Source organism: Lemur catta, chromosome 6 (assembly GCF_020740605.2).
Source record: "Lemur catta isolate mLemCat1 chromosome 6, mLemCat1.pri, whole genome shotgun sequence".
NCBI classification, from domain to species: Eukaryota; Metazoa; Chordata; class Mammalia; order Primates; family Lemuridae; genus Lemur; species Lemur catta.
In genome coordinates, this window is record NC_059133.1 from 95093590 (window position 1) to 95237768 (window position 144179).

At 38.5% G+C, this 144179-nt stretch overlaps 3 protein-coding genes and 1 pseudogene across 8 annotated transcripts; 3 read left to right on the plus strand and 1 right to left on the minus strand.

Annotated features, from left to right (window-relative positions):
- Positions 1–25680: 25680 nt before the first annotated feature.
- On the minus strand, positions 25681–47105 carry RAD51AP1 (RAD51 associated protein 1). 6 transcript variants are annotated; one of them, XM_045554557.1, is made up of 10 exons: positions 46935–47017; positions 45940–46003; positions 43956–44005; positions 42478–42620; positions 39998–40107; positions 39135–39221; positions 38466–38615; positions 32764–32916; positions 29269–29418; positions 25681–26886 (listed from the first exon to the last, which is right to left on the minus strand). In XM_045554557.1, exons 4-10 carry the CDS (start codon positions 42522–42524, stop codon positions 26750–26752), a joined length of 834 nt encoding a protein of 277 aa, XP_045410513.1. In that variant the 5' UTR covers positions 42525–42620; positions 43956–44005; positions 45940–46003; positions 46935–47017; the 3' UTR covers positions 25681–26749. The 6 variants fall into 6 exon arrangements, with proteins under 6 accessions (XP_045410513.1, XP_045410509.1, XP_045410510.1 ...); XM_045554553.1 differs by lacking the exon at positions 45940–46003 and having other exon boundaries at positions 42485–42620; positions 46935–47105; XM_045554554.1 differs by lacking the exon at positions 45940–46003 and having other exon boundaries at positions 25681–26883; positions 42485–42620; positions 46935–47033.
- Positions 47106–47366: 261 nt separating this feature from the next.
- C6H12orf4 (chromosome 6 C12orf4 homolog) lies at positions 47367–84193 on the plus strand. Its single transcript, XM_045554559.1, has 14 exons — positions 47367–47454; positions 49525–49727; positions 51137–51282; positions 54865–55046; positions 59550–59649; positions 59758–59879; positions 64834–64940; positions 65299–65496; positions 66334–66462; positions 69629–69703; positions 73810–74012; positions 82297–82354; positions 82952–83019; positions 83626–84193. The coding sequence occupies exons 2-14, from the start codon at positions 49550–49552 to the stop codon at positions 83716–83718; spliced, it is 1659 nt and encodes a 552-aa protein (XP_045410515.1). The 5' UTR covers positions 47367–47454; positions 49525–49549; the 3' UTR covers positions 83719–84193.
- A 41584-nt stretch (positions 84194–125777) lies between these two features.
- On the plus strand, positions 125778–126173 carry LOC123640718 (annotated as a pseudogene).
- A 6628-nt stretch (positions 126174–132801) lies between these two features.
- On the plus strand, positions 132802–143429 carry FGF6 (fibroblast growth factor 6). The gene is made up of 3 exons (XM_045555286.1): positions 132802–133392; positions 134267–134370; positions 143180–143429. The coding sequence occupies exons 1-3, from the start codon at positions 133047–133049 to the stop codon at positions 143354–143356; spliced, it is 627 nt and encodes a 208-aa protein (XP_045411242.1). The 5' UTR covers positions 132802–133046; the 3' UTR covers positions 143357–143429.
- Positions 143430–144179: the final 750 nt, after the last annotated feature.

Consider the following 144179-nt stretch of genomic DNA (forward strand, 5'->3'; position numbering starts at 1 on the left):
AACCAAACCACTAGAACAGTGTGGAGGAATGCGACATAATTGCATGCAGTATACTGATGAACAGTTATCGAATGGTTATGCATTTATTTTAATATCTATTTGAAAAACTGTAACTGTACAAGGTTCTACGAACCTGTAATTTTGTGACTGTTATTATTTAGGAAGAGATTAAAATTTAAGTAAAAACAAAATAGAATGTGAGTACTATGTTGATATGGCAAAAATCATGTAGGTTACACTGAAATGACTAAAGTTTAGCAAACAACAGGCTACAGCTTGAATCAAAGTTCTGCTCTTTGAAGCAGAACCCAGGGATTCTCCTTCTTTCAGATCTTCCCTACAGAACCAAAGGACATTTTCCAAAGCAGGGACACAGCTGGGGCCAGACCCACCTGCGTAAAGTTTTGCCCCACTGAAATAACATCTGGGTCTAAAACTCCAACTTAATCTCATCCAGCACAGCTAAGTCCTTCCCTGAACTGTAATGATGGGAACTATTTAGAAGAGTCATCCTGATCTCCTGGAATAGGGAGGTGGTCAGAGGGAGAGGGGACTGCACAGAGCATGGGCTATGGTCTCAGACCACGCTAGTTAATTTGCTACTGTGTGCTAGCTGCAGGATTTGGCTGTCTTAAACGGACAATGATGATATCTGAGCAACTACTGCAATCACAAATCTCACTGAGTCTCAACTTCCTGTGAAGTAGGTTTATGGGGACTAAGAGTCGTAAGCATCACCAATAACACGAACTGGCACTGAGGATGTGGCAGGGAGATTATGCAGATAAATGACAAGCACCTTAACAAATATAACCCAGGCTAAATACCAGACCAAGCACATAGACAGTGAGTGTCAACAAAGAGGAGATCACTATGAATGTAATCCACCCAGGAGGTGGGGGTGGGCTGTGCTGTTCAGACCGGGTGGGTCTTCTCGGCCTGGGCTTTGAGAGACAGAGAACATGCTGATTAGGTGAAACCACAGTATCCAAGCATGCTCCTGGGGTCCGCGCTGCTCATGCTGGTGAAACTGAAACTAAAGGTTGACTGGATTGCGGAGAGCACTGAAATCTAGGCTAAGATACTAGGTCTTTATCCTGTGGGCAACAGTGAACCACCGTTGGCTTATAAGGCTGGTAGTTACATGTGCAAAGCAGTATTTCAGAAAGATCTCTTTAGGCAGCAATGCGACATAAAACAATGTTCCTGGCTATATGGACTCTGAAGTCATACTCTTTCATTTTGAATCCAAGCTCCACGATTCATTGTTTGAATTTGAGCAAGTTATTAGCCTTTCCTCATGTAATGTGGGGACAATATCAGTACCAATCTTATAGGGCTGTTGTGAAGATTAAATGAGTTGTATGTGTAAAGTACTCAAACCAGTGCCTTGCATATACTCAGGGTAAATGTTAGCTAGAGTTCATTTTCCTCATTTGCAAAAAAGGAGACAGTGATCTTTGCTCATTGCCCATGAAACAGAAAATCCAGACTCAGAACTGATGAAGGATGAGCAAGATGGTGTGGGGCCTGAAATGGCTAAAGGAGCTGAGAATGATTAATCCAAGAAAAGAATAAAACAAAACAAAACTTCTGAGGGGTTAACAATTCTGATCCTGCCATACATGTGTACCGGAACTGAACAATTGAATAAATGGACGGTAGATGGTAGGAATCTCTGTTGACGTGTAAAAGTTATAGATCAGCAAGGTCAAATCAACATTTCTATCATGGGGTAATGGATTAGAGTTGGAGACATAAGAACTCATGTTTAACTTAATATCTGTATCTACAGATGGCTACATACATAAATATTTATAGCTATGTGTATGTACGTGAGTTAGCATGCACACACACATGCGTGCACACACACATTTCTTGGCTCTGTCAACTAAAAGAGAGAAATCCAAAAAGAAATAACACCCCAGTAGAAACAAGTACACCTAGCACCCAAATCTTGGTTTCTAATGCCATTTTCCAGTAAGAGGAACCAGGGCTCCTTGAAGAAATGGCTGATTCTAGGTCTAGGGCAGGAAATATACAAGACAAGCCTAGAGCATCCCGTAGACACAGAAAGTAAGGAAGTGCTAAAAAGCAAAACAAAACAAAAAACCTACATTGATGTGAGCATGTCAAACCGGCACAGGAGCCTTCAATAGCCAAAGTTGGAACAATTTGAGGAACAAAATAAATAACAGTAGTGTTGGATGATAACTCAAAGTAAAAAATAAATATCCATGAGTCCAAACTGATCTAAGTAAATGATTTAATAAAGTAACAAATGGGGGAGAAGAGACAAATCTCCCATATAGAAAAATTCCTAATAAGTTACAGAAACCCTCCACCCTAGAGGAGGGGGAACATAAAACCCCACTCCTTGACTGTGGGCTGTGCGTAGTGACTGGTTTCCAAAAATCACAGTGTGGGAAGGGGGAGAGAGGGGCTCTACAGACGGGAAAGCAGACGAACACCACCTCAGCCAGGTGATCCTGGTCAACACCAACAGTGATAAATCATGTTGCTAGTAGGGCCCCTGGACACAATGTGATAAGAACAGCCCTTCACCTCAGTGGTCTTCCTCCCTAAACCTATAAACCCAATCTAATCATGAGGAAAAGGTAAATTCCAACAGAGAAGTGTCCTACAATATACCTGACCAGGATTCCTCAAAACTGTCAAAGTCATTAAAAACAAGGAAAGTCTCAGAAACTGTCACAGCTAAGAGGAGCCTAAGGAGACAGGATGACTAAATGCAATGTGGCCCCCTGGGACAGAAAAAGGACATTGGGTAAAAATTAAGGAATCTGCATGAAGTGTGCGGTTTAGCCCTTGAGGTGTACTGGCCCCTGTTGCACACCTGCCAAGGCCAGCTGGACAAAATTGTTTCCCACTTGTCTTTTTCTGCTGGACTGTAAGACTCTTTGATGAAAGACCTGGGTCTTATCCTGAGATCCCAAAGCCTAACGGAATCTCACATTAGTAGGCACTTAAATATTTGCTAAAGGGAGGAAGGAAAGAAGAGAAGAAAAGGAAGAAGGAAGGAAGGGAGGGAGCAGGAAGTCCTAGCTCTTGTCCTGACATATTTGAGACAACTCTAAGCTGCCCTGGGAGATAGCTGAGCGTTAACTTCAGCCCCCTGTGCAGGTCCCCCCGGTTCCCCCTGTTGCAAGTCCACCCTTTCCCCAGTGTGGCCTCATTCCCACTCCTAGTGGCTTCTGTTCCCACTGGGGACCAGTGCTCTCCTGCTCCTGGCACTTTTTGGAAGGAAAACCCTCTAACCAGCTAATTCACACAAGAGGATCTGCCCTGCCTATACCCCCCTCTCAAAGGCAACTGCATTTTCAAAGAAAATGCTTAGAAAAGGAAGTGTGTTGTTTCAAATAAATGAATTGCTACTCAAGGAAGACCTTCAGGTGCCGGGGAGCTAGATGAAGGGTGGTTCGTTTTAGGCAGGAAGGGACTCCCAAACCCTATTTGGCAGAAGCCCATTCCCATTATGAATCCCAGTGACCCGACCGTGTGCCTTCTGCACCGGGTGGAGGAGTGAGGCCCACAGAAGGGTGGAATCCCCAGTCCCCATCCACATCAGTGTCCCCTCCCTGGCACTCTGCCTTCCCCTTCCCTATCAAGCCAGGCCCTGACCCCCAACCTACACAGGCTCCCTCCCCCGGCAAAAGCACTGAAGGGTGTACCCAAGGGCCACAAGGCGTATATGTCCTGCCCCGCCCCCAACACACACACTAAGAGCTAGAGGACAACAGGACGGTGTAGGGCTAGTCAGAGCAGAACCGGAGAGGCAGTGCCTCTTCTTATTACCTCGGACAGAACGCTGGATGTCCTCATCTGGAAAGTTCTCAGCAGGCAGCAGGCCACCCCAGGCCTCGGCCCCCAGGCCACCCAGCCTTTTCAGAAAGGCAGACCTCCATCAAACCATCCTGCCTGGTACCTCCCAAGCTATTTTTCTATTTTCTCAACTGGCTCCTCCTCCTCTCTTCCTCCTTGCATAAAAAAAAAAAAAAAGTCCCCAAGTGCCTGGTGTTTGGGAGGACAGATGAAGCTCAAGTTCTGTGATACCAGCTCACAGCTTCCTCCTTAGGGCTCTGTAATCCCTTCCCAGAGCCCGGAAGAGCCCAGAGTTCAAAACAAATGCATCAATGCGGGGAGGGGGTGTGACGAGGAGAGAAGAGAAGAAAACTCTCCGGGGATTTTCTAGAGAACTGAACAAGTTAGACGATTAGGCCCAGCAGAGCCTCGCAAGCAGCTGGGAGCAAGAGGGAGGTGCCGGCCCCTCCGGGTGCCCAGCTAAGGGATTAAGCTACTATGGCCGCCACAGGCCTTGAGCAAACCGCGGCATCTCTCCCACGGCCACCCCTAGCTAGGAGTCCGCCCTGAAAGCCCCTTGGCGGGGCTGCGGAGCCCAGACGCGGGCGGGCCGGGGGCTGCCTCCCCATTACGGCCACGGCCAAGGCCGCGCTGCCCTCTGGAGACTCACCAGCGGTGCGAACGGGACTAGCCCTGTGGGAGGACCCGGTGTGCACCTCACTGACGCATTATCCTCCCTGGGGTCCTGCCCAGCAGGCTCTGCTTCTGGTGGAAGTGGAGGAAGAAGACCCTGGCCAACCTCGAAGGAAGGGCAAGAGCACAAGCCTGGAGTCCAGATACCTGTTGTAATTTTCTAATGCACTCAGTGCATGGGCTCCGGGGCGACGCTTCCCTTTCTGGACCTCTCTTAAACGGACCTTGGAAAGTCTTGATGCTGGAAGCACCTTAGGGAATCTATAGTATGATGCCTTCATTTCATAGATGGAGAAAGAGAGGCCGAGGTTACCCAAGTGACTTGTCCAAGATAACACGAGAGTAGCAAACCTGAGTCTTGAACTAAGCCCTCTAGTGTCTTTTTACTCTGTCATTCTGCCACCCAGCGATCTCCTCTGGCCTCATTTGTGTTCTGCCCTGAAACTGGGTGACAAGGGATTATGAAGTACTTCCCCTCCAAAGGTCTCTAATTAAAAATAACATCATGCTGTTATTCTGATAATACCTGAATACAGCTGACAATAGAAACACTCAGCAAGCATTTATTCTATAAATTAGACACAAAATTTTCTGTAATATAAAGTGAATTTGTGCATCCTATGGCTGGGTTCACGTAGATGATTTCTAAGGCTCTATTTTTATTGACTTAGATTTATTCCATACCTTTGCATGTTATTTCTTCTGCCTGAAATGCTTTCCCTCCAGTCCACACACAGCCTCCTTGCACAACTCCAGGGGGCATAATTCACTTAGAAGAAAATGTGCGTAATGAGCCCAGTAATTCATGCCCTGTAATGGTACTATAGCTGACTGGCACATCAATGAAGCATGACGTAGTACCCTGGGCATTAGCTAATGGCTTAAGAAAACTTTGTCTAGGCTCCCAGAGGACTCTCTTTCTACCTTGGTGAGAACACTACCATGCCTTATTGTCACTTGTTCATTTACATGTCTATGCTGCCACCAGATTGCATACCACACAAGAAGGAGAAGCGTATTGTTTATTTTTGCCTCCCAGCACCAAGCACAATGCTTGGCTCAGAGTTAGCTCTCAAGAATCATTTGTGGGATGATGTTTTTATAAAATAGTTCAGCAGTCAAGGGTCTTTAAGGCTTCACAGGATAGAGAAAAGCACAAGGACTTTGGAGTCAGACAGACTTTGACTAGCATTCTTGCTCTTTAACTTGCTAGCTCTGTGACCTTGGTAAACCATTTATATTTTCTCAGGCTTGGTTTTCTTTTCTACAAAACTAGTAACCTCACAGTTTTCTTAAACAAAAGCAAAGAAAAAGTTATAAAATACACAAGGAAATAAGGTGCCGTGGGTGAGAAGCAGCAGAAACTACAGACACCAGAATCAGTTCCTCCCTTGAACAAAATCCAAATATTGGAATTATCCAGTAAAAATTATAAAATAGTTTGCAGTCCCACCAGCAGTGTATGACTGTTCCTGTCTCTCCACATCCACGCCAACACTTATTGTTTTGGGACTTTTTGATAAAGGCCATTTTCACTGGGGTTAAGTGATATCTCATTGTGGTTTTGATTTGCATTTCCCTGATGATTAGAGAACTAGTGCAACCTCTGTGAAAAGCAATATGGAGATACCTTAAACAGATACAAGTAGACCTACCATTTGATCTGACTATCCCGTTATTGGGCTTCTACCCAAAAGAACAAAAGTCATTCTATAAAAAAGACATCTGCATCTGAATGTTTATAGCATCACAATTCACAATTGCAAAGATGTGGAAACAACCCAAATGCCCATCAACACCTGAGTGGATTAATAAAATGTGGTATATGTATACCATGGAGTACTACTCAGCTATAAGAAATAATGGTGATATAGTACCTCTTGTATTTTCCTGGATGGAGCTGGAACCCATTCTACTAAGTGAAGTATCCCAAGAATGGAAAAATAAGCACCACATGTACTCACCATCAAATTGGTTTCACTGATCATCACCTAAGAGCACATTTAGGAATAACATTGATCAGGTGTAGGGAAGATGTGGGTGGGGGAGGCGATGGATGTATACATACATAATGAGTGCGATGCACACTGTCTAGGGGATGGACATGCTTGAAGCTCTGATTTTGGGGGGGGGCAAGGGCAATAAACGTAACCTAAACTTTTATACCACCATAATATGCTGAAATAAAAAAATAAAATAAAATAAAAATTATAAAATAACCATGCATATTATGCTTAAAGAAATTAAAGAGACTAAAAAAAGGAGTAATGTATAAGATTCCACCCAAATAGCCAAAGAGACTTAAAAATGAGCAAATTAGAGCTTTCAAAACTAAAATATATGAGTTGAAATTTAAAACTCAATGTATGGGCTTAATGACATATTATACATAGTCACAGAGAAAATCAGTGAACTGGAAGAGGCAGGTTTGAAGACATTAACCAGCAAACACCACAGAAAGGCAAACAGATGAAAAATCTAGTCAGAGATTGTAGACATGGAGGATAGAGTGAGGTCTATTGTACGTTTAATTAGTGTTTCAGAAGGCAAGAAAGACTATAACAGACATAAAGACAAAATGGCTAGAAAAAATTTCCAGAACTGATAAAAAGCAAAATGATAAAACTTTTAGAGAGCAATGTTTGTATCTTAATGATTTCAGTATAGGCAATAATTTCTTAAACAAGACAAAAAGTGCATACCATAAATTTACCTACTTTTAATTAAGTACTTCTCTTCATCTAAAGACAAGATAAAGAGAGTAAAATGATAATCCAAGATTATATTAAGGCTGCAAGATACAAGATTAACATACAAAAGTCAACTGCTTTCTTAAATACCAGAAATGAACAATTGGAATTTGAAATTAAAAGCACAACACTATTTACATTAACACCTCCAAGAAATTAAAGCACTTAGCTATAAATCTAGCAAAATATGTACAAGATCTATCCCAGGAAAACCACAAAACTCTGCAGAGAGAAATAAAAGATCTAAATAAATGGATAAATTTTCCATATTCATGGATAGGAAAACTCTAAGACTCCATATCACTAAGATGTTAGTTTTTCCCCACTTGATCTGTAGATTCAACACAATCCCAATCAAAATCCCATAAAGTCATTTTGTGGATATCAACAAATTGATTCTAAAGTTCATAAAAAAAGGCAAAGACCTAGAAAAGGCAATACAAAACTGAAGAATAGCAAAGTTAAAGGAGTAATTATTCAACTTCAAGACTTACTATAAAGCTACAGTGATCCAGACAGTGTGGTGCTGAAGAAAAAACAGACAAATAGTTCAATGAATGGAACAGATGGACTCACACAAATATAGTCAACTGATTATTGACAAGGAGCAAGGGAAATTCAATGAGAAAGGAGTCTCTTCAACAAATAATACTGGAATAATTGGACATCCACATGGAAAATGAATCTAGACACAAACCATGTCTTTCATAAAAATTAACTCAAAATGACTCATAGACCTAAATATAAATACAAATTACAAAACTGGACTTCTAGAAGATAGCATAGGAGAAAATCTAGGTGACCTTGGGTTCATCAATGACTTTTATCTACGATACAAAAAGCACAATTATGAAAGAAAAAAATTGATGCTGGACTTCATTAACATTAAAAATTCTGCTCTGCAAAATACACTGTTAAGAGAATGAAAAGACAAGCCATAGACTGGTAGAAAATATGTGCAAAACATGTATCTGATAAAGGATTTGTATCTAAAATATACAAATAACTCTTAAAATTCAACAATAAGAAAGCAATCCAATTAAAAAATGGATCTGAACAGACATCACCTCTCCACAGAAGATACACAGATGTCAAGTAAGCATATGAAAAGATGCTCAACATCGTAAGTTATTAGGCAATCACAAATTAACAACACTGAAATACCACTACAGTCTATTAGAATGTTTAAAATCCAAAACAATGACAATATCAAATGCTGGCAAGGAGGTGGCACAACAGGAATTCTCATTCATTGCTAGTGGGAAAGAAAATGGTACAGCCAGTTTGGGAGGCAGTCTGGCAGTTTCTTACTGAACTAAATATGGCCTTAATATACAATCCTGCTATCATGCCCATTGGCATTTACCCAAATGAATTGAAAACTTACATCTGCACAATAACCTGCACACAGATGTTTATAGCAAGTTTATTCTTAATGGACAAAAAATTAGAAGCAGCCAAAATGTCTGTCAATAAGTAGATAGATAAACAAACTGGTACATCCATAAAATGCAGTATTATTCATTGATAAAAAGAAATTGACCTATCAAGCCATGAAAAGACATGGAAGAACCTTATTGCTAAACAAAAGAAACCAGTCTGAAAAGGTTACGTACTGTATGATTCCAACTATATGATACTCTAGAAAAGGCAAAATTACAGAGACAATAAAAAGAGTAGTTGTTAGGGGTTCAGTGGGAGGGGAGAGAGGGATGAATAGGTGGACAACAGGTCAGTTTTAGGTCAGGGAAACTAATCCTGCATCATACTGTAATGGTGGATACATGATATTATGCATTTGTCAAAATCCATAGAATGTACAACACAAGGAATACCCTAATGTAAACTATGAATTTCATTTAATAATAATATATCAATATTGATTCATCAACGGTAACAACTATGTACTAATGCAAGATGTTAATAACAGGGGAAATTGTGGAGAGTGATGGGGTCTATGGGAACTCTGTACTTTTCTGCTCAATTTTTCAGTAAACCTAAAAAATTGCTCTAAAAACATTAAGTACATAAAAAACAGGCAAGCTAACAACTAGCAGAAGGAATCTGCAGCACATACAACTGGAAAAGGATTAGTAGACAGAATATATAAAATATTCTACAAGTCAATAAGAAAAAGACAAATACCACAATAGAAAAATATTTAAACAATAAATACATGACCAGGTATTTCAAAGAAGAGGAAACACAAATGGCCAATAAATAAATTAAAAATTTTTCAATCTCACTAGTAATAATCATCAAAATGCAAATTATTAATAGAATATAATAAAATATTGTTATCCACCTACTAAATTGGCAAGATAAAAAGTCACACAATAACAAGTCATAAAAAGGATATGGAATGACTGAAACTTGGGCAAACTGCTGGTGTCAAAGTACCAATGTTTTGGAAAACATGTTTTGGAAAACAGTTTGGCATTATCTGATAAAATTAAGCATTTATATACCCTGTTACCCAGCAATTCCCCTCCTGGGTACGTATCCTAGAGAAATGCCTACAAATATGCACTAGAATGTTGATAACAGCACCATTTTTAACAGCAAACACACAAGAAAAAACTGAATGTCCACCAGCTATGAAACTGATGAAAAGTGTGGTATGCACATATAATGGAACATAGCAGTTTAATTAATTAATAAGTAGGTTTCCAAGCATAGAGGTCATATTCACAATTCTAAATACTCAGAGCACAGGCAACGATCAATGAGAACAGAGATCAATCCAAGTGAAAGGCAGCCAAATGGTGTATCAGTGTATGCTGGCTTAGCGCTAGATAGAAGAACACTTAACGGTATGATTCCATGTATATAAAACACAAAACATTCAAAATTAACCATCAATACATGGTTTAGAATATTTAGAAACATATAAAGAAGAATGTAATAATAGTTGTAAAAGTCAAAAAAGTGGTTATGTCAGACAGGACGATGAACGGGATAAGATATGACGAGGAGTACACACATGAACTTCTTTCTTGGACCTTGTGTTGGTACACACAATGGCATTCACTGTATTACAGTGTTGTTCTTTACACTTTACATCTGTTTCTTAAATATTCTTTTATGTATACTCAACATTTAATAATAAAAACAAATTTTAAAAAGCATTCAGGAATTACAGAATAAAATCTGAATCCTGATTTCAGCTTTTATTAGCAGAATGACTTTAGGTACCTTGCTTAATCTTTCTGGGTCTCAGTTTTCTTCTTCATAAAATAAGGGTGTTGACTACCTCAGCATTGTTGAAAGGAGCAAATATAAAAAGCTAAACACATATGGGGAGGACAAGGGTTGCATTTCTAGCATCTTCTTATCCCTACCTCCATTGTTGAACAGATGCTCTATTTTTCATGGCCTGAAAAAGCTTTCAGCAGGAGTATCTATTGTTCTGCTTAATTCTAGCACTCGGAGACACTCTCCCATGCCTGCTTACTCCACATCCTTTCCCTAGCAATTGAAGGTAATCGCAAATCTTTGTTCTCTTCTCTTATTGGAGGTCAGAGCACTAATGGGAACGCAGAACAAAGGAATACTTACCCTGTAGATCTCAGGAGGAAAAGTGGGGTCCTAGGAGAGAATGGGAAAAAGCATCTAAAACTCTCTTTCAGGACTCCAAATCCACCCCAAACATAGATATTCTGTAGCAGTATGTGCCTATTTTTCGTTGACCCACCAATTTTGGATTGGCTGCTTGTATTTATATTTCAAATGTTTTAGTTCTTTTTTCTTTTTCCTAAATGAGTTTGTATACCCTTTTTGATGATGACCCTCACTTTATAGTTATGCTATCAAATACCATTCATTCTATCTAACTATATTTTAGTACCCATTAACCATCCCCACTTTATTGCCCTTGTTCTTGCTACCTTTCCCAGCCTCTGGTAACCATCATTCTACTCGCTGTCTTCATGAGATCAATTTTTTTAATATTTAGCTCCCTTCCACAAGTAAGTGAGAACATGCAATATTTGTCTTTCCATGCTTGGCTTATTTCACTTAACATAGTGTTCTCCAGTTCCATCCATATTGTTGGAAATAGCAGGATTTCATTCTTTTTATGACTATATAATATTCCATTGTGTATATGTACCAAAATTTGTTTACCCATTCATCTACTGATGGATACTTAATTGATTCCAAATCTTGGCTATTGTGAATAGTGCTGCAGTAAACATGGGAGTGTAAATATCTTTTTGATATACTGAATTCCCTTTCTTTGCATATATACCCAGCAGTGGGATTGCTGGGTCATACGGTAGTTCTCTTGTCAGTTTTTTTGAGGAACCTCCATACTGTTCTTCATAGTGGTTGCACTAATTTACATTCCCACCAAAAGTGTACAAGGGCTCCCCTTTCTCCACATCCTTGCCAGAATTCATTATTGCCTCTCTTCTTGATAAAAGCCATTTAACTGGGGTGAGATGGCATCTCATTATAGTTTTGATTTGCATTTCTCTGATGACTAATGATGTTGAGCATGTTTTCATGTACCTGTTGGTCATTTGTATGTCTTCTTTTGAGAAACATCTGTTCAGATCCTTTGCCCATTTTTAAATTGGATTATTTGACTTTTCCTTATTGAGTTGTTGGAGCTCCTTATATATTCTAGTTATTAGTCCCTTGTCAGATGGACAGTTTATTTGTAAATATTTGTATTTTCTCCCATTCTGTGGGTTGTCTCTTCCCTTTTTTGATTGTTTCCTTTGCTATACAGGAAATTTTTAGCTTGATGTGATCCCATTTGTCCAATTTTGCTTTGGTTGCCTGTGCTTTGGGGGTATTACTCAAGAACTCATTGCCCAGACCAATGTCCTGAAGTGTTTCCCCAGTGTTTCCTTTCTGTAGTTTAATGTTTTAGTTCTGTGATCATTACAAGTTCTTCTATTCTGAGCCTTCTATTTGCATTTAAAAGGTAAATTCATTAACATAAATAATAGAGTAGCACCCTAAAAACCTGGAGAGAACTGGCAATTCAAATCTCTGCTCTTTTGCTCTCTCCTTAGTTTTGACTGTGATTTCCATTCCTTTGCAATACCAAATGGTCAGATCAGGGTTTTGTTTTGTTTTTGTGTTTTGTATATCAAGTGCTGATGAGACAGACACAGGAATAAGACAGAATGAATGACACCCAGATACACTCTTCTACTGTGTGAGACTCATTTATAAGCCTGTCTATTACAGGAAACCCCTTTCTGTTAAGTGGAGAGAGAACATGGGAAGGCAAAAGCAACCAATATCTATGGGGCTTCCACCATCTGCCAGCCAGAGAGCTCATGCTCACTTACCTCACTTAATACCACCACATCAGGGGATGTAGGAATAATTATTGCAGTTTCACAACCAGCAAACCAAACCTAATGACCTACCCAAGGTCTCATAGTTGATATTTAAATGGACACCTATCCCCACATGATAGAATAAAAAAAGAAACTTTAAAAAAAAAGTCCAGGGTCCCTAGAGAATCTGATTACAGTAGTCTTTAAAACTTCCCTGAGTGACTGTAAATATATAACCTAGGTTGAGGACCACTGGTCTATTCACACCCAACTCTTTACCACCAAGGAAAATGAAGGCTGGTCATTACCATTCTCAGCACCTAACCCAAACAGCTGGTCTTGCTACAAAGAATCCCAATTTTAAGCTTCATGAGAGTTTTTTGGTCTGTTTTGTTCTTCATTGTATTCCCAGCACCTAGAACAATGTCTGAAATGAGTAGGCACACTCAATAAATATTTAGGTTATTAAGTATGAAATGTCCAATTTCCTTCAGTACTAAGTTTGACATTTGATATATCTGACATTTCGCTTTGACACTTCTTGTTTTAGGTTTATTGTGAAGGTACATCCTTGGTCTTTCAAATGCATGTGTTGGCTTTCGATTATCTTTCATATTTTTCTTTCTGGAGCAATTTTTGTGAAACCATGGATAAGTCAAAAATTCATGTTATTTTCTAATATGAGTTCCTTCTTGGAACCAATGCAGCACAGACAGCTTGAAATATCAACGAAATGTTTGGGAAAGATGTGGCTAATGAACACACAGTACGTCGATGGTTTGAGAAGTTCTGTTACAGTGATTTTAATTTTGAAAATAAGCCACATGAGCGATCTAAGACCAAGGTGGATAATGATGACCTGAAAGCAAACCCATCTCAACCTACACATTAATTAGCAGCAAGGCTTGACGTTACTATTCCAATAATATTGGGCCATTTAAAACAAATAGGCAAGGTAAAGAAGCTCGATAAATGGTTTCCGCATGAATTAAACGAGTGTCAGAAGAAAAATCATCTCACAGCTTGCCTTTCTTTGCTGTCACTACATAAAGACGAACGATGTCTACATTGTATTGTTATATGTGATGAAAAATGGATTCTTTTTGACAACTCCAAGCATTCGGCACAATGGTTGGATAAAGATGAAGTGCTGAAACACAGTCCAAAACTGCATATTCATCAAAAAAAAGCTAATGGTGTCTGTTTGGTGGCCCAGCGCTAGTATCATCCACTACACTTCATGAAACCTGGTTAGTGGATTACAGCAGATGTCGACTGCAACCAGCTGGACAAAATGATGAGGATACTTGTGATTAAGCAGCCAAGATTGGTTAATAGAGACAGGCCAGTCCTCTTGCAAGACCACACTCAACCACATGTCACACAAGCAACGATGCCCAAACTACAGAAGCTGGACTTGGAAACTCTCTGTCATCCACTGTATTCACCAGACCTTGCCCCCAATGACTACCCCTTCTTCCAGGCTTTGAACCACTTCTTGCAAGGAAAAACATTCAATTCTCAACAAGCTGTGGAAAATGCCTTTTGCAATTTCATCGTCACTCACTATCCAGGCCTCTTCATTGCTGGCATAAGCAAGCTACCGTTAAGATGGCAAAACTGTGCCAACAGTTTAGGCACACACTTTGATTAACTGTACTGCTTCTTGTTTGAGATATAATAAACTACACTTTTGATGTGAAATGGGACATTTCATATTTAATGACCTATATGTGTAGAGGGAAAAAATGAATGAACTCTGATTTGTATTCCACAAGCACACATCAAATGCAGGTCTGTGCCAGGCACTGTTCTAGGTTCTGGGGATTCACATTCCGAACCAGTCCAAGAACCCTTTGCCATTAGGGAACGTCCATTTGAGAGCGCCTCTGTTCAACAAAAATATAATATGAGCCACGTGTGTAATTTTAAATTTTCTAGTAGCTACATGAAAAAGGTAAAAAGAAACAGGTGAAATTAATTTTATTTATAGATTTTTTAACACATTATATTCAGAATACTCTTTTAACATGCAATGAATATAAAATTATTTTTACAGCTTTATTGAGATATTAATTGGCATATGATAAAATTCTCCCAATTAAAAAAAATCATGAATAAGTTAATTTACATTAGTTTTCCACACCAAGTCTGTGAACTGTGGTGTGTATCTGACACAACACACTGCCAGGTGGACACATGCCAAGGGCTCCACAGCCTCGTGTGGCTGGTGCCCCCCTGCCCCCACGCTGGACAGCGCAGCTCTGGAGGGTGAGACAGGAAAACAAGGGAGCAAATAGATCCACAGTAGGAGACGGTGGGGAGGGAAGCCTATCTAAGGGAGTGGAATTCAGTAATTGAATGATTTATAGGACTTAAGAAATTGACAGAGAAAAACTACCTGTGTTTCTAGTGCTAGAAATACAAAACGTGTTTTTAGCACAGTTCTGGTTGTACTTTGTAGCACCTAACGCGTTAACTGCCAGGGAGATTGTAAAGTAATATCCTACATTAACGGACCTTCCTTCCCCGGGGCTGTCTCTGGGTTCTGCTCCTGGCGTGGCCCAACCTACGGCCCTGGAGCTCTACCACTAACTCCTTGAGACCCAGAAAAGCCAAAGGTCTTGCAGCTTACTAGTCAAGACGACTGAGGTCCAGGGGGTTATGTTTCTCCTGCCGGCAGTTAGGATAAACCCAGCATGTTCCTGAAGTACATCGAGGGCACGGAGGACCTTTTGATCCTTGCCAGCTAAGCCGGAAGGATGGGGAACCTCCCCCCGCGTCAGTCAAAGGCCTCTCTCAGTAGCGGATGGTTCTTCAATATTTTACATTAGCCAAATGAACAGGGGCATTGCGAGAAAAAGCTCATCTTAATAGAGAGAAGACCACACTGTTGTGGTAAGTGAAATCAATTTAAAAATTAATTTTAAATAATCCAATTTTAGGCCAGGCGTGGTGGCTCACACCTATAATCCTAGCACTCTGGGAGTCCGAGGCAGGCGGAACATTTGAACTCAGGAGTTCGAGACCAGCCTGAGCAAGAGCAAAACCCCATCTCTACTAAAAAAATAGAAAGAAATTAGCTGGACAACTAAAAAATATATATATAAAAAATTAGCCAGGCATGGTGGTGCATGCCTGTAGTCCCAGCTACTTGGGAGGCTGAGGCAGGAGGATGGCTTGAGCCCAGGAGTTGGAGGTTGCTGTGAGCTAGGCTGACGCCAACAGCACTCTAGCCCGCCCCGGACAACAGAGTGAGACTCTGTCTCAAAAAAAAAAGGAAAAAAAATCGCATTTTAAAACTCTCTTGGCTGAACTATTACCAAGCCTGTATTTAAAATATGAAAATATTTATAATTTATAATATGAAATACTATAAAAGTAAAAATTGTTATTACTTTATTTAAATATTTTAAATGTTTTTTCCACATCTGCGTGGGGCAGTTGATATGCTAAGATCCACAGCTGTCTCACCTTCAGCATTTTTTAGGTGAAGGGATTATAATTCATATAATTCATTTTCATCCTCCAATGAATATCATAACTGTCCACTGAAACCCAAGATTTCATGTCCAGAGAACAGTTGACTTGTTTGCATTTTCTTACTTAAACCTGTTAAATTCATTGGATGAAAAGTGTATAAAGGAAACCAACAGATGGTGAGAAGACATTTATTTAAGGCCCATTAGAATAAGGAGCAATATAAAGATAATTGTTATAAGTCTAAATGCCAGCTTAAAATGATACTGTAAACTTGCCTGTAGTTATTTATGTTGTAAAATACAACATAAAGGAAATAATCTTGAATATTTTTTAATTTTATTTTTGACAAGTTCTGTCATTGTAACTGCAGCAGAGTTTGCTTTCCTTACAATTAACTTAAATGTATAAGGAATTTATGGGACAACATTTAACAGAGCAGGCATTGCTCAGCAGAGAGGCATGGAACAGAGCAGTTGAGAATATGGGTTTAAATTCCATCCTCCGCTCACCAGCTTTAAGACCATGGAATAGCTAACCTTGCTTGTATATTGGTTTCCTCACCCATCAAATGGGGACAAAGAGAGCACTTGCCTCTGAGGTTCATGTGAGAGTCATTTCAGCACTCAATAAATGTGAGCACAGGCAGCTACAAAAAGAAAATGCAAGTTGCAAAACTCATGATGATTTTGGTAAAGTAAAATCATGACCTAGACCATTCTGTTTGCATAATATTTTAAATTTGAACTAACAGAATGCTATCTTTATTATATTATCATGTTTTGCTGTAGATTTACCATTTCAAATATTTTATAGTAATTTTTATTTTATCGAGAGAAATAGGTTTTACCTCTTTTGGGTCTTTGTAGTCAGAAAAAAGAAAAAAGATACATTTTTTAGGCATTAATAAAATTTGCAGCTGTGAATGGCAAAATGAATTTTTTCTTGCTGTTGTTTGTGGTAATGGAGGGGGCAGGGTAGGACAACAAACTGTGCATTAGGATCCATTTTCATGAGTTATATCCCGACGGGGAGAATGCTAGTGTTAAATCAGGAACTCTGCTTGGAGGAGGTGACCTAGAGTCATAATTTTAAATGTTGGTGTGGGGTCTGTGGAAGGAGATTTTTATTAGGCCTCTGGTAGGCTGTGGAACTTTGGCTCTCCCAATCAGTGATGCAGTCAGGATTCAGAAAGTCAAACCTGAATGCTTCAGGCTAAAGTTTGCTGCAAAACTTTTAGGACAAAGATCCCAAACAATATGATTTTTTGAACAAGCTGAGAAATTCAAACTGAGTAGTGTTAGGCTGAAAAATACACCTGGTTTAGAAGTCAATCCCATAGCTGGTAATCACAAAGACATTACATCACATGCTTACCTTCAGAGCTCTGGTGTTTCACTAGTTTTTGAGGCAGAATAAAAAGAAAGACACCATGTCTGTGTTAGGAAAAAAAAAAAACCACAGATCTTTTCTGGAAATGTTCTTGACTACTTATTCAGAACTATTCTGGGATACTTCTGGTGTGGTCCCAGACACCCAGAGCAGAATAAAAAATACTGTGGATATGCTCATGGGGAGGCCCCCCAAATACAAGTCGCCTGTTGGATTAAGGCCTCGCACTCCAGCTGCTTTTCCCTTCAACCCTACCAAGATTTGGCTCTGCCGACCAGTGTGGTCCTCCACACCTCTCCCCTCCTGCTGTCCTCAAAGGTGCCCAGGGCAAAGGCATCGCCACTGGGTCCTGGCTCCCCAAGTCTTCCCGATGACACCTCTCTTCCCCAGCAGAAATTCAAGGATCTTTTACCTTTACAGAGGTGAAATTCTGTTTCTTTCTTGCTTTCAAAATTGGGAAGGAAGTCAAAATGCGTTTCCTTGGCTTTTTGGCATCCATTTGAGTCCTGCATGAGGGAGAGGGAAAAAGACATTGGCAGTAGGAGTCCCATGTAAGTAATGGCCCCCATACCCAGGGACAGAAGAAAGCAGGGCAGGCTCGAAGAAAAGAAGGCAGCGGAGCAAGGTCCCTGCTTTTCCCTTGCTTCCCTTCTGGTGGTCAGATGAGGCCAGGAGGCCAGAGGGAGAGACAGGAGCCAGGGAAGGAGGAGGAGAGAACCAGGTTATTAGCTGTTTAAGACGCCAGGCGAAACGACCCATTTCCCTTAGCTAACTGCAAAGTAAACCTTATTCTCTCGCCACAGTCACAATGTCGCCTTACAATACGGGCATATTCGTGGGCTACTTGGACAGTTTAATGCCATAGAGAAAAGAAAAGGGGGACAGTGGGCAGAAACACTTTCCCTCATTCAGCCATGTTTGCACTTTCATTCAGAGCACAGCTCTGTGAATAATTAACTCACTGCAAGAGGAAAAAATGCATAAATTTATGGAATCTAGTTAAAGCAGCGATTTATATAAGAGAAAGGTGAGTCTTAGGGGGCTCTCAGGACACTTACACTCTTTGTCACATTAGCAGAGCACAGATGAAACTTTGCCCGCTCTGTGTCCCTTGGAAGTCCCTTTTCAGCCTCTAACCCTAGCAAGTGCTAAAGGGATCAAGAATGACAGGAAATAGCAGCAGAACAGGGACCAAGCAAAAGTGTTTGCAAATTACTCCACTGGCAGCCTCTTCCAGACACTATAATAAATGATGGTGGCCCCATAATTCTGAAATTATTCAGAAGATTAAAGAAAAGTCATGCTAACAGTTATTGCAGCATAAATATTGAAAAATCAGAACTTATCCATCTAGAACAGGAAGTTTAAAAATATGGCACACATGTTCTATGGAATGATGCAGTCACTTAAAAAAATGGCTATTCAGGATAGCCAAAATATGGAATCAACCTAAGTTGATACCCATCAGCAGATGAATGGATAAGAAAATGTGGTAATACACACAATAGAATGTTATTCAGCCATAAAAAGAATGAAATTCTGTCATTTGCAGCAACATGGATGGAATAGGAGGCCATTATGTTAAGTAAAATAAACCAAGCACAGAAAGACAAATATTGCATGTTCTCACTTATATATGTGGGAGCTAAAAAACAAAAGTGGATCTCATGAAAATAGAGACTAGATTGACGGTTACCAGACTCTGGGAACAGGTAGGGGAGGAGGAAAAGAAGGGAAGAAAAAAAGAATATAAATGTATTTATTATCACTAATCTGTACACTTAAAAATAATAAAAATTGTAAACTATATATGTATGTTTTACGCTAATAAAAAATTAAAGTGAGAAATGAAAATAAGTAATTATCTCTGAGGAGTAGGGCTGAAGGAGTGAGTGGGAACATTCATTTTAACACACACACATAAACACACCACACACACACAATATGAAAAAATCCTATGTAAAAGCAAACAACAAGTATTAACAATAGTTGCTTCTCTGCTAATGATCATAGTTTCACTTCTTGACATGGTCTCTGCCCTAACGGAGACCGTGTTATCCAGGAGAGGAGACGCATGGAAACGCACCAGGGCAATGCGTTGCTCAGCGCATTAACAGAGGCACGTGCAAAGAGCTCAGGGAGCACACGTCAAGGTGATGACAACCCTGCTGGCAGAGATGAGGAAGCCTGCGCACTTGAGTAGCGTGGAACTGGCCTTGAAGAATGAGCAGGGGAGGCACAGAGTCAAAAGCAGACGGACAAGGCTGCAGAAAGAAGTATGAAAGAACATTGCTTTTTCCAGAAATTTCTAGCATAGTCCATGGACATTGCTGGCGGAGGGCCAGAGAGGTGAGTTAGATTGTAAAGGGTCACATAGTCCAGCCTGGCGTCTTGGAGCCAACCCGGCCGTGCTAAGCCGGGGCTGACAAGATCAGATTTGTATTTTAGAACCATTTCTCTCACAGTCCCATGGGGCGCAGTTTGGAGGAACTCAGGAAGCCATTCTGGGTGTCTAGGCAAGAGATGATGAGGACCTCAACCAAGGCAATGGCAGCGAGGAGAGAGGGGAAGTATGAACTTGGCACTGATTCCAGAGACTGCACAGGTGGAGTTCTGGCTGTTAACTGGATGCAGGCTTTGTAAGACCTCAACACTGGGGAAAAATGAACACAGCGATTTTTCCTTCCAAGACTCTGAATCAAGTGCTCCCTTTATCCACTTCACAGTGATGTGGAAGAGTATAAAAATAAACGTGCATCACTCCAGACAGCTGGAATGCTTTTCTCTGTTCAGTTCTGGCAGCTCTGCAGGTAAAGAGAAGGTGTAAGCCCTGAAGAAAATGCTAAGAAGGCTGGTGTCGAGTCTTGGTGCTGCACAACAAATAGTGCCATGACTGTGAGTGTCCTCTCTGAGCTCAGTTACCTCTCTATAAAATGACAAGACTGGACCAGGTGACTGCTAAAGTCTCTTCTGCTTTTAAATTTCTTCAATTCCAATTCTGTGAAAATACTATCAGACTGAAAAAAAAATTCTGTTGTGACTTATTCCATAATTGCCACCCCTGGGATAATTCTGTGGTTATCAAAGACTTTGTGTCATTCTTTCTTTATGCTTTCAATCTGGCTTCTAACAATAACACTTAACCCCTACTCAAAGCTTTGCAAATGCCACTTTTTATCTTCAAAATATGTAGTAGACTATATGGAGAAGAATTAAAATGCTTTTTTTTTTTTTTTTTTGGAGACAGGGTCTCATTCTGTTGCCTGGGCTCGAGTGCAGTGGTGTCATCATAGCTCACTGCAACCTCAAGTTCCTAGGCTTAAGAGATCCCCTTGCCTCCCGGCTAATTTTTTTAACTTTTTGTGGAGACAGGGTCTTGCTCTTGCTCAGGCTGGTCTCAAACCCCTAGCCTCAAGTGATCCTCCCACCTTGGCCTCCCAGAGTGCTAGGTTACATGCATGAGCCACCACACCTGGCCTAAAATGTTTTTTATATTGTGTTTGTATCTTATTGCATGAAGGATTGGAAATAAATAAATTTAACTCAGAGCTAGAGTGAATGTTCCTTTGAGAACTGATTCTAAAATTTAAAAAATCCTCATTACTAACTTCCAGTAGATCAGAGTTTCCCTACCTCTCCAAATCAATCTCTTTCCTCTGGAATTCAAAAGTGCTTTTGTCTAAGGAGTTCATTTTGTCACTTGGTCACCAGCTTTAGTGTTACTTAATTATCTTAGGTGTATATTTTTGTCTCACTTGATTGTCTCTTGGGGACACAGATAGGGAGCGTGTTTTGTTTTTGTTTTTCTCATAGAGGTGAGGACAATGCCTTGTCTATTGAAGACTCTTGGTGCAAATTTGCTGAAGGAAGAAAATTCTAAGCAAGTTTAGACCTAATTCATCAAAAAAATTTAGAGCATCAACTGTGTGATAGCTACTGTGCTAAGCATGGGGGATTTGAAGATAAATAAAACAGAATCCTTGTTTTCAAGGAGTTCGAAGACTGCAGGGCAAGACAGACCCACAAAAGTGATCCCAGCCTTGCTGCATTTCACAGTGTTTTATACATAACGCATTATCTATGTATAGAGTACTTCAGCGTCTGGACAGGAAGTAGGTCTTCTGAGATTTACCTGTTATGATCTCAGTATTTCAAATGCAATTGTCAGTAGCTTGATATTTATGTCCTTGGGGCTGCCTTTGGGGTTGAAAGTGTGGCAGTGTAGGATTTGCAGGGATTCCCTTTGCATTTCTGTGAACAGGAGTCCTGTATTTAATGTACTTAAAAGTTCCACTCATGTCTTTTTTTTTACTGAGCCATAATAGATGTACATACTTTTGGAGTACATGTGATATTTTCATACATTTATACAATGTGTAATAATCAAATCAGGGTAATGGGGATAACATTCAAATTATTCTCTATTTTGAAATATACAATAGATTATTATTTACTACAGATTACTAATTTATCGAACTCTAGGTCTTGTTTCTTCTAACTGTATTTTAAGTTACACTCATTTCTGCCACAGACAACTCCTCAGCCCTTCTGCATGTATCCTTGGAATTCTTGAGTGTTCACTGACTCACGACTCTTAAGAGCTGGAAGAGGTTTCAGAGACCATCTTGTCCATTTTCCTACCTAGGGCAGGAATCCTCTCTGTAGTACCCCTGACAACTACAGTTGTCCTATCTGTGCTAGAATATTTGTGTGACAGAGAGCATTGTTTTCCCAAGCAACTCATTTCACACTCAGCTGTTAATCTACATATGGTTGGTACTTGATACATATTTGTTGGAAGAATAAATTATATTGAGCAAAATATCCTCCACTGATCCTTGCTGTCGTATGCAAAGCATCAAAGAACAAATCTACCCTCTTGTTTTACTCAAGAGTTCTTGAATGTTCAAAACTTGAGTAGAAAAAGGTTGTTTCTCTCTCCTGAACCTACACATCTCCAGGAATTCTGTGGGTTTTTTTCCAAACCTATGCTAGAACATCAAAGGTATGGCAGAGAGAGCCTCTGTTGTGGTTTTTACTATTTTCTAGTTTTTTATGATCTTTCTTAAAGTGTGCACAGTTTTCTAGAATCTAGAGTTTGTTCTAATCATTGCTAAGTGAGGCAGTGAGAACTTTACATTCCTTGATGTTCTCATCGTATTTCTATTAATGCATTGTAGACCAGCATTTGGTCTTTTCAGCCATCACAACACACTCATGTTGGGTTTGGAGTCAGCTGAGACCACTAACTGCCAGAACTGGGTCCTCCACATGGTTGAGAAGCTGCAGACAGCAACATGCAGTTGGAGAAGGCAAAATCAGCGGCTGGCATACGGAGGTTCCCCTCAGGTTCACCTCTACCCTCTTGATAGGGACTAGAACAAACAAGATAAATAATAGGCTTAAATTACAGAACCAGTTAGGCATAGTCCACGTTTGAACAATTCCTTGGAACTCCTAGGTGTTACACACCTAACCACATGCAGGTGACCAAATCCCTCAAACACGAGGAAGGACATTTCCATTTGTTCTTTCCACAGTTTGAACTTCTCTATTTAAACAGCCCCTACTTTTGCCAAATCGCTTAAGCCTGAACTGTGAACTTGAATTAAGATTGGTGACGCTGTTAGTTATTTCAAAACTTGTCAGAAGGGGTCACACGTCTCTTAAGCTCCGATGGGCTGGTGGACATGTCAACATAGCAAATGCCACAAATTAACGAGACTTTAAAAATCCTCAAATTTTGCATTCTTCGTTTCCTTTTAAAGAAAAACTTTGCTGATCTTGGGAACTTCCCTGGAGTGGGAGCAGGTACCGCCCTGAGAGGAAAGTGTTGCTCCGGTGCGTGTCAGAGGCGCCCGGGGGGCGGGGAGGGGTCCGCCTACGGTCAGCCAGACCCTCACAGCGCGAGGACGCGGTCGGGGACCGACTGTGGCCCCCAGGCTAACACGCAGCGAAGAGGATAAAGGGAGGAAGGAAGAAAGTCTCGTGTCCCCGGGTGTTGGGGTCAGGGCTGGAAGCAGTTTCGGGGTAGGTCTTACGAGTCCCCTGGAAGCTCTCTGTCCCCACCCCGCACTCAGCGGACCCGAGATGCAACAGTGTAGTAATAGGGAAGGACCCCGCCGCTGGGTGCCCAGGGTGCAGCTGTTCAGAGTAAGGTTTGAAACTGTACTTTCCCTCTCTGCGCGGCCGCGCCTCGCCCGGTTCTCCTCCGACCCACTCCCGCGCCTACCCTTTCGCATCCCGTGTGCTTGCATCCCCTCCCGCGTGGCCCCAGAAGCTTCTGGCCCCAGCGGGGCCGGGCTGCCCACTGGCTCGGGCGCGCTCCCGCCCGCGGGCCCGCGCCTCCCGCACCCTTTCCGCGCTCCCGTGCGGGCGGGTGGCGCGAGCTGCATCGGGCTGGCGCGACTGCCAGGGCCGCGGCGGGCTCGGGGTCGCTGCCTCGGGCAGCGAGGACCACACCCTCCTTCCGTCGCTATGGAAACGACTTCAGCCCTTTTTGTGACTCTGGAGCTGGCAGGGCTTCGCTTTGCTTCAGCTCAAACCACCTTTCCCATCAGCCTGAATGACACCTCTCTCCTCCTCCTGCTCCCGTTCTCTTGCCCCGGTTCGTTAAAGTACGTACGGACGGGGCAGGAACGGAACGGAATCCCGGGGTAGATGGAAGCTGGCTACCCAGACCAGAGACGTGCAGTTATCCCTGCTCTCCCCCTCTTCAAACTAAACACGTCGTTATCAGAAGTACATAGGAGCGTTCTGGATATAATTTATTCCTCCCTGAACACTTTCTGAGCGCTTACTCTGCGCCAGGTTTTAGGAAGCATGAAAAGGAAAGTTCCTAATTGAATGACAGTAGTGTGGCCTGAAGAGCACACAGTCTGGTTCAGGGAGAAAGCAAATATTAAATTGAAGCTTTTTTTTTTTTAAATTCAGGATATTATGAAGGTACAAACATTTTGGTTACATGAAATGCGTTTGCCTCGCTCAAGCCAGGGCTACAAGCCTGACCTTCCTTTTCTGAAAGAGCTGAGTTGCGTTTGAGTCTTCATGGATAACTAGCAGTCAGCCGTGTAAAGAAGGCAAATAAGCACTGGTCTGAAGGCCCAGAGCCACAGGAGAGCTTGGCACCGCTGGTGCCAGGCCTCACTGTGGTGGGGCAGGGGTCAAAAGTGCACATGGGCAGAGGAGGCAAGGTTGAAGAGGCAGGGAGGGGCCCGCCAGGTGCCAAGCAGCCTGTGAACTAGACAGGCTAAGGTGTGAAGTGTGGGGATTGTAAGCAGAGAGGTAGGTGTTCATCCTCAGTCTTCATTTTAGAAAACTCCCTGTGGCAATAATGGAATGGAAAGTAGGCCAGAGCAGGTTAAGAATCAAGGCAAAGATGCCTGTTAGAAGTATTGATGTTTCAGAGTAAGGGAGAGCAGTTTTGAGAAATCTAGGAAACGGAATAGGGCTTGGAGACTGATGTGAAGGGCGAGAGAATAGACTTAATCCCAGGTTACCCCGTAGGGATTTATGCAGTAAGTAAAAATAAATAAAATACCTGTGTTGATGGTGGTGCTATTTACTAACAGAGAACACAGGAGAGAATATGTCGGGGGTACAGGGAGAGGTTGAATTTAGTGACTCAATACATCAAATTGCCAATGGACCAGCAGTAGGTCTTGTGTCAAGAGCACGGTATGGGCTAAAGATCCTAATTTGGCAGTCACTGTCACATAAGCAACCACTGGAGCTTGCACGGAATATGATACTGTGGTAGAAGGACGTGGAGGTCAAACAAAAGATTACAAAGCTGCAAAATAATGAAGACTAGGCAGAGAGGCGGGGAGAAAATTACAAAAGAAAGGTGTCACATGAGCCAAGGAAATGTTTTAATCAGGGTACGATAAATAGGGTGTAGAGGAGGTGAGAAAAATACACTGGGTTTGGCAACATGAAGGTATTAGTGCTTTCAGCCAGGCCAGTTTTTAACAAACTTTAAGGTAATTTTCAAACAGAAGGAAACTGTTAACATGGATAACATGGCAAAAACAGGTTCATCAAGCTGGTGCTAGGTGATTAATCAATGAGATCAGTGCCTAATACAGACAAGGAGCTTGCTGTTCACTGTTGAACTGCACCATACAGAATACTTCAGTACTATGGAACTGAAAAATTATGTTTTAGAAAGTGGGGTGGGTGGGGTAGGTGAGGTGGTATATGACAGTATAAAAATATATGCTAGATAAGAAAAATGTGCAATAGTAATAGGCAAATGCTCACTTTAATCATAATTCTAAATCATATTCACATTAACATGGATATTTCCATAAAACAAGAAGAACTGAGTTAAATATTATACATTTTTTAATGGTTAACATGATTTGAAAAAATTTTATTAAAAAATGATCAGGAGTTGGTTGAAATTCTCACCATAAATATAGAATATATTCATTACTATTTTTATTCACAATAAATTCAGAGCCAAGCTTCCTGAGGTTATTTTATCTAACAGCATAATAGGGATGACTAAATACTTGACAGCTCCTGTCCAAAGTACAAGCTTAACAAAAAGTGATTACCTTAAGAAACTGCTTCCCCGTTTATATTTACAACAAAAAGGCTACCATTCTTTGCAGAGCTCTCATTGTATCATGAAATGTAGAAAATCAGAGACAAATGTAGATGCAGTGGTATCAAGAAAAAGAGCATGTCAAAACTTTTCCACTTTTATTAAAGGTTTTGATGATGAAGAAAGATTTCATAAAATGATATTAAATTCTATTTGCTATAGAATAACCTACTTTTAAGTAGAAGACATATGCCATAACACAGAACCATTTGAATGTATAAAATAATTCTGAATTCTTACTATAAAAAGATTTGGCTAAAATACAAAACATCTCTGCAATAAAACTACAATATAGTTTAAGTAGCTTATAAGATTTCAGAAATGTCTCCTGAAAGAAATAGGGACGTTTCCTTTTGCCAGATAAACTCTGAACAGTTGAAGTTAAGGTGCCATAAACTGGACAGAACTAGAAAGGAATATAACATTACCAGAAAAGAACAGCATGTGATGTGGACTTCCTCCAAGCCAAACTGACAGGAAAATAGAATAGCTCTTCAGAAGGAAATGGCACAAGAAAATAATTCTCATGAACAAATCTCTTACTGAAGTCTTGAATAGCTTTCCAGAAAGCACAATCACAAAATGGGTACAGATCATTTATATAACATGTTAAAGGATTCCTTTATATTACAATACCCTCCTCAAATACAAACACACTTGTAAAACTGTGATTCTCTCAATCAAACATTTCTCTGCTACCACACTCAGCTGCTAGTGGCGCTTGGATGCAAAGGTTTAACTCGTGCTAATCTGGACAAGCCAAGACGGAGACTCTGATTTGGAGACTTAACGGACACTCCTGCCAGTGGGCTGCTGCTGTTGCTGCTACTTGCAGATGCTGCTGAAAGAAAACATATGACATGATGTTGACGATGCCAGAAATCTCTTAACAAAGATTAATTTATAAAACACAAGAAGCAAAAGAAGTAGTTAAGCATTATTCTGCTTTCCAGGGTCTATCAAGCAAGAAACTATAATAGATCAAAAGAATGTAAGGTACTAAAGGGCTTTCCATACTAAAGAATACAGTATTGCCTATTTTCAAACATCCCAGAAGCCAAGGTAATGACACCAAAACTTTACCATGAAAGCTGAAATAGGAAAGTTGGGAGCAAATAACACTGGTTATAAAGGGATAAAGAAATACATACAATTATAATTTCTAAAGTAATAAAAAAAACTAATACATTTTTTACAGTCCTGTAATTTTTATAATTACTCCTTTAAAAAGTCTATTTTTTAATTATTAAATAACTTTATGAATGGCAAATACTGATTTTATTTATTTATACTGGTTTCATTTATACCATCACTGTAATGTAGCAATTATTTCCATATAATATTAAATTTCAATATTTATCCACATTAATGTTCACAGTTGATGACTATACTTGCTGGACTATAAAGGGATTATACATTTAAAAGAAATAATTATACCTGCTACCCCATAAACCAGAGGGTACTGGATTATATTGCTTTATTGTTTTCTAGTGTGAGAGGTATACAATAGTATTTTATTATTCTAATTTACATCTTCATAATTTCAGTAAGACTGAAACTTTTTTCATATTTTCTAGCATTGGTATGTTTATGTCCCTGGCTCATTTTCCCTTTGGGGTCTTGGTAGTCTTCTCATATTTGTACAAGGCAGTTAATAAACTGGCAACTTGAGGGCCAAATTAGCTCTCAGATATATTGCTTGGTCCACATGGTTTTAAGAAATTAGGAGATTTCACATTAAAACCTGGATTTCTGGCTTCTCTTGAAAAAAAATCAGATCTGGAAATACCAAGCCCATAATCCGACATGGAAATAATCAGATGGAGCTGAGTGGCAGCTGCTTCCTTCAAAAGGGGCATGAGCTCCCAAGTCTAACACAACCCTGATTCACACAAGTCTATTACATGGGCCCAGTGAACTCATTTACACCACTTGCCTGACCCTGTAATGCACTGAATCTATAAGCATGTTGTGCTTCATGACATTAATTCTTTATCCATCATTCCATTATTTCCTTTGTATCTTTTTGATTATGCTTTTTAATTTCTATAATCATATCATTTCTTTTAAATTTCTTTCATTGGGGATTCACTAATATTGTTGGAAGAAATATACAAAGGGATACTCTTTGAATGATAGAACATCATTATTTTAGGAACTAATCTTCTCTCCTTTCCTTCTCCAAAAAACTTTTAAGTCCTTATTAAAAATCTTAGAATTTTTAAACCAGAAAGGACTTTAAAGCTTATATTAGTTCCTGATAGTTCATGTGAGGAAATGAAAACTCAGATAAAATAAGTCATCGTGCAGCCTCACAGATCAGGCCTAAACCTATCTGTGAATACCCAGTCATCTTTAGCTGTGGGCCACTGTGGGCCACTCTGAAAAGTCACTCAAAGTAGTCAAGTAAAACTAGAGTAGATCTGAAGAACATGAAGAGGGGACACACGAAGAAAGATATACCAGACAGACGAAACTGGATAAAGAGAGGCCCTGACAGAAGAACACATACAATGTGTTTAAGGGGCAAAAAGTGTCTCAATTTCACTGAAGTAGAGGGTTCAAGCAACTGGAAGAAGGAAAGTAGGTACAGGACTAGTTAGGAAGGCAGCAATAGTTCAGACTCAGATTAGGGTTTTAGTGACATCAAGAAGGGTGAAGTTGAAAGAATTCTTGAAGGATCAGTGAAACTTGGCTGTGGAGTGAAAGAAAATAAAAAGAAGCCAAGTTTGTAAGAGCCAGAGGTTGAGTTCGCTAGGGCATTTGTTAAATGCTGGAATTCCCACATACAGGCCCCGAGGCTTCAGTCAGACTGTGGAGGTCAGCAGGCCCTAAGCAAAACATCTGTTGTCAGAAATATATATTTATATATAAATACATGTCAGGAATCTCAAATGTTTATACCCTTTGACATTACAATTTTTCTACTAGAAATTTTACCCTAAGAAAATAATCAGAAATTTGCCCACAGATTTCTAAAATAGGGATGTTTGTGTTTATTACAAGCTTATTTATAGCACAAAAAAATCATAAATGACCTGGATATTTAATAATAATGGAATGGTTAAATAAAAGATGACTAGATGCAGCAACCAGAAACTTTGGTTTTGAGGAATATGTAATAATATGGGAAAATGTTCATATATAGCATATATAGCACTAGGGAAAAATCTACCAGTGGTCATTTTGTAAGCTCTTGCCCTTGATCATAAATATACCATACCTGGCGGCACCCACTTAGGTCTCTTGCTTTCAGCTGAAGGACTGTGTATTTGTAATGGCTTTCTAGAGGCCTCTGAAGAAAGAGAAACCTTTTTTGATGAGGACTGAGATTCTGATTTGACAGCAGCTGGAGCAGAGTCTACTGAAGTCACTTATTTGAAAAATATACATAAAAAAGTTTGTTATATAGAAGACACAGTTTAAATCTAGCATGTACATGTAAAAATTATAAAGCTACATTACCTTATAAAAATTAAAAAGGCAATATCACAAATTTGAAAACTGATTAATAAATCAAGAAACATTTATCGAGAGCCTAAGAATAGCCATCTTTTATGAGCGTATATATGCCAGGTAGTGTGGTAAGCATATCACACATGTTACCTTTAATCTTTTATAACAACTCTGATACAGATATTACTATCCCCACTGTCAGATAAGGAAATGATCTGCCTGTAATGTGATAGCTAGTAAGTGTCTGAGCTGGGATTAGAAACCAGGTTTACCTCCAAAGTCCATACTCGTAACCATTACACAATAGTGTCTCATCAGTATGTGTCAGTGAGACAATATATTAAGCTCTAGGGTTACAAAGAGTTTAACCCATGGATCTTGCTCCCAAGGACTTTATGGTCCAGTCACTGGACTTTAAAAGGACAGGAACATAAAGAGATGTGCATAATGCAGTGTGATAAGGGATATGACAGACTAGAAATATGCCCAGTAGGAAGGGAAATAATCTGGGTTTATGTGTTTAGAAGTCACAGGGAGGGAGGTCAGGATGGTCTGAGCTAAGTCAAGGCTAAAGAGTAAAGATGAGTTGAGGGAAGTATTCCAGATAGAGGGAGTAGAGCGTGTAAAGCTGGAAAATGCACCAAGTTCTAGGACCAGTACTGGTTCAATATGGCTGGAGCAGGAATCTCAAAGATAGAAAAGGTGAGAGATATAGACAGGGTGCAGATCGTTTCTGAAGAGCTTTGCAAACCACATAAAGGAGTGTCTGGCTAGTCACAATCATGTATTAATTTTTCTCAGGAATGACTTTCATTTTAAAATGTCTTGCTGGTGGTAGTGTAGGGCAAGTAGACCACTTAGAAGGCTATTATGGTAATCAACTGAGAGGTGATAGGGGCCTGAACTAAAGTGGAAAAGAGAAGGGAAAATAGCACATTAGATATATTTTAGCAATTAGATGGAGGCAGGCAGTGATGAAGATGAAGACATAATCCATGACTTGCAAGTTCTTGTCATGGCCACACTGCTTTATGGTGCCATTTACCTAGAGAATGAACACAAGAATGGGAGTAGGTTGTAGGTTTTGGTCTTTTTTTTTTTTTTTTTTTTTTTAAGATCTGGAGGAGGAACGAAGGGAGGAGGAGAGGTAGAATGTAAATTCACTTTCAGATAATGCTTGTTTTGAGATACCTAAGGGGTATCTACATGTATGTGAATATGAACATTTTCACTACAGACATATCTCCTAGATCAGCAATGTCCAAAAGAACTTTCTGTGATGACAGAAATGTTCTGTACTTTGTGCTGTCCAATATGGTAGCCCCTACCCATATACAGTTACTGTGCACTTGAAATGTGGCTACTAAAACAGAGGAACTTATTTTTTAATTTATTTAATTAACTTTAATGTAATATAGCCACCTGTGGATAGGGGCTACCACATTGGACAGCACAGCTCTCAAAATTTTCTGTATCAAGGGAAAAAATATGATGTGTGCTAGGCTCTCAAAGGTTACCCAATACATTATTTAGTAGGACTAAAAGATAACCCATTTTTCCTAATCCTTAATCCTATTACTTAGTGGTTAAATTTTACTTCTAATATTTTTAATTAATCTTCCTCATAAAGTAACTTGCTCTAAGGTATATATAAAAGACTTTAAATAGTAAATTCCAACTTGGAAACTGAAATTTTATTTTTAGTTGTTAGTGTGTCTTGGTGAAATCCAAACATCTAAATGTAAAATACATTCACATCGTTAATGACATTTTCACATTATAGCTTGTGGTAGGCAGAACAATGGCCCCTCAAAGATGTCTATATCCTAATTGTCAGAACATGTGAATATGTTACCTCACATGGCAAAGGGACTTTGCAGATGGAATTAAGTTAAGAATCTTGAGATGGGGATATTATCCTGAATTATTTGGATGGGACCGACGCAATCACAAGGGTCCTTGTAAGTAAATGTAAGATGCAGAGACTCAGTCACGTGCCATGAAGTGAAAAAGTCCCTGCCATTGCTCGCTTTGAAGATGGAAGGGGCCATGAGCCAAGGCATGCAGGGGCCCTCTAGGAGCTGGAAAAGGGAAGAGAGTGGATTCTCCCCTAACACATCCACAAAGGAGCACAGCCTGCTGACGGCTTGATTTTAGCCCAGTGAAAACCATTTTGAACTTTTGACCCTCAGAACTGCAAAATAGTAAGTATGTGTTAAGACACTAAGTTTGTGATAATTTGTTATAACAGCAATAGGAAACTAATATACAGTTATCCCTAAAAGCCTCTGCATTTAAAATCTCATTTCTGAAAACCAGATGAATTTGATGAATTTTTTAATTTAAGAAAACACTCTAATTAAAACCTTATTCAGAATACAGCAGAGTACATAATATATATTGATATGACTCAGTCAATATTTAATTCTTATTAAGCACTAAGTACTATGCTATTTAAGGTGAGAAAAACTCCTATTAATGGAAAGTCTGAATAATGGAACTTTTAGTATCAAATAGCATATACATTAAAAAACTGAGACATAAAAATTGGTATCAATAAATAAACAAATTCAGTTAATGAGTGTTTATTTTATAATAATCTATCATATATTATATAAACTCAAAAATATCCTAACTTATTTTACACAAGAAACAGGTATTCCATGCTCAAGTTATCATAAATTCCAGGTTTTATTGTAAAAGTAGTTTCTAGCAGAATTTGTTTTAGAGAAAAAAATAACAAAAAGCTAGAAATTGGCCCCAAACATGAGGCAAAAGAGCTCTCAAATCAGACTAAGTTAAGCACAAAAACACGAAATTAGAATCACGCAAATTTCCCTGTTTAATTGCCTGGAGAAAATGAGGTCCACTGGACAGAGCTCAGACTCTGAATGGACAAACGCAGCTTCCAATTCTAGCCCTTCACTTATTAGAGGTAAGATATCCAAATTATTTAACCTTTCTGAGCCTCAGTTTTCTCACCATAAAATGCTGGTGACACTGCAGAGGGTGGCTGTGAGCACCACAGCAAAGTACGACATAGTAAGTGCTAGGCTAGGTGGTGGGGCTCAGTATTCTAGTCGCTTTTCTCCTTTCCCCAATCCTACCCTGCTTTCTTTTATGTATTTTAACTAGAAATGAACATTAGCAACATATTGAAGAGAACAAAGGACAAGATAAGAAAAATACAGCAAACAAACCAAATACATTTTCTTTATAAAAATAAGTGTTTTGGACCAAGCTTACCCAAAGCACTACCTACATTTGGATTTAGATTTCTTCTGTTTCTGTTCTATTGGGGATTTTATTTTCACTTCTTTCTTTTTAATTTCTTTAACTTTACTTTTTCTCATACTGAAGTCTTCATCATTATCTCCACCCTCACCAAAATCAGAATCATCCTCAGAATCTTCACCTAAAACAGAAGATTACATACTTCATCCATGTTCTAAAAAATGAGACTTATGTTGCCTTAACTTTATCCACAGCTTTTGCACCAGATTCTTGTGCACCTTTGTGCTACACCATTTCCCAAGAGAGAATGCTGCAGTGGTTGAGATTGTGGGTGTTTGGGTTTGAATCCTAGCTCCTCCACTTACGTCATGTGACTCAGACAGGTCACTAACTTCACTGCTCCTCAGTTTCCTCACCTAGAAAATGGGGATAACCACAAACCTATGTCATAGGGTTATTGCATGGATTAAATGAGTTAATATGTATATAAAGCATTTAGAATAACCTCTGGCATATAGCAAGCAAAATAGAATTGTTTGCTATTACTACTATCACTATAATTTCCTTTCAGTAATCTTTCCTTCAGATTTTATCAGTTTAATTCAGTAACTTTTGAAAAAAGAATGGTAGATTATGACAACAGCCAGTCTTCCAAAACAATGACATCTATGATAATAACAGTATACGTTCCCTTAATCACATAAACTTCAACATTCTGGAAGAGAGACCCATTGGGAATTGAGAAGGACTAACCACACCACAGTGATCTTAGCTGATAATCCTATATCTGGTTTCATATGGAAATAGACATACCTCTATTTCCCACAAACTCTTTTCTGTACTACGTGGAATGATATAAGCCAGTGATACAATACGGAAAGTTCTGCAGCTGCTCTAGAAAAAAGCACGGCCTAACCTGATAATTAACCAATGATCCCTCTATTCTCAGACGGGTTAAGATCAGAAAACCATGGCTTATAAATAATAAAAATTCTGAAAACTAAGTGTAAATATGGCTTATAAATAATAAAAAGTCTGAAAACTAAGTGTAAATAGTACTATATTCACATAAAACTTTAAAAAATTTTTAATATTACGTACATGCTTATTGCAGAAAATGCTTAAGGCAAAAAATATACAATAAAATGAAAAACAGTACATGCTTATTGCAAACACTGTAAACTATAGGAAAAAGAAAATCCACTCTCTAACCTCATCACTCAGAGATAACCACTTTTTCCCCACATATTATCTAAAACAATGTATTTATATAAAAATTAAAATATACATGAAAAATTTCAAGCCTACACAACAATATATAGCAATAAACCACCATCCAGATTCAATAATTATCAATATTTTGCTACATTTGTTTCATCTATCTCTCTTTTCCTTTTTTTTGTTTTTTCAGTAGAGACGGGGTCTCACTCTTGCTCAGGCTAGTCTCGAACTCCTGACCTCCAGCGATCATCCCACCTCGGCCTCCCAGAGTGCTAGGATTACAGGTGTGAGCCACTGCACCCGGCCTTCTTCTTTTCCCTTTCCTTCTTGTAGTATATTAAAATAAATCCAAAGCATCATTGTCATTACACTCTTACATACTTCCAAATGCATCTCTAAAAAACATGCACATTTTCTTACACAGCAATGCCATTTTATCATATCTAGTAATATTAACACTAGTTTCTAAGTAACATCTTCTATCCAGTCTATATTAATCTCTTTTAAAACAGAGCAATACCCTCTCCCTTTTCCCCCAAGCCTATGACTTGCTAAAGTAGCCAGGTCAGTTGTCCTGTAGAATGTCCTACATTCTGGACTTTTTCTTCGTTGTGGTGTTATTTAACTTACTCTTACATTTTCTGTGAGCTGGAATTCTGTTCTCAAGGCTCGATTAGGTTAGGGCTCACTTTTTTTTGGGGGGGGTAAGGATATACCTCCTAGGTGATGCTCTGTACTTCACATTATATTGTATCAGAAAGGATATAATGTGTGGTTGTCCCACTCTTAGTTCTTTCAGTTGATGGCAGCCTGAGTTCACCATTATAAAGGTCCTCATCAACCTTCCATGGATGATCTCTACCTAAATCAATGTCATTATGATCTTCAAATTATGATTTCCTTATTCCATGATCTTCTTCACATAAAAATTTAAAAACAAATGAGAGTAATCAACTCACATATTCATATAATGATTACTGTGCTGTACAGATTAGTCACAAAAGGCCAGCGATCACAAGAAGGCTGTCACAAATAGTAGCTTGCAAATTCAAGTAATTATATCTTGGAGAGAATCTAGGTTCAGGGAGGGCAAGTAGTGGAGAAAGTTTCTCTAAAATTTCAGCATATATAATCTGGAAGGACAAAACTTTCTAATTATCCCATAGTTCTGGTATTGTATGTGTTCAGTGACTTAGAAATCCTAAGGATTCCTTTCTTGGCTCAAAAGGATAAATGGTGGGAGCTGGCTAATTAACAAGCTTGTCCAGAGATGAGGTCCAACTGAGAAAACAAATTAAATAAAACAAGAGGTGAGGAGATGGAGTTCCCAGAATCCCAGATCATCAGCATTCCACATTGGAAAATCTGGAAGGCCCAAACACTTGAGTTACAGATTTGGGGAATCTTTAGATGGCCTAGCTTTGCTGCAATTTTCTCTTTTCTTTCTCTAGTGAAGATGACAAATAATTCTTTTTCTTCTTATATAAGGCAAGCCAATGCAGGGGAAAAACTCTGAAATGTCACTTTTGGGTGATTTTCACTTCTTAGCTATTATAAATAGTGTTGCTATGAACATGGGTGTGCAAATATCTGTTCGAGACCGGGCTTTCAATTGTTTTGGATATATACTCAGAAGTGGGATTGCTGGATCATATGGTCCAGGTTAAGTATCTCTTATCTGAAATGCTTGGGACCAGAAGTGTTTCCAGATTTTGAATTTTTTCAGATTTTGGAATATTTGCATTATACCAGGTCTAGCGTACCAAATTTGGAAATCCAAAATCTAAAATGCTCCAATGAACATTTCCTTTGAGCATCATGTCAGCACTTAAGAAGTTTCAGATTTTGGATTTCAGATTTACGAATTTGAGATGCTCAACCTGTTCTTCTATTTTTAATTTTCTGAGGAACCACTATACTGTTTTCTATAGCAGTTGCACCATTTTATAATCCCAAAACAGTGCACAAGGGTACTAATTTTTCCTTATCCTCACCAACACTTGTTTTTTCTGGGGTTTTTTGTTGTTTGTTTGATAGTATCCATCCTAATGGGTGTAAGGTGATATCTCATTGTACTTTTGATATTTGTATTTCTCTAATGATTAGTGATGTTGAGCATCTTTTCATATGCTTGTTGGCCATTTGTATGTCATCTTTGGAGAAATGTCTATTCAAGTCCTTGGCTATTTACTTTTAAGAGCAGAGGGGTTAAAGTCATTATTCAAATCATTATCGCATATAAATTGTACTTTTATGAAACAGTCCAAGAGAGATTATCTAAAGTTGGAATGCAAATAGCAAAATATTCTTTTTATAAATCTATCATACCTCTAGAAACATAACTCATGAATTAGATAAATCCAACAAACAAAGCAAGTGATTCATTCCCACATATAGCAAACTTTTAAATTCTTTATTAAAAAAAAGAAATTAATTTGGCTAGCATGCTAAGTACAACTGTAATTTACAACTTCAGAATTGCTTACTAATTTTTCTGACAGTCATGTATCAAACAATGATACTGACATTCTGGGAGTGCTACAATCTTTATCCCTGGAAAAGACACTTCAACTGCCCAGGAGTTATTTTGATTATATTGAATTTTTTGTATTAAGTAACCTGAAGTTGGGAAGAATTTAGTCTATGCTCTATTATCCTTCTTTCACTGGCTCCTCTTTTTTGATGTTTCCCTTAAATCAGTGTTTCTCAAAGTAAGATCCATAGACTGACTACCTGCTTTGGAATCACCTGAGTAGAGGAGCATATATTGGGTAGATTTCTGGGCTCCACACTTGTTCTGTGGAATCAGACTCTTTGGAGGTGAGCCCTGTGAATCTACATCTTAACCAGCTCTTGAGGTGATTCCTAAAATCTGAGAACTGCTGCTTTCAGTGCCAGTATTCTTTTAGACTCCTCCCCCTTCTCTTCACATGCTATCTTGCCTATTCCATTAGCTTTAATTATTATTTATGTAATGGTTATTTCTACTTTTTCCTGAATTTATGTCAGCTAAGTCTTTGCATGGATATTTGGTTGGCCCCTCAAACTCTATTTGCTTATAGCAAAATTCTTTCTCTTATATCTGCAAAAACCTGATCTTCCACATATATTTATCTTGGTTATAAGCATTTCATCTTTGTATTCAGCCAGGTTAGGAACCTTGATGCCATCACTGACTTTCTTTTTCTCCACCCTTCCTAGATGCCAATTCCTGTCATTCTACCTTTGCGATACCTTTGCAATACCTTTCATGTTGAGCCCATCTCTACATTCCTGACCCCATGTCTCCTATTCACACCTTGAACCACTTCTTAACTAGCACACAACTTGCTAATCATTTTCCTGTGTCCTATATCTTCAAACTCATCCTCGATACATTTCTAGGTGTTTCCTCCCTAAATGTAAGGTCTGTAAATAATGGTCTATGGAGCAATGGTGCTCCCTCCACAATTTATGAAAGAAAAAAAAAATTCAGTTAATAGCATTTTTTTCAATTTTAAGTTTTCTTTCTTTCTTTTTTAAATCTTTGGTATAATTTTTTTCTCCTTTCTTAACCAGATCATTTCCACTAACTTATAAACAGGGAAGAAATATTAGCCATAAAAATCCTCTTCCCAATATCTTGTTTCTCTGTTATCTTTTACAGCAAAACTCCTCAAAAGGTTGTCTTACACTCACTGTCTCCCATTCTCTTGAACTCAGTTCAATTGGGCTTTCATTTCTTTTTTCTTTGAGACAGTGTCTAACTCTGTTGCTCAGGCTAGAGTGCAATGGCATCATCACAGCTCACTATAACCTCAAACTTCGGGGCTCAAGTGATCTTTCTGGCTCAGCCTTCTTAGTCACTAGGACTACATGCGTGTGCCACCATACCAAACTAATTTTCTATTATTTATAGAGATGGAGTCTTGCTATGTTGCTCAGGCTGGTCTCGAACTCCTGGACTCAAGTGATCTTCCCGTCTCAGCCTCACAAAGTATTAGGATTATAGGTGTGAGCCACTGTGCCCAGCTGTGGGCTGTCATTTCTACTAAGCTCACCAATGACTTGTCAAATCCGTTGGTGAATTCTCAGTTATCTATTAGACCTAACAAGTCATTAACAACTGATTTCTCTTTGAAATATTTCTTCACTTGGCCTTTGGATAGATAGATACCCTTTCTCTCTTGGTTCTGCATTTTTAGCCATTCCTTTCTAACTCCTTTGCTGAATGTTCCTAATCTTTCTGACCTCCAACATTAAGTGTCCCAGAGCTTAGTATGTAGACCTCTTCTCTTCTCTATCTACAGTCATCTCAAAGCACTGTGCTAACACTTTGGGGTATGCAAGCTTCAGGGACACACAGGACAGGACAGTAAAATTCACTGGTGGCATCTGAGGAAAAAGCTTTGTCTAGGAGGTAAACTTTAATCTGTGCCTTGAAAAATGGGTAACAGTTAGATACATTAATGGCCTCCAAGAACTTTTTTACTGAATGTCCACAGAATTTTGAAGTAGGATGTAACTTACCAGTTGCAAAGTCTGGTTCAGTGTCATCAGCACTGTCACCATCACTCCCTTCCAAAAGAATCTTCCTCTGCTGTACCACAGCTTTAGATGCTGCTTTTCTTTTCCCTTGAACACCACGAACATCATCGTCCTCAGTAATTTTATCTAAGTCTTCAGGAGAGGCATAAAAATCAATGGAAAACTTTTTGTGACAGCTGATATTTCAAGAACTGCAGAGTAGACTCTATTATATCTGTTGCTTTTATTTGTTGAGGTTCATCTCTCCCCTGCTTCTAGTAATAGACTACTTACTAGCCCAATCTGGGTCAATCATAGTATAACAGTCCCCTGGCTACATACTCTGGCTCTAAGGATAAGCCTAAGACCCAAACAGAGAGAATCTTTCCCTAAGAATTTTCAAACTGGAACTGGAAAGATGCAGCCCCTTCTTCCCTGGTCAACTGCTGCAGACTAGGAGCCATGGGCAGTCATGACCCTCCACCAGGGAAGACAGTGGGTCTGTGGCAAGAGAAACTAAGACTAAAATACAAAGAAACAAAGGCCACTAGATGAAGAGAGACTTGACAAATTTATAGACCTTGGTTCCAGCTATAGTTTTAGGAATTTAAACAAAAGTTAAAAAAACAGCATCGTTGATGAAAAACATTATTAATATAACAAAAAACTTACCTAAATAGTCACTGGCCACACTGCAATTAGAGATATGAGGAGACTTATTCATTATTTCTGTTTTACTACTGTCATGTCCTTCAATGCCTAAATATAAGGAATAAGAAAGAAAATTCAGGTATACCTTAATCCATCCATGTCTAGTAACACGAAGATTAGTGCTAAAATGTAATAGCATTTAGATACAGATAAATGATGCCAAACTCAAACTAGCACAGTGATTTTACTAGGAGAGGCTAGCATATGGTTAGAAGTTTGGGCTCCAAAAGTCAGACTTAATTCAAATTTGGGACCCACCACATAAACTGGCTTTATGACCATGGGCAAGTTGCTTATCCTAAGACTTCATTTCCTCATCTATAACACGGAGATAAAAATAGCATCGCTTAGGATTAATACAGGAGATTAAATGTTGATCTTACATGGAAATTGCATGTTACAGTGCCCAACACATAGGAAACAGTCAGTAAATATTAACTACCACTTCTGTGTAGGAAAATCCACGCTTTTACTAATATAAGGACTCTCCAATCATTATAATAACCTTAAAATGATCTAAGGCATTTTAAGAAGCCTTTAAGACATGATAATTTTTACTGGAAAACAATATGCAACTTGAACATCCACGCTCGTAGTCCATGTCCTCAAGCTTACTTTGAGTGTTAAGCAGAGAGGTATATGTTTGTATGAGATTTAAGCAGCTGAATAAAGGATTGAATCCAATTGCACCCTCTGCAAATTGATCTATTTATAGTCCAAAGTATTCAAACTTTATTCTTTCCTCTGTGAAAGCCCATCCAATGAAACGATTACAAAAGCAATAAAGAAGGTCTTAAAGCTAAATATACAGATAATAAAGTTACTTTTATCTTGAGACTTCTGCACATCAACGGTGACTGTTGGCAGTTCCTTCACTGATAAAGCCAGTGCAACTTCTAAGTCTCTCTGGTAGAGCTTGTCATCTAAAGCCATTCTAAAACAGACACACAGATAATAATGAAGTTTTAAAAATAACAACCTCAATTAAAGACCAAAGTTTGAGATTTCCCCAAATTACTATTTAAGAGTTCCTAACCTCACAAAAATGTTTTTAAACAAGTCATCATCATTAACTGAACTTTGATGGTAAGACTCCTAAAATATAACAATGTCATGTTGTATATAACATAATGGGTTTGGAACAGGAGCAGCATGTGTCTTTACACTTACTGTTCCCGTTAATTGTAATGCCTCCCCTTACTACCAGCTCTATCCAGGTGGGAAGTACCTGCTCAATCTAAAACAGACTTGGTTCAATCATCACTTCCTCTTAGAAATCTTTTGACCTCACCCACACCCCTTTAACACACATTATAGCTCTTATATTAAATGAAAATTACATTGTTTTATATCTGTTCCTCCCAAGCTAGACTTTAACAAATATTTAACCAAGCACTTACTTTATACAAGGGACTGCACTAGCTAGAATACTAAATGCACCCTCAAGGACTCTGCAATTTAATGAGGGTAGAGAAATAAGACACACTAATAATTACCCCATATAAGGCAGATTATAGTAAGTCTCCCATTCAAGTTGGTCAAAAGTGCTATGGAGCATAAGAGGAAGAAAAATCAAAGACAGTAGGATAAGGGAAGGTTACATAAAGGAAGAAGCACTGAGATGTACCTTGAAGGATTTATTATTTCTTTCAAATAACAGTTTTATTGAGATATAATTCACATACCACAAAATTCACCCTTTTAAAGTATACAATACAGCAGCTTTTACTATATTCACAGAGGTGTGAAACCATCACCACTATCTAATTCCAGAACATTTTCATTACCCAAAAAAGAAACCCTGTTCCCATTAGCAGTCACTCCCAATTTACCCCTTCCCAAGTTCTTAGCAACTATTAACTTACTTTATGTTTCTATGGATTTGTATATTCTGGACATTTCATATAAATAAAACCACATAATATGTGGCCTTTTGTGTCTGGCTTCTTTCATGCAGAATAATGTTTTCAAGGTTCATCCATGCTGCAACATACATCAGTAGTCATTTCTTTTTACGGCTGCATAATTAATTCCACTGTGTGGACACCACATTTTATTATCTATTCATTAGTTGGCAGACATTTAGATTGCTTCATTTTGGCCGTTATGAATAATGTTGCCATGAACATTCACATACAGGTTTTTGTGTGGGCATGTGTTTTCATTTCCCTTGGGAATACACATAGGCGGGGTCATATAGTAACTCCATGTTTAACATTTTGAGGAACCGCTGAACTATTTTCCAATTTGGCTGTACCATGTTACATTCCCACTGGAAATGCATGAGGGTTCCAATTTCTCCACATCATTGTCAACACCTGTTATTGTCTGTCTTTTTGATTACAGTCATGTAGTGGGTGTGAAATATTATCTCACCATGGTTTTGATTTACATTTCCCTGACCGCTAATGATGCTGAGCATCTTTTCATGTGTTTATTGATTTTCTGTGGGTCTTCTTCGAAGAACGGTCTATTCAAGTCTTTTGAACATTTTTAATTGGGTTATTAGTTTTTTTACTGTTGAGTTTTAAGAATTCTTTATATACTCTGGATACAAGTTACTTATCAGTTATATGATTTGCAAGTATTTTCTCCCACCTGTGAGTTATTTTTTCCCTCTACTTAAAATGTGGTATAAGAAACTCAAAAACAAAAAGAGGAAAAAAGTAAAGACTATGACATAGGGCAAATTTCTCTATGCTAATTAACTTTTCATAGAGAAACTTGCAGCAGTGAAATATTACATACCCCATGTTCCATTCATTAATATTCTCCTTCAGCCCATCTCCTCTCCATACTACAAGTTTTGGGTCTCTTCCTTCCCTCACTCTTTTCTCCCTCTTAGTACCAACTAATAGAATCCAGTGTTAGTCTAGAAACTATATGATCTTCTCACTGCTGGACAAATCTCAACAAGATATGAAGAAAAATCTTTTATCTGCAGAAAAATATACAGTTTTAAATTTTTTAAAACTGTCCTTACAAATGTAATTTTTAACAAAGAAGTGTTGTAAGATTTGAGGATTTCAGAGACAGGTGCTGGGTCCTGTAAAAGCTAGCCACAACTTATAAACCCTATAATTATTATTGTCTTAATATTTAAATGATATTTCCTTATATATTTATGAATTTCTTTTTTAAGTCAGAAAGTCAGAAGGAGATTAATAGTTCATCCCTGTTCTCCTCACACACTAATAAAATATGACCTATGACTCTGCTCAAGTTCTAATTTAAACCCAGGGTTCAAATCTGTGTCTCTTTTAAATTAACACATGTAATGTCGTATATTTACCCTATGTCTTACCTCTCACCTTTTTTTAGGGGTTTTCTCTTGCAGTGTGATGTCCTCATTCTGGAGATTCTTCAAGTTAGGTTTTGGTTTGTCTTGTTTTAATTCCTGTGGTCTGGATTTCTTGTTTAAAGGTACAGTTGCAGAAACAAAATCATCTATTCACATGTGAATTAAAAATAAAAGAAAAAAATTCATTATATTTATTTCTTGAAATTCATTAGTGTGTGTTTGAATTTTATAGGTTAAGCAAATTGTTTAATTTCCATGATTTAAAAAATCATTATTGGTATTTCGTTTGTCTTTATTCTTGGTCATCTACTTTAACTTCTCTTTGTTTTGGTGGCCTTTATTTTTAAAAATATCTGTCTATCAAAAACCAATTCACTAGAAAACTTTGTTACAAAGGCAATGAAGGTAGTATATAAACATCAAAGAAAAAATGATTAATTAAAAACCTGTAAAGCCATTAGAAAAATCCATTACCATAAAGACCTTCCTATGATCCTACCAAAGTAACTTCTTAAATTTCTGGCAAAGGGCTGTTCTTTTCCAGAACATTATTGTTTCTCACAGGTTTTTCTGTGCTACCACTCCTCGGAACTCTTGTGGTTCTTCTCTCGACACTCAACATAAAACTGCTGCTATGACTTTCAAAACATAAGTGACACATATATACGTACCTTCAGGGTCCATGTCGTCTTAATCACATGCTTTAGCATTTATTAACACATACTGTCTCTTATGCTTCCCCATGTAGGAATACGATAACATGACTTTCTGCAATGCCCTCACTGCCCACTGTTCAGAACACAACTGGCAATTTGTAAATACCTGGTGACAGACCAATGACAGCAATAAAGCCAGAAGTTATATTTTATACTATTGTTGTAGACACACTTAAGACTGTGGCCAAGCCAAAAACAGACTCTTCTAAACATAGGAATTACTAAATATTTGACTTACAGAAAACTCTGGTGGTCTGAGATAGGAGTATAAAACCCACTTCACAGTATAATGTAATCTAATGCAATGTTTCTCAAACTTTTCAATCACGTCTCTTAAGAGCAGAGACGAGTAAATATATAACTGATATGGCATAGCTTAAATTTAACCTTTCTTCAAGGTCTTGTTTCATATTATAATTAATGGGGATTTTATATAATATTCCGTAATACATTTGTATCTTAAAAAGACAATGTGTTCCTTCTTCAGGGAAGGGACAGGATTCAAATCCTGATTTGAGAAACACACCTGAAATAGTTTAGGCCCACAGAGCCATTTTCTCCCGGCCTAGTTCATTTATCACTTATCAACATAATCTTGTCAGTGTAATTATTAGCATAATTATCCCAAATACTTAGAAAATTACTTTTCTAGACCTATCTCATATACACTTGGGGAACATGTTCAATATCTGTTATATATGTTGTATAAATTCTGAGGAAATAAATCTCCAAATCTTTAAGACAAAAATAGAAAGCTCTACTTACCATCACTGTCAGAGTCCTCAAACTGTGAGTAATTGACTGGTTTCTTATGTCTATGACCAAGACAGAAATTTTTCATTAACACAAGTGTCAATTTCTCACCTCCATTCCTTAAGCATATTAACAGTCTCGAAAAAATGAAAATGTGCTTGAATTCTCTCAAAAACACTGAAGTCTAGAACATGATTTGCACTTTACAGCAAGGATTTAGCATTAGCTAAAACAGTTATATCTGATAGACTTGATATAGAAAAAAATGAATTCAAATAACTCACACGGTAAAAATAATCCATTTAATTAACTTATCATTTATATACTGTTAATTGCCATTGGGCATTTATAAGTTTCTGTTGTTTGTATTCTTTTATTTTATAGGTGCATTCTATTTTCCTTGTTAGGTCATAAACTTCTTGACACAAAAAGCCATTGTCTTTTTTTTTTTTTCTCTCTCCACAACACCAAATAATGTTTTTATGACATGGACACTTAAAAATGGCGATCGACTTTGTTCCTGCCATTGGAAACAGATCTTTATACAGGTTGAATATCTCTTATCTGAAATGCTTGGGACCAGAAGTATTTCGAATTTTGTAATTTTTCAGATTTTAGAATATTTGCATTATATACTTACTAATTGAGTATCCCAAATCCGAAAATCTGAAATGACCCAATAAGCATTTCCTTTGAGCATCATGTCAGCACTCAAAAAGTTTCAGATTTTGGAGCATTTCAGATTTCGGATTTTCAAATTTGCAAATTCAACCTGTACTACTTTTTCAAAGTGAAAAAAAAATAAAGTTATTTTCTTCCTCCCTTCTCTAGACACTAAATAAAACGGTCTTCTAGTTTTCGTTTCTACCTTCTGCCAAATGCTCAAATGTGAATAACCTAGTTTCTCGGTTGTTTTTTTAAATAAAAATGGTGTTCTAGGAAAAAGAGGCTAGTTCAGCTCACAACTCAGTTTCACAAATGCTTTTCCTTGAGATAACCATCATACTTCAGTATGCAGAAGTGCTTTATGTGTACTTCCCATTTCCTCACATAGAATGTTAAAAAGAAATGTACTCATGTTACTCTACCACTCTTCAGAGTTAAGAATTTGAGAGCTGAATTAAATATGGATAATCCTTTAAAATCAAAAGTCTACTAAAAAGAAAGAAATATATTCATGGGTTGAGCTATAATGAATATCATAATTCCTACTGCTTTAACAAGCATATTCTTAAGTGAACCTGGGATTTTCTTTTTTTCTCTTAGAGTGTGGTAGTAAAGAATGTAGTGACTACTAGTACAGTTTCGTGCCACTGCCTTCATTTGTGCTGAGGTGCCAGCAGTTTTATCATTATTGCAGTGCAAATGATAGAATAGTGAAAAAAGCAAATTATGCCTCAGGCTGGGTGCGGTGGCTCACATGTGTATATAATCCCAGCATTTTGGGAGGCCAAGGCAGGAGGATCACTGGAGCCCAGAAGTTGAAGACCACAATGGGCAACATAGTGAGACTTCATCTCTACACAAAATTTAAAAACAAAAAAAGCAAATCATGTCTTAGTGTTATTATGAAAAGGGTTTTGACCTCACAGACTTCCTGAGAAGCTTTTAGAGACTCCCAGAGGTCTGCAGACCCTACTTTAACAATACTGCAGTTCAAGACAAAGGGATTATGACTTTGCTATTTGGATGTTTCAAATCCATTTCAAATTTAACATGTTTGAAACAAATCTTGATCCCCTACACTTCCTGAACCTGTTCCTTTTCCTAGTTGTCTCCATCTCAGTTAATACACAAATTATTCATTCAGTAGTTCAGAACAAAAATATTGTGGAATCATCCTTGATTTTTTTCCCCTTTACCTCTACAACCACTTCATCAGCAAGTTCTGTCAGCGGTACCTCTAAAATATATCCCAAATTCATCTGTTCCATCCCATGTCCACTGATAACCCCTTACTCCAAACCACTATCCAATGGTATAATGGCCTCCTAACTCGTTTTTCTGCTTCCATTCTGATCACCCCATCCTCCACTGATTCTCCAACAGCAGCCAGTGACCTTTATAAAAGCAAAATTAGATTTTTCTCCTCTACTTAAAACACTCACTGACTTCCCATTGGTCTTAGAGTAAAATTCAAACTCCATTCTACACTACTTGCTACAGCATTAGTCTTCCCTCAAACACGGTCAAGCGTAGGGTGTTGGCACTCATTCCCTCTTCCTGGATTTCCCCATATTTTTGTCTGGCTAGCTCCTTCTTGTCATTCATATGTCACCGTACATATTATCTCCTCAGAGAGGCACATTGTAACTACCATATATAAAACAGGGTTTTTCTCCTTCCCATTCTACCACATTTCAATGCTTTTTGGCGCCTAACCTCACCTCCCGTTGGAACGTAACCTCCAGCACCTCGTACAGTATAGAAATAAATATATTGAGTAACTTCACTAAATGAATGGCTGACCCTAGGCTTCCATGGCACTCAACTGTGATAATGTAAAGGAATAGTTTCAAATAGTATAATGGAGGATCTGGAGTCAGATGATTTAGGTTTGAGTATACTAGCTGTGCAACTCAGGTACCTTGGCCTTTATGCCTAGGAGTTTTAAATCGATAAAACAGGAATACCTGCTCTTTCCATGTCAAAGAACTACAGTGATGAACAATAAGTAGGCGCTCGGTGAAATGTAAAGCGCTATTCAAAAGCTAACGTAACAAGGTCTTATTGGAATAGGACGGGTAAGAGAAACGGCAATAGCTGCAAAGGAGGCAAAGAGAAGGAAAAAGCTAGGATGCTAGCATTCTTCTAAGCAATGGGCGGCCCTCACTGGAGCCCGGGGAGTTTCGCAATAACCAGCCATGCCTCGCTCCGCATCGCTGCCCTCCCGTCTACTCGGCCCTTTCCCCTGGGTCCTGTGTAGGCATTGCCTACAGCATCTTCATGTGCTTTTCTTCGCCCCCCTGCCGGTTGTCATGAACTACCCACCTCACAGGCCGCACCATGGTCCCCCTTCAAGGCTGGAAATTTGCGGCTCTCAAGTTCTTGTAGGCAGCAGCGGCAGTTTCAACTCCCGCCCAAACCCAGACCCCGCCGCTCCCCGCCCTCCGCCGCCAGGCTTCCAATCGGTACGAGCCATCCCGGCGGCGGCGCGTGCGCCCTGCGCAAGGCCTGGCTCTTCTGCGTCCGGGCCGCCAGAGCCGAGTTTGTGCTCGCTGCCGCACTTTCGTCACGACACCGGCCTTTGCGCTGTCTCCGAAATACACAAGAACAGTAGAAATACACTTTCTTGCATTGTTAAAATGATTAAATTGAAGCAGGCTGGAAAAAGGGGGCGCTAGGACCGAGGAGTTTTCTGCAGGGTGCCAGAAAAGAGAAAAACGTGTGGACGAATCTGTTGTGGCGAATCTGCTGGCTATAAACACAAGTCGGTAGGTCTGCGGCTGTTCTCTGCGGCCAACTCGCTGACAGTTCCCAGTGTGCCGACAGCTCAGGACTCCGGAACTAGGTGAGATGAGCCCCGAACCCAGAGTGAGGAAGGCCCTTCAGATTGAAACCCCTAATGGAGGGGCTCGTCCCCTCCCTCAGCTGGAGCTTCTCAGCCCAGGAGGCTGCCTTCCTTTTCCCGATGTGAGCCTCAGAGCCTCCGCTCTCCGGGCTGTATGTGTTCGTTCTAACCCTCCTCTCATCCCATTTTTCGTAGGGGAAACCTTCCTTGATTTCACGGTTGCCAAAGCTGAGGCAAGTCTTCAGAATAGATCATTAGCAAAAAAACAGAAACAAAAACAAAACAAACAAAAAAACGAGTAGGGGGAGAGGGAACTTGAAAATATCAATTTATTGAAACACAAGTGTAAGTGTATGTTGAGCCGAATATTTGAAACCATAGCTGCTGGGTCTGCCTTCTATGACCATCCTTCTATGTGTATTTTCCTAAACATATGTATATATGTATGCATGTGTGTGTGTGAGTATTTGAATATGTACTTAGGAGAGGAGTTCCTGCATCAGAGAATAGACATTTCCCACATGGAATCGGTGGTTTTCTAGAGTTGTACAAATTTCCATTGCTTTACATTTAATAAGTGTTATTCAATTAATTCCGTGAGTAAAATATAAGTACTCTATCTGTTTGCATTATGGTGTAATACATAGACTAACATTTTTGTGTAAAGCCTACATGGAAATTTGAAAATATAATCTGCATAATTCAACTCATCAGCCTTTCCCCTTCCTCAAAAATTTCTTTGTCTCGGTTATTTTTCTATTTTAGGTGATCTCTTTTTAAAGAACCGTATGAATAATTGCTTGTTCTCTTCTTTATTTTTCCAATGAGCACCATAAAATGAAAACACCATACAATTCAACAAATATGCCATTATGTTTCCTGCCTGGCACAATGGAATACAACAAGACAGAATTCCTCCACTTCAAGTAGACTTTTTCTAATGAGAGTAAGAAATAGAGTATAATAGATGCCATGATTCAGATCAGTATTGGGGACCCAATCCAGTTTTAGGGAGTTAGAAGAGTTTTCCTGGGGACTATCTAAAATGAGACCTGAAGAATGAGTAGTTGTTATCCAAGGAAATTAAAACCAGTAAAAGTGCTCTAGGCAAAGGAAACGGTGTTCAAAAAGGTTGGGAGTGGAAAGAGAGGTTTGGTATTGACAGAAGTTCAGTATGGCTGGAAAATAAAATTGGTGTATTGGGAAGGAGTGGTGCAGTTGCTGAGACAAGAGTCTGGATAAATAAGCAGGGGCATTGTCAACTGGGTTAAGGACTTTGCATTTTATACTGAGAACAATAGAATGCCATATGTTTTAAGTAGATAAGCAACATGATTAGATAAGCATATTACTTTTTAATGAAAGATTACTGTGACTTCAGTGTAGAGAATAATGTGAGAACTGATGTGATGGGGGAAAGCCTAGCAACAGGGAGTCCAGTTAGGAGGCTGGTGAATAAATACATCTTTAATTGATGTTGATTCTTACTCCCTTTAAGTAGATTTCCTTCTTTCTGTATTGTGTCTAGTTTGCCTTGTGGGGGTCATTCTGTACTGTTTATTTTCTGTATGTCTTCTTCCCACATGGAAATCTTTCTACTACTTTCTTAACCACCCCAACCAAACAGATCTCGTGATCACACCTCTAAGATCTCCAACATCGCTGCTTTTTCCCTGATCTGTTTTTTTTTTTTACTTTGTTTTCACCCACTGTTTCATAAGCTCTGTATCTGCCCACCTATGCCTCTCTTCCTAAGAATTCTCTTTGCTCTCTTTTCCATGTTCCTGTCCTTTTATTGAGAACCCTGCCTGGGAATGCAAATACTTTAAGAGCGTAATTTTTTTCTTAAATGAAGTTTAAAAGAAATAGTATTTTCATTTTAAGAAAAAAAGCAACTGTTTTTCATCATGAAGACGAAAGTGTAGGGATAAACACTCGGAAAAAAACTAGAATAATTATCTCAGTCACACAAATAAAATCTCTGCGTGGTGGAACATTTTCTTAGAGGTGGTACAGCAATAACGAAACATGTTTTTTAATGGACTTATAACCTATTGCTTTTTTTGTTAGTTTTGTAGAAATCCTGTCAAACAGTATGAAGAAAAACAGAGAAAGATTCTGCAACAGAGAGCGGGAATTTGTGTATGAATTCAAAGTAGGAAGTCAGTGTTTAGAACTGAGGGTGCCACTCCAATTTCCTGTTCAAGAGAATGCCAGTCATTTGCATGGACGCCTGATGCTGCTGCACAATCTACCGTGCTTTATAGAAAATGGTGAGGACTGATTTTTTTTATTAATACCACTTTACTATTTTCCTATAGTCTCTGTTATTAGAAGTGTTTAATTAGAAAGCATAAACCTAAGAGGCACTGGAAACAGCCATAAAATACGGGTTTAACTGCTTCCAAAAATAAAAAAGATTCCCCAGACTTTTGTTTTATTGTTTTTTCCTATAACCTTGTTTATAAAGCAATAGTATAAAAATTAGATTTTATAATGAAAAATTAGTTACAAAGTCTGGGTTAGAACTCAATCTTTGAATTCAGTTGGGTGGGTTCAAAAGGCATTTCAGCCATCACTAATTATGGTGTTACAGAATTATATTGCTAAATTGGTTGCTCTTTTAATGATCTAGTCATCAATCCCTGAAATGCCATAGAAGTACTAATCTTTGAATAATCTTTGCTTACCTAAATTAATTCTATAGAGTGATATGTATTAAACCATTTTGAAAGGTCTATGTTATATCTCACAGAATAGGAAAAAACTTAAATTTGAGAATATGTTGGATCATAGAAGGTTGGAGTTATAAGGGAACCTAGAAACTTTATAGCACAATCATATCATACAAACAAGGAAACTGGGACATAAATAGATTAAATTATTTACCTAAGGCAGTAGTTCTCAAAATATGGTCCCTAATCAGCAACAACAACATCACCTGGGAATTTGTTATAAATAAAAATTCTCAGGCCCCACCCCATTCTTGCTGAATCAGAAACGGGGTGGCAGGCAGCAGTCTGTTCAGTCTGTTTCAGCAAGGCCTCCAGGGGATTCTGATGCACATTCAAGATTGTGAACCACTGTCTAAAGTCACAAACATAGTGATGGAGCCAAGGCCAGAACACAGATGTCCTGACTTCTTCTCTCCCAGGGCTATTTCTATTATATCAGTATCTAAATGGTGTCTCTAGAATTGAAATCATAGGTCATTTGAGTTAAATCAGTTTTAATGTGCTAGTCACTCAACTTCTTTTCCAAATTCAAAGGATGTAACAATGTACCCTTGAAAGTTATATAGAAAATACATTTTACTTAAATACAGTAATGTTCAGACCCTCAAAATATGTAGGTTTTTCTTTATGTGCTTATACCTACTTCTTAGCTTCAAACTGAGGTATCAGGCTTAAGGAAGTAGTATTACTTCATTAGTATCAAGGTTATACACAAGAGTTAAGAATTTTTACCTTTCTCCATGCAATTATCTGTAATAGTAAAGAAAAATTATTGTGAAATTAGTTAAATGGTTCCCTAATCTGGTTGTATTTTAGTTGGAAATTCTATTAAGGATATAAGCTTGATAAAATAAAATTTCACATTGGAATGTTCAACCAGGTAAAATGTTCCCTGTTTATGTCTAGATTTTGCTGATGATGGCATTTGTTGTTTGTCCTTATTACAGATTTAAAAGAAGCTCTGAGGCAGTTTATAGAAGAAGAATCGCTCCGAGATTATGATAGAGATGCTGAGGCATCCCTGGAAGCTGTGAAATCAGGTGAAGTAGATTTACATCAGTTGGCAAGTACATGGGCCAAAGCTTATGCTGAGGTAAGAAAATAGATCAGATTATAAATTTCAAGGATATTCTAGACTATGATGAGGATTTTTAAATTGCTATGGTAATCTTGAAACAGCTATAGAATCCTTTTTAACTCTACATACCAATGTATGTTGCTGCTGCTTATGGCTTCCTTCCTGTATCGGGGTGAGCGGGTAAGACAAAATTCTATTTATGTAATACCTTTGTAAAATGAGAGGCTCCTTTTGTATATTTAACCAGCATAGGGTCACTAGATTTACTAATTAAAATACAGGATACCCAGTTAGTTAGGATCTCAGATAAATGAATAATTTTTAACATAAGTGTGTCCAACATATTACATGAAATGTATTTATACTAAGAATGTATTTGCTGTTTATCCAAAATTCTAATTTAACTAAGTGTCCTGTATTTTATCTGGCAACCCTAAACCAGCAGTAGTAGCTCATTTAAAACTTGGGTTTACTTTTGTCCTCTCACTTATCTTCATTGTTGGTGCATAGTTACATAACATTGTCATTTTTCTGTTTAAATAATATGCCCTGTTACATAAAATGTAAGATGCCATTAATTGTAGCACATATCATTATTTTATTTACTAAGAAAGGAGAACACCACCAGCTAAACTGTGATAGAATGCCAAGATGCCATCAAGTATAACATGTAAAGAAAATATTCACAAACATCCATTGGGTTTATCAAGTAATCTTGCCTATGGCAAGGTCAGTTTCAGTGGATTGATGGTAGTGAAAACTAGATTTCATTGACTTTAAGAATGTCTGGGAGTGTGGAAGTAGGAAGAATGAGTATAAATAACTCAAGAAGTTTGATTATATAGAGGAGAAAGATGGGGCACTTGCTAAATGGGAACAAAGGGTCAGAGGTTTTTGGCTTTTTTTTTTTTTTTTAAGATGGTAGATAGTAGAGTTGAGGACAAGAGGAATAGAATCCAGAGCTCAAGTGGACAGTTAATCTTGACAGGGAAGAGAGATACTTCTTCCATCGTAGCAGAAGGGAAGCAGAGACGGTTATAAATTCAGAAAATTTTACTAATTTGGTAACAGGAAATTAAGAATATTCTGTTCTGAGTGCTTTGTATTTATCTGAGAAATAGGAAAGACAGATCTTATATTTAAATGAGGTAGCGGTAATGAAATAATTAGGTATTTAAGGGGAGAACTGAGCAGGGAATGATAGGATTGTCAGCCATCATTGAAGTCCCAGATTGATGGCACCGATCTTCCCCCGTAAACTTAGGAGTTCTGTGATTTTTCTGCTGCAGCTCTCTACAGCCTGACTGCAGACATAGAGAAAAGGAATAAGATTAGGGTTTTGTTAGGTGGGTAAGAGAAAGGGAGTTGAGGATGTTGACAAAGACAGTGTGTGAATCCTGGACCATGGAATGTAAGCTACATAGGAGAGGAAGTTAAGCTAGGTGGCAGCTGATGGCTGATAAAAAATGAGAAAGTAGAAGAGTTAATGGAGTGGAGATCCTGGTGAGGTTAAAGAATCAATTACCTGGGAAATGGGGAGTGAGAAATCTTGGTTGGAGGTTGTGGTCAGAGCCTAGAATGTTTAAATGTTAGAGGTTGCACGCCGTTCCCAGTGTGGATACTGAATGGGTGGCTGAGATGGAGTGGAGAACTTAATAAAGATATGGAATTAGGGAAGTAAGAAGGCAGGGCCTTGGATGAGTTGTCCACATGGACATCCAAGTGACCCAGGCTGATGACAGGATGTGGGGCAGAGAGGAAGTCTGTAAACTTGGTGCCAAAGCTTTAAAGGAATGAGGGTAAGTGACAGATAGGTAGGTTGTTAGATATTGGTGGTCATGAAAAATAAGGGATGCTGAATGGTTTGAACCTCAAAGAAGCCAGGCTTTATGCCTAAAGATAGAGGTGAACATTGTATAGTTTTCTCTTTGCAGGCCCTTCCTCCAGACCCTGTTCCTCTCAGCTGTCACAGTTCTCCTTCCAGTAGCATCTCTCCTGCAGGAATGATCCGAGTTAGATCAAGGAAAACCCTGTTTAGTGCTTCTCATACAGGTAGCTTCTCCCTGTTCATAAGGCTTGCCCTCGGCTGAGTTTAAAATTGATGCTGCAAATTATTGTAGTTAGGTGATCTGGTTAATGGAGTTACCAAATGTCTGGTGTTATGTGTGGCCAAGCAGATCCCTCTGATCTTGCACTCGCTCCTTCCTACAAAATTTCAGCCTGAGCCTGAAGTGAATTTTAAACAAAGTTTAAGTCACATGGGCTGGTTATAATTCCTAGGACAGTGCCAGGTCTAAAGATGCAGAGAAGTTATCAGACTGCTGTTTTGGGTTTCAGAGGCATAGAGTAGATGAAATCCTAGTTCTAGATTCAGCTGATCTTAAACTCCTGCCTCCTTGACATGACAACTGATTGATGTCTATGTGAAAGAGAACAAGTGGAAAAGTTCACCTGTTGATTGGCCGAGTTCAAGATACCTGTTTCTGTGGTGTAGTCATTTGTTTTAAGGTAACTTATTACTCTAAGTTATAGCATAGATTACAATTTTTAATATTTTCATTGGTAAGAAAAGGGAAGAATTTAGATAGTTCATTTTTTACAGATATCTGTTTGCAAAGATCAATAATGGAAAAAAAATCAAATTCTTTGTTTTATTTCCATTTTTTGCCATTAAATTGTGTAACCTTTAACAAAGGACTTTTCAGCATGTTTCCTCACTTATAAAAGCACTGTGTCTGTCTGATGTTTTGAGGTGGCTGTCCCTGGAATGAGCATCTGTCCTTCCCTGAATGTATCTGTGTGTGCTGCGAGGATCCTCATTTTGACTCTCTCCATGTTTCTGCTTCTCTTGTCTATCAGTGTTTTCTCAGTCCCTTTGTCAGTTTGATAGCTACCATTTTCATACTTAAGAGCATGCTTATATTTAAAAAAAGTATAACACTAGAAAAGGTCAAAATAAGAAAATTATACATGTAATCTTGATACAGATATGCATCTGTATTCAAGATCAATGCATCACTGTACAGGTAACCACATTTTCTAAATAGATAACCTATATGACTTTTTTTAGTGTTATATTTTTATTAATGAAAAGTTTTTATAATTATATAATTAATGTATGCAAATTATTTTATCATGCAGTATGTTAGAATATAAAGAAAGTAAAGGTCATCAAAAATCCCACCATCCTGAAATAGCCACCATAGCCTTTTCTGGATCATCCCTTTGTGTGTGTGTATGTGTGTGTGTGTGTGTGTGTGTGTGTGTTATTTCACAGAAGTGGGATCATAACATGCCTTTTTTTTATTGTGAGCACTTCTATCCCTTCCTCCACATTAGTAACCCTTTTATCCCTGCCCCCAGGTAACTCATTAACAACTTAGTTTTTATCTCTTCATATTTTTTTCTGTATTCAGACAATCCTATATAACATACGCATACACACACACATATACATCTACACACATATATAAATAGGTCTTTCTGTTCTTGTCTGATGTACAAAAATTGGAATGATAATATACATACTTTCCTAGTAGTGTGTTAAATAAAAATACTATGTTATGATTTAAGAATGTCTATGTGTTCATCTTATAGACCACATTAGAGCATGCAAGGCCTGAAGAGCCTAGCTGGGATGAAGATTTTGCAGATGTGTACCACGACCTAATCCATTCTCCTGCCTCTGAAACTCTCCTTAATTTAGAACATAATTACTTTGTCAGCATCTCAGAACTGATCGGTGAAAGAGATGTAGAACTGAAAAAATTACGAGAGAGGTATTTCAAATTTCTTGTATTATAATTAAATGTTACATTGTCAAATATAGTGACCTGCAGACCTATTTTTATTTTGTATAAAATTAAAGGATAAAATAGAAAAAAATTCTTAAATATAAGAAATTAATTTTCTTGTATGTTTAAATGTGTAACTTCAACTGGGAGGGTCCTCATAGGTTTATAGAATTTCTCAAGTGATTTACCTAAATAAATGCTGTTGGTCTTATATATTCTTATTTCTAGTAAGAGGAATAGATTACCTCTGTTGAAGGTTTCCTTTGTTTCTGGCACTGTACAAAAGTCCTTTGGGTATCCTATCTCATTTGATCTTCACAACAACCCTACTATTATTATCCCCATTTCACAGATGAGGAAACTTTTCCTTAAATAAGTTAAGTAACTTGTCCAAGGGCAAGCTGGAATTTGAAACCAAGAAGTTTGACTCTAAAGCTATTAACCATTGTACCATACTTTCTCCTTATTCAGAACCTCTTTATTGCCCCGTTTTAAGTCCATGGTCTCTTTCATTCAGTTCATTTTGTAAGCTTATGTCCATTAGGAAAAAATAATCACACTAGTATTGTTCTTAGAAATTTTAATTAGATGTGAGTTCACTGTGTATAGGTTACTTAACACAGTATACAGACAATGCTTTTATGATTTATTTTTTCTTCAAAGTAAAAAACTTTTAGCATTATTTATTTTAAAATAATAAATGGCTTTCTAGACTGCTTCCTCATAATTCTATAAATTGTGATATGAATGCAGGATACATTCTTCCTTCTAAATAATCCATTTTAATTTAGCAGAATCTAATAACATTTATTACCTGTAAAACATTTATTTAAGACTTTGGGTATACATGCCATTAAGATAATTTTTTTTAATATTGCTGATATAAAATTTCTTTGTGAAAGTATATTGGGACCAGATCACATTTGTTTTTTATGACTGATTTAATAGTCCCAAAGGAGTAAATTTAAAATAATGTTCTGGTTTGCTCCTCTTTGCTCTCATTAGTTTCCCATTAGAAAACATTAAGAGTAGTTAAGATGACAATAACCTTTTCTTTTGAGGGTTTTCATAGTTAAGAAAATTTAAAATTAAAAAAAAATAAACAAATGGATTTAATAATTGTTCCTGGGGATATACTCTCTTCTGTGTACCAAACTGGCATTTTTATTATATTGCATAGATTTGAAGTTTTCATAACAATTCTATTCCTCTGGACGATTTATTCTTATATCTTGTAAAATATTAGAACAGTTTCTGTATCAAGAAGAACATGATGTTTTGAAACCTTTGTCACTCTTTATACATTTGAGTTTGTTGCTCAACTGTATTGAGGAAGTTTATTCCTTTCTAGATGGTATATCTGCAGTTTGGGTAGTTGCCACCAGGTAAATATTTATAGTTAAAGCTTACGTTCCTGGGGAAGACAAATATTTTATTTTTTTCTAGTTCTTTATTAGGTAGCCAATAAAATTGTGAATGTATTCCAAAAAGAAGAAAACCCAGAACTAGATTTTAAATATGTAGAAATATGATTACCTAATATTAATTAATTGCTTTCTGTTGAACTTTATTTTTTTATTTTTTTCTACTAGGCCTTCAAATGATATAACCTTCGATTCATTCTGAATCTGTTCTTAGCTCTCAGGTTTCTAGGACTACCCTTATTCTGCCTAGTTTGGTGTACTGATAAATTCGCGTCTTAGCTACTTTCATTCAGCTATTGAACTACTCTATATTGCAACATACTTTGCTGCCTACTCTCTATACCTCCCAGAAAACTCCATATCTGGACACCAATAGCCTATAATTGTTTTTTTTTTGGTTTGTTTGTTTTCCTAAATCAGAAGAAGATTCCTGTTCCACATGGTTCTTCACCTTTTGGGAAGCTTAATTAACTTACTAATTATCTTCATTTACTGGTACTTTATACTTTTTTCTTTCTATCATGGAATAGTTTTTTAGTAGGGGTTTGTTTTGGTTTATTTTATTGTTTGAAATGTTCTTTGCTCAAATTTCTTAAAGGAACCTTGCCTTTTTTTCTTTCTAAGCATATAAATAATACTTGAATTCTTCTATTTTAAAAACAGTGTTACAGGCCGGGCGCGGTGGCTCACACCTGTGATCCTAGCCCTCTGGGAGGCCGAGGCGGGTGGATCGCTCGAGGTCAGGAGTTCGAGACCAGCCTGAGCGAGACCCCGTCTCTACTAAAAATAGAAATAAACTATCTGGACAACTAAAAATATATATAGAAAAAATTAGCCGGGCATGGTGGCACATGTCTGTAGTCCCAGCTACTCGGGAGGCTGAGGCAGTAGGATTGCTTAAGCCCAGGAGTTTGACGTTGCTGTGAGCGAGGCTGACGCCACGGCACTCACTCTAGCCCAGGCAACAAAGTGACACTCTGTCTCAAAAAAAATAAATAAATAAAAACAGTGTTACAGATTATTTTTTATATGTCCAGACTATTAGCTTGAAAAACAAAAATAAGCTATGTTCCACTGGTAAGTAATATTTATTGCAAAGGTGAACAGTATGACTTAAGGTAAGTTGAAATTTACTGTGTCTGTTGAAGTTCACCCAAAATTTTGATGCTTAATTTATTCATCCAATTCATGAGCAGATGTGACACATTTTCTTATTTCTCCTTTCATTTCCATGTCATTTTACAGCTTTAAAAGACAGCTTCTCAACACAGCATTAATACTAAAGTTGTAATGATCTTGTTTCTTTAAGTGTCTTCAAGGTACTATTAAAATTGCTAGAGTTGTCACACCTGACATACTGAGCCAGTCTATATTTAGTATCTCATCTGAAATATAATAAAATTTCCTTCAATCTTTTTTTTTTTTTTTTTTTTTTTTTTTTTGAGACGGAGTCTCACTTTGTTGCCCAGGCTAGAATGAGTGCCGTGGCGTCAGCCTAGCTCACAGCAACCTCAGACTCCTGGGCTTAAGCGATCCTACTGCCTCAGGCTCCCAAGTAGCTGGGACTACAGGCATGCGCCACTATGCCCGGCTAATTTTTTCTATATAGATTTTTAGTTGGCCATATAATTTCTTTCTATTTTTAGTAGAGACAGGGGTCTCGCTCTTGCTCAGGCTGGTCTCGAACTCCTGTCCTCGAGCGATCCACCCGCCTCGGACTCCCAGAGTGCTAGGATTACAGGCGTGAGCCACCGCGCCTGGCCATAATCTTAATCATAGAAAATCTGTGTTGCATCATTAACTGTATTATTAGCTACTTGTATGTTAGACACATTTAGAGTGAAATAAATGTTCATAAAATTTTATTTGTTGAATTATTATTTGTCTTTTTTTTCTTCTCAAGAAATCAGCTTTTTTCAGCAAACCGGATTCTAGATTTTTTTAAAAAATGGTAATGATACTTTTTATCCACTAGAGGGAACATGTGTAATGTAAAATATTAATATATTTTATATCTGCATTTATAAATGTTTAGCAGTTATTTCTGTTTCTAAATAAAATTCTCATAAGCACAAGTCACCTGACCTGTAGTAGTTAGTTATTAAAAAGTTAACGGGGTTACCTGTGTTATAATTAAGTGGGGATTAAATGATGTTGAACATTTAATACCAGAAGGTATATATAGAAATGTATATATGTATACCTTGTATGAGTGAGATTTGTTGATTATATATATAAGTATATAAATCAGTTGTTATAAATAAGTATAAATTCACTTTTAAGAGCATTTACTTAAAGTAACTGGAATGATAGGGAAATTCTTTTAGTTTATGTCTATGTTTTGGTCTTTCCCAGTTTGAAATATATTTTAGAACAAACTTTTTGCATACATTTATATTAAAAGATAATTTTTAATTTGAAATTTTTAAATGAACTTATTGATTAAAATATACATACAGAAAAGGCAACAAACTGTAGGTTTTTTTTTTTTTAACAAAGTAGTCACACCTATGTAACCATCACCCAGATCAATAAATAGAATATTTCCAGCACTGCAAAAGCTTCCCTCTTGCCCTTTTAGTCACAACCTCTTGTTCCCCCATAAATAACCATTCTTCTAACACTATTGATTAGCTTTTCCTGTAGGGAAAACCATTTTTAATTTCTGCACATTATTTCTTTGGATAAATGAAGAAGGTAATAAGACTATAACATATCTTAAGACTGTATTTTACATTTTTCTGTAAAGGTAATTTTGTGACTTGTCAATAATAATTTGACTCTTAGACTCTAACTGGCAGCTTCTGGATATAATATAAACTAACTTTCAGAGGTTGAAGTCACTTCAGTTTATATACAAATAGAAAATATATTTAAGCTGGAATTGTAGAGTATCTTCTTTGAGGAAATTTGCAGCAGAAAAAGAGTCCGGGCTTTTAAATATTAGCCCTGATGGTTGAAAGGTAACTTAGATTTTTGATTACTTTAATTGTTCAATGAATCTGAAGGGTCATATATCTTGAAAGTTTGATGAGTATATCTCATTTGCTTATTTATGTTTTAGGCAAGGTATTGAAATGGATAAAGTGATGCAAGAATTGGGAAAATCACTGACAGATCAAGATGTAAATTCACTGGCTGCTCAGCATTTTGAATCCCAGCAAGTAAGTTTACATACAATGACTTTTAGTTATGCAGTTGCATTTTCTTTTACTTATTTATTTTTATTTTTTTGTAAAAAGTTTAACCAGTTGACTCACTGTCTGTTTTAGGACTTAGAGAATAAATGGTCGCATGAATTAAAACAATCAACTGCCATCCAAAAGCAAGAGTATCAGGAATGGGTGATAAAACTTCATCAAGACCTAAAAAACCCCAACAACAGCTCCCTCAGGTATTAACCATGTGTTGTTCTTACTCATGTAAAAATCCATTGTTAGTGATAGTTTACATTTATTGTAAAATTAAACCTTTTTTCTATATTGTTTTAAGTTGCCAATGAAAATACAAGGTAATTTCATGCTTTTTTTTAAACATCTTTTGCATTATAGGCTTTATGTGGATTATTGGGGGGTGGAAGGTGATTGGTTGGTTTGAAATAGTGATTTCTCCCCTACAAATTTAGCTTTATAAATCTTTTAGGTGCATACACCTACATACCTAGGTACTATTTTTACTTCTTTAAATTGGTTTCTGCTCAGGTCAGTAAACATTGGCAGAATGCCAAATACTCTAAGCAGAGAAACAAAAAAGATACCTGTCCACATGCATCTCATATTCAGAGAGACCAACCTGTAAATAAAATAATATTGTATAGAGTGATACGTGCAGTAATATAAGCATGTTCAAGGTACATAAGTAGTATGGAGGATTTTTCATAATTCATAATTTGTATGGTGCCTCATAGCCTAAATACATTGTGTTTGGCATATTGCCTTAGAGCTTGACTGTGCCTATGTAATGTCCTGGCTGTGTATGTATATGTTTGAAAACTTCTTTCTTCTTTTAAATCCTAAAGTCTATTCAATTGGAAATATACTGAATACAGTATAATAATCCTATTTCTAGATTGTGCTAGTATATACTATTAATGTAAACATTTAAAAATCGCATTTTAATGTCAGTCTCATGTCTTTTTTTTTTTTTTATGTTATATACCCAGCTCCTTGTTGAGTGTTTAGCTCTTGACATTGGCGCATAAGACATGCTCAGCAAATATTTACAGGATGGATGGATTATCATTACACTTTGTACCTGATATCTAAATATTATAATCTTCCGTTTGCCTTACTGTTTTCCCCAAACTGTTAGTTACAGTCTCCCGGGGACCATTCTAGATCCTTTACTTTCCAACCAACCTTTTAAAAATAACAATGGGATAGAATAGAATGAGGAGAAAATAACAGAGTGTATCGTGTACGAAGCTTTCTATAAGTGTGTGTTTTGAGCCAAAATGTAAAATATGTGCTGTATATTATAGTCAAAAAAGTTGAAACCCTCTGATTTAAGGAAGCTAAGAAAGCCCATTGCTGTACAAGTTATTCCTCACTTTGCTGCTATAGTTTCAGAAATTCAATCTGTAGGATTATTTCCATTCTATAAATATTGGCCTCTAGTTGCTGTTCCTTTTAAAAACCAAATATTCCTAGGAAAGAATGTTTTTGTTGTGACTTTGTTAGTTTGCTTGCCTTTTTATAGATGTTTCTTTGGGCAATAGAAACATGTTTTCAACACAACTTTATATGGAACCTCTATATGGGATTGATAAAAGTGGTATTTTATTTATATTTATTTATTTCTACTTTTTTAAAAGTCAGATCTATTGAGGGATAAATTACATAAAGTAAAATGCATCTGTTTTAGATGTACAGTTTGATGAATTTTGATAAACCTATTCATAAAATCATCACTGCTGTCAAGATACAGCATTTCCCTTTTATACCTTCATAGTTAATCCCATTTCCTCTTAGCTGGCCCCCGTCACCCTGTGTGATTTCTGTCACTGTAGTTTTGACTTTTTCAGAATGTTATGTAAATGGAATCAAACTGTGTGTAGCAGTTTGTATCTTGTTTCTTTCACTTGGCATAATACTTTTGAGATTCATTCATGTAGTTCTATGTATCAGTGGTTCTTTCCCTTTTATTACTCAGTAGTATTCTGTTTTCCATATGTTTATCCATTTACTTGGCGGTGGACATTTGGAGTATTTCCAAATTTGGGCAATTATAAATAAAGCTGCTATGAACATTCATGTACATATCTTTGTGTAGACATGTTTTTATTTCTCTTGCATAAATATGCAATCCCCATCCCTTAGGAGTGGGATTGCTGGGTCATATGGTAAGTGTTCGTTTAACTTCACAGGAAACTGATGGACTATTTTCCAAAATGGCTGTACAATTTTGCACTCCCACCACCAGTGCATGAGGGTTCCAGATGCTCCACATCTTCATCAACACTTAGTATTGCTATTTAACCATTCTAGTAGGTTTTGTAGTGGTCTCTCATTATAGTTTTACTTTGCAATTTCTCTGATGACTAATTATGTCGAACACTTTTTTGTGTACTGGTTTTCCATCCATATGTCTCCTTTGTCTTATTGAGTTGTGAGAGTTCTTTATATATTCTGGATAAAAGTCCATCATCAAATATGTGTTTTACAAATATTTTCTCCCAGTCTGTGACTTGTCTTTTCATTTTCTTAATTAGTGTCCTTCAAAGAGCAAAGCTTTTCATTTTAATTGAGTGCAGTTTATCAATTTTTCTTATCAAAGACTTTTTTTTTCAGAGTAGTTTTAGGTTAACAGCAAATTGAGAGGAAGGTACTGAGATTTACCCCCAGACTCCCCGATTATCAACATCCCCCAGCAAGGTGGTACATTTGTTACAATTGAGAACCTACATTGACACATATAATCATCCAAGGTCTATAGTTTACATTAGTGTTCACTCTTACCATTATATATTCTATGGGTTTGGACAAATGTATAGTGGCATGAATCTAACATTGTTGTAGTATACAGAGTCGTTTTACTACCATAAAAACCCTCTGTGCTCTGCCAGTTTATCAATTTTTAAATGCTTCCTGTCTTATCTAAGATATCTTTGCCTAATTCATAATCACAAAGGTTTTCTCCTATGTTTTCTTCTAGAAGTTTCATAGCTTTAGGTTTTACATGATATATTATTTCACATGTGTCTATATGACATATCCACCACCATGTATATGTATATATATATATGTATGTTAATCTGTAGTTTTTTTTTTCTTTTAATATCTTCATTTGGTTTTGGAGTCAGACGCACTACCGTTGTGCCACGAGGTCCTTTCATTTGGTTTTGGTATCAGAGTAATAGTGGCATTATAAAATGAATTGATCTATGATCATCAATCTGATATGTTTTGATTTCTCATATTTGCGTTTGTTTTCTCTCTTTACTGAAATCTGTCTGTCCTTGTGTGTTGTCTACCTCTTCCACTAGATCTTTTAAGATATTGATCATAGTTATTTGAAAATCCCCTACTTTTAGTCCCAATGTCTGGGTCATTGCTAAATCTGTTTCTATTGATTGCTTTATCTCTTGACCGTAGGTTGGGTTTTGGGGGGGTTTGTTTTTTGTTTGTTAGTTTTTGTTTTTTTGCTTTTCTGGGTATCTCTTCTATTTCTTCTTCCTTCTTCTTTATTCTTTCTTCTTCTTCTTTTTAACTGAATGCTGGATATTGTGGATATTGTACAAAAGAGACTGAGGTAAATAGTATTTATGTCCAGAAATGAATGGGAAGGTTGTGCAAATCCTATCAGTAGTCAAGCTAAGTTTGATTTTTATTACATCTTTCAATACCTTCAGTATACCACAGGCTTCATTTTCTGCAATAGTAGGCTGATGCTACTTTGTGGGACTTGGGGGTTCTAGAGGGTTTTTTTCTGTCACTCTGCTTCATCCTAAGCTTTCTTTGCATGCCTATGCCGCAAAGTGGAATCTTTCTCTATGATGTTGCTCTACTTTCCAGCAACAGACTATTGTTGCTCGTTATTTGGTGGTAGGCTCATATTTGGGGGCTAGAGGAAAGGCACTTTGTCTAATTGTTGTCCAGCTCTGTTCTTTGTCCTGCTCCAGTCTTGAGCAAGCCTTGAATATAGGACATTCCCAGCATTTCTATCCATGCCCTCCAGAGGGCTCTCTTGTCTTCTTCTCCCAGTCTTTTCTTGGAAATACCTGGTGGAAGCCAGTGGAAAAGAGCTACCAAGTGCATGTGCCTGTGGCTCCTAACTATTTTAGATTGATATGCTAGCCCACACTTGGCCGTTAAGAATCTTTTAAAATTTTAGCTGATTTCTTTTTACCCCCTTGTATGACAGCAACCTATTTCAGCCATGCTCTACTGAAGTTTAAACTTTTTGTGTGTCCTGTTGCTCCTTGGAGGGCATGTCACACTTTGGAATTCAGTTTATTTGGTTGCTTTGTTACCTCAAATCTCTGCTGGACTCCAACAGAGATTTTATAGATTATCTGGCTTTTATTATTGTTGGGAACAATGTTCTCATACAGTTTTCAAAATCTTAAGATGAGGATTTTTATTAATATAAACTTATTGGTAAGTTTAAATTTACCATATTTACTAATGAACTCAGTCATTAAGACTAATGAGGCTGTTGGGATTAACCTGCAAAATTTCATCAGTGAAGTGGATGACTGTTGTAGACTTGTATCATCTTCAGCTTACTGTGAGATTTGAATTGAAACCTTTTCAGGAAATAAGAACAGAGCAAAGAGAGCGGTTGTTTAGTGGGAGGAGAATGTTGGAGGTAAAAAAAAAAAAAACAAAAAACAGGAAATTATAAAAAAAAATAGAGGATATATACACATCAGGATGAACTTCATCGTTTTAAACATTATTAATTTTATTTGACTTTTTAACTTTTAATTGTCATTGCTATCACTTCACCTATTTTCTAGTTGTGCCTAGAGCTAGCCTTGGTAGAGGATGTATTATATATTTTAATATACAGTTATTTTAAAAGCAATAAGTTAATCACTTCATTTAATCAGTCCCTTAGGACACTAAGAAGTATTAAATGATAATACGTTAATCGATATTGTAATGAATAAAAAAATAAACTGCATTGCTTACTGTGAGAAAATGAAAGAACAAGTGGGAATTGTAGAACCTGTTGGTGCTTATGGTATACTTGTCACCGTGGATTAAGGATTATTTTAGGAATAAATTATTTACTCCTCTCAGCTGCTCAGTTTTCTCTTATTTTGTTATAAAGCTTGCTTTCCTTTAAGAAAAGTTTTTGACGAACAGACAAAGAAAGTATGTCAATAATTTTATTAATTTCAGTGAGGAAATTAAAGTTCAGCCAAGTCAGTTCAGAGAATCTGTAGAAGCAATTGGAAGGATTTATGAGGAACAGAGAAAGTTAGAAGAAAGTTTTACCATTCACTTAGGTAAGTGTATTAATTTTTTGCAGTTATAATTTCTCATAACTTCTGAACTTTTTATGGTGTAAGGGAAAAATTCCTAATATATGAGTGGAGTATAACCATGTTATTTTTAATTCCAAATTATGTCCTGCTCTGAGAAAGCCTGTAGTATGTTGGCTATAAGTTTTCTGCTTAGCTTATTTTTTGCATATTGAAAGACTAAATTATAATAGTTATTAAAATGTGAAGTTGTAAGGCCAATTTTTAATTATTTTTTATAGCACAGATTTATCTGGATTCTTGCCATAGAGATTTCCATGCTGTTATACTGGATTTGTGCAGCTGTTTAAGTATCTTTCTGGGACTGTTGCCTACCCCCCAGGAGCCCAGTTGAAGACCATGCATAATTTGAGATTGCTGAGAGCAGATATGCTGGATTTCTGTAAGCATAAAAGAAATCATAGAAGTGGTGTGAAACTCCATCGCCTCCAAACAGCACTATCACTTTATTCTACATCTCTCTGTGGCCTGGTTTTACTAGTAGATAATCGAATTAATTCATATAGTGGTATTAAAAGAGGTAAGTTAATATCATACACATTTATGTTGTTAAATTTCTCCTTGTGATACCATTCTTACAAAGAAGGCGATTATGGAAAAACGGAAAAAAAATTTAATCAGCCCAGTATTCAAGTATACCAACAACAAACATACCTAGCCATAGCTACTTTAGGTTTATTTCAATCTTCAGAATTGCTAGAGTACTTCATACTTAATTTTTCTTAATATGTTTTTATACCGTAAATAATGCTTTTATAGGATCCTTATTTCAAGGTAAAACAAAAAGAATAACACGATATAATGTATTTTTCAATTTAGAAGCAGATCCTGGCTTGGTGAATTTTAGTTCAGCCATTTGTCTTTTTTTTTTTTTCGTAAGTAACCTACCTCTTAAATGTACTGGTAAAATTCTATCTTTCTTCATAGTACAAATCACTTTCTACAATTATTTTTGAATTCTTGAATATATAAAATGTATTGAAATGTATAGCTGTTTTTGAAAGAAGCTTGAATAGAGTTTATTCCCCTCATAAATATAAGAACCTTCTTGTATTTTGTAGCACATTTTGAGATGGATTATGACCAAAGTATATATTATTTAAAGAAGACCTGGAATTATATTAACATTTCCTTGTCTGTTAATTGTTTACTCTTTTGAGTGATTGAGAGGTTAAGTTTCTGATCAAAACAGAATGGCCATATTGTAACTTAAGGCATAATTATTGAAAGGACAAGTATAAGAAATCATACTTGTGAGTTTTATTTTCTGTTTCTACTAGATCTCATTGTCTATCAGTAAATATTAAATATTTGATATTTTACATTTGGAAGTTTGTAAATGTTTTTGATCCCTCAGATTTTGCCACAGTTTGCCAAGAATGTACTGACTTCCACTTTCCCCGAATTGAAGAACAACTAGAAGTGGTCCAACAGGTGGTACTCTATGCTAGGACCCAGCGCAGGAGTAAGTTGAAAGAATCACATGGTGGGTAAAACTCAAATTTTTAAAAATTTTACTTTTAGTATTTGCTATCCCTAATCACTCTAATGGCATATGGGTCATTATTAAAATCATATGGAAAATTGTATTGGTGGAAGTTGGAAGGAGGAAATTGAAGACAAAATTTAAAATCTTTAGAAGTTTGAACTCTGTGCTTAATTTCATTTTCCTTGGATGATTTTAAAGATTCTTATAAAAACTTGATGCCCAGGAAATAAAATATGGCAAATTTTTAAATTAGGGCTACTCAAACCTTTAAATCTGCTTCTGGTACTTTGAATGCTTTTTAAAAAAAAAAATTATTGCTACTGCAGTGTTTAAAAGGAAACGTTATAGTACATATGTTTGATGTTTTGTAGTGGTGGACAGATATTATTATATCTTTGCTTGTTATCTTTGTTCCTCTCACCCATGTAAATTGTAGAATTCCTCCTTTCTCCTGAAGCTAGTATGTGGCTGCTCAACTTGATTAGCATTCACTATACTTTTCTTGTCTATTGAATATACTTTTAAAAATTTATATTTCATGTATTTTTTAATCATTTCTTAAATAGGTGAAACATTCTCAAGATTCACAACTCAAACTGTACAAAAGAGCAAGCAGTGAAACTTTTCCTAACTATATCCTCCAGCCATCCAGTTTCCCTGTTCAGGGGCAGCCAGTGCTATCTCACGTATACTTCTCAGACAGATGTTTATGTATAAGCGTGTGTCTGTATGTATTTATTTATTTCCCTTTTTTACACAAATGGCAGCTTTCTGTACACACTGTTCTGTATCCTGCTGTTTTCATTGAATAATTTATCTTGGAGATCATTTCACATCAGTCCATAAAGACTATATCCTCATACTTTTTTTGCTATTGTGTAGTAGTCTGTTGCAGATATCCTATTATTAATCAGTCCCCTACTGATAGACATTTAATCTATTCCTAATCTTTTGTTATTATAAATAGTAATGCCTAGTGATGATGAATAACCTTGCATATGAATCATTGTGTATGTGTTATAAGCAGTAAGCATATCTACCGAAGAGATTCCTAAAGATAAATTCTTGGGTTAAAGGGCACATACATTTATAATTTTGATAATGTTAACAATTGTTCTCTATAGCGGTTCCACCAATTTATATTCCCACTAAAGGTAACTGTGGCTTTGCCGTGACAATAAGTGTTATATATGACAGAGCCAGGCTAAGTATTAGAAAATCAGTATAGAAATATATCCTAATAAAGGACAGTTCAGAAAATTCTGTTATGCCCTCTGATTCTTCTACTGTCTTCCTCCATCTCATTCAAACCAGCAAGGATGTGATCAAAAACATTTTAATATTATTCTTAGTAGTGACTTAAAAGCATGAAGATTGAATTGAGATCATGACAGGTGTGGAAGAAGGGGGAGGATTCTAAGTATGTTTATAAGAGATAGAAAGCATGCAGTAAATGACAGGAAGTTTTTAAACCACATACGGTTAAGGCAGTGTGTATATATCATGGCTTTATTTTGTTTTTGTTTAAGCAACTACTTTGTGGTTTGAGTCCGTGATGCAAGTAGGTTTGTAAAAGACAACTTTCATAGAGGAATCTGCATGTATTAATACTTACAAAAGAGATTTGTGAAAATACTTTCTCTGTCTTCTGTGCTGCCTGTGTATCTGTTCTTCAGCTTCACATCCTGACACACAAGTACCTGTTTATTCTAAGACATTCCATTGTTTTTCTTACTGTGGTTATTATATTAGCATCTTTATATTTCTATGGTGTGTGATAAAAAGTCAAAAACTGCTTTTATGCGCATTTTTATGTTTTTTTTTAAAATAAAAATATCCATCTTCTTAGTATTACTAAATGAAGTGTTACCATTAAAACATGGAGAGGGGAGTGGACTGTGAACTGTTCTCTCTTGTTTACTTAATAGGGATTCTGTTTGTTCATATCACACATCAACAAAACTAGAGTCCTCATTTATTGTTCCTTGTTACCTGTGCTATGATCTGACATTTATTCAAAGTCTATCAATTACATGGCTCTGTATTAGAAACAGAATGTTATATTAAATATAGATTCTAGCTACACAGAGCCTTCCGTCTGTGCCTGTCTCTTGATTTATAAAATATATGCATTTATAAAACATGGTATATAAATTTATCAAAGTAGTCGCTAGATAAAAATATTGTTACTTTTATTCAGATCACTTTTGAAACTATAATATTTTATTTGCAGTTTACTCATTTGAAGATCTCACTGTTTTCATGTGATTTTCTGATGCTGAAGGCCATTCCATACTGAATTCCAAAATAGTTTTTAATTTAACTGGAATAAATGTATAGCCTCTTAAAGGTAGCTACTTTGAAGGCTGGTATTCATTTTGCATTTGTGAGTTCTGATAGAATTCTTATAAAATTCAAATGTATCTTCTGTTGAAAATACATGTATGTATGTAAAATAATTTGTATTCAACCTTAATAATGTGTGTTCAATAATAATGCTTCTTTCTTTACCAACATTTATTCCCCTCTAAGAAATATGCCTTCAAAACAAAAGCAGAACAAAACTGTTCCATTTGAAACAGTTTCACATATCTGAAATTAATTATATATGGTATTAGATAAGACATAAATTTCAGGAATGGGCTGAATATAAAGTAATTTCTGGTGCCATTTGCCATTTATTTGTAGTCCTGAACAAGTTATATCAACAACTGACTCAGATTCTAAAAATAAAGATGGCCACACCACAACTATCTGATGAAGTTATTTTATGTGTAGTTAACTTGATGCCCTGAACTTCCCAGATGGAAGATAGGGTATTGGCATGTCTAATGTGATTTAAGACCATAGGATTTAGAATCTGAGTACGTGAGTTCAAGATCTGATTCCACCACTTATCTGTGCGTGCTTGTTTAAGTTAGTTAACCTCTCCACGCCTCTTCTTCCTCATGTATAAAATGAAGATAGTAATTACCTCATAGGGTTGTGGTTATAGGGGTTTATAAGAATTAAATGAGACCATCTATCTAAAGCATGTAGTAGAATGCCTGACACATAGAAGCCTTTAGTAAGTTTTTGCTGCTGCTGTTATTGTCTTGGGAATAGTAATGATGTGTTTTCATATGTTGTTATGTTCTTTCATGTTGCATTATCTTATGAATAGATTCTGGAAACCACAATGGAGGAAGTGATGATAAGACTAAGAATGCTGAGAGAAACTATTTAAACATTTTACCAGGTAAGTATTTTATTTTCAATACTATTTTCTTATAATCACATATACTAAAATCATATATTTAAGACATAAATTCTTATGGTATACATCATAAAATGTTTATCATTAAATCACTCTGAAACATTTTGTATCTACATAATACACTTTCACAGGTGTTCTCCAATGTAAAACTTTATTCTTATACTAGTACTTTTTTCTAGATCCATACAAGAGAAATTGCTGAAGAAGTTGAATGAATTTTATCATTATTTGCTATTTTCAAATTCCTCTTATACATTTTTTCTTAGTTTCTTAAGGAATGAACCAAGAAATAAATTTTACTCTGGAATATGAACAATGTGCTTCTTGATCTTATGACTAAGATCAAGTGAAATATAAGCAATAGTACATAGAGATGTAAACAGTTGAACTTATAGAAAGAAAATGGGTCATCTTATTTAGGATCTTATTTTCATTTCCTCTTACATTTTTCTGCTTTCCATTTCTTTTATTTCCTTTATTATTCTTGGGTATGTTACTTAACAACTAGAAATTAAGTCTCTCAATCCTCTTTTGATTAAATTCACTCTGATGACCCTTAGTAGCATTTGTATGACAGGGCATAAGAAGGATGGCCTATCTGTGTACTTTAAGTATTGAGTTTTTAAAACTAAATGGTAAATTTTACAGGTTCAGAAATAGCCATCTCTTGGTGTAGTTTTCTATTCTCCTTTAAGGTAGTTTCCTCACATTTCCTTCTCCAGATCTTCAACATGCAGGTCACGTTACGTTTAATCTAAGCAAATATCATACCCATTTCTGGTATTCATCTTGTCAGACCCAGTCAGTCAACTTGTGGTCATCAGCCTCTGGGTTTCCTCCCACCTTCAGATATGGATAATGTTAGAGTCACCACAGGCTGTTTCCTCCACTCTGTGGAGCAGGAAACCATCCTCCTCTTCAGCTAAAAATACCTTCAATGAAGCATTTATTGTATTTCTCTCTTCATTGATCCATAATTTAAATCATTCATATTTTGTAGCTTTCTTAAAATGTGCCAATCTTATTACTATTCTGGAAGTACTAATGTCTGTTTCAGTTTTTTTTAACTTAACTCTTTATTGTTATATTTATTTCTTTCCTTACTGTTTTTTTTTGTTTGTTTGTTTGTTTTTTGGTAAAAGCCTGTCTCCTTATTACCACCAAATCAGGATATGTTATAAGTCTGAGTTAGAACAGGAATATTAAACTATGCAGTTAGACGTTGAATACACTTCTGAATTACCATTTAGTTAAAGGATGCCTACACAACCAGGGTGTTTATAGGAGATAAAAAAGATATAAATCATAAATTATTTTACATTTTTTAATTACAAAGATAAAAAGTTTTATTTACATACTTTTAAGTCAGTAGTAGTTTACTTTATCATGATCTAAGTATATAGTTTATGTCATCTAATTCTCCCAACAGCATTGTGAGAAAAGCAATCAGGCATTATTTTTTCCATCTTATACACAAAGTAACAGAGGATCAATAAATTGAATTGATTTGCCCAAGATCACACAGCTAGAGTCATAGAGACCAGATCTTCTTAACATCCAATCTAGTCTTTTATCTGCTATATCATATTCATTTGATTACTACTGCCAGCCTCATGACCCCTATTTTATTAATGGGTAAAATGAGGCCAAGAGACAAGTCATTTAAGGTCAAAGAGAGCAGTGCCAATCTGGAGATTAGGAACACCTGACTTTTTCACTAAGTCATCCCGCCACACTGTGGACCATGGCCCATATTTAAAGCTATGAGTTCCATGGTGTGAATTATCAGTAGGTGTTTAGGAGGTGGTACACCTCACTGGGCCCAGGAGCATGTTGTCTCCCATAGTCCACTGGGTTTCTGATAAGCTATCTGTGTCTTTCATTGCTTTCCCTGGGAGGTTGTTACAAAACTATTCCTCACTAGGCAACTTTCTTTTTACTTTCTCTCTCTGCAGTTTATTTTGGTATCTCTGTCACTGTCCTTTCTTTAATTTATCTTTCTGTTTATCTAATTCCTTTACCTTGTTCAAGTTAAAAAAAAAAAAACAAAACAGCAGACCTTTACCTAGGGTCTGTCAGAGGTATCTGTGGTTACAGCTTAGGTATACTGGTAACTAGAAGTGTTAAACATAGTGCTAAAGTATATTAGCTACTGTTAAATATACAGTATATTTATAAGTAAAATCCTAAGATAACGATGTTGAGGCAAGGGTGAGCAGAATTTGTGAGGGCAAGGGTTACCATGTAGTACTATTCAGCTACAAGAAACAATGGTGACATAGCACCTCTTATGTTATCCTGGATAGAGCTGGAACCCATTCTACCCATTCCAAGAATGGAAAAATAAGCACCACATGTACTCACCATCAAATTGGTTTTAACTGATCAACACCTAAGTGCACATACAGGAATAACATGCATCAGACATTGGCCAGATGGGACGGGGAAGGAGAGGATGGGTGTATACATACATAATGAGTGCCACTCGCACCATCTGGGGGATGGACACGCTTGAAGCTCTGACGGGGGGGGGGGGGGGGTGGCGAGGGGCAAGGGCAATATACGTAACCTAAACATTTGTACCCCCATAATATGTTGAAATAAAAAAGAAAAGGAATAAAAATAGAGATGAGCAAACGTTTTCTAGAAGGACATGTCAGAATTTCCATTGAAGCGTGTATATTTGTCAAAATGTATCCTTTATGTGTTTTATAGTTTATTTCTTTATATTGACAGAAGCTATAGAAAATAAAAGCTGATGAAATTTTTCTTGGCTGATGGGGTTACATAGAAAAGGATTGTAGTTAGCATGGATTTTAAGGTTTGAGGAAAACTACTCCAGCATTCAGTCTAAAATATTCATTTATTCATTCAGCAAATATTTATTAAGAAACTTTTATGTGCCAGGTACTGTTCTATATGCTAGAGATAGAACAGTAAACAAGATAGACAAAATCCCTATAGTCATGGCACATACACAGTAATCTCTTTAAAATAATCTACATAAAGGAAAGAATGTCAGAGCCAAGAAGAAAATAGAACAAAATAACATGGAAGAGAATGATTGAGGCGGGGGAAGTTCTACATTAGATAGGATAGTCATGGAAGACCTGTCTGAGGAGGTGACATTTGATCTGAGATGTGATTGATGAAAAGAAGTAAGCCATGTGAGAATCTTGGAGAAAAACCCTCTAGGCAACAGCCCTGAATTGGAAACAAGCTCTGCCTGTTTGCAGAACTGAACAAAAGCCTGTGTGGCTGGAGCATTAAAGAGAGAGGGTGAGACAAGAAGATTTTGGCGAGAGGGGTAGGGTCCAGATCATCCAGGCTTTGTAGACTGCAATGAGGAGTTTTAGATTGTTTTGTAAATGCTGTAGTGTGAGCCTGATGAATGATTTTAAGTAGGGGAATGGTATAATATGATTTATATTTTAATTATTTTGACGGCAATGAAGAAAGGATTTGAAGCTAGGCAAGAATGGGAGCAAAGAGATCAGTTAAGAGAATATTACAAAAACCTGGGTGAAAGATGATGGTCACATGAACTAGGGTGACAGCAGTAAAGGTAGAATGCTCAGATTTGGGATATTCTGGAGATAGAACTGAAAATAGTTGGTGGTAGATTGGATTGTGGATGGGAAAATAGGCATTGAGGGAAAGAAACAAATTAAGGACAACCTCTATATTTCTGTCCTGAGTAACTAGACAGAGATTGGCCCCATACACTGAGATGAGAAAGAGCAGATTTAGGGCATGGAAAAAATGTTATTACATATGTTAAATTTGACATTTTAAGCATTTACATCAAAATAAGGATGATTAGTACTCATTTTACTTATTTACTATTTGGTGGTCACTTCATACCAGTTTATGAACCTATTGCAAAATTGGCTATTATCTTTTATGTTCATTACCTTCTTTCTAAGAATTAAGCAGCAGTAATCATAGTCATTTCCTGAGCCCCATGAGTGTTCCCGATACGCCCCTACTAGTTCAACACATTGACCACCCACTGCAGTTACTTATAAAGCCCATTGATGAATGTGATTTATGCATGTGAAAATCTTGATTGTATTTGTTGTTCACAGGAGAATTTTACATTACACGGCATTCTAATCTCTCAGAAATCCATGTTGCTTTCCATCTTTGCGTGGACGACAATGTGAAGTCAGGAAACATCACTGCTCGTGATCCTGCAATTATGGGACTCCGAAATATACTCAAAGTTTGCTGTACCCACGACATCACTACAATAAGCATTCCTCTCTTGCTGGTGCATGATATGTCAGAAGTAAGCAGATAAGAAATCCCATAATTTTATGAATATGTCAGCCCTCAATATTTTATAATAATCCACTTTAAATTTACATTTTAAAGGCACTTTTTTTTTTAACTAATGGACCTTTACATCTCCTAACCTGGTTAATAGAGTTGAGTGACATATGATACAAAACAGTGAATAATTGTTAACCACTTATGTTCGGAGGATTATAGCTTTGACGTATAGTAGATAAACTAGAACATCATAATAATTTTTAGCTTTGGATAAGGTATGTGCCCCTGCTCCTCCTCCTCCTCCCTGTCCTCTTCCATCTTCTCCTCCTTCCCCTTATCTTCCTCCCTCTTCTCTTCTATTTTTGTCTTAAGTAGCATTAGATTTACCTTCACATATATATTTGGCTTAGGCTAACAGTAAAATTAGTTTGCATTCTCTAGGTATACATTAATAGGAAATGGAAACAGATGCTAGAGGACAGGAAAAGCTTGGTTTAACATTTTCTCAGGGCTCTTTGGATCATACAAGTATTTTCCTCTGTAATTAAGATTAATATAATCATTCATCCATTTTGTTATGTACTGTAATTTAATTTTAAAATGTTCATTTCCGTGACTGGTTTCCCTCCTGCTTTATACTTCACCCACATAAAAAATGGTTAGAGGGCATAAGTCATAGAAATAATACAAAGACTAAAATTCAACTTCAAATAGTGTGGAGGAACAGAGGAGCCTCAAACCAAATGGGCGCAGACAAGTCCTGGGAGAACCAGAGGTCAGCCTGGTGCTGAAGGACCCATATCCGCAACTCCGTGCCTGCTTGTTTTGAGGAGGCATTTTTTAAAAAGCAAAATTGCTGTCTGATAATTGCAGATTGTGACTATCAGGAAGTTTGATCATTGATAATTAAAAGTTATTTACCAAAATAAAAGATTTGTGTAGATGCTATATTTTAAATAGCAATGTAAAAGATTTTATGTTTTACTTTTTATACTAAGTCCCCACATAGACTCATTATATTATAAAAGACCTCATTTTAAACTCAATATCCTATTTAAACACAAAAATATAATTAATTCCATCTAAGACAGGATGATTTTAAATGATTTCCCACTTACAATCTAGTCTGGACTATTTTCACCAGGCACATTATTGTGTGATTAAGAGAATCGTAGCACCATCTTATGAAAGCTGCATCAAACTTTGTAATTTTTCATTCCATTCACTTCTGTAGCCTCAATTATACCTAGTATGGTATAGGGAGAGATGGACAAACATGTTTTTTTTCCACTGCAGCTTTATAAAATTTTATTTCCATCAGGAATTTTTAGCTATTGTTAAGTTATCATCACTAACTAGTCCATCTATAAAAAGGTCTTCGGGGAGTAACAGAGAAAGTTTATGATGGAATCCTGCCACAAGGAAACATCCAAACATTCCTGCAGCTGGACTCCTGGTTAACCAGTTTATAAAAATGGTTATATGTAGGTGGGAAACAACCTCAAAAACAGTGTTTCCAAAAGTCACTAAGTTCGGATTTACTTCCAGACATCTGATACTACTAGCATTCCCTCTCCCACAATGTTACAAAAGTTACATGTTTTAAATTGGAACAGCCAGCTGCAGAACATTAAGTTTGTTTCCAAAGTGTCCGATTTAATTCACAAAAGTATATTGAGCCATGATCCTCCCATTTGTTGTATTTAAACATCCATTCAGGTCAAGAAGTTTATTCTACGAACTCAGACAACACTACACAGGATATAGAGGTAATATTTATTTTAGCTTTGGTGCAAGGATCCCAGAGCATTTTCAGGTGTTATTTTCTTCCTCTAACAAATAGAATTGCTGGACACTCAGCACATTTTAGTGTGTGCAAGATAAAGATGATGTCTGAAACAATCCATGTCCTATGATAGATAAAAGAGTATAGAAATTAATTGCAGTTTAAAAAGAAAAGGAAAAAATAATCTATTTGCAAGAAGAAAAACATACTGATTTTATCTCGATAGATTTTTCTGATCTGAAGATACTGTGGTATTGGAGCCAAGCTAACCTAATAGAAGCTACAAACAAAGAATACTGAGTTCCTGACTTCTTTTTTTATTTTTGCTATTAACTTGTTAAATAATTTGGGGTTTAGAGGTTTTAGTTTTATAATTGTTGTTATTAATGAAGATTTTGTTTATTTTTAACTTTTTATTGGCATGTAATATACATATAGAAAAGTACACATCAGTATACAGCTCAAATCTTCACTAACTGAACACCCATATAACCAATATCCAGACCATGAAACAGAACCTTACCAGCACTGCCAGCTACCCTCCTGCTCCCTGCCAGTCAGTTAATCCACACAGCCTCCATGAGGGTAAACACTATTTTCACCCTAAAAAGCATGGATTAGTTAGGCTTGTTTTTGTAGTTTGTCTTGTGTCTGGTTTCTTTCATTCAATATTGTGTTTGTGAGATCTATCCATATTATTATGTTTCTTTATGGATTGTTTATTCTCAGCTGTTATATATTATTCCATTATGTGATTAGATCACAATTATTTAGCCATTCTACTACTTAGGGACATTTGGGTAGTTTTTCCAGATTTTGATTATGAAGACTAGTATTGCTGTGAATATTGTAGTAGGTATATTTTTGCATATCTGTTGGCAATATACTTCAGGATGGTCCCAGGGTATAAATATGTTTATCTTTGGTAGATAGAGCCAAATCGTTTTTCAAACTGGTTGCACCTATTCTGTTGTTTTTGAATATGAAAAATAAGAAACAAAGCCAGACTATTTCTTACCTTCTGATAATGGCTGTGAAACTGATTAATACATCTCAGAGGCACATACTTAGAAGTAAGTAAAAATTTTAGAATCTTCTGCATTGGTGCATAAACTCAGAAAATAATTCTTATATCTAATTTCCAAGACATACAGTGAAGACTTAAAAGTACCTGCTAACTCTGCAGTTCAACCTTACCCTAATCAGAAGATTCAAGTTGAGTAGCCATTAAATTTAGATAGGAAATATTATCTCAGTTACAATCAGAATCGAGATTTTAATTTCAATCTCACAGGTTTAGAATCTCTTCTGTGTACAGTGCCCACTTATCACCTAAAATGTAATGGTAGGGCCCAATTTTTTGCCTCAGTTACAAAGTCTAGTGCTTCACATGATCCATCCAGCTTCTTCAATGGACTTCTTTAGCAGTGCTTTCTCACAGACTTTTCACTAAGATTTAGTCACTTTTTTATTACTTAGAACTCATGATCAAACTTTATATACTGTTACCTGACCTGCTATGTTGTATATCCCATCTATGGCATAATGTATACTAAGACTTATTTCCAGAAGTGAGCTTCTTGTGAAACTACTGGCCACATCCCACAATGACATTCAATAAGTCATGTCTTCTCATGACCTTGTTGACTTCTAAAGCTTACAGTTTACCATTTCTAAGTACCCAAAGCCATTCTTTTTAGGTACTGGATTTAATCAGAGACAAAATGACAAGATAAAAAAGCTGGTAAGCATCTACCTTAATCTTGAGTTGGAGTCTCTATGGAGGCATCTGGAAGATTTGAAAACAGATCAGATGTGTGTGTGTGTGTGTGTACGTGCGCTATCTAACATTTCCTTTCAGATTTACATGCTAAGCGCATTATTAAAGTAAACTGAGTATGAGAGTTTATATCATCTGAAAATTAAATTGATTTTTAGAATATGTCTGTCACTTCAAATATTATATATGCTGGGATCCTGCCATGAGTTGGTATTTTGGTATTTTCTCTAAATAGCATTGATGAAACTTTGTCATTAATTCACATCATTCTGAAAGAGTGTGAAATTCTCAATTTATCTCATAGATATTGGCTCTAGACCACACTGTGAACCACACATATGCAAAAAGCAAGAAAGCAAGGCATTAATGGATAAAATGTGATGATCTTTGGACAAGTGCAACAGTGAAAGGACTTGACTGTTTTTTTCCTTACCTACTTTTAGCCACACCATTAGAACCATCCCTATTCTGACTTGTGCTGTCGTCAGTCGTTATTACCATCACTTGATTTTAATGCATTGGGATAAGATATATACTGTATCCTATTGTTCAGGGCTACTCTTCAAAAGCTCTGTGCTTACAGTTCACATTAGTTGTCCTCATGTGACTGATGGTGCTTAGACTTTACCTTAGCCTGAAATAATTCAAAGGCTAATAACAGATGTCAATAAATTATAGACTATAAGACAAGTTACTGTCACAAGCACTATAAAAATGAGTGCTTCCCTAAAATAATATAAATGGTGCTAATTCCTTGATTCTGATTATTATTATTATTATTATTATTACTATGGCATTTCAAAAAGTAATATATTTTTTTTTTTTTTGAGACAGAGTCTCGCTCTGTTGCCCGGGCTAGAGTCAGTGCCATGGCGTCAGCTTAGCTCACAGCAACCTCAAACTCCTGGGCTCAAGCAATCCTACTGCCTCAGCCTCCCTAGTAGCTGGGACTACAGGCATGCGCCACCATGCCCAGCTAATTTTTTTTTCTATATATATATTTTAGTTGGCCAGATAATTTCTTTTTATTTTTAGTAGAGACGGGGTCTTGCTCTTGCTCAGGCTGGACAAATAGTTATTCTTTGTTTTTATTCCTACATATGATTATTGAATAAAATGTTTAACATAAGTGAAAGATAATGAGATACCATGAATGAGAGCCAGCAAAAACAACCAAACATAAAAACAGATACACAAAAACTCTTGAGGCACTGGAATTATGAGACAAAAACCATGCAATAATTGATGGCTGTGTTTAAAGAACTGAAGACAAGCTTTAAATGTCTTCAGGTAATAAGATACTATGAAAAATGACCTAGCAACTACAAAATATTGCTGAGAGACATTTTAAAAGACCTAAATAAATGAAAAAATATATACTGTGTTCATGGATTAGAAGACTCAGTATAGTTATCAATAACGTTCTAAAATTGATCTACAGATTTAAATCCCAATCAGAATCCTTATAAGGCAATTTTGAAGGTATTAATAAGCTAATTCTAAAATTTATATGGAAATACATAGGACCTAAAATAGCCAAAACAATTTTGAAAAAGAACAAAGTTGGAGAATTTACACCAACTAATTTTAAGACCTGCTATAAAGCTACAGTAATCAATAAAATATGATATTGGCAAAAGAATAGACTGTGAATTAAAAGAACAGAATAGAGAATCCAGAAATAAATCCATACATATATTGTCATTAAATTTCTGCAACGATGCCAAGGCAAATCAATGAGGGAAGAGGCAGTTTTTTTAACCAGTAGTGCTAAAACAATTGGATATTCATATAGAAAAAAATAGCTTTAACCCTTACATTATATTATATATAAAAATGAACTTAAAATGTATCAGAGACCTAAACAAAACAGCTAATACTATAAAGCTTCTAGAAGAAAACATAAAAGAAAATCTTGATGACATCAGGTTAAGCAGATTAAGATTTGTTAGGACACAAAAGAATAAGCCATAAAAGGATTCAAAGCCTTTGCTCTCATCAAAAGACACTATTAAGAAAATAAAAATGCAAGACTTAGGCTGTCTCATGACCTTGAGCAATTCACTGTACTTTCTAGGCATCTTTTTTTAATTTATAAAGGTTATTTTTCATGAGATAAAAATGATATATATTATAAAGTTCCATGTAAACATAGACATTATTATTATAGTTTTCAGAGCTGTCAGCATTGCCTCAAAGCTGTAGACATTTCTTAGTCACCTTGTTCTTTTTGTACATCATTTTTTTTTAAGTAGGGAGAACAAGTCAAAAAACCCAACACTTGTCCTTCCATGTGTGTATTCCCATAAGGCACTGGGGCTCTTTTGTAACAGCCTTTACAGTTACAAAGAAATATTCTTCCTTTTTGTGAACTTTGAAGCTGAGAAGTGTTATAAATATAATTTAAAGTTAAACATCAGAAAATTCTAGTCATTTTTAAAAGCTTCCAGGACCTTAGAAAAGAGGATTTTTTACTTTTTGGCCCACTAAACAACTAGACACCTACCTTTTATTTATCAATCTTAAAGTATCTTGGACACAAATTTAAAAAGTAGTTTTCTATCAAACCCTATTTCTGGCTACAAAAAAAAAAGTCACACTCTTTAAATTCATTCAACCTATGTTTTTGAGCATCTGTATGCTCAGTATTATAGAAGGCATTGTAAAAGTAATAAACTTGAATAAAAAGTAATTTCTCCCTTCGAAAGAGAGCACACAACTTAATTAAGAAGAGAAAGCATAAATCCCATCCTTCTGCCTATTCCTCTGCCCTCCTCTGCCTCCAAAAAAGACAGGATAAAATGTGATTTTTGAGATAAAAGAACAACAGAATACTTTGTGAGTTCAGAGGATAGAGACATCATTTGTAGCTGAGGAGACAGGACGTGCTTTATGGAGGAGCTGGCAGTTAAGCTACACATTGAAGAATGAAGATAAGGTTTCAATAGATGGAATTAATGGGAAGGGCATTCTAGGCAGAAGAAACAGATTGAGGAAAAATGGGAAGCAGTGGGTGACAGGCATTGCAGATCATGTTCAGGCAGAGGTGAGCAGATATGCTTGAAAGAAACCTTTAGCCAAAGCTAAAGTAGCTTTGGTTGTAAATAGCCTTAAATATTAAAAGAAAGGTTTATGTATTATATATGTGAGATGGTAGAAAGCAATTGTAAGTTTTTTGAACAGGAGTATCATGTGATCAGAAATGTACTTAAGATAAATTAGCCAAATCGGTGGTTTGGAAGGGAAATATTAGAGTCCAGGAAACTGGATAGGAAGCCATAGCAGTAACTAGGCATGAGGTCACAAAGACCATCAGAGAAAGGTGAAGAACTGGGATATTTGATGACACATCAGCCCAGGGTGGGGTGGGGAGGAGTCTCATGAAGAAGGAGAGTGGTCACTAAAGCAAATTACACCAGTTAAGGTCCGTTAGAATAAGACTGAGAAAACATTTGGTATTTAATAATCATTAATGATCTCACAGAATTTTCAGTAGGGCAAAAGAATGAGTAGTCGATAAGGAAGATATTATTTGCCTTTTCATTCTTGTTCTTGCACAAGTGTCAGATTGAATGCAGAGGCAGATATGAGAATTCAGATGTCTTCTATTTAGTCAGGCACTAACGAAATTTGCAAAAATGTAAAATATTGCTATTATCACTAAAATTTTTTATTTTGAAATATACAGCTATTTTTCATGAAAAATGTTATTTATGTTAACATATAATAGATTTATCATTGTTTTTAAATGAAATTAATACTTTTAAATTTTTCTCAGTTTTAATTTTTTAAAAAATTTCTAATGTAATAAATACCATGAGATATAATTCACATAAACAAAAGCTCATTGGCATCCTCAGTAATTTTTTTATTACTTATTTATTTATTTATTTAAGAGATGGGGTCTTGCTATGTTGCACTGACTGGAGTTAAACTCCTGGGCTTGAGTGATCCTCCTGCCTCAGCCTCCCAAGTATTTGTGACTATAGGCATGCACCACTGTGCTCAGCTTTCTCAGTAATTTTTAAGAGTGTAAAACTGAGATCCAGAAAGTTTGAAAATCACAATAATGAAATAATAAACATGTTTTATAATTATGAAGACTTGCAAGATGGGAAAATAATTCCAATGATAGTGAAAAGAAATAAAATTTACAGTGACAAACCCCCTAATCATAGTATGGATAATTATAAATGTATTGGTTAAAGTCTCACACTGGCACTTGTGTGCACATTTGGCCAAAGATTAGAAAAGAACATAGAAAAATGAATACATTTGGTTTGCTAGGTAGCTGGGATGGGATATTTGTTTATTTCCATTACTTTTGCAATAACATGTTATGTAGTAAAAACATTTATTTTACTGCTTATCTTATGCAAATATTATACAGTTTAATAGAATTATTTAAGCTGACATTGACAGTAGTAGGTGAAGTTCCTACATCGCTTATATTTGTCTTTAGAATTAATTATCTAGGAAGTTTTAAGGATATGTTTATTTTTTAAATTATATTTACTAGGCTACTTAAATTAGTTTGCATTCCACAAATACAGTCTAACAGCTGGAGGAAGTTGAATGCCTAAAAACCAAAGGAAATCCAGTTAGGATTAGCAAATAATTGCCTGAATCTGTTCACAGCATGGATAGTCAACATTATAGATAAATAAAGATCTGACTTTATTTATTATACAAATTTCTGTTAAAAGCATATGATTTGTTTGGTTCTGTTTTTAGGAAATGACTATACCCTGGTGCTTAAGGAGAGCAGAACTTGTGTTTAAGTGTGTCAAAGGTGAGGATGATCTTATATTTAACAACAACCATATATATTTCCTCCCAAATATTGAAAGTAGAGCAACCCCCCCCAAAAAATGTGAAAGTTACCCTTGTCATCTGATGCCTCAGTTAAATAGTTTAACAATCAAAAATTTCATAACAGGCTTTTTTATTTATCTTTTTCCAGTCACAAAATAAACAAATCTCCAGCCCTTCTGGAATACAAGGCTATTTGAATGTTATTTATATTTTTTTCTGATGCTAGCTTGCTCTCTATTGCCCTTTATTCTCCTAATAAGAAAAAAGATAGAGCCAAATATTTAATTAACATTTAATAACCTGTTTGAGCTTAATTTTATGGAGATTAGATTTGACTTGAGAAATCATAAGTAAAAGTATGTTGACAAAACTATTTGAAACTTCTCTGCCATGGCAAGTTAGGGATTGCAGAAGTTTATCTGTCCTTTAGGCTTAGCCTTTCCTACAGGCAAATGGCTACCTAAAATGTCTAGACATGAAGCTCCCCAATGAAAATTCAGTTTATTTCAGTAAGTGATTAGAAGGTTTGAAGGCTGAAACTCATAATGCAGCAATATCTATTGTTCTTTCTTAGGTTTCATGATGGAAATGGCTTCGTGGGATGGAGGAATTTCTAGGACAGTGCAATTTCTGGTACCTCAGGTGTGTTATCTGAATAGCTCTCACCCCAATTTAATCTCTTTTATTATATTTCTCACAGATTTATCTAGGCACACAGGCCTAAACTCCTAAATGTAACATAAAATGTTAACAGCTGTTTTATAAGAGAAGTGTTTGGATGCCATAAAGGCCCTTCACTTAATCTGTTGTCGAAGATGTCAGCATCTACCACTCAAGAGATCTTTTATTTAACCCCAAAATGAAACTTGACTCATCTTTCCTTTGTTTTTCTCCAAATTTATATTCTATAGATTATTAAGGCTTCATAAACAAGGGCATTAGCAGAGAATGAGTCTGTATTCTATAAAGATCTCAGCAAAATTAGTGGTATTTTATTACTGGTGACACTAATGTTATCTAGGGGTTTTTCTAGTAATCAAACTTATTATTTCACAGAAACGGCATAAGTTCTCAGAAGATGGAACCAGAAAAACAGCCTTAGTCCATAGCGATACAGTTAAATCAGTCCTGAAAGATAATTTTCACATATTGCACTCCGTATCTACTACTAAGTCCGTATTTTAAAGTACTTTAAAAAATTGTTTAAATGATTTAACAAGTGCACACTTTTGTTTTCACCCATTACAGAGTATTTCTGAAGAAATGTTTTATCAGCTTAGTAACATGCTCCCCCAGATCTTCCGAGTATCATCCACACTCACTCTGACATCCAAGCACTAAAGCCTTATAGATTGACGTGCTGGCAGAAGAGGATTGTTAAACTCTCCAGGAACTTGAGCTATGCTGGGATTCTGTCAAGCAGAAGATGCCCAGAAAGAGAGCCTACAACTGAAGCCACAAATCAAATCATGATATATGTCTGTTAAACATTCCAAAAATTTATATAGTGCACAGACTAATGGTTAGCCCCTAACTTAAACATTTACTCTTAAAGTCTATTTATGAAAGAATCTCTCTTTTTTTCCTACTATGTCCTACCTGTGAATATTAGTAAGTTAAAACTTTCTGTTTATCACACATGGACGCTTGCTTTAGGAAACTGTTCGATATATTTTCATGGAGACATTTGATTTTTCCAAAAGGCTTGAATCATATCAGGTGCTAGGCTTAGTTAAATATACAAATAAAATCTTCCTTCTACTTTGTTTGGCAAACCAGAATTTGAAATGACTGAAATAAATATTATAAGTATGAATTTCTTGTGAAAATCTTTTTTGTAGAAACAAATATATGAAACAAGTGTGCTTCTTTTAAATTCTCCTGTTTCAAACCCCTGCTTTTAATCTACTCTTTCTAAGGTGGTATAAGTTAGTCAGAGGCGGCTGTGGATTCTTTACCTCTGTCTCATCTTCCCTCTGTGACCTTGCCCTTGTCTATTAATAACATTTCATAGGCTGGGAAAACAGTGTTCTTTTTTGCAAGCCTCACATAAAGTTAGTCTAAACCAGCACCTGACAGTATTTTAGTGCTTATCAACGTTGTGACAATCAGACAATGAGCATCATTTTTGTTTCTCTGTTCTTCCTGCATTCTCAGCTTCCTTAACTATTTGTCTATCCCTTGCTTTTCTTTGCTGATAACTGTGGCCCCATTTCTGTCTCTGCTTTCTTTCCTCTCCTTTTCCATTGTCCTTTTTATGATAGTACTTTCTCAGATGCTACATACCACTTATGTATCCCCTCTGTAACTTTATTTGCTATGAGTAGTGACTACATTAAACAAAGGCTCTTTAAAAAGCAATAGTTTCATCAAATCCAAATTATATGGTTTTTGTAACTGGACAATGGAATGAAATGTAAGGCCTTGGGTGTCATAATAAGATGGTATATCTTGATCATAAGAAACAAAAAGCACTCTATTAGCATGCCTAAATGTAGTAACTATAGAAACTCTCCTGGTGTTCAGAATGCTTTCCCATAACAGAACATTACTCAAGGAAAAACTGTGTTTTAGTGACAACACTAAGAACACCCACTCCAGCAGAATGTCCACGAGGCTCTAAAACTTTCCACATTCCTCATCAGCGAGCCTGGAGCCTCGTGATTCCACCAAGAAGGTAGGTGTTTTGCCCCTATAGCCCATACCTTGGAGAAATCCTCTTCCAGGCAACAATGTTGTGATTGAGACTGATTCTAAGGCAAAACAGGGTAGACAGGCAGAAGCCAGGGGTGTGGTAGATCAGTGCCAGAGGCTATTTTAGTCATAAACTGACAGGACAAGTTGCAGGTGGGCAGAGTGGGTCAGTAAAAGGCATTCAAAAACAGGAATTGAGAATCCGTAGAATTCTGTAACTAAGGGTACAGCCAACAACTTGAAGGGTGCAACCAGGTGTCAGGGTCTAGGAGCACAGTGTCATTCACAGAAGTTTGGTGAATGTTGCTGCTCAAACCTTCCTTTGTCACCTCATTGCCATTTTATTAAGCTACTTATAAACTGGTGGCTTTCACATGAAGGCAATTTAAAGGTACTATTTGGCCTATGAAATCAAGATAAATTTATTGAATAGCCATTTTTTTCACATGATACTGTATTATAAGATATACAGAAACAGTAAGATCGGAAAAATTACGCTTATGGTGTTACATTACCACTGAGGAAAACACACCAAACACCAAGCAGATAACAAATATATAATTTGAAATACTAATTGTACGATGAATTTAAATGGTGTGGATTTTAGTGATGCAGTAATTGAGGAAGTGGAGTTTTGTATTTGAACAAGGAAGGATGAGATTATGATCTTTTTCTTAGTGATGGGTTTCTTAAAGGGGAATGATTTCAAGCACTTTAGGAATGATGTGGAGAAAGTGCCTTAGCAGGCTGAGAAAGCATTCTAGGTACTGTTGGCAGTGCGTACCTGCGGGTTCTGCATTTGCAGCTTCAAACAACTGCAGATTAAAAATAATTTGGAAAAAACAATAAAAATAACAGTACAACAATAAAATATAATACAAAGTTTAAAAATACAATATAACAACTATTGGCTGGGAGGGTTGGCTCACACCTCTAATCCCAGCACTTTGGGAGGCTGAGGCAGGAGGATTGCTTGAGGCCAGGAGTTCAAGACCAGCCTGAGCAACATAGACCTTGTCTATAAAAAAACCCCAACAACCTACTTACATAGTATTTACATTGTATTAGGTATTATAAGTAATCTAGCGATGATTTAAACTATATGGGAAAATATATGTAGGTTATATGCAAATACTGTGCCAGTTTACATAAAGGACTTGAGAATCCATGGATTTTGATATCTGTAGGGGGTCTGGAACCAATTCCCCGCTGAGACCGAGGGATGACTGTATAAGGTTCAGATAGGAGAAGAAACAGAATGGAGGCAGTGGAGTCAATACCATTCACAATAGCTACAAAGAAAATAAAATACCTAGGAATATACTTACCAAGGAGGTGAAAGATCTCTACAAGGAGAACTATAAAACACTGATGAAAGAAATTGCAGATGACACAAACAAATAGAAAAACATCCCTTGCTCATGGATTGGAAGGATCAACATTGTTAAAATGTCCATACTGTCCAAAGTGATTTACAGATTCAATGCAATTCCCATCAAAATACCAATGTCTTGTACAATAGATGATGGTGTGGATGCAGAGAGATAGGAATGCTTATACACTTTTGGTGGGACTGCAAATTAGTACAACCTCTATGGAAAACAGTATGGAGATTCCTCAAAGAAATAAATGTAGACCTACCATTTGATCCAGCAATCCCACTACTGGGTATCTTCCCAAAGGAAAAGAAGTCATTTTGTCAAAAAGACACTTGCACCTGAATGCTTATTGCAACACAATTCACAATTGCAAAAATGAGGAACCAACCTAAGTGCTCATCAATTCACAAGTGAATAAATTAATTGTGAGATACACACACACACACACACACACACACACACACCATAGAGTACTACTCAGCCGTAAAAAGGAATAAAATGTCATTTGTAGCAACTTGAATGGAACTGGAGACCATTATCCTAAGTGAAGTATCTCAGGAATGCAAAACCAAACACCGTATGTTCTCACTAGTAAGTGGGAGCTAAACATTGGGTACACACAGGCACAAAGTGTGATACAAATGACATAGGAAACCAAGAAGCAGGGAAGGTGGGAGGGGAGGTGTAGGATAAAAACTTACCTACTGGGTACAATGAACACTATTCTGGTGACAGGCACACCAAAAGCCCTGACTTAAGCATTATACAAGGTTTCTATGTAACAAAAACATTTTAAAAAATGAAAAGAAATAGAATGGAGGCAGTGGCAAATAGCCAGTATGTTGAAAGAAGCTGACCACAAGAATAGGGGAGTTGGGGGACGGGGAGATAAGCGCAAACATTGACATTAGTGAGGGGTGTGTTGGCAAGTTAGAAGCTTTCTGTTTGTATAAATAGTTAAGTATTCCCAAGACAGACGACAATATGGTCCTTAAGACCTTAAAGTGTGCTTTGGAAATCAGGCAGGGGCACCAAGCCTGAGGTCTCCATTCTGTACTGCTCTTTCTCTTCCCTCATTTCTGTTCTCAAAGCACCAAACCAAGAAAGACCATTGATCTAGAAGTGTGACACCAGCTGTTCCTCACCATGACAGTGTGACCAGAATGGAAGAAATGCATGAAAAAGAATTTCAATGGGAAGAAACTTAGCTTGCCTGAGAGTTGTCAGATCTTTTATTGGCACAGTACACACACTTCAGTTGGATCCTGGCTAATTCTCACAAAAGAAAAAAATGTTTTGCAAAGGAAAGATGAATTCACAGAAATATTGTTGTTCTGGAGGCCCCAAGGGAGAATTCACAGTGCTGTGTAGAAAGAAGTGACCAAGCATAGAGAGTGGAGCATCAGGGCTATTTTTCAGTTTCTAGGTGAAGATTTTTGCTTTTCTGTGACTTAATTTTGCCATTTGGGTGAAACTGGATGGCTTTGCTCAAAAAGACTAACAGCAGTGTAAAAATAATTATCATATATATGAAACAATAAAAGGAATATATTTTATAACACCTATTTGCAAAAAGTACCATATTTTCAGAACCATTTAGATCAGTGGTTTTCTATACTTTAACAATCCAAGAACCTTTTCATTATCTTTCCCATGTTTCTCTGAAATATTTTGGACACTTGCCTAGCAAACAATTGAAATTATTTAAGCATTTTTTTTGTTAAGTCAAAGACAGGTATGTCCAGAAATAAGCTTCTGATTAGCAAGTAATACATAGTATTATCACATAGAATTGTCATTGCATAGTTCCCATACATAGTATTATCACATAAAATACATAGAATTATCATTGTGTAATTCCAGGCAAATTTACAGAGACAAAACCTTGGCATTTGATATAACCTGTGGCTTCTCATACAAGTGAAATGTATTTTTTGAAGGATTCTTTAAATAGCTCAATGACGTCTTAAAGGACCACTAATTCTAGGAACCCAAAGCTGGGAACCACAACTTTAGACAGAAATATTTATCTGAGAGTATACTACAAAGGGAGGCCAGATAAGGGCAACATAACTAGCAGGTTGACCCTGAGAATTGTTCAATAGACAGCAAGTATTTATTTACTGAGTTTCTCCCACAAAAGCACAGCACTAAGCAAAATTCAGCTTCTAGAAGGTTATACATAGGCAATAGAACTTGTAAAGTCAGAAAACTTGGCAGGCTTTTCTCTGATCTGTGAAACTGACAATCTCTAATTACTAAAAGTCCCAGCTAAAGCAGGGGGATGGAGGAGTAACCTCCTGAGGTTCCCTGAAAGACCAACACATCCTTGTGATGGCCTAGTCAAATATACACAGCTGAAATTATTATGGTGCACTTTAGATCTCCCTTGCTGTTCTTTTCCTATTTTCCCATAGGAAAATGTTTCCTGATATATTCATATCTAAGATATATCAGGCTTTCTCATATATTCAAATCTAAGACTTGGCTGAACTTCATGCCATATATAGTTAATCCTCATTAATTGAAGACTCCATATTTGTGAATTTACCTACTCATTAAAATTTATTTTAACTTCAAAATTAATAAGGACATTCATAAAAGTACACAGTATTTTACAAAACCAATAGTTTCATCACATCCAAATTGTGTAAATGTTTAAACTGGCCAATGGAATGAAATGCAGGGCCTTTGGCAGCACTTTTGGGTCATTTGTGGAAATGCACAGAGCAGCAAAAAATTTGAGGCACCCAACACTCCCTCTCCCAGCTCAGATGGAGCACAGTGATGCTCTGCCTTCTTATTCCAGCTTTCAAAATATAAATAAGTGTCCTTTCCTTGGTCTATTTAATGCCACAGTTTTTGCACTTTTGTGCTTTTTATTGGTGATTTCATTATTCAAAATGGTCCAAGCATAGTGCTAAAGTGCTACCTAGTGTTCCTAAGTGCAAAAAGGTTGTGATGTGCCTTATGAAGAAAATGTGTCTTAGATAAGCTTTGTCCAGGTATGTGATACAGTGCTTTTGGCAGAGTTCAATGTTAATGAATTGAGGATACATATTAAATATGGTGTCTTTCAACAAAAGCACACATAAAGCAAGGTTATGTATTGATTGGGTGATGAAAATGCAGCCAGCGGCCGGCAGGAATCTAACCGTGCACTTCCCCTAGGAGCACTGGTTTAGTATTCACTGAGTCTGTGTTCACAGCAACTTTATAGAACATAATGACTGTGAATAATGAGAATCAACTGCACGTGTCTTCTCTCACAGGCAAGAGAGCACAGCAGGTATCTGGGATATCTATGGAGAATGAAATCTGGGACACATTACCAAAGAAGCAAACAGATCTTTCATGAAGATGTTTAGGAATGAAGCAGACACTGTGCTGTCTGTCAAAGGTTAGGTGTGACATCTGCAGGAGGGGAATGTATTGCTGGGTCTCCCCTCTTTCTTTCTCCCCTGCTTTCTAGCCTTCTCTCCTTTTTTCTTTCTTTATGATGAATCCTGGTTTCCTGTTATCAGCTCATTTGTGCTCAAAAGTCTCTCCTCTGAGGAACAGTATAGCATTAGCGATCAGGAGAATAAGTCTCTAGAATTAAACAAATCTGTTTCCAGTGCTGGCTCTCCAACTTATTTGCTGTGGCTTTTTACATTGGGCATATTACCTAACCCTCCTAAGCATGTTTCCTCATCTGTAAGCTAGGAAAAAATTAGTAATAGTATCTACCTCACTGAATGGTTGGAGGGATTACATAAGAAAGTACACACTACCTGGCATATAGTCATTCTATAAATATTTGCTGCTATTATCCTTCCTTCCTGTCTCCCTTTCCTTCCTTTCTTCCTTCCTGTCTGACCTTTCTCCTTCTCCCCTTCCTTCCTTTCACTAGATAGTAGGGATAGTAAGTCACTTAAAACACCATGTCCTCAAGGAGCTTACAGCCTCATTGACTTGTTAAGAGAACACACAGTAACTCACAGTACCAGCCAGCATATACTAAGGGTATACAGTCAGTGCAGAATAAAGCATACGGAGTGCTGTGAAAATCAAAATACAAACACTGGCAATGCATTGGGCCAAACAAGATGTTGAGCCCCTTGAGAGCAGACTGCTTAGCTCTGCCTTTCTCTGGCATGGAGTGGGTATCCTCTGAGAGCCCTTGTCACTCTCAGCAGATCAAGCACAAATCCTTCTGGCGGACGGACAGAATGCCACCTGTGCCAGAAGTGGCAACGGCTTCAGATACAAAGGATCAGGCAGGTTAGAATGTCAGGAGGAAGTCACAGGGTAGGTGACTAACCCTGTATTTGAGTGGAGCAGGAAGGACTATCGTGTTTTCATCAGGTGAATCTAGATTTCAGACATAACAATAGTATGAAGTAGTTAAGGAATTTAGTCTCCTGCCCACATAGCAGCTAAAATGAAAAAGCGCCCTTGTTATGTTCCCCTGGTTCATCCTGTGTGACTCTCTTTCGGTGAGCTGATCAGGTGTTCCTGTCTTACAGATGACCAACTGGGGCAAGAGGATTAAATGCTAGGAAGGTATAGAGAAGATGTCCTGGGGTGAGAGAAGAGGATTAGAATTCAGAAATCACTAGTCTACTTAGTCTGCTTTGTGTGGTGGTAGACGGGAGGGGTCACAGGATAAATACTTTTCTTTGTTCTTTGTAAAAGTCATTTTGGCTCTCTTGGCTAGTATAGCACATTGACTCTTCTATCTGAATTTTCTTCTGTTTTGACATACTTCAAATATACAGAAAACTTAGAAGAATTCTATAACAAATCCTCATGTGCCTACTACCTATATTTGTTAAAGCTTAACATTTTGCCATACTTGTTTTAGGGCTCTCTTTTTTTAAACACATAAAATATCACAGATACAGCCTGAACAACTCCTTTTTTGTCCCTTCTTAGCTCTAGTCCCCTCCTTGTATTAGCTATTTCTGAGTAACAAACTACTCCAACACTTAGTGGCTGAAACAATAAGCATTTACTCTCCATGATTCCACAGGTCCCCTCAGCAGTTCTTCTGGTCATTTATGAATCTTCAGTCAGCTGTGGGTCAAGTGGGCACCTCTTGATCCTGGCTAAGCTCTCCCCCACATTTGGGGGTTGGCTGGCTGTAGGCTGGAACAGGTGACCTCAGATGACACAACTAGGCTTTCCTTCACTGGGTCTCGTGCTCTAGGAGGCTAGCCCAGACTTGTTCAAGTAGTTGTAGTGGGGCTGAAAAAGAAAGGATTGACGCACCATCGCTTCCACCACATTCCGTTGATCAAAGCAAGTCACAAAGCCATCCCCGACACAAGAGGTGGGGTAATAGACTCCACATTTTGATGAGAAATACTGCAAAAGTCACATTGAAAAGAGCATAGACACAGGATGAGGAGAAGAATTGGGAATATTTTTGCCCTCAATGTGTCATGTGCTCTCATTCCTTAGCAGTAACCACTACCTTGACTTTGCTGTTCTTCATTCTCATGGGTTTATTTATAGTTTTAATCTATAACTATATAGTGTGGCCATAAAATATATATATTGTATTGAAAGCTGTATCTTCTATGTATCATTCAACATTCTGCCTTTTTAAAATCCAATATTGTGCTTTTGGGATTTAATTATGCTGATACACATATACCTACTTTATTAATTTTGATTGCAGTGTATTATTTTTGAATACTCTGAATTATATGCCTGTAATAAAATTTATTTTTTTTTTCATTCTATTTATTGACAGTGAGGTTGCATTCAATTTTGTGGCATTTTGTACTGTGCTCCAAGAACCACATTCTTCTTCATGTGTCATTGTACACGTATGTTAGAGTTTCTCTAGGGTTTACATCTCTGAGTAGATTTTCTGGGTCGTAGAGTAGGAACATCTTCAAATTTAATAAGTAAGTTCCAAATTTAACTCCAAAGCGGTTGTACCAAATTTCCCTTCTGACAGTGTATAAACAGTCCTTTTTTCCATATATTCATATAAGCTAGGCAAGAGTTTTCAGAATTTTAATTTTTATCATTCTAATAAGTCTGAAATAGTCTCTCATAGTTTTCTTGTTTGCATCTCCTTGTTTACTGGTGATGTTGAGCAACAGAGCATAGTGTGTTGGCCATTGGAGTTCCTTTTTCACGAGTTGCTTATTTGAATCCTTCCTCCATTTTTTTCTCTTGGGTCGTTTTCGTTTTTCATGTTGATTTTGCAGACATTCTTTCTCTAATCAAAACATTAAACTTCCTTAAGTTCTTTGTGAAAATCTCTTTTCCCAGTTTATGGTGTGTCTTTTCACTTTTTATTATGTTTTGCTTTTCACAGCATTTTTAAATTTTAATGTAGTATAATTTATCACTTTTTTCCTTTACAGTTTAAGCTTTTTGTATTTCACTTGAGATATCCTTTCTTACCCCACAACACCATGGCTTTATACTTACATGTTTTCTCCTAAGAGTTTTAACATTTTGCTTTTTCTTATTTAGGCCTTTAATCCATCTGATAGTTACTTTTATGTATTGTGAGGTAAGCATTCAATTTTATTTGGGTACACAGAGAATAGGGAAAAGATAATAATCAAATATCTATGGCTAAAAATTTTCCAGAATTGATGAACATGAATCTACAGATTCAGGAAGCAGGTTGAGATCTGAGCAGAAAAGCAAACATAAAACTACAACTAAACCCTTCATGGTAAAACTGCAGAACACCTAAAACAAAGGTTAATCTTAAAAGTCTCTAAATTTTTTTAAAAAGTTAAACAGAGATTTGAATGACAATTTCAAAGACTACAGATTTCTCAATAACAACAATAGACACCAGAAATTGATCAGTGTTAAGAGAAAATAATTTCCCACTTAAAATTTTGTATTCATCTAAAGACTGTCCTTCAAGCTCTCTTCATCACCTCTGTTACTAACTCATTGTGAACTTGGACAAATTATTTTTTCTCTTTGAATCTGTTTACTTGTCTATAAATTATGATTAATGCCTTTTCCCCCTCTACTTCATAGATTCACACAAGAAAAAAAAAGATGTGAGAATGCTTTACAAATTATAAGTTTCAAAAAAATAAGGTTTAGTTTGATTCTTGAGAGTGGGGCCATATTTGAGTATGAGGATCTGTATATATTTTTTTTAGATGAAACAGGGCATGAATGGATAGTTGCATGGATGGAAGGAAGAATAGAATTATGCATTAAATGAATATTTATTGAGTATCTGTTGTGTGCCATGCAATGTTTTAGATACTGGAACCATTGCATTATGGTGACTAAGACAGATACAATCTCATTCCCTGTCTAGTAGAGGAGACATACATTAAATCAGTAAACAACTGCATGTGTAATTACAAATTATAATGAGTCCTATGAGAAACTAACAAGGGGAATATAATTGATATGAGAATAAGGGAAAGCTTTTAGGAAGAAATGACATTTAAGCTAAGACCTGAAAAATGAATAGTAATTAACCACAAAGAGTAGAGGAAGATGCTTTTCCAGGCTGAGAAAACAAAACAAAAAGCAAATAAAACCAAAAAAACAGTAGACAGAAGGTGTACACAGCTGAATGGGGAAACTAAAACTCTAGTTTCTGACTAGAAGACTGAAAATGGGAGACATTAGGGAAGTACCAGGGAAATCACAGAAAGGGAGAGCTTGAAAGCTCATAAAGTTGTTTATAAACTCCTGAGCTTACTCTAGAGATGCACCAGCATAGATCTAATCCTAAACATCATACCAAAGACTTGCAGAACTGGACTATGGGATAGACCACCCCCCAGATTCCAGACTGCCCACTGAATGGCACACAAGCAAGACAAATTCTAGGAGCACTACAAAGTCTTTGAAAATGAAACTGATATTGAAACCATAATCCACAAAAGTTTGCTCTGAATGTATGGCCTGAAACAAACCGGTTGATTGTCTGCTAAGAGAAATATATCAACATTGTCTATAGGATTGAAACAAAGCCCAGAGTCATGGCCTGGCACAGTGGCTCATGCCTATAATCCTAGCACTTTGGGAGGCTGAGGTGGAAGGACCACTCGAGGCCAGGAGTTTGAGACAAAACCCAGAGTCTCATAATATAATAATATAAACCTATAAATTCAAGAAGTTTAGTGAACCCCAAACAGGATAAACTTGAGGAAATCTATACCTATAAACACCATAATCAATCTGCTAAAAACTAAAGACAAAGAAAAAAATCTTAAAAGCAGCCAGAGAAAACCAACACCATACTCACAGAGGAAAAACAATTTGAATGACAGAAGATTTCTCATCAGAAACCACGGAAACCAGAAGGAAGTGGAACATTTTCAAAGGCTAAAAGAAAAGACTGTCAACCCAGAGTTCTGTATCCAGTGAAAATATCCTTCAGGAATGAAGGTGAAATAAAGACATTCTCCAAGAAGGAAGACTAAGAGAACTTCTTGCTAGATACTTTTAAAGACCTGCTTTAAAAATATTGCTAAAGGAAGTTCTTTAGACAAAAGGAAAATGATTTTCAGGAGGAATTTGGAACATAAGAAATGAAGGAAGAACAACAGAATGGTAAATATCTGGGTAAATATAATGCACTATTTTCCTCTTGATTTCTTTAGAGTATGTTTGATGGTTTAAAATAAAAATTTTAACATTGTCTAATGAGGTTTTTCACAGTAGGTAGATGGAATGCAAAAAAGAATCACAGTATTAATAGAGGCCAATCTGGTGACAGAGTTTCTGCATTCCACTGAAGTGGTAATATTGAGTAGACTGTGGGGAAGAACAAAAACAAAATCATGAACCAAGAAAGACTCTGATTCATCCAAGTAAAGGAAAGAAGTCAAATAGTATCAAAGGGCTATTTGTTCACTACTGCTTCTTCCTCATCTTAGGAAAATTCCTAAAAAACGTTTGCATTGTGGACCATCCCTGTCACATAATCCCATGTCTGAACAATCACCAAATCCTGCATATTGTCTTTCAATCTGTCCGTTTTTCTCCATCCTATTTGTCCCTTCATAATCAAGCCCATCATTTTTTGCTATATACCATCCATCCTCCCAACTGGTCTCTCCAATTCCAGTTTTGCCTCTTCTTCTTTCTTAATATCACCATAATTATCTAAAATTCACATGTCATCATGTTGTTTTCCTCCATCAAACATGTCATGTAACATGTCGTTACTTTTATAATAGAGTGAACTCTTTAGACTGGTTTATAAGGCCTTTCACAGTCTGTCTCCTGATTACCTCTCTAGGCTCATTTCTTGCCACTCTCCAACCTCGCCTCTTAAACTGTGTTCTCTAGACTGACATAGTAAATATTTTACTGCTTGAGGGCCTTATGTTCTCCACCGCAACTACTCAACTCTGCAGCTGTAGTACAAAAGCAGCCATAGATAATATGTAAATGAATGGGTAGGACTATACTCAAATAAAACATTAATTACAAAAATAGGCGGCTGGCTTTATTTAGCTCATGGGCCATTATTTGGTGACCCCTGCTTTAGACAAATGAACTACCTACAGATCTGCGGGCATTTTCTTTCATCTCTTGGGTACTGTACAATCTACTCTCTGGAATGTCTCTCCCTTTCATCTGGCTAGCTTCAATCCACCTCCAGGCCTCAACTTGGAAGACACTTTTTCAAGGACTTTCTCTGGATTCTTTATCCCTCTACCACCATTGTTGCACATATCACACTTATGTATTGCTTGTTCACTTGTCTGTCTTCCTCCATTTGTCTATACGCTTTTGAAAGGCAAAAACTGTCATGTCTACACTTTAATCCCTAGTACCTAGCAGAGTTCTGGGCACATATATCCCTCAATAAAACTTTATATTTTCCATTAAGTGAATGGAAGGCCAGTGTCTCTCTGGCTGACCCAGCCCTAGTCTTCAAACTTTAGGGCTGGGAAAACACTGACTAGGTAGTTGTATCTCCATGGAAGCTGTGATCTGTTTTGGGCATCTCTTCCCTTTGGCCTGGCTTCTTCTCCCAGGGCAGAGGAGGTCAGAAATTAAGGACCAACCACTGTATCTCTTCTTGGGCAGCACCCATCCCTTCCACCCAGCTCAGAGCTCCCAGCTTAGTCTGACCCCAGTTCCGGCAAGTGCGCTCAGCCACTGATTTTAAAAATAAGCCCCGAGGGGGAAATTGCTACATCTCTTTCCAAATGCTATTGTGAATGCCAAAAGTGGTGGACAATGAACCATTTGTGGTTAAGGGTGGAGCAACCACCATTCAGCCAGGCCTCTGGGGGACTCTCACTGCCTATTCAGTGTCCTCCCTTTTCAGCCTATTACCAATAAAGTGTAAAAGGGACAACTTTTTCTGCCAAGCCATCAAGTAATGAAGCAGCCAAAGAGTTGGCCCGCTGAAGGGCCAATGATGTGTCCTATTCTGAACTAGTGCTGAATCTCGGATAAAAACCTAGAACCTTCCTGAAGGACCTTACAATACAGTTGAAATAACAAGCACATATAAACCATTAAGAGATAAGTAAAAATGCAATTTATTCATTTACTTATTCACTTTTTTAAGTGTCTACTCAATGCCATGCATTGGAATGGTGAGTTACAAATATGAAAGACAAGGGTTTCTTAATTCAAAGAATTGTCAACCTACAAAAATTTATGACAAAGTAGGAATATTACAACTGTAAAGAGGGTTTGGATTCTGAAGAAACCAATAAAAGTTAGTTTTAAGAGAGGCAATTGAGCTGGTCTTGAGGAAAGCATGGAATAAAAATGAATGGAAGGAGAAAGCACTTCAATTAGAGCAAATGAGATGGCCAGAGGTGTGGGGGAGGATTGAACATGGAGAGCGGGGAGATGAGATACGGCTGGAGAAATGATGAAGGATCATCTTGTGGAAGGCCTTGAAGATCCAGAATTTAACTCCAAGAGGGGAGATAATAACCCCTTTTCCTCTTTACCTTTTCTCTTTTTTAAAATTGAGCTATAATTCACACACCATAAAACCATGATCTTCTCATCCCATCCATGACAGTGGAATAATTTACTGAGATGATAATCTGTATCTTTTTCTCTTTGCATTTTCCCTCCCTCATTCCAAGAATGTGGCCAGACATTTGTGTTCCCTAGCCTAAGCAGTGTTGGAAGCTAAGCTAAAATCCTTTTCTGACTTCTGTTTTAGGAGTTTTAAACTCAATATTGGGATTATAATGAGGGAAGGTTTGAAAAAAGGCTATTAATATTTAGGAATATATTTAGCTAAGGAGGTAAGAGACCTATATAGGGAGAACTATGAAACACCGAGAAAAGAAATTGTAGCCAATGTAAACAGATGGAAATCCCTACCATGCTCATGGATCGGCAGAATCAATATTGTTAAAATGTTTATACTACCTAAGGTGATCTACAGAATCAATGCAATCCCCATCAAAATACCATCATCATTTTTCTCAAATCTAGAAAAAATAATTTTACATTTTGTATAGAACCAGAGAAGACCCCATACAGACAAAGCAATTTTAAGAAAAAAGAACAAATTAGAAGGCATCAGTCTACCAGACTTCAAGCTATACTACAAAGCTATAGTAACCAAAACAGCATGATACTGGCACAAGAACAGAGATATAGACCTTTGGAACAGGACTGAGAACCCAGATATAAAACCATTCTCATACTGTCATCTAATCTTTGGCAAAGCAGAAAAAAATATACACTGGGGAAAAGAATCTCTATTTAATAAATGGTGCTGAGAAAATTGGATAACTACATGCAGAAGATTGAAACTGGATCCACACCTCTCACCTCTCACAAAAATCAACTCACAATGGATAACAGGCTTAAACCTAAGACATGAAACCTTAGGAATTCTAGAAGAAAATGTTGGGAAAACTCTTACAGACATCAGCCTAGGCAAAAAATTTATGAAGAAGACCCCAAAGCAATCACAGCAGCAACAAAAATAAATAAATGGGACCTGATCAAATTAAAAAACTTCTGCACAGACAAGGAAACTATCATTAGAGCAAACAGACAACCTCCAGAATGGGAGAAAATATTTGCATGCTACACATCTGATAAAGGGCTGATAACTAGAATCTATATAGAACTTAAGAAAATTAACAAGAAAAAAATCAAACAACCCCATTAAAAAGTGGACAAAGGACACGAACAGAAACTTTTCAAAAGAAGAGATAATAATGGCCAGCAAACATATAAAAAAGTGCTCAACCTCTCTAAGGGAGAGATTTGCATTTGCAAATCTAAACCACAATGAGCTGTTACTTAACTCCAGTAAGAATGGCTTTTATCAAAAAGTCCCAAAACAACAAATGCTGGAGTAGGTGCGAAATGATGAGAACCCTCTTACGTTGCTGGTGGGACTACAAATTAGTACAACCTCTGTGGAAAGTAATTTGGAGATATCTCAAAGAAATAAAAATAGGACTACCATTTGATCCAGCAATCCCACTACTAGGCATTTACCCAAAGGAAAACAAGTCATTTTATAATAAAGACATCTGCACTTGAATGTTTATGCCAGCACAATTCACAACTGCAAAGATGTGGAAACAACCCAAGTACCCATCAATACATGAGTGGATTAATATAATGTGGCATATGTATACCATGAAGTTCTACTCAACCATAAAAAACAATGGTGAACTGGCACCTCTTATATTATCCCAGGTGGAGCTAGAGCCCATTCTTCAAAATCAAGTATCACAAGAATGGAAAAACAAACACCACATGTGCTCGCCATCAAACTAGTACTAACTGATCAACACTTAGGGTGCTCACATAGAAGTAATATTCATCAGGTGCTAGGCAGGTGGGAGGGGGGGTGGAGGCGATGGGTAAATTCATAACTAATGGATGTGGATCACACTGTATGAGGGATGGGCACACTTGTAGCTCTGGCTTGCATGATGCAAAGGCAATACACATAACCAAAATGTTTGTACTCCCATAATATAATGAAATTTAAAAAAAGAAAATAAATAAATAAAATAAGAAAATGAAACTTTAAATTTTGATTTACTGAATAATTGTATAACTGTGACATTCATCATTATTCCATAGGCTTAGTAGCATTTGTGAGATGACAATTGATTAGCTGGATGGCTTTATAAAATGCATGTTGCTTTTGATTGCTATGGCCCATTTCCTTGTTTAATACAAAGTTGGAAGCTCTTAAATGCATCAGAAAATAAAAAGAGACTGTTGAGGGCAGTGGAAGCTGAAAATGAGAGAGCAGAGAGAACAGAGGGTGGAGGGAGAGTCCCCAGAACTTTGAAGAACCAGTGTAATGGCTGCATGCATGCTACCTCTTGGAGGCTTGAGCTTGGGCCCCAGAGCTCCAGGGCTCCAAGTCTCAAAAAGGACTCCTGCATCCAAGTATGGCACAAAAGTCATTTTGTGGCCCCGAAGAGACCACGGGACTTGGACAATGAGCATACAACTCTGATTGAGTGAACCAAAGACCAGAAGAGGCTCTTCTAAGCACTGAACTCTGCATAAAACTCCTGGGCTTTTGCCCTATTCTGGGGAAGTGAAGAACCCCAATAATGACGAGACTACATTAAATCACCAGATTGGCAGGATAAAGCTCAAAGTCCCATTTAAAGAAGTTGAAGTATTGTATACTTTCTTAAGACATCATGCAACATAGTGGTTAATAATGCTGATTATGGTGCCTGACTGCCTGGGATTGAGCCTTGACTGTACTATTTGTTAACTGTAGGACCTTGGGCATATTAATTAACTTCTCTCTGTATTTAGGTTTCCTTGAAATGGGGTTAATGAGAATCAACTATCTTCTAGTCTTGTAATGAGGGTTAAGTGTATGAATATATGTAAATAACTCATAACGCTGCCTGGTATATACGAAGCGCTATATAAGGGTTTGCTTGTCATCTTTGGTAAATGAGAGGAAAGTAAATCATTGGGGCAGAGTGGTGGAGTGTTGTTCTATAAGAGAGGAGAACTATTGGGTGGAAACAATGGTGGAAAAAGGTGTAAGAGGAATGAAGAAGAAAAAAATGAAAAATAGGAATATTAGGGATGAAAGACTTTAAAAATTAATTTATTTTTTAATTGAACAAAAGGGTACATATTTATGGTGTACAACATGATGTTTTGATATATGTATATATTGCGGGAAGTTGAAATCAAGCTAATTAACGTATTCTGTACATCACATTTTTTTGTGGTGAGAACATTTAAAATCTATTTCGTTAGCAATTTTCAAATGTATGATACGTTTTTATTAACTATAGTCACCATGTACAATAGTTTATCCATTCTCCAAAATCTCCATAATATTCCTGCCAGCCCCAGCTCCTGGTAACCACCATTCTACTCTCTATTTCTCTGAGTTCAACTTTTTTAGATTCTACATATCATTTATATGCTGCAGATCATTATACTGCAGATCATGCAGTATTTGTCTTTCTGTGGTTGGCTTGTTTCACTTAGCATTAGATCTTCCAGGTTCATCTATGTTGTTGCAAATGACAAGATTGCCTGCTTTTTTAAGGCTGAATAGTATTCTGTTGTGTATATGTACTACAATTTCTTTATTCATTCATCTATTGATGGATACATAGGTTAATTCTATGTCTTGCTTATTGTGAATAATGGTATAATGAACATGGGAGTTCAAATATCTCTTCAACATACTGATTTAATTTCCTTTGGATAAATACCCAGAAATGGAATTATGGATCATATGGTAGTTCTATTTTTAATTTTTTGAGGAATTTCCATTCTGTTTTCCATAACGGCTCTGCTAATTTATATTCCCACCAACAGTGTGCATTACCCATATCCTCACCAACACTTATCTCTTGTCTTTTTGATAATAGCCATCCTAATAGATGTGAGGTAGCATCTCATTATGCTTTTGATTTACATATCCCTGATGATTAGTGATGTTGAACATTTTTTCATATATACTTGGTCATTTGTATGTCTCTTTTTGAGAAATGCCTCTTTGGGTCCTTTCCTCATTTTTTAATGAGGTTCTTTGTTTTCATGCTATTGAGTGGTTTTAGTTCCTTATATTTTGGATATCAACCTCTTATCAAATGTTTAGTTCCCAAATATTTTCTCCCATTTTGTAGGTTGTCTCTTCTCTCTGTTGATTGTTTCTTGTGCTGTGCATCAGCTTTTTAGTTTGGTGCAATCCCATTTGTCTGTTTTTGCTTTCATGGCCTGCGCTTTTGGGGTTATATATAAAAAATATTTGCCCAGACCAATTTCAAGAAGCATTTCCCCTATTTTTCTCTAGTAGTTTTATAGTTTTAGGTCTTACATTTAAGTCTTTAATCTATTTTGAGTTGATTTTTGTATATAGGGTGAGATAAGGCTCCAATTTCACTCTTTTGCATGTGGATATCCAGTTTTCCCAGCACCATTTATTGAAGAGACTGTCATTTCTCTGTTGTATATTCTTGACACCTTTTTGTGAAATCAGTTCATTGTAAATACATGGATTTATTTCTGGATTATCTATTCTATTGGTCTATATGTCTGTTTTGTGTCAGTACATGCTGATTTGATTACTATGGCTTTATAGTAGATTTTGAGATCAAGCAGTGTGATCTATATAGCTTTGTTCCTTTTGCTCAAAATTGCTTTGGATATTCAGGGTCTTTTGTGGGTCATATGAATTTTAAGAATTTTTTTTCTATATATGTGGGAAATGCTTTAGAATTTTAATAGCTATTACATGAAACCTGTAGATATCTTTGGGTAGTATGAACATCTTAACAATATTAATTCTTCCAATCCATGAACACAGGATATTTGTGTTCTTGCATTTATTTGTGTCTTCTTCAATTTCTTTCATCAACGGTTTATAGTTTTTAGTGTACAGATCTTTCATCTCTTTGGTTAAATTTATTTCTATTTAATTTTTTGATACTAATATAAATGGGATTGTTTTCTTGATTTCTTTTTTGGATAATTTACTATTAGTGTATAAAATGCTACTGATTTTTGTATGTTGATTTTGTATTCTGCAACTTTATTGAATTCTTGTATTAGTTCTAACAGGTTTTTGGTGGAGTCTTTAGGGTTTTCTATTTATAAGACCATGTCATCTGCAAGCAGAGACAATTTAATTTATAAGGATGAAAGACTTAAAGTAGATAGCTATTTAGACATAACAGAGAAAGGAAAATAAGGAAAATAAAAACAAATGATGATTAATTGGGGTAGAGAAATAGATAATTTGACAGACAATAATAGATAGGAAGATAGGAAATAAAAACAAATTGAGAAGTAAGATCACATAATGAAAACTTTATAGTGATAGAAAAATGGTGACAAAAATCAACTGATAAAATTACATGAGAGGGACAAACTAATACAGATAGGTGATAAGCTCACAATGAAATATAAAACATAGTGTTAGATGGTAAATGGAAAAAAATCATAAAGGGAACACAAGATGGATGGAGGTGGTAGGAACTAGGTCAGGAGGGATTGAATGGCCTCCAGTCTGTGGGGTGGCGGGGATTGCTGCCCAGCCCTGCCCCTCCTCTCTGCCCACTCGACTCCCACGCAGCCCAGCTCCATCTTCTCTAACTTCCAGACATGTTGCTCTCTTCCCCCACTTAGGAACTCCTTGTTCTCTGCTCTGAACAGTTTAGAAATCTATTTTCTTCTGTTTGGTTTTCTAATTGTTTTGTGTATGCAATTCTTTGTCTCCATTCCAGAAGATTGTGTCCCCAGTGAGAGTGGGTCTACCTCTCCACTCTTAGCATCCCACCCAGTGTTGGGTAAGAGAAAATATGTTGAAAGACAGTCCTGGTATAGAAGTTGGACTAGTAGGGACACTCCAATCTCTGACTACCACTGTCACCACTATGTAGGACATCACTAGTTATTTCCACAAGGATAAAGACATAACCAAAGGAAACTTGTCCAGCCTTCCCTGGCACAGAAAAAATATATGCAGTATCAGATGATCCTTCCCCCTTGGTGTTTCTTAAGGGTCCAGACCTCTGTAGCTCTGTATTTTCCTATAAATAATTGGTCTCCCCTACAATATTGTGAATGAACTCCCAGAGGGCAGAGAACATATGGATAGAATTTCAGAAATATTATAGGATGAGCAGGAGCTTATGTTCTATATCTATCACTTCCAACCATCTGAAAATTTCCACCATCTGGTAGTTGATATGCTTGGTCCTGAGAACAGAAATTGTGTGGTAAGGAGAAGGGAGATTTTGATATAAGAAAAGATACATAAGAATTTCCATGGCCAGACGCAGTGGCTCACGCCTGTAATCCTAGTACTCTGGGAGGCCGAGGCGGGTGGATCGCTTGAGGTCAGGAGTTCAAGACCAGCAAGAGCGAGACCTCGTCTCTACTAAAAATAGAAAGAAATTATCTGGCCAACTAAAATATACATAGAAAAAAAATTAGCCAGGCATGGTGGCACATGCCTGTAGTCCCAGCTACTAGGGAGGCTGAGGCAGTAGGATCGCTTGAGCCCAGGAGTTTGAGGTTGCTGCGAGCTAGGCTGATGCCACGGCACTCACTCTAGCCCAGGCAACAAAGTGAGACTCTGTCTCAAAAAAAAAAAAAAAAGAATTTCCATTACACAGGTCCTCAATATAGGTCAGGGGCCCTGTTAGGATGCAGAGAAAGTCCTGGTCATCTCAGTCAAATAAAACTCCCCCAGACTGATCTAAACCAGTTCTTTTCCTCCTAGACAAGAGGAAGGAAAAGTCCCATTCATAACCACAGAGAAATAAAAGTCTTCCTCACTGATTATATACAATTTACAGCAGAGTGTTTCATTTGGTGCTCAGGAACCTGTAATAGCTGGAATTACCCTTGTTCCTCTTCCTCTTTGGAGGGCCAGAGCTGAGAGGTGCTCTGTGATTATATGTCAGAGAATGACATCTCCATGCCAAACTGGCCTGGCTCTGGTTTTGTGTGTGAGCGTGCGTATGTCTGTGTATGTGTATGTGTCTACTTCCAGGCCAAAATTTTCCCACCTCCTTGCACTATTTTTTAATTCACAAGTAGTGAATTTAAATGTTTTTGCCAGTTTGCTCAACCTTTTGGAGGGTAGAAGAAGGAAGAAGGGAGAGCAGAAGGAAAGGAGGATGGAAAACTCAAAAGAACCATGCCCCCATCCTGAAACTTCACATGTGGATTGAGAACTCCAGCATGAACAAGGCAGAAAAACGGATGTGGCTTGGGCTATGATGTACTGATGGTTATTACTGGCCAGGAGAGGAGAACCTGAAGTAACAGACGCCCTAGATTTTGAAGGTCAAAGTTGCCACATGGAGATATGTCGTGCCTGGTTCTCCTCCAAGAAATTTTGCAATAGAAGCCCTGAGTAGGGTGCTACACAATACAAAATAGAGAAACTCTAAGACTGGGGTTGCAAACTTTTTCTGCAAAGGGAAAAATAGTAAATATTTTAAGTTTTGTGAGCAGTATGGTTTCCGTTACAGCCACTCAACCCTGCCCTCATCCTGCAAAAGCAGACATAGACAATAGGTAAACAAATAGCATGGCTATGTTCCGATAAAACTTCATATTAAAAAATAGGCAGAGGGTTGAATTTTACTGTAGGCCACAGTTTGCTGCTGCAAACTGCGAGATTTAATATTATAAGGACCTAGTTATTTTTATTTCTAGTTTTGAAAAATCTTGAAAATTTTAGTGTAAATGCAAAATCAGGAAGGAGGAAGAAGGAAAAGAAGAGGAGGAAGAAGTGGAGAAGAACTATAGCTGCTTTTAGAACACGAACAACCTAGAGCCTCTGGGTCTATGGCCCAGGTACAGCGGGGGTAAAAGTCTTAGTCTGAGTAATTTTTGGATAAATACAGGGAAGTCTTAAGTAGGGCCTTGCGTACTTTCAAGGAAAGCAGCTATGATTAAGAACTGAGGCGACAAATTTGGGTCCTAACATAAAGGTATTTGCTACAATTTTAATTATCTATTTCTGTGTAATAAACTAACACAAAACTCAGTGACATAAAACAAAAATAAATATTTATTATCGCTACTAGTTTCTGTGGGTCAGGAATTTAAGAGTGGCTTGGCCAGGTGGTCCGGCTCATGGTTTTTCACAAGGTAGAGTCAGAGGTCAACCAGACTGCAGTGATCTAAGGCTTGCTGCTCTGGAGGGTCTGTTTCCCCTGCCTGTCAGCCGGGGCTGGCTGGGGGTGAGAGGCCTCAGCTCTTCTCTGCACGGGTCTCTCTCCAGGCTGCTTGAGTGTCCTTGCAATATGGCAGCTAGCTTCCCTGGAGAACTGATCCAAGAGAAAAAGGCAGAGCTTCAATGCCCTGCATGAACTAGCCTCAGAAGTCATATGCCACCACTTCTACCATTATTCTATTGGTCACAAACCCAGTCCGGATTCAATGTGAGGGGAGGCTGAGGAAGGGTGTAAATACCAGGAGGTAAGTACCAGTGGGCCTATCTTCGAAGCTGGCTACCTGGCACCATGATAACCAAGAGAGGTAAAAGATGCAGCTCTTGTTTAGAAGCTGGCTATCTACCACTCCAATAACAGAGAGAGTCTATCTTAGAAGCTGGCTATAGCATCTATATATTAGGATGGCTTAGGAATTTGTAATAGTTAGAACATATTTGACTAAAGAAAGGAAACAAAACAAAACACCCAACTTAAAGTTGCTTAAGCAATAAGCAACTTTATTTTTATTTTATGTTTATTTTACTTAAGAAATAGTTTAGAGGTAGGAGGTTTCAGTGTTGGTAAATTCAGCAGCTTGATGATATCCAAAAGACTGTTGGAGGTTACTGAGGACTTGCTCAGTCACTCTCTGACCCATAGATGGGTACCTCATCTCTTCTACCCTTAAAATCAGTTCCAAGAGTGGCACAAATGACTTTTATTCATAACAGTAAAACATGAAATTGGATGACTAAGATCCAGGGGTAAAAGTTACCAGGAGAGAGATTCCCAGTTTAATACTAGGAAAAGTTCTTTTTAACAATTAAAATAATCCAACAATGGATTTGCTTTTCAGGGTGATGTCTGCAAGCAGAGGCTCTGTAATAACTTATAAAAGATTCCGTAACAGGGTCCCATATGGGATGAAAAGTTGCATAATATAACCACCACACTCCCTCTTCCAAAATCAATTATTCTTTCACATTTGTTGCTAGGAATTTCTTACTGATGTCAAGTGAAAGGCTCTTTTGCTGGGTTTTCAAACTATTTCATGAAGTCATAGAATATCAGAGCTGGTGTGACCGTAGAGACTGTGTACCCCTGTATTTCTCAAACATCTTGAGTCAGTGCTTCTATTAATATAAAATCAACATTTTATGACTTTCCTTTTGTTATTTGGAATTTCAAAGTCATATTTTAATCAACTTTCTTAAAATGTAATTTACATAAAATTAAATATAGTCATTTTAAGTATACTATTCAATAAGTTTTGAAAAATGCGGGCACGTCACAACAGTCAAGATATATATTTTTTCCATCACCCCAAAATGTTCCCTCATGCCCCTTTGGATTTAATCTCCACCACCCTGGCTCAGTGCACCACTGATCTGCCTTCTGTCAGTATAAAGTTTTGTTGGTTTTTTTTTTGGGGGGGTGCTATTCTAGCATTTTATTTTTTTAAAAAAATGTAATCATAAAATGCAAACTCTTTTGTGTAGCTTGGGCTCAGCAACTTATTTTTGAGATTCAGACATGTTACTACATATAACAGTGGTTCCTTCCTTTTTATTATTGAGCAGTTGTCTGTTCTATGGATAGACCACAGTTTGTCAATCATTCACAAGTGGGCACAATGGCTCACGCCTGTAATCCTAGCACTCTAGGAGGCCAAGGCCAGAGGATAGCTTGAGGTCAGGAGTTTAAGACCACTCTGAGCAAGAGCAAGACCCCCATCTGTAAAACAGAAAAATTAGCTGGGCATAGTGGTGTGTGGCTGTAGTCCCAGCCACTCAGGAGGCTGAGGCAGGAGGACTGGTTGAGCCCAGGAGTCGGAGGTTGCAGTGAGCTAGGCTGATGCCATGGCATTCTAGCCAGGGTGACAGAGCAGGGGAAAAAAATCATTCTCCTGTGGATGTACATTTAAGTTGTTTCCAGCTCAGTTATATATTGTCTTTTTGAATTTTCAGATACAGGTTTACAGTTTTTGTATGAAATATATTTTCATTTCTCTTGGGTAAAAAACTAAGAGTGAAATTGTTGAGTTGTATATTAGTATATGTTAGGCTTTATAAGAACTGCCAAGTAGATGTACCATTTTACATTCACACAAGCAGTGTTTGAGAGCCCCTAATTGTTCCCCATCCTCACCTCTACTTGGCACTATCATACTTTTAATTTTAGCCATTCTAGTGAGTTTGAAGTGATATCTCATTGTGGTTTTAATTTGCCTTTCCCAGGAAATAATGATGTTAAGCATCTTTTCATATGCTAATTGACCATTTGTATGTTTCCTTTATGAAGGATCTGTTCAAACCTTTTGCTCAGTTGAGTTGTTTCTTATTATTGAGCTGCAAGGGTTCTTGATATATTCTAAACGTTAGTCTTTTCTCACATGTACGTATTGAAAATATTTTCTCCCAGGTCATTACTTGGTGTTTTATTTTGTTAACATTGTATTTTGAGGGCCAGAAGTTTTTAATTTTGATGAAGTCCAATTTAAAATTCTTTTTTTTAAAACAGTAGATCCTGCTTTTGGTGTGTTGTACCTAAGAAATCATCTCCTAACCAAAGTCTCAAATGTCTTCTCATGTTTTCTTTTGGAAGTTTTTGGTGTTAAGTTTTACATTTAGGTCTATTTTTGAGGTAATTTTTGCATATGATATGAGATACTGATTGAAGTTTCTTTTGTTTGGGGTTTTTTTGTTTTTGTTTTTTCTTTTTGCCTGTTGTATTTGTTTCCTATTGCTGCTGTAACAAATTACCGCATATTTATTAATAATGGCTTAAAACAATGCAGACTTGTTATCTTACAGTTCTATAGAAGTCCAACATAGAGCTCATGGGGCTAAAATTAAGATGTCAGCAAAGCTGCATTATTTTCTGAAGACTCTACAGGAGAATCCATTTCTTTGCTTTTCCACCTCCTAGAGGTCACTCAGATTCCTTGGCTCGTGCCTGCCTCTCCCCAGCTTCAAAGCGGAAACACTGCACTGCTCTGTACCTGCCTATTGTAATAGGTACATCTTCCTCTCTTTGTTGACTCTCTCTTCCATGTTAAGGACCTTCGTAATTACATTGAGCTGGATTAGCCTGACTAATCCAGGATAATCTCTCCATCTGTTGACTCTTTAATTTAATCACATATACAGTATCCTTTTTTTTACCATGTAAGGCAACGTTCCCAGGTTCCGGGGATTAGAACATGGACCTCTTGGGGTGAGGGTGGGGTGGGAATTATTCTGCCTACCCACACCTGTGGATTTTTCTAGCACCACCTATTAACTTACTTTGGCTTCTTTGCTGAAATTAATGTTTTCTATGTGTGAATCTATTTCTGGATTCTATGCAGTTGCATTGATCTACATATCTGTCTTATACCAGTAATACACCTTCTTGATTTCTGCAGCCTTATAGAACTCTTTTTTTTTTTTAGATTCCTTTGATCCTGGTATAGAAGTCCTGCTTCTCTTTCAAAATTGTTTTGGTTATTTTTGGACCTTTCCATTTCCTATACATTTTAGAGACAAATTGTTAATTTCTATAAAAAGCCCTCCTGGGTTTTGTTGCTGTTATTGTTATATTTTGAGACAGGGTCTTGCTCCATCACTCAGGCTGGAGTGCAGTGGTGCAATTGTAACTCACTGCAACCTCGAACTCCTGGGCTCAAGGGATCCTCTTGCCTCAGCCTCTAGACTATCTGGAACTACAGATGTGTATCACCATGCCCAGTTATTTTTTTTTTCTTGCAGAGATGGGGGTCTCACTATGTTGCCAAGGCTGGTCTCAAATTCCTGGCCTCAAGCAATCCTCCCTCACTGGCCTCCCAAAGTTCTGGGATTACAGGTATGAGCCACCATGCCCAGCCCTCCTAGGTTTTTTCTTAAACAGCTTTATTGAGTTATAATTTGCATAAAATTTACTTGTCTTAAGTATAAAATTCAAAAAGTTTTAGTAAATTTACAGAGTCTCCAACCATCACCACAGTTCAATTTTAAAACACCTTTTCATCCCCAGAAGACCCCTCATGTCCATTTCCACTCCCAGAAACTGCCGTTTCTCACCCCCAGTCTCTGGGAACCACTAATCTACTCTCTGTCTCTATAGATTTACCTTGTAGAGACATTTTACATAAATAGAAACATACAATATGTGGGGATTTTTTTGGCCTGGCTTCTTTCACTCAGGATAATGTTTTTGAAGGTTTTCTATCATATAGCATGTATCACTACTTTGTAACAGTTTATTGCCAAATAGTATTCCATTGTAAGGATATACCACATTTTGTTTATCCATTCACCAGTTGATGGGCATTTTATTGTTTCCAGTTTGAGAATACTATGAATAATGCTGCTATGAACATTCATATACAAGTCTTGTTTTATTTCAGAATATTATGGGGGCACAAATGTTTTGGTTACATGAATTGCTTTTGTACAGTTTGACTCAAAGTTATAAGTGTGCCCATCACCTATATAGTGTGCATTGTACCGTTAGGTGTGAATTTACCCATCCCCTTCTCCCTGCTCCCACCTGCTTCATTTCCATTGAATTTTACTATCATATGTGCACATGAGTGTTGATCTATAAGTTTCAATTTAGTAGTGAGTACATACGGTTTTTGTTCTTCTGTTCTTATGATACTTAACTTAAAATGATGGTCTCCAGTTCCATCCAGGTTATTACAAAAGGTATTAGTTCACTATTTTCTATGGCTAAGTAATATATACATGTACCATATTTTATTGATGCACTCATGTATTAATAGGCACTTGGGTTGTTTCCATATCTTTGTGATTGCGAATTGTGCTGCTATAAACATTTGAGTGCAAGAGTCTTTTTTATAAAATGTCTTTTTTTCCTTCGGTAAATACACAGTAGTGGAATTGCTGGATCAGATCATAATTCTACTTGTAGTTCTTTGGGGTATCTCCATACTATTCCATAGAGATTGAACTAGTTTGCAGTCTCACCAACAGTGTATAAGTGTTTCTTTCTCTCTGCATCTGCACCAGCATCTGTTGTTTGCAGACTTTTTGATAAAAGCCATTCTCACTGGAGTTAGGTTATGTCTCGTTGTGGTTTTGATTTGCATTTCCTTGATTATTCCAGACGTTGAGCATTTTTTCATATACATATTGGCCCTTAGTCTATCTACTTTTTTGTTTGTTTGTTTGTTTGAGACAGAGTCTCATTCTGTTGCCCAGGCTAGAGTGCCGTGGCATCAGCCTAGCTCACAGCAACCTCAAATTCCTGGGCTTAAGTGATCCTTCTGCCTCAGCCTCCCAAGTAGCTGGGACTACAGGCATGTGCCACCATGCCCAGCTCACTTTTTCCATATATTTTTAGTTGTCCAGTTAATTTCTTTCTACTTTTTAGTAGAGATGGGGTCTTGCTCTTGCTGAGGCTGGTCTCAAACTCCTGACCTCGAGCAATCCTCCCATCTTGGCCTCCCAGAGTAGTAGGATTATAGGCGTGAGCCACCATGCCCGGCCTAGTCTATATACTTTTGAAAACCTTCTGTTCATGTCTTTTGGCCACTTTTTAATGGGGTTGTTTGATGTTTTCTTGCTGATATGCTTGAGTTCTTTGTAGAGTCTGATTATCAGCCCTTTATCAGATGTGTAGCATACAAATATTTTCTCCCATTCTGGAGGTTGTCTATTTGCTCTATTGATTGTTTCCTTGGCTGTGCAGAAGCTTTTTAATTTAATCAGGTCCCATTTATTTATTTTTGTTGTTGCTGTTATTGCCTTTAGGGTATTCTTCATAATTTTTTTGCCTAGACTGATATCTATAAGAGTTTTTCTGATCTCTTCTTCCAGAATTCTTATACTTTCATGCCTTACGTTTAAGTCTATGATCCATCATGAATTAATTTTTGTGAGTAGTGAGAGGTACAGATACTGTTTCAGTCTTCTACATGTGGCTATCCAATTTTCCCAGCACCATTTATTGAATAGGGATTCTTTTCCCCAGTGTATGTTTTTGTCTCCTTTGTCAAAGATCAGATGGCTATATGATAATGATTTTATATCTGGGTTCTCTGTTCTCATCCATTGGTCTATGTCTCTGTTCTTATACCAGTACCATGATGTTTTGGTTACTACAGCCTTGTAGTATAGTTTGAAGTCTAGTGAAGTCATGCCTCCCAATTTGTTTTCTGCTTAAGGTTGTTTTGGCCATTTGGGGTCTCTTCTGGTTCCATCTGAAGGATAGAAGAATTATTTTTTCTAGATTTGCAAAAATGACTTTGATAGTTTAATGGGAATTGCATTGAATCTATAAATCACTTTGGGTAGTATAGACATTTTAACAATGTTGATTCCGCCAATCCATGAACATATGTTTTTCCATTTGTTTACATCCTCAGTGATTTTCTTCCTCAGTGTTTCATAGTTCTCCCTATAGAGGTCTTTCTCCTCCTTGGTTAATTATATTCCTAGGTATTTTATTTTCTTTGTTGCTATTGTGGAAAACATTGAGTCTTTGATTTGCTTCTCAGCTTGACTATTGTTGTGTATAGGAATGCCATAATTTGTGTACATTGATTTTGTAGCCTGAAATTTTGCTGTATTTATTTATCAAATCCAGGAGTCTCTTGGCAGAATCTTTGGGGGTTTCTATATATAAGATCATATTGTCAGCAAAGAGCGATAGTTTGACCACCTCTTTCCCCATTTGGATATCTTTTATTTCCTTCTCTTGCCTGATTGCTCTGGCTAGAACTTCCAGCCTTATACAAGTCTTTGTGTGGATATATGTATTCATTCCTGTTGGGTAGATATCAAGGAGTCAGGGAGTTAAGGAAATGCTGGATCATATGGTAAATTTGTGTTTAACTTTTTGAGGAACCACTAAACTATTTTTCAAGGCTGCATCATTTTACATTCCCACCAGTAGTGTATGGGGTTTCCAGTGTTCCCATAATCTCACAAACCCTTGTTGTTGTCTTTTTTATTGTAGATCCATTCTAGTGGGTATGAAAAGGTATCTCGTACTTTTAAGTTGCATTTCTCTAATAACTAATGATCTTGAGCATATTTCCATTTCTTTTTTGGTCATGCATATATCTTCTTTGGTAATACATCTATTAGTCTTTTGTCCATTTTATAATTGAGTTGTTTGTCTTCTTATAAATGAGTTGTAAGGGTTCTTTATATAGTCTGGATATAAATTCTTTATCAAGTATATGATTTGCAAATACTTCTCCCAGTTGTGGCTTCTTTTACTTTCATCATGTTATTTTTTAATGTCTTATTTTATTTTTAAATTATTCATTTTTAATTGACACATGTAATTATACATATTTATGAGTTATAATTTGATGTTTTGATACATATCTATGCATAATTGATCCAATCAGGGTAGTGTATTCATCATCTCACACATTTATCATTTCTTTGTGTTGAGAATACTCAAAAGCCTCTCTTTTAGCAGTTTTGTAATTTTAGCTATTTTGTAATACACAATATTTTACTGTTAACCATAGTCACCTTACTTTGCAATAGAACATCAGAATTTCTTCCTCCTATCAGTACTAACTTTGTACCCGCTGACCAACCTCTCCCCATCTCTCTCCCTCCTCACCTCCCCTCTCTGGCAACCAGTGTTCTGCTCTCTGCTTCTATGATATCAATTTTTTTAAGATTCCATATATGAGTGAGGTCATACAGTGTTTGTCTTTCTGTGTCTGGCTTATTTCACTTAACATGGTGTCCTCCAGGTTCATCTATGTTGTGGCAAATGACAGGACTTCATTCTTTTTATGGCTAAATAGTATTTCATTGTGTATATATACCACATTTTCTTTATCTGTTTATCCGTTGATGGACACTTAGGTTGATTCTATATCTTGCTATTGTAAACAATGGTGTATAAATATCAGAGTGCTGTTATCTCTTCAGCATACTGATTTCATTTCCTTTGGACATATACCCAGTAGTGGGATTGCTGAATCATATGGTAGTCCTATTTTTACTTTTTTGAGGAACCTCCATCTTGTTTTCCATAATCACTGTACTAATTTACAATCCCATCAACAGTATGTAAGTGTTCCTTTCTCCACATCCTAGCTAACACTTGTTTTCTTTTGTCTTTTGCTACTTGCCATTCTAACTGGAGTGAGGTGGTATCTAATTATGGTTTTCATTTGCATTTCCCTTATGATTAATGATGTCGAGCATTTTTTCATATACTTGTTGGCCATTTGTGTGTCTTCTTTTGAGAAATGTCTACTAAGTCTTTTGCCCATTTTTTAATCAGGTTTTTTTTTTTTTGCTAAGTTCCTTATATCTTCTGGATATGAATCCCTGTTCAGATGTATAGTTTGCAAATATTTTCTCCCAACTGTTGGTTGTCTCTTAACTCTGTTAATAGCTTCCTTTGCTTTACAAAAGCTTTTTAGTTTGGTGCAATCTCATTTGTCCATTTTTGCTTTTGAAATCTTATTTGAAAAATGCTTGCCCAGTACACTGTCATAAAGCATTTAACCTATGTTTTCTTCTAGTAGTTTCATAGTTTGTGGTTTTACATTTGAGTCTTTAATCCATTTTGTATCCATTTTTGTATATAGTGAGAGGTATGGATCTAGTTTCATTCTTCTGCATCTGGATATCCAATTTTTCCAGAACCATTTATTGAAGAGACTGTGTTTTCCCCAATGTGTATTCTTGGCACCTTTGTTAAAAATCAGTTGGCTATAGCTGTGTGAATTTATTTCTAGGCTCTCTATTCTGCTTTATTAGTCTATGTGTCTGTTTTTATGTCAGTATCACGCTATTTTGATTACTAAAAAACAAATTCAGTAAAGTTGCAGGATACAAAATCAACATACAAAAATCAGTGGCATTTCTGTAAGCTAATAGTGAACTCTCTAAAAAAGAAATCAAGAAAAAAATTGTATTTACAATACCTACATCAATATAAGATACCTAGGAATAAACTTAACCAAGGAGGGGAAAGATCTCCATACTGAAAACTACAAAACTTTGATGAAAGAAATTGAAGAGGACAGAAATAATTGGAAAGATATCCCATTTTCCTGGATTGGAAGAATTAATATAGTTAAAATGACCATACTACCGAAAGTGATCTACAGATTTAATACAATCCCTATCAAAATACCAATGACATTCTTCACAGAAATAGAAAAAAAAAATCCTAAAATTTATATGGAACCACAAAAGACTCCAAATAGCCAAAGCAATCCTGATCAAAAAGCACAAGGATAGAGGTATCACACCACCTGACTTCAAAATATACCGAGCGGTGTCTTTTGAAGCACAACAGTTTTATTTTTGATGAAATCCAATTTATCAATTTTTTAAAGTTAATTTTTTTTGCATGCTGTGAAGTAAGAGTTTAAATCTATATTCTTGTATGTGGGCATCCAATTGTCTTAGGACTATTTGTTGAGCACTATATTTTCACCATTAAATTTCCTTGATACCTTTGTCCAAAATCAACCGGCCATAAATGTCTGAGCTTATTTCTGGACCTTCAATTCTTTTCCACTGATCTGTTATGTCTATCCTTATGCAAGAGATTTTAAAACTTACTATAAAGTTACTGTAATCAAGATGGTAACGTTTTGAAATTAAGAAGTCCTCCAATTTTATTCTTCACAAGGTTATTTTGGCTATTTGTGTCCTTTGCATTTCCCTATAAATTTTAGCATTCAATTGTCCTTTCTGGGAAAAGCTGAAATTTTGATAGGGATTGTGTTGACTCTATCAATCAATTTTGGGGAGAATTTCCATTTTAATAATGTTGAGTCTTGCAATCATTGAACAAGAATGTTGTATTAGTCATGGTTCTCCAGAGGAATAGAACCAATAGGGTGTGTGTGTGTGTGTGTGTGTGTGTGTGTGTGTGTGTGCATGCACACGCACATTTGTGTAGACAGAGAAATTTTAAGGCATTGACTCCCACTAGTATGGAGGCTGACAAATCCAACATCTGTAGGGTGAGTGGACAAGCTAGAGATCCAGAGAAGAGCTGATGTTGCAGTTCAAGTCTGAAGGCCATCTGCTGTAGAATTCCTTCTTGCTCAGACTTCCTCTTGGTTGGTCTTTTTGTTCTATTCAGATCTTCAACTGATTAGGTGAGGCCCACTGACATTATGGAGGGCAATATGTTTCACTCAAAGTTTACCCATTTAAACGTTAATCTCACCCAAAAACAACCTCACAGAAACATCTAGAATATCTGGGCACTGTGGTCCAACCAAGCTGACACACAAAATTAACCATCTCAAATATCTATCCAGTTATTTAGATCTTTTAACATTTCTTTCAGGAATATTTTGTATGTCAGTGTTAAGTTTTCAGTGTCTTTGGTTACATTTATTCCTAAGTATTGTATTCTTTTTGGTGCCATGGTGGAATAGAATTATTTTCTTAATTTCATTGGTAGGCGGTCATTGATAGTACCAGTTTTTTGCTGATGTTGTGTTAACTCCTTGGGATTTTTCTCCCTAGAGAATCATATGATCTGCAAATAAAGATGGTTTCTCTTCTTCTTCTTCAACATGAATGACTTGTACTTCTTTTTCTTACTTAACTGCACTGATTAGAACCTTCCCTACAATGTTGAATAGAAGAAGTGAGAGCAAATACATTTGCCTTGTTCCTAAAACTAAGACGAAAGTATTGAATCTTTCACCATTGAGTGTTAATATAATGTTAGTATAGGTTTTTTGTAGGTACTCTTTACCAAAATGAGAAAGTTCCAGTTTATTCTCAATTTTCTGCAAGTTTTTATTAAGAATGAATATTGATTTTGTTAAATCCTTTTTCTGCACATATTGAGATAATCATAATCTTTTTTAGTCTGTTAAATGGTGAATGACATTGTTTGGTTTTTTAATATTAAACTAAGATTGCATTTCCTGGGAAAATTCCCACTCAGTTATATTGTGTTATCCTTTTTATGTATCATTGTAATTGATTTGCTAAAGTTTTGTTAAGAACGTTTGCATCTATGTTCATGAAGAATATTGGTCTATAGTTGTTGTTGCTGGATTATTGTTGTTTTAATTTTAATGTCTTTATCTGGTTTTGGTGATAATGCCAGCCTCATAGAATGAATTGGGAAGTACTTCCTCTTCATCATTTTCTGGGAGAGTTTGTATAGAATGGATATTATTTCTTCCTTAAAGGTTTGATAAAATTTACCAGTGAACATATGATCTAATTTGGTAACTGTAGCATGTGCCCTTGAAAATAATAGGTATTCTGATACGACTGGATGGAGAGTTCTATAAATTTCCGTTAGGTCAGGTTTATTGATGATCTTCTCTATCCCCACTTATTTTCAGTCTACTTGTTCTATGAACTGGTGAGGGAGAGTATTGAGATCTCTGACTGTAATTGTGGGTTTGTCTATTTCTTTTTGTAATTATAATATATCATTTTTTGCTTTATGGTTTCTGAAATTCTACTGCCATGTACTTAAATATTTATGATTGTTATATCTTTCTGATTACTTGACTCCTTTTTCACTATGAAATGACCTTTTTTATTCCTTGCAGCATTCTTTGCTCTGAAAGCTATTTTGACAAATATTAATATAGACACTCCAGCTTTCTCTTGATTTATTTTTGAAATATTTATATCTCTGTATTTAGAGTGGTTTTATTCTAGGCAGCATACATTGTCATGCTTTTTAATTCAATATGACAATCTCTGCCTGTTAGTTGACATATTTAGACTATTTGCATTTAATGTGATTACTGGTATGATTGGGTTTAAATCTAGCATCTTGCTATTTGTTTTCTATTTGTCCGTATCTTCTTTGTTCCCTTTTCCTCTTTTTCTTCCTTTCTTTGAGTTAATTGAGTATTTTTAAGCATTCTATTTTAACACCTTTGTTGACTTATTAGCTATAAGTCTGTTATTCTTTTAGTGGTTGCTTTAGAGGTTATAGTACATTTTTAACTTATTATACTCTCCCTTCAAGTGACTTTATACTATTTCACGTGTAACATAAGAACGCTACATCATTTCTCTCCTTCTGGACTTTCTGCAGTTGTCATAAATTTTATTTCTATACATATTATAAATGCTACACTTCATTGTTATTAGTGTTTAATCAGTCAATTATCTCTTAAATATATTTAAATTAATTTTTTAAGTCCTATGTATTTACCAACATATCTAATATTTCTGGTGCTCTTCATTCCTTTAGTAGATCCACATTCTATCTGATATCATTTTTCTTCTCCCTAGAGGACTTCCTTTAACATTCCTTGTAGTATGGGTCTGCAGGATGGGTAGTACGGGTTAAATTCTATCAAGTCTTATTGGCTGAAAATATCATTATTTTGCCTTTTTAAAAAGTATTTTGTTGGGTATAGAATTCTAGATTGACAGTGTTTTCCTTCCATATTTTAAAGATGTTGGTTCACTGACTTCTTGTTTTCAATATATCCTACAAAAAATTAAAGTTATTCTTATCTTTCTCTGTACATAATATGTGTTTTTCCTTTGGTTGCTTTAAAATTCTTTGTTTGTCAGAAAATGTATATATACACAATGGAATACTATTCAACTATAAAAAAGAATGAAACCCTGTCATTTGCAGCAACATGGAGGACATTATGCTAAAGGAAATAAGCCCGCCACTGAAAGATAAATACCACCGATCTCACAGAAGTGGACAGTGGAATAGTGATGACTAGAGGCTAGGAAGGGAAGGCAGGAGGGGAGGATGGGGATAGGCTGGTCAACGGGTACAAAGTTATAGTTAGGAGAAATCATTTGGGGTATTCAAGTACATGGTAGGGGGGCTATAGCTAATAACAATGTATTTTATATTTCAAGATAGCTAGAGAAGAGTGTCTTGAAAGATATCACCACAAAGAAATGATAAATGTTTGAAGTAATAGACATGCTAACTACCCTGATTTGATCATTCTATAATATATATGTGTATCGAAGCATCCTATTGTACCCCCATAAACACACACAATTATTATGTGTCAATTATAAACAAAATAAAAATAAACATAGCAAAATAAAAATTTTTTAAAGGTTTTTTTATTTGCCACTGTTTTCCAGCAATTTGATTATGTTGTAGCTTGTAGTTTTCTTTATGCTTCTTGTACTGGGGGCTTACTGAGCTTCTCAGATCTGTGACTGTATAGTTTTCCTCAGATTTGGACAATTTGAGTCATTGTTTCTTCAAACAGTTTTTCTATTCCTTGCCTTCCATTAGAGACTCCAACTACACATATATTAGGTTGCACAAATGATGCTCTGTTCATTTTTAAAATTAATAAATGCTATTTTTAGAGCAGTTTTAGGTTCACAGAAAACTTGACCAGAAAGTCCAGAGTTCCCATGTAACACCTGTCCCCACACACGTACCACCTTCCCCACTATCTACAGCCTGCACCACAGTGGTACATTTGTTATACTTGATGAATCTACCTTTAAACATCATTATCACCCACAGTCCGTAATTTACATTAGGGTTCATTCCTGGTGGTGTGTATTCTACAGGTTTTGACAAATGTGTAGTGACATGTAGGCACCATTTAAGTGTCATCCAGAATAATATGCCCTAAAAAATCCTTTATTCTATGCCTATTCATCCTTCCCTCCCTGTCCCCAACTTGTGGCTACTACTGATCTTTTTACTGTCTTTGTAGTTTTGCCTTTTCCAGAATGCCACGCAGCATATGGCCTTTTCAGATTGGCGTCTTTCACTTAGTGATTTGCATTTAAGGGTCCTTCATGTCTTCTCGTGGTTTGAATAGCTCATTTTTTCTGAGTTAACATACTATGTCTGGATGTACCACAGTTTGTTTATCTATTCACCTATTAAAGGACATGTTGGTTGCTTCCAAATCTTGGCAATTATGAATAAAGCTGGTATAGATATTCATATGCAATTTTTGTGTGGGCATGAGTTTTCAATTCATTTGGGTTAATACCAAGGAGTGTGATTGATGATGGATCAAACTTAGAGTTTGCTTAGTTTTCTTAGAAACTTACAAACTATTGATATCTTCTAACGTGACTGTACCATTTTTCATTCCTATCAGCAATGAAAAAGAGTTCCCGTTTCTCCACTTTCACACCAGCATTTGGTGTTGTATTTTTGCCATTCTAATAGGTATGTACTGAGTCTTATTTGGTGGGGTGTCTGTTAAAGTCTTGGACAAATTTTTGAATCAGATTGTTCATTTTCTTATGGTTAAGTTTTAAGATTTCTTTGTGTATTTTGGATAACAGTCCTTTTTCAGATATGTCTTTTGCAAATATTTTCTCCCAGTCTATAGCTTGTCTTATCATTCTCTTGACATTGTCTTTCACAGAGCTGAAGTTTTTAATTTTAATGAAGTCCAGCTTATCAATTATGTTTTCATGTATTGTGCTTTTTGTGTTATATCTAAAAAGTCACAGCCATATCCAAAATCATATAGGTTTTCTCTTATGTTATCTTCTAGGAGTTTTATAATTTTGCATTTTACATTTAGTTCTAGATTCATCTTGAGTAAATTTTTTGAAAAGTATTAATATAAGGTCTGTCTAGATGTATTTTTTATTTTTAGAGACAGGGTCTTACTCTGTCACCTAGACTGGGGTACGGTGGCATGATCATAGCTCATTATAACCTTGAACTCCTGGACTCAAGTAAAATGATGCTCCTGCCTTAGCCTCCCTAGTAGCTAGGATTACAGGCACATGCCATCATGCTCAACTATTTTTTTTTTCACTTTTGTAGACAAGAGTCTTGCTATGTTGTCCAGGCTGATCTCAAACTCATGGCCTCAAGCACTTCTCCTGCCTCAGACTTCCAAAGTGCTGGGATTATGGGTGTGAGCCACCATGCCCAGCCTAGATTTATTTTTTTACACATGGATGTCCAAGTATTCCAATAACATTTGTTAAAAGCATTGGCTTTTCTCCATTGTATTATCTTTGTTCCTTTGTCAAAAGCAGTTGACTGTATTTATGTGGGTCTATCTCTGGGCTCTCTGTTCTGTTCCATTGATCTATTTGTCTATTCTGTTACCAATACCACACTGTCTCAATTATTGTAGCTTTATAGTAAGCCTTGATGTAGTGTCTGTCCTTGACTGTGTTCTTCTCCTTCAATATTTTGTTGGCTATTCTGGGTCTTTTACCTCTCCATATGAACTTTAGAATGAGTTTGTTGATATCTATAAAACAACTTACTAAGATTTTAATTGAGATTGCATTCAATCTATAGATCAAGTAGGGAAGAATGGACATTTTGGCAATATTAAATCTTAATATCCATGAACATGAACTCTCTCTCCATTTATTTAGTTCTTTTCTGATATCTGTCATTTGAGTTTTATAGTTTTTCGCATATAGCTCTTATACATATTTTGTTATATTTATATCTAAGTATTTCCATTTTGGGGGTGTTAATGTAAATGGTAATGTATTTGTAATTTCAAATTCTACTTGCTCATTGCTGACATATAGGAAAGTGATGGTCTTTTGTATTATACATTAACTTTGTATCCTGCAACCTTGCTATTATCACTTATTAGTTCTAGAAGTTTTTTGTCCTAGTGGTGGTTCTTTTGGATTTTCTCCATAGACAATAATATGATCTACAAACAAAGATAGTTTTATTTCTTCCTTCCTTTTCTTTTCTTGTGTTTTTTTTTTTTTTTTTTTTTTTGTTTGGAGACAGAGTCTCTGCCGGGGCTAGAGTGCCATGGTGTCAGCCAACCTCAAACTCCTGGGCTCAAGCAATCCTGCTGCCTCAGCCTCCCGAGTAGCTGGGACTACAGGCATGCACCACCATGCCCGGCTAATTTTTTCTATATATTTTTAGTTGTCCACATAATTTCTTTCTATTTTAAGATTTTAAGTAGAGACGAGGTCTTGCTCTTGCTCAAGCTGGTCTCGAACTCCTGAGCTCAAATGATCCACCTGCCTCGGCCTCCCAGAGTGAGCCACCACGCCTGACCTGAAGAACTTCTTTTAACATTTCTTGCAAGCCAGGTCTACAGGCAACAAATCCCCTCAATTTTTGTTTGAAATATAGTCAGGTCTTCATTTCTGAAGGCTCCCATGTCATGTAAAACTTTGATTAAATAAATGTATTATGCCTTTCTATTGTTAACCTGCGTTTGGTTATAGGACTTGTCTTTTGTTTTTGGCCATGAACCTTATGAGAAGTGGTATCACACCTTTCCACCCCTACAGGAGCAAAGATAAGAATTACATCTGTCTTATTCTTAAAAAAACATGTAAGCAAGAAGAGAATGAAGTGAAATATTTAAAGTATTGAGAGGAAAATTCACAAACCTGCATCCTGTGAATTTATCCTTCAAAAATGGAGGAAAAGTCTTCAGAAATGAAGACCCAGGGAAAATTGTCTATTTTTATGCTTTCGTTTGATGAAGAATGGCCAGCCATGTAGAAATGTGACTGGACAAAAGGGTATGATCTAATGGTAACAGACTGAGGGGCAGAAGCCCAGCAAGGCCTGTCTGTCCAGATTCTCCTTAGCCTCTCTGTGTAACATTTCTTCCTCCTGAGTGTCGGGCCAAGACCCCTCTGGAATGAGGGGAAGGGGAGAAGGGGGACAGTGACCTTTCCAAGTTTTATGGCTTGCTTTGGGGGAGAGGGGTTCGAGTTTCTATGACTCACCTTGAGAAAGATGAATTTTGGTTTCTATGACTCACTTTGGGGTTGGGGAGAAGGGCAGGAGATAGGGGAGCAGGAGAAGGTCAGAGTGACGTTGCTTCTGAGGCATTTCCCATCTTCAGTTCAAAGTACTCATCATGCCAAGGTGCCATACTTCGGGGTATTATGTTCTGAGCCCTGACACTGCTCTATAAATAAGGTGTTTTTTCCTCTGGCTTCTTTCAAGAATTTTTCTTTATCTTTGATTTTCTGAAATTTAAATATAATTTCCTTCATGTAATTTTTTGGCATTTATTCTGCTTGTTCTCTGAGTTTCCTGTATCAGTGGTTTGGCATCTGACATTAATCTGGGAGAAATTCTCTTCTCGGTCATTATTGCCACAAATATTTCTGTTTCTTCTCTTTCTGGTACTCTCATTACACATATGTTACATCTTTTGTAGTTGTCCCAAAGTTCTTGGATATTCTGTGCTATTTGTTTTCTTAGTCTTTTTTCTCTTTGCTTTTAAGTTTGTGGAGATTCCTTTGTCATATCCTCAAGTTCAAAGATTCTTTCCTCAGCCATGCCCACTCTGCTAATGAGCCCATCAAAGGCATCCTTCATTTCTGTTACTGTGCTTTTGATCTCTAGCATATCTGTTTATTCTTTCTTAGAATTTCCATCTCTGTGCTTACATTATCTATATGTTCTTGTATGTTGTCTACTTTTTCCATTAAAGCCCTTGGCATATTAATCACAGTTTTAAAAAATTCCTGGTCTGGTCGTTCTAACCACTATAGATTACTGCTATATCTGACTCTGGTCTGATGCTTGATTCAGTCTCTTCCAACTGTGTATTTTGACTTTTAGTATGTCTTGTAAGTTTTTGTAGGAACATAGACATGATGCACTGGATAAAAGGAACTGCAGTAAATAGGCCTTAGTGACATAGCGGTAGGGTGTGAGGGGAAGAGAAGAGTCCTAGGGTCCCATGTTAGGTCTCAGTCCTTTGGTGCCTCTGGACTCTAAACTTCGTCAGGCCTCTCAGCTTTTTTCCTGCCTTAGGTGGGACAGGAGGGCTAGATAGGTGTGGAGTTTGACATTTGCCTTCCCCCGAGTAGGCTAGGCTCTGATAAAGCCTGTGCAGGCTAGGCTCTGGAAAAACAGTTTCTCCTTAGGGCAGGTCTTGTTAAGAAGAACAAAATGTTCTGGCCTATTTCAAAATGGTTGCTTTTCTTCTCTCCCTGCTGGAAGCCCAAGGGGATTTTTCTCAGATGTTCACCATGAGAACCTGATAGAGCTTCTGGAGGTAAAAGTCACAAAAGTATGGGGGCCCCCAGTTCCAGGTGCCCCTGGACTTTTTCTCTCTCAGTCTTGTCCACTAAGCCTCCAGCAATTCATCAATTACAGCTCAGGTTTTCCTGCCCCAGCTCTGGTGTCTGAGAAGGTCTCTGCTCTGGTGAGCTGTGATCCTATACATATGCCTGTCTGTCTCTCCAGTTTTCAGGGCAGCAGTCTGCCCTGTGACGTCATGTCTCTGACAGCTAAGAAAAATGGTTGATTTTTTTCAGTTTGTTTAGGTTTTTACTTGCTGTTAGGACTGAGTGGCAAGCTCTAACCTACCTACATGCCAGACCAGAACCCAGAAGTCTGCTCTATCCATTTTTTTGGATTATTTTTTCTCTGTGGTTCATTTTTTTCTCCAAATAGTTGCTATGGTCGTGTCTTCACTTTCACTAATGTTTCCTTCTGCAATGTCCAATCTGTCAACAATCCCATCCAGTGTATTTTTCATCTCAGGTGTTGTGTTTTCACCTCCAGAGGTTTGACTTGGATCTGTTTTACACCTTCCACATCTCTACTTAACATTTTTTAATCTTTTTTTTAGCTTTTTGAACATGTGAAGTATAGTTATAGTAACTGTTTTAATGTACTTGTCTGCTAATTCTAACATCTCTGTTAATTCCAGGTTGGTTTAGACTTTTTTATTATTCTCCTTATTATGACTCATATTATCCTGCCTTTTTGTATAACTGGAATTTTTTTATAGTATGTCAGACATTGAGAATTTCGTCCTGTTGAGGGCTGGATATATTTTATTTTTATAAATATTCTTGATTTTTTTTCCTAGAGTGATTTAGCATACTTGAAAACAGATTGATCCTTTTTATGGTTTACTTTCAATATTTGTTAGGTGGGATTAAAACAGCATTTGGTCTGGAGATAATTATTCCCCACTATTGAGGCAAGACTCAACCCAGTGCCCCCGGAATTATGACATTTTCCAGTCTGTCTGGTGGAAACAGGCGTTGTTTCCAGTCCCGTGTGTGCTCCACATACTCCCTCTCATCCTTCTGCCCAGTTCTTTCTCCAGCCTCGGTTAGCATCCACAGTGCTGAGCAGTAGGTACTCTGCGGCCACTCAGGGAGTCCCTCTGCACATCTCTAGGTTCTCTCTTTGCAGCACTTTCTTCTCTAGTTACTTGTCCCTGAAAGCCCTCTTGGTTTTCGGCTGCCTCAATTAGCTTCATGTTCCCAATTCAAGATGTTTTTAAGGATCCACCCAGGTGTTTCCTCCCTGTGCCAGGCCTGAAACTCTTGTAAGTCAGTAAGCTGGGCCAGTGTAGGACCCACATCAGTGTCTCATTTCTCCAGGGACCGCTTTTCTTTGTTGACTGATGTCTAATATCTTGAAAACTGTTCTTTGACATATTTTTCCAGTTTTTTTAATTATTTGGGGCCAGAGAGTAAATCCAGTTCTTATTATGACACCTTGGCTGGAAGGAGAAGTCTTGAAAATGTTAGGGAGAGGTTCCAGAGCCTCACTGTAGAGACTGTTTATCACTGTGGGGTGATCCTTCTGGGTTTCTACTGAATATTCTCCATTGGAAACATCTAGTTCTTCCTCCCTGGCTGGTCTGAACACAAACTGCCCTATGTGAGCTCTCAAAATCGTCCAACTTCCTGCCCCCTGGTAGTGCTTTTCCTGGTCTCATGGAATTTCTGTACTTGCGTGGCTTAGGAGTCAGAAACAAACTCAAAGACAAACTGACACAGATGTCTGCAGCTCTTCCTCTACACAGCTCCCTCTTCTTTGGTACTTCACCCTGCAAATTCTGGGTGCCGTGGCCTCCCCAAACTTCAATCTCTGTATTCTCAATTCACTATAAACTCTGGACTCTGCTTGGGTCTTCCTGTCCTGCTCTGAGGTCTGGAAAGTTACTCCAGGCAAAAAGAAGAGGGGATCATATCTCATTTGTTTCCTTCTTTCAGGGATTATAGTCCTGTGCTGCCTGTTATCCAATGTCTAAAAACAGTTGTTTCATTTATTAGTTCAGCTTTCTTGCTGTTTACCATGGGAGTATGGGAGTGCAAGTCCAGTACAAGTGTCTCCATCACAGTGGAAGCAGAAGTTTCCATTGTAAGTATTTGTAATGACAAAATGCAAGTCATAATATTGAAAGTGCTTCTTTCAAATTAATATGTCCCACCCCCAGCAAAGAGGGCTTGGCCCTTGTTTAAGAATCACTCATCCGGCGCAGGCGGAAGTGGGGGCACCAGCAGCCCCGGACCTCACCAGGACAATGCAGACTCCTCTGACTATTCCTGTGCCTGTGCTCCAGCTCCCCCGGGGCCCTGATGGCTTGAGCCGAGGCTTTGCCCCCGATGGACGCAGGGCCCCCCTGAAGCCCGAGGTTTCAGGAATCTAGGAGTGTCCCATAGCTCAAGAATCTCCAGAGTCCCAGGAACAGTGGGCCCGAGCCACCCTTCGGGAGCGCTACCTCCGCAGCCTGCTGGCCATGGTGGGTCGTCAGGTGAGCTTCACACTGCACGAGGGTGTGCATGTGGCTGCCCACTTTGGAGCCACCGACCTGAACGTGGCCAACTTCTACGTGTCACAGCTGCAAACTCCCATAGGTGTGCAGACTGAGGCACTTCTCCGATGTAGTGATATTATTTCATATACCTTCAAGCCGTAAAGATATTATTGTGTTCACCTGTCTGCCTGATGCTTGGCCACTGTATCCCTGGCCTCCAAATGTTCCAAAGCCAGGAACTCAGGGCTGCTAGGCTTCTGAGTTCCCCTGGAATTTTGAACCAAGCTCCAAGCAACTCTGGATTCCTGAGACCTCCAGGATCTAGTCAGTAAAATTCTGCAACCCTGGGAATTCTAGATCCTGTTGAAAAGAATGCTCTACCTCACAGAACTCTGAACTCTACAGAAATATGGGCCTGATGCCATTTCCTGAAGACTGGGGTGTGGGGGTGGGAGAATAAGGGAAGGGAAATTGCAGAGAAGTTGTTTATTGATGAGACTGCAAAATTCAACCACCCTGAAGATACTCCCCAATGCTTCCCTCCTGCTAAAGAATCAATTATCCCGGGGTGGAGGGCGGGAATCACTCATCCAGTGAAATTCACAGACTCAAAGCCTTTAAGTCAACAACATTTATTCAAACATTTTATAAACCATATTATGTGCTCAGCTCTGATGTGCAGAGATGGGTGAGAGCATTGCTGCCCTGAGGATTTCACGATCCCAATGAGCACCTCATCAAATTATTACAAATCCGGTAAGGGCAGTGATAGAGACACGTGGAAACATTAATGAGGCAGGGGTGCGGGAGGGGAGCAGGGCACTGCATCCAGCTTAGGGGCAGGCGGAAGGTTGTCAGGGATCGCTTCCGGAGCTGACATTTAAGCTGAGTCTTTAAAGAGGGGAAGCCATTCACCGGTTTGAGCAAAGACATGAGGCACAAAGTTATGCCTGAGAATGACAGGCCATTTGAGGTTGCTGGAGCAAAAATTCCCACAGAGGGAGAGGCAGGGGCCGGAGCTGGCGGGGCGGGGAGAAGTCAGGACATGAGGGCCCTTTGCGCCACACCGGGGAGCTGAGTCTTTTACGTAACGCTGCATGGCGCTGGCAGAAGGCATGCCCGCCTCAGCACAGCACGCAGCAGCAGGTATTATTAGATGATGATCTTGAAAGCAAATCTGAGAAACCGCAAAACTCTGAGCAGAGCCAAAATCCTTTGGGTTCTGAGGTTCCAGAAAGTTATCTGACTCCTCCGCCCCTTTGCAAATTCAGCTGAGATGTGTGGCAGTGGTGGTCAGCCAACCCCGAGGTGCTGCTTCCTTGGCAGTTGGCTAAGCCTCTAGGCTCAAATGTATGGCTGGAGAATAGGAAGGAGGGGGAGGGGAGTGAGAGGGAAAGAGAGTGAGTGGGACAGAGAGAGAGGAAAGAGAGGAAAGCACACTGAGCTTAGGGCTCGATTGATGGGATAGATCCTGAAGCCCTTTAACCCAAGAAGATGATTTCTGAAATGGAAGGGGAATATGACTTTCTATCAGAAAACTCTGCAAACACCTGGGCAACCAGACCACAAGGCTGGGTGTCTGGGGGCTCCCCCCACCCCCAGTGTAGGGATCTCAGGAGCAGGGGTCTCCTGTCTGAACTTATGCCAGGATTCAGCCATATCTAGACAACGCGGAAGGGCTGGCCCCAGCAGAAGTCTATTTGTCTGAGAGTTGATGAGCCTCTGGAGAAAGAATCCACCCAGAAGGCAAAGGAAATCCCACCTGATGAGCTCAACCCATAACAACACTGAATCCTCTGCAGGGCAGAGAGTCTGAAAATAAAATCCAAATGAGTAAATCACCAGGGCACGAGTCGTGCTGGTCAGGTATTCCGTCAGCAGGTGTAACGTGAAGAAGGGGACTAAGGTATTCTTCCTTCCTTGCTTTGAAATAGAACATAAATCAGCTTTTGCTCCTTGAGGGCTTCAGGTACTGGGCTGTAGTGAGAAAGGTAATACCGTGGGCTGCTCAGAGGAAGTGGAAGGGCTGCTGGATGGGGTGACCCACAGAGATGCCCTGCAGTGGCCCCGGGCAGGAGCAGTCATGCATTCACGAACACAGGGGAGACATGATCTAGAACCTCAGAAATACCTTGGGGGCGATTTGTTGTGGGGTGAGGTTCCACATGCATTGGTAGAAGCTAGAACTAGGGAAATTTGGATCATGACTGTTAATGGCTCCTAGTTATGTGGGTGAGACCTAAGGAAAAGTTTAGTTCAACTAGGAAAGTATGAAATATAGGTTCCTCCATGGAACAGCTAGCAAAATAACAGCTGACCCTTTCCTGCGGAAGTCCAATCTTGACACCTTTGATCAGTTGAAACTTTTTCTCTTGAATTCTCTCTCTTGTAGCAAGTTTCATGAGCCCTAAATGCCCTTCTTTGCTCAAGTTTGGGCAGGGGTCTTTCCTAGACCCTCATCTCTACACATACCCATCTCATGCCAATGAAGTTCTGTGAGCAACCTCTGCCACCAGGCACCAGGGGTAGGCGCAGCAGTGCCCGTCTCAGCAAGAAAGGGAAGAGACAAAGAGAGGTGCCACGCCCTCTGCGCCCACGTAGCACAAAGACAGATACTGAGACAAAAAGATATAACGACATCAAGCGTAAACAGCTACTTTATTTTCTACCGTATAGTTTTCTGTATTTTCCAAATTATCTATAGAAAAAGGTAAATATTACTTTTTCAAAACCAAATGTAGGGCCAGGCACAGTGGCTCACACCTGTAATCCTAGCACTCTGGGAGGCCGAGGTGGGAGGATCATTTGAACTCAGGAGTTTGAGACCAGCCTGAGCAAGAGCGAGATCCCATCTCTACTAAAAAAAAAAAGAAAGAAATGATCTGAACAACTAAAAATATATAGAAAAAAATAGCCGGGCATGGTGGCACATCCCTGTAGTCCCAGCTACTCTGGAGGCTGTGGCAGGAGGATCGCTTGAGCCCAGGAGTTTGAGGTTGCTGTGAGCTAGGCTGACGCCATGGCACTCTAGCCTGGGCAACAGAGCAAGACTCAGTCTCAAAAAAAAAAAAAAAAAAAAAACCAAATGTAAAAAGTACAAGTAAGAAGAGGTTTTCACTAGCTACGTGTATATGGCTCCTCTGAGTTTTATCTGCTTTCCCATACGGTCACTCCTCAGGCATTCGGACTTTATTACGTAATAAACAGGAGTCACAGAGGGCAACCCTCCTGGTGGGGACAGAGGCAGTTCTTCTGTGCAGTTCATATGAAAAGGAGGTGTAGCTAAGCACTGCCAAATTTGACCCACCTATACTTTGTGGGGCCCCCCAGGGACAAGGACCCTGTCATAGAAGGAGACAGACGTTAACATATTTTCCCACCTCCGCTAAATCTTGGCTCATCCAGCGCGAGTGATTGACAGCCCCCAAAGGCAGCTGGGCAGCTATTTGAAAGAGGGGTCCACGGAGAGAGGCCTCCCCCACCTGTTACTCTTTTCTTTATCACTTCACATCCATAGGGGTCCCTAAGCCCCAAGAGAGGGGTCAAGTGCAAATCTGGTAAACCAAGAAGCCCTTGCAGTTGTCAACTTAATTAGCCTTCAGGAGAAATATATGGCTATATGAGCACAGTGGAGTTGCTATAGAGACAGGCACAGGAGGCGCATTTAGAACAGGGCCTCATCACATCACCCGACAAAAATAAGACCCAGGCTTTTTAATAGAATGAATTACTTAAGTTTTATATTTAACAGGGGACGACACCAAGGCTATTACTGGTTTTCAGAACATTTTAGGAATCTGGGCTGCCTGCTTCTGCATATGTTAACAGCCATCACAACGTATGCTCTGCTGGATGGCCATTAAGAACTGGAAGCCCACGTGTCTCTCCCGCCCCTTGAGACGAGAGACGGTTCTTCTCACTCCGGATTTGTCCCTGTTTAATTGGATGAGAGATTTTCAATGTGTTCCAGAGAAAGGTCTGGGGAAGAGTTATGTTGTGCTCTGCACTGGGCCTTTTGCATATATTATTGCTGATCACAGTAACAACATTAGGCAATAATGATCTCATTTTGCAGATGAAAAAATATGAGGCTCAGAGAAGTCCAAAACTTTCCCAAGATCACACACCCAGTATGCGGTGGAGTTGGGATTCAAATCCAGGTGTCCTCATTCCCAAGCCATTGCTTTATAAGATATCAACTGCAACCTCTACATAGACAGGAACCTGGTATGAGGTGAGTCTAAAGAGATTTACCATTTTTATTGTTTTATAGCATGGACCTTGTTATAGTTTAATCTTTCTCCTAAGGTTGTCCCAAAGTGAATGGGTTCCAAGAAATATTCCACAGAGATTCTGAACTCTGCTAGTGAGCACCTCTCCGATTATCCACAGCAAGTGTTAATTTGAGACTAACTTCTCCTTACCATCCAACGTGCTTCTGGCTGCCTCTTCCCTAAGCCAGAACAACAAACATAGTTAAGACAAGATTCCAAACTGAACATCATTGAGAAAGTGCGTCCTCTACTCTTGCATCCATGAAGCTTAATTACATGAACTCAAGCTAGAAATCCAAAGTGAAGTTCTTTTTGTTGACAATTTTTTCTTTGGATTATTCATGACCTTCCTACTCTGCAGAAAGGAGTCTCCAAAACCTCCTTTTCATTTTTTAAGCGATATTCCAACAAAGGCCTACACAGTAGACTCAATCTGTGCCCATAAGGCTCCAAGCTTTCCTTGCTGTGGGAAATGGTGATGCTGGCAACAGTAAGGTTGGGCCTAAGGCAATGGTGGTGACAGGGAGAGGAGAGACAGGGCGGTCGGGAAACCGGGCTGGTGGGAGGGCAGCAGCGACGGCGGTGCTTACAGCCTTCCCTGCTCAGTTCACCCCCTAAGTGCACCGACAGGAGCTGCCTGGGCTTCACGGGACCTGAGAAAGCGTGTCTAGGGCAACACTGAAATACAGAAGTTCTAACCAAAGCATCAAGCCAAACCAACGTGGCAGAGGGGCAGAGGGCAGATGAAAGCCACAGACCAGAGGCCGAGACTCAGACCAGAACGAGAGGTTTAGAATCAGAGGGAAGGTAGTGGTGCCTCAGAAGGGTCCCTGAGTGGTGGAACTTGCCCTAGGAGCTTTCCAGCCTGCAGTGTGGCGTGGAGTGGAGCTGAGGAAACTGTCCGCTGGGGCCAGCTTCACCCCCCGACCATGTTCAAACCCATCCCTCCTACCTCTGCCACAGACACCCCTCCCAATCCCACACAACCAGGGCTGCTGTCCCACCAACAGGTTAAGACCTGGATTGAAAGACAATGAAACGAGATTTCAAACTAAAGTTAATTCCCCGTGTGACCTTTGTAATTTATTTCACCCTCAGAGACACACTTCCTTCTTTCTTATATTTGCACAGCAGTTTGTTGGGGTTTTTTTTTTTTTTTTGAGCTTTTAAAATAATTATTCTAGACTGCATGTGGTGGTTCACATAATTCCAGAATTCGGGGAAGCTAAGGCAGGAGGATTGCTTAAAGCCAGGAGTTTGAGATCAGTCTGGGCAACATAGCAAGACTGCATCTCTACAAAAAATTTTTCAAAATTAGCTGGTTAGAGTAGCTATAGTCACAGCTACTGGAGAAGCTGAGGCAGGAGGATTGCTTGAGCCCCAGGGGTTGGACACTCTACTGCACTCCAGCCTGGGTGACAGAACAAAACCTTGTCTCTAAAAAACATAGTAATAATAATTTTCTTACTTTAGTGAAACATATAATTTACTTAAAAATAATATGGAAAAAGAAAACTGGGTTGTAGGAATAACTTCTTCACAGAAATATTTTGACTAGTGTCTAACTGTAGTATCAGGCAAGCAGAAGTTGTCTGCAAATGCAGAAATTCCCATGTGCATCAAAGACACTCAGTAAGTATTTTTCTTAACAAATGAATCATTTTGTGCTATTGAAGTAATTCAATGATGTGCTGCTGGCATGGAGCTAAGCAGACTCCGTGGGCCAGCCTGGAAATGTAGCTTCTGCTGCAAGCAATAGGCACACATGGGCTTTGGACGCGGGCAGACGCTCTGCATTCCGGCTTTGCCACTCATTAGCTGTGGTAACTCACGCAAGTCATTTAACCTCCCTAAGCCTCAGCTTCCTCATCTGTAAAATAATATCAGTCTCATGCCAAGGATAAGCCCAGGGAGGAAAATGGCCAGTGGGCTGTCAAGGGCCAGACACAGCTTTGACCCTGGGTGAACACAGTGACCAGAACGGTGAGCAGGGAAAGCTGGACCCTCACCCTTCGTCCCTGCACAGTCCTGCGGCTCCCTGTGCTCTCCTGCTAAAGGGGTTCGGCCCTTCCCCCTCAACCGTGAGCTCTTTCCATGAAAAGGTTTCAGGGGTAACTGGCAGGCTACTGTCATCACCTGCCACCAAGCCTTCTCCCATCCATCTTTACCCTTTGCCCTCTAAATAAGGAAGCCACTGCTGCCAGGCCAAGAACTTCTGCCCAGTTTGGATCCTGGTCTCCCTCTTCCCCTGGGCTCCTGGCTAGCTCCCTCCTTCCCCCAGAGATGCTCCCTACTCACTCCGTTCCTGCCTCATGCGTGGAATGACAGTGGCTCCCAGAACCCCTGGGGAGCGTGGAGGGTGACGGGGGTCTGGGGAGGCAGCCAGGCCCGGGAGCAGGTTAAAGTTACAGCCCTGGCTAAGTGAGCTGGGCCGGCTGACGTCAGGGTGATGATGGCTGGAGGGGAGGGCCGGGCTGCTGAACTAACTATAAAGATAGGTCAAATCAAATATCATCAACTCGGGACAGAGCAAGCAGGCGAGCTAGAGAGCGTCCCCGAGCCATGGTCCCTACCGGCCGCGGCTCAGCCTGGGTCCCTCTGCTCTCACCCCGAGTGCCCGATGCAGGCTTTGGTTTCATGTCAGCAGCCTTCATCTGCCTTCCAAAAATAAGCCCCTGCCGCCATGCCGAGGGGAGAAAAACAAGAAGGGCGGTATTTTTAGGGCCATTAATTCTGACCACGTGCCTGAGAGGCAAGGTGGATGGCCCTGGGACAGAGGCTGTTCATCACTATGTCCCGGGGAGCAGGACGTCTTCAAGGCACGCTGCGGGCTCTCGTCTTCCTAGTCGTCCTCGTGGGCATGGTGGTGCCCTCGCCTGCAGGCACCCGCGCCAACCACACGCTGCTGGACACAAGGGGCTGGGGCACCCTGCTATCCAGGTCGCGCGCTGGGCTGGCTGGAGAGATCGCCGGGGTGAACTGGGAAAGTGGCTACTTGGTGGGGATCAAGCGGCAGCGGAGGCTCTACTGCAACGTGGGCATCGGCTTTCACCTGCAGGTGCCCCCCGACGGCCGGATCAGCGGCACCCACGAGGAGAACCCCTACAGTGAGTGCCCTTTGCAGCCGGTTGGGATGCTGGGGGGCTGGGCTGAAGCAGGGCTAAACGGAAAGGGACCTTGCTCTGGCGGACGGGATCCTGCTATAACAGGAGGAGAAATGTTACTCACCACGGAGATGACTCCGTGTGACCCTGCCTAGGTGCAGCCTCAGCGTGCGTCTTGGTGTCCTTTGCCTTCAGCCCATGGCGCCTCTGAGGCACTAGCTACTGCAGCATTACAGGCCCCTCTGCCGCCTCGTAAGACCACCGGAACCGTAAGGCAGGGGTGGGGAGAATGAGTTAGGATACGGGGACCAAATTAGACACAAGCTTATTTTTATTCATCTTCCTTCTTTGAAAAGGAAAGGCAAGAAGTTTGCAAAATTTCCAGCTGAAGCACATCCTTTTTATTTCGACCTGCTCCCTCTGTCCCCAGGTTCTTATCCTACAGGTTGATAGGTTGCTGTGTGGATAGTCTCCTCTGTGTGGCTGTATGTTTGCAACATTAGGTGGGTTAAGATTTGCTGAAACATGTGGAGTACACATTAAAATTACTAATAATCAGAATTCATTTCTTTCACCCAAGGACCTCAAATGATTATGTCAGTGAAATCTCAGATAAATAGATACATAAGTGGTCATCGTGGTCGGTCCCTAACTCCGATGTCAGAACCTTCCCTTGCAGAGCTAGATTTTGAACAGCACAATGGCAGGACTGAACGAGTCCAGAAGGCAGGATCTTCTAACGTTAGAGGATCAAAGACGGGGTGATGGGAGGTCTGACTTTCCAGGAGCAGGGAACTGACTGAGGTGCCCTTGTCAGCCCGAGTCCCCGCTCCGATTTGCACGAGCCGTGGGTAACGTGGCCCCCATCTCCTTGCAGGCCTGCTGGAGATTTCCACGGTGGAGCGAGGTGTGGTGAGTCTCTTTGGAGTGCGAAGCGCCCTCTTTGTTGCCATGAACAGTAAAGGAAGATTGTACGCGACGGTGAGTTCATCAGGCCAGGGGGAGCTCCAGGTTGCATGACGCTTATATGATTGAAGAATATAATGCAGAATTCTGCGTCGAGAAGTGGATGTTTATCTAGAATGAGGAAGGGAGGGAGCTGTGCAAGAGTGGGGACCCTGGAAGCTTCTGCTTTGTCCGCGGCAGTTAACTGGCCTCTGCTGGTCCAGGCCTTGCCTGACGCGCCGGGAGCCTTTGTAGTTAAACAGAAGCCGTAGCTCAGAGAGCTCTCGGGTCAGAGGGGGCCCGCGTAAGCTGTCTGGCACCCCGGCTCACAGGCAGGCTCGACTCCCTGCATTGGAGAGGCCCGGAGAGCAGGCCTGTCTGCCAGCCTGAGCACGCTGCTCCTTAACACGCCCCCTGCGAGCGCCCCCAGGCCTAGGACGAGGTTAGAAGCGAGCCTTCATCTTCATCTTCATCATGTGCTGAAATTTTGTTCTAAGATTTTAAGTCCTCTGGTCTCTGACGGCGCAGGCTGGGGAAGCACCCTCCCCACTACCCGCTCTGGGCAGCGCCAGCCCCCACCGCGCCCCCACCCCTGGGAGGGCGGATGCTGGCACTTGGGCTTAGCTCCTAAGCATTTTCCAAACCCTCTGCTCTCTCTGGCCCACTCGCTCCTGGGACTCTCAGTCCATGGTTTAAAATATGGGCTGGGAAAACATCCCTATTGAAGAAACGGAGAGTCCTTTGGACAGAAATAAGAAGGCTAAAAAGGAAGCCCTCAGAGCAGGCTCGAGAAATACCAGAGTTATTTACGGGGAGGGTGTGGAGGGCTGCGGTACCGCCCCCTGGAGGACAAGCTGAAGACCAGGGGGGAAGTAATGATCTGGGCCGTGCTGGGGCCGGGCCCCCAGAGGAGGCCTGTGGAGCCCCAGGCTAGGTTTGCAGCGGCCTCCGCCCTGCTCTCTAGCACAGCTTCTCAGTCTGGGTTGATTTACGTGGACGAGTGACATGCATCAAAATCAGCGAGTCTGCAACACAGTTCTGTGGACGGTTTGCATCTGTATCACCCTGGTAACTTGTCAAAAGTATAGATTTCCAGGGACCTCCCTCAGAGATTCTTACTCAGTAGGACTAGGATACAGGCCTAGAAATCTGCTTGGTTTGTGTTTCTAAGGCATAGGCAGGCTTGGGGACCAGCAGGCTCCCTGGCCTCTGGAGGGCAGGCAGTCATACTGTCCCTGTGTCACCCTGGCCCTAACAGCTGGGGGACAGGCCAGGATGAGATGAAATGGGCTGGAGACTCAGAATTCTCAGACACCCTGTTCATTCTCTGCAAAAGTGATGGGAGCCCAAGACGCAGCCTGGGACCGCCCAGGGTTTGGTGGAGCAACTGTCCCCTCTGTGGAGTGGGTCATCCCAAAGAGCCCCTTTCACCAGCCTGCATGATGCCAGAAATGTCACCGAGTTGGGAGGGCTGGGAACTCGGGTTGTTGGCTACGGGAGTCTACACAGCGGACTTTTTAGCAAGTGCTTCTCCTGGGAGGAAGCACAAATCCTTCTCCTTGCCACCTTTATTAACAAACCATTTATTTTTTCTCCTTACTCAGAAAGCAATTTAACTTTGGGGGGGGCACAAATATAGGGTAAATTTGTCCTCTTCCTACTTTAAATCTCCTGGTTGTGACAGGAGAAGCTGGGAAAGGGACTGTGAGATTTAACAATCAGAGAAAGCCTCACCAAGGGGGAAGGGCTGCAGAACAGCGCTGGGGAAGGAGCCATCTGTCCGAAGTGTGGGCAGACTCCTACCAGTGGAGACAACCCCACCCGCAGGGGTCAGGTGGGTGGGTGAGCTGTGGGCTCACTGAATGGGCAGAGTCCAGGAGAGAGGGGAACTTCTCCGAGGGAGGACCCGCCCCCTTGGCCCGCTGCCCTCCCATCCCTCCCCTGCCCCATGGCATTTGGCCAAAGAGCAGCTTCTCCGAGGTGGGAGGTTCTCCTCCCTGGACCCCAGGGCCAGGCTGGCCTGGGCACGGGGAATGGGCTGGACAGCTGTGCCCCAAGCCTGGGGCACCTGATGCCTTGTGTAGCTGGGGACCAGATGTTCCTGACAACTTCTACGCCCTCCCCCCTCACCCCTCAGGGCCCGTTACCACAGTCTAAAAAAACAATTGCCAACTGATCCCCAGAGCCAGGGGGACTCCCGCTGGGTGATGATTTCATTCACACTATTTCCCTGTAAGCACCCTGAGTTGCCTCATCTTCCCAGCTCAGCTGTTCCTGCCAATAAATGGGACTTCTCATGGGGGAAGGGGGCTGGGCTGGGTGGGGGCGCTGGTGAGGTGAGAGGCAAGAGCTGGTGGTAGGAGAATAAGGGCCAACAAAACCCAGCTGGAAGAAGAGGGGTGCAGAGCATCTCCCTCCTTAGACAAGAGAATGGCCACCCTCCACTGTGCACCAGCCTGCTGTTTGTCCCTTGGGAGTGAGCGCGCTACAGGACTATCTCGCAGCACCCCTGGGAGGCGCATTTGATCTTTACCCTCACTTTGCAGATGGGGACACCGGGTCTCTAAGGTCTCATGTCCAGCCACAGCTGTGTGCAGACCTGCCACAGGGCTCCACAGAAACACATCTGGTGGGACACACTGCCAAGACCCTGCTCCAGCTCCTAGCCCGACCTGCCCTCTAGCTACTTGTTTTACCTTGGGCAAAGTCATTGAACTTCTCTGGGCCTGGACTTCTGCTCTCTCAGCTGTAGACTGATCCTCTTTAAAACTAAGAAAAAAAAAATCCCATATCTCCACCTGGCAGTGGTTCTATTAGAATCCTTTGGCTGAGAAAAATACATACCAACATACAGATACAAGACATGCAGTTATCCTTTTAAGTGATTTTAGTTTTGCTAATTATAACTGCATTTACATCCTCTTCCTCAATAGTAGTATGACAATGTGTGAAGCACAGGACTGATTTCCTCCATAGAGTCCTTTGATTATTCTCTGGGCCATTATGTTTGGGGAGGGGAGGACCAAGGTTCGGTTAGCAGCCACTCTCATCTAGCAGAGAACAGGGCTAGGAATGGGACAAAGGACACCGGCCATGTGGAAGTGCTGGGAGGTGGGCCTGCAATGCAGGGACAGACGCATGCCCTGATGAGGGGCCTGGGGCCTGCAGGCGAGTCCCTGTCTGCTACACAGAGCTGCTCAGGAGTCAGAACGATGTACGTGATGAAGACAGTTTCCAGCATCTCTAAGTTGACAGTTCAATTGTGTGTTAGGAAAAGGGGTTAGAAAATGTAGGCATTTTCAGAGCTGGAAGATATTTCAGCTAACAACAGAAAAAGAAGCAGTCAGGGTCTGCAGAAGGAAAGAGTCTTAGGACAAAAAGGTTTTTTCTCCGTCTTGCCCATCTCCTTCCACCCCGTGCCCCACTCCCCAACCAGGAATAATAGGGACAAGTGGCCAAAGCAGCCATAGGATGAAGCTCTCTAAAGACAGAACTAGACCTTCATCAGTCCAGGTGACTGAGCTCTGTCTAAAGACAAGGAGACAGCTTGTCTTGCCCACCTCAGACTAGCAGGGGCGTTTCTGCCAGAGGAAACTCACCCTGAAACACCCATGATGAGCTTGTCTGCAAAATGCCCTTCTCCGCGGTGAGAGCTGAGTGCTTCTCTTTCTAGTGGAGTTTGCTTCCACGTAAGTCTGTTTAGACCTACGTGGAATTTAAGACATTGTCACGCTGGGGCTTGAGCCCAGCAGGCTCAGGAAATACGATCCAGTGGAATTATTTTCATTTGTTCAAGTAATAATATACGGTAGCTGCTTTTATTAACACGGCATTCGCTTGGCTCGAGTGCTTTTCTCTCCAGAGCTGAGGAGCCAACATTCCTGAGCCATGAGAACTCAAAGCCCAGGGCCACACTGGACATGAGTTGAGGTCTGGGTCCTGACCACGGCTCTGGCCAGTGGGAAAATCCCAGCAGCCTGAAGCCCCAGGGCTGCACCAAAGAGTGCAGGGAAAATGCACTGTCTCCACTTCCTGCCGCCGGCCTCCCGGCCACCTGAACCCCGTGGATGGGGCTGCTGAGGGAGGGGCCAAGGGAGCAGCAAGAGAAGGCAGAGGGCTTCTAAAGCCAGCTTTGTCTACTCCTCTTGTTTCACTTTAGGTTTGTGCAGGATTCTGGTGAAGGCCAGGGATATGAGACAGGCTAGAGAAAAGGGCTGAATGGAAAGAAAACAAAAATGGCAAGCTTTAAAAAAAGTTGGGGAGGAAGAAATTTGAGTGATCAAAACCTGGCAAGCAGAGAACAAAGTACAAACTATACAACCACGGTCTTGCACACTTAAATGGTGTTTTAGGAGACCTGGACATTCAGGAAAGGCTGCGTTCTCAGAGGGACACATTCTAGACAGGGGCATGTGGGCAATGCCCTTAGAGTCTCTCAGTTCCTGCCCCTTCCCTTCCTCTGCCCTGCACCCTCTGCCCCAAGATTTGATTTCCTCTCTAGAGTTTGCAAACAGTACACCAAACCTCTCCCTTAGTCACCATCCAGATCAGAAATAAATTCTCCTGGGAACTAACCGGGTGGGTTAGTCTCCAGGGACATATAAAGTTAGAACAGAGGGGAGGCAGGTGGGTGGAGCGGGCTGTGACCCAACAGAGAGGAGACCACCAGTTTCTGATAAAAATGTTTTCTCATGCCATTTCCTGGCCCATCTCCTATCCTCAATTGTTTTCCCCCTTGAAATAATTTACTTACTTGAATAGGTAACACATGAACATGGTTTAAGAAAAAAAACCTTATGAAAGAATATTCAATGGGAATTAAATCTGACTCCCACTGTTGTCTTGAAGTCAACGAATTCCTCCCCAGAGGCAACCACTGTTACCAGTTCCTTGTGTGTCCTTCCCGGAGTAGCCTGTGTGCATGTGCACACACCTGTATCATTTTTTGAAAATCACACAAACAAGGGCATACTACATACACGGTTTCAAACTTTGTGTCCTCACTTAGCCATATATCTTCGGAACCATTTTGTGTCAGTGCACAAAGAGGTTTCTTACTTTTTCACGGCTTGTAGTGTTCCACCGTGTAGATCTACCGTAACTGAGTCACTCACTGCTCTCTTAATAGAGTACGTTGTGTTTGGTCTTTTGCTATTACAATAATGCTGCAGTGGCTTTTGTGCATATATGAGAGGGTACGAGTAAGATAAATTTCTAGAAGTAGAATTGCTGATCAATTGCTATATTCATTTTATTCTGGTAGATACTGTCAAATTGCTCTTTATAGAGATCCTAACAATATACACAACAAAGGGCATTAAACAAGAATTCTGAGTTTCTATGCTCTCACCAATGCAAGTATAGGATCAAACACTTTTCTCTTTGCAATCTGGCCATTAAAAATGTGATCTCACAATTATGATTTACATTTCCCTTATCAGGCATATTTTCTTATGCTTAAGTGCTATTTATATTTCCCTTCCTGTGAATTTTCTGTTTATAAAGGTTGTTCATTTTCCAGTGAGTTTAGGCTTCTGACTATAATAACAAAATGTACTATTTGACACATGTGTATTATAAATATTTTAATCCAGTTTGCCATTTATATTTTTATTTTATTTAAGGTAATATTTTTCAGGCAGAAGGTAAATTTATTCCTTTTGTGCATTAGTTACTTTTTTTAAATTTATAATTTTTTGTGTCCTAATTAGGAAGATATTTCTGATTCTGAAATTATTTAAAAAAATTTTTTTCTGGACTTCAGTGGCTTTCTTTTTACATCTAAATCTTTGTGCCTTCTGGAATTTATTTTGATGTAAAGAATGAAGTCATACATCAAACTTTATTACTGTTATAAGATATTGTTTAGTTGTTCCAACATCATGTTTTCTTTAATGATTTTAAATGCCACTTTCACTTTATATTCATTTCAGATTCATTTTTATTTTATATTTATGTATGCGTTTGGATCTACTTATGAACCCTATTTCATTCATTGATCTGTATCAGACTTTTCATTAGTGTCGCTTTATTTCTCATGTAACTTTTACAATCAATCCTAAATTTAATTTCTCTTAGTGCCATTGCTCCTAAGTTTTGCCCATCAGCAATCTAGATCCTGTGACTGGCTCTGCCTCATGCTCAGGTGAAGAACCCACAGTGCAGAGGGGCTCCAGTGAGCGTCAGCCTCTCTCCTGAGCCCAGCTCCGTGCTGGTCCCCCTAAGCTCACTGTGTCCCAGTCATTCAAAAACCGCAGAGTTTGAAAGCTAAATCGTCGATAATTCACAGCAAGTTGTGCAGGATTGGTGATCCAGGATAAGGGGAAGTCTTTTAGGGCTCTTAATGTAAAGTAGTTCATGATTCAATTGGAGAATAATAATAGTAGTAGTAATATTAATACTATTTTTTTATTTTACTACATGCCAGCATTGTTCCCAGGACTTTCCATACATTATTTCAGTTGATGCTCACTCCAGTTCTCTGGCATAATTATTCTTCCTGTGCCTACTTTACAGATGAGGGAATTGAGGTTTAAGAGGCGTAAGTAATTTGCTCAAGTTCACATGGCTGACTAAGAGGTGATCATCATCAGTCTAATCTCAAAGCTGTAGCACAAATGTACTCTTCACCTGTTTTGATTAGTTTATCCTCCTTACCTTTGGGACATTCCTTCATTCATCCATTCCACAAATATTTACTGAGTACCCACAAGGGAAACAAAGGAAAGCTTATGAAAACCCAACCCCCTGGTATGGTATTAACCAGCCAGTTGGCATGGCTGGTGAAAGCTTTCACATTTGTTTCAAGCAAATCAACATACGTGAAAGTACTTTGTAGACAATCAGCTGTGAGCAGGAGTACGAGAGGAGAATGAATAAGATGCGTGGGGAGGGGATCTTGTGTTCCCCTGGGCCTGGCTGCCCCTAGCCCACTCTCCCACCACATTAAAAGAGCCACCCACTCAGGGGACTCCTTATGTTTCAGTGTTGTCCTCATGCAATTGTCATTCACTCAGCATCACGTACCAAACGAGACACAATCCTTGTCGCAGGGATCTTGGAGTCTGTTGGGGAGAAGACATGTCCGTAGGCATCGCACACTGTTTTGTTTTTTTTTTTTTTTTTCAGACAGAATCTTGCTCTGTTGCCCATGCTAGAGTGAGTGCCGTGGCGTCAGCCTAGCTCACAGCAACCTCAAACTCCTGGGCTTCAGCAATCCTACTGCCTCAGCCTCCCGAGTAGCTGGGACTACAGGCATGCGCCACCATGCCCGGCTAATTTTTTCTATATATATTTTTTAGTTGGCCAGATAATTTCTTTCTATTTTTAGTAGAGACGGGGTCTCTCTCAGGCTGGTCTTGAACTCCTGACCTCGAGCGATCCACCCACCTCGGCCTCCCAGAGTGCTAGGATTACAGGTGTGAGCCACCGCGCCCGGCCCGCACACTGTTTTAAAAGCCTACCGGAGAGGTCTACTCAGAGGACCCTGGGAGTCCAGAGAGCCCTGAAGAGCCGACTTGTTATCATCCAGTTCGGAACAGGAAGAGGCTCTCTTCCACCCCCACTGCCAGCCAGGCAGGGCGATTCCTTCACAGAAGGTCAGAGGACACCGCTGGCACAGCCGGGCAGACATTGAGCGCGTTTTTTTAATAGCCGATGGCCTCATTCAGCAGGAAGGAGTCAGAAATTATACTCCACCCATTTCTCATTCGCTGTTTCTTTTAATGAGTTGATCTCAGGTCTCTGGCTCCCCCCTCGCTCCCTCTTCCTCTCCACCCCACCCGACTGCTTCCCCTCAAGGGCACAGAGATCCCTGCAGACCCCCTCGGGCCAGAGGCCTAGGCTGGCTGGGGAGGGAAGAGCCCTCTTTTCCAGGAAGAAAGGAAGACTTGAGTGATTTATTGGGAATGAACTTGTTGATGTGTGACAGGAAGTCCGACATTCATTTTCTGAACAGGTGGTCCACACACACTCCTCTACCAAATTAGCACCGAAGGGGGCGACTTATCATTGGCCCCAGACTCCTTGGCACCACTTGTCACATGGGGACCCAGGCTCTTTTCCCTGTAAAAATTGTTGAAAAATCATTATTCCTCACCATCCCTGTTCCTGCAGGTCCCTGGAGAACTACGCATGTCTGGGAGGCACCAGCATCTTCTTGGCTTAAAGTCAAAACTGAGAATGGGCCTCTTTGAAGGATAGCAAACTTGGGACTTAACCCGAGAAAGACAGACTGAGGAACCATAAGTGGAAAGAGATGGATGGTGCTGGAAAGGACTTGAGAGATCATCGATCTCTCTGCCCCCTGCACACCCACCCCTGCTCCCCACCACACACAGTTTGCAGAAAGGGGGACTGAGGCTGGGAGGGGAGGATCCCCCCCGCCCCCAGGTCACAGAACTAGGAAGTAGAAAAGTCTCTAAGTAGAACCCTGGGCTCTCATTCCTCCTCCACTAGTCTTCCTCTCCCGGGGGACTTGAGAAAACAGCTTATTGTGTCCTTTCCTGCTCCTTTCTCTGAAAGGAATAAAGTGCCACCTAGGAACATAGTAGAAAGTGCCCTAAACTGGAAGTCAGGAGACCTGGACAGTATAGCTTCAGCTCCACCCCACATCCTTCTATATCCCTGGCCTTGGTTTCCTCATCGTAAAAGGAGGGAAGGTGAGAGGGAAGCAGGAGAGCGTTGAAATCTCCTCCTATTCTAACCTGCCGTCATTCCGATCACCTAGGCTGGCCTAGCTCTCCAGGCTGTCTGACTGGGGAGAGGCGGGGCCTGCTCCACACGCTCAGCTGGCATCCGCAGCGCTCCTCATTGGTAATCAAGTCTTTGTCTGTTTCCTTCACAGCCCAGCTTCCAAGAGGAATGCAAGTTCAGAGAAACACTCCTGCCCAACAATTACAATGCCTATGAGTCAGACTTGTACCGAGGGACCTACATCGCACTGAGCAAATATGGACGGGTAAAGCGGGGCAGCAAAGTGTCCCCGATCATGACTGTCACCCACTTCCTGCCCAGGATATAAGGACCCATAAAAGAAGGCTCACAGGTTGAAAGCAGCATCTTTTCTGTTGGAATTTTGCACAAGCAAATGATTCTCCTTGCCCCCAGTGACTTCTGAGTCAGGCTTATCTTGTGCTTGGAGAGACTGGGACCCGTGGCATGTAACCCCCCAGGCAAAGGCTGCAACCAGAAACTTAGAATGGCAATGGATCCCATGCTCTGACCTCACCTGAGGAAAGAAGGTATTGATGACATTTGTGGAATGTGACCATGTGCACAGGAAGGGGCCAGGGCAGGGCTATGTGTGTGTCCATATCCATCCATGCATCTTTATATATGTTCTCAGAGCAAAGTCATTTCAAAGCATCAGGTTACTTTCTCCCAGCATCATGGCTGTAGGAATCTGCCTGCAAGAATGTCACTTGTCAAACCAACAGGATTGATATGTGCTTCCATCCTGCCTCTTTCCAATCATCTCTCCATTCAGAGGTCACTGACTGCATGGGTCACACGGGTGGTGGGGAGCAGCTGTCCTCAAAGTGCAGGGAGGGCAGAGTGAGGGGGTGTTAGGTTTAATTGCAGACCAGAAAGAGAGTGATCAGGTGCTCCAAGCTTCCTGCCTATGAGGGCTCTGGGGACACAGAGATGCATTGTCCGGGAAGCTGGGGAAGAACGTGTCCCCTTCTTGGAGGAAATCGGTAGTATCAAGGGCAGTGAAAGAAGGTCTGTGGCGGCAGCAGAAGGTCCTGTGAGAGCCACTCTGCCTGCAGGACTCAATGCTGTGTGTGGCTCCAAGAACAAGCAGGGGCCAGGCTGCCTGCCCATAACTTTTCCTCACTTTGAAC

Excerpts from the sequence above, each read along its gene's own strand:
- FGF6 (XM_045555286.1), top strand. The coding sequence starts at position 133,047 with ATGGCCCTGGGACAGAGGCTGTTCATCACTATGTCCCGGGGAGCAGGA. Across the intron at positions 133,393-134,266 it reads CCACGAGGAGAACCCCTACA|GCCTGCTGGAGATTTCCACG; the intron begins GTGAGTGCCCTT and ends ATCTCCTTGCAG. Across the intron at positions 134,371-143,179 it reads AAGGAAGATTGTACGCGACG|CCCAGCTTCCAAGAGGAATG; the intron begins GTGAGTTCATCA and ends TTTCCTTCACAG.
- C6H12orf4 (XM_045554559.1), top strand. The coding sequence starts at position 49,550 with ATGAAGAAAAACAGAGAAAGATTCTGCAACAGAGAGCGGGAATTTGTG. Across the intron at positions 49,728-51,136 it reads ACCGTGCTTTATAGAAAATG|ATTTAAAAGAAGCTCTGAGG; the intron begins GTGAGGACTGAT and ends TCCTTATTACAG. Across the intron at positions 69,704-73,809 it reads CTATTTAAACATTTTACCAG|GAGAATTTTACATTACACGG; the intron begins GTAAGTATTTTA and ends TGTTGTTCACAG.
- RAD51AP1 (XM_045554553.1), bottom strand. Across the intron at positions 42,621-43,955 it reads TGAGGACTCTGACAGTGATG|ATGATTTTGTTTCTGCAACT; the intron begins GTAAGTAGAGCT and ends ACATGTGAATAG. Across the intron at positions 39,222-39,997 it reads GCAGAAGTCTCAAGATAAAA|GCATTGAAGGACATGACAGT; the intron begins GTAACTTTATTA and ends CCTTATATTTAG.